The 121,896-nt window shown below is 45.6% G+C and overlaps 2 protein-coding genes across 4 annotated transcripts; both read left to right on the forward strand.

Annotated features, from left to right (window-relative positions):
* Positions 1–13,317: 13,317 nt before the first annotated feature.
* Positions 13,318–67,733, forward strand: CATSPER4 (cation channel sperm associated 4). 3 transcript variants are annotated; one of them, XM_081961703.1, is made up of 20 exons: positions 13,318–13,345; positions 39,062–39,145; positions 40,262–40,405; positions 43,170–43,271; positions 45,293–45,390; positions 45,495–45,615; positions 48,523–48,656; positions 50,124–50,316; positions 52,225–52,439; positions 54,119–54,281; positions 56,210–56,284; positions 57,509–57,547; positions 58,880–58,912; positions 60,094–60,141; positions 60,926–60,970; positions 62,196–62,240; positions 62,612–62,665; positions 62,764–62,804; positions 62,898–62,936; positions 67,605–67,733. In XM_081961703.1, the coding sequence occupies exons 3-19, from the start codon at positions 40,301–40,303 to the stop codon at positions 62,899–62,901; spliced, it is 1,515 nt and encodes a 504-aa protein (XP_081817829.1). In that variant the 5' UTR covers positions 13,318–13,345; positions 39,062–39,145; positions 40,262–40,300; the 3' UTR covers positions 62,902–62,936; positions 67,605–67,733. The 3 variants fall into 3 exon arrangements, with proteins under 3 accessions (XP_081817829.1, XP_081817827.1, XP_081817828.1); XM_081961701.1 differs by lacking the exon at positions 13,318–13,345 and adding an exon at positions 19,073–19,200; XM_081961702.1 differs by lacking the exons at positions 13,318–13,345; positions 60,926–60,970 and adding an exon at positions 19,073–19,200.
* A 5,950-nt stretch (positions 67,734–73,683) lies between these two features.
* E2F2 (E2F transcription factor 2) lies at positions 73,684–121,532 on the forward strand. Its single transcript, XM_081962796.1, has 7 exons — positions 73,684–75,034; positions 107,986–108,091; positions 111,029–111,248; positions 113,352–113,510; positions 116,023–116,137; positions 116,645–116,792; positions 118,221–121,532. The coding sequence occupies exons 1-7, from the start codon at positions 74,750–74,752 to the stop codon at positions 118,466–118,468; spliced, it is 1,281 nt and encodes a 426-aa protein (XP_081818922.1). The 5' UTR covers positions 73,684–74,749; the 3' UTR covers positions 118,469–121,532.
* Positions 121,533–121,896: the final 364 nt, after the last annotated feature.

Consider the following 121,896-nt stretch of genomic DNA (forward strand, 5'->3'; position numbering starts at 1 on the left):
GTGTAGGCTGTTGAGATGTATGAGGAAGTTGTCCAGTTTTTCTTTCCCGTGTGGCCAAATCACGAAAATGTCATCAACATATCTAGGCCAGAGTTTGGGTTTGTGTTCAGATTTATCTAAGGCGTTAGTTTCAAAATGTTCCATGTATAAGTTTGCGATGACGGGTGAGAGGGGTGATCCCATGGGTGCTTCTTCTATCTGTTTGTATCTTTGTCCATTATGGATGAAGTATGTGTTGGTTAGGCAGTGGTTGGTCAGGTCCAGGATGTGTTTAGGGGGGGTTGTGTTTGTTCTGGATAGCTGTCAAGGCTTCTTTTATAGGCACTTGGGTGAAGAGGGATATAACATCGAAGCTCATGAGTAGGTTGCTGGGTTGTAGGTTTTGTTTCTTTATTGTTTCTATGAAGTGGAAATGTCATCAAGATGAACATTTCATCAAATATGCATCTTGATGGAAGAAGTTCTCAAAAAAGAGAATTTACCTTCGTTGCCAATTTTATTTATTTGGGATATTCACATCCTGGTTTTCAAGGCTCAACAGCACCATGCAAAGGGCCTCTTCCTTCCATCTTTCTGCCCAACAACAATCCTTTGAGACCACTGAACTTATGTGAGTGAAGGTAGGCTTTCAATTTGGGTTTTCCTGTTCCTAGTTCAGCAACTGAATCACCACTCCATTGTGGTTCTTGGGCTGAAATTTGGGCCTCCCCATTCCTGATTCAGGACATTAAGTCAGGGGGGTGTCCAACTTTGGCAATTGTGGATTTTGATTCCCGGAATCCCCCAGCCAGCACGGTTGGATGCCCTGACTTACATGCAGTGGGGCTTTTTAAATGTCTACAAACTCAGATAAGGGTGTTGATATTGACTTGCATGCTCTAATGAACCATCAACCTCTCATGAAAACCTTGCCCAGCCTTTCTGATTGGATTTGTTTGGAAAGGGCATTTAGCCTCTGACTTCCTGATCGCTTAGAAAATCTACAGGTACATCTCTCTTATGCCAGCCTTTTAAGTGTTAATGAATGTTAACGTGAAATACTATCTTAGTTTTAGATTCAAGATTTTGGGTGGAGAGTTGTTGCTAGCCACTGAGAGTAGAAAAGTAGAGCATAAACCAAGCCTCTAAATATTAACCAATTATTTCAGAATCCAGGCAGGATGTTGTTGTGCCTGTCATTAGCAGGACCGAAAGATTACTGCCACCAATATATGATTATGTAGCTTGTAAGCGGTGTATTATCACACATTCAGCACCTACAGCAGGAGGACCTCCTGCCTAATACAGCCCAATGTCCCATGGGAAGGCATGGAAAAAAGTAATGCCATTTCATCATGATTGCTGTCGTTTCACCTGGCACCGCCTGTATCTATGTCCATTTAAAGCATTGCCAGCTCCAGCACCTGGCATCCTTGGGCACCTGCCAGGCAATTGCACCTTGGGTGGACCCATTACTGATGCCTGCCTGTCCTTCTCTTTTTTTTTTAACTGGAGCTCTCAGCTACAGTACCTGGCAGAGCGAAGGGGCCATATTTGTTTACCATGATGTCCCTGGTGTAGGGATCATTTCAGGGGATTTGGGGAAATTAAAGGACGATCTTGTGCCATGCGGAGGGCACTGTATCTAGTTAGTCAATGAGGGTACCATCAGTGGTGGGATTCACTTACCTTTGCTACTGGTTCACAAAGTAGAACCGTGCTCGTAGAAGGTCATGCATTACATCCAGCCGCCGCCGCTTCCGATTCGCCCGAACCGGTAAGAACCGGCTAAATAGCACCTCTGGGTAACATGCTTGATTAAGCATTGCCCAAGAAGGTTCTCAAATCAAGACTCAGTGCTCAAGTCAAGAACGGGCTGCTGTTGAGGAAAGATGGCGCAGAAAAAAACAACAGGAGATATCTGGAGGGATGCGTGCTTCTCCTCCAACGTTGGATCTTCATTGCAGGTGCCACAGTAATCCTGGAAGGAACCATTGATCTTCCCAATGTTGCTGGATTCCAGGCTGTCATAGCCTCACCCAGCATGAACAATGGTAAGGGATGCGGAGGGTTCAGCAACTTTAGATGGCCAGTGACCTCTTAGCCCTGAAGATCAGGTTCTCAACGGCTATGATTGTGAGGGCTCTACATTCTTCTCAGCATCAGAGGCAGAATCAAACTCTGAATGCCATCAGCTAGAGAATACAAATCAGAAGGTACACCTTGGACTTCCAAAAGGCATTTGGTTCACTACCTTGGGAATAGGATGCTAACCATGATAGATCTTCAGTTTGATCCAGCATGACCTTCTCATACACCCCTTATACAGCAAGTGGATCTATTTAGGCCTGGTTCAATATACAGCACAATGAAGAGGAACTCTGAATTGTGTGTCTAGTGCAGTGATGGCGAAACTATGGCACGCGTGCCACAGGTGGCACGCGGAGCCATTTGTCAGGGCACGCGAGGCGCTGCCCTGTCAGCTGGCCAGCGTGCATACGTGCGCTGGCCAGCTGAGTTCACCCTTTTTAAAAGCCATTTTTCACTTCCCTGAAGCCTCCGGAGTACAAAAAACCGGCCCTACGGGCAAACCGGAAGTTTAGGAACTGACTTCCAGTTTGCTCGGAGGGTCGTTTTTGACTGCTCTGGAGGCTTCAGGGAAGCCTCTTGAAGGTCCCCGAAGCCTTCGGAGCGCTTAAAATGACCCTCCAAGCAAACCGTTTGGACTGAAAGTCCCTGAAGCCTCCAGATGGCTTCCGGGGGGGGTGGGGGAGGCTGTTTTCACCCTCCCCATGCTCCTATAAAGCCTCTGGAGCCTGGGGAGGGCAAAAACAGCATGAAAAAATGGGGGGTCGCGCCTGTAGTGCACGCATGCGCACTGGGGGGGGCTCGAGCATTGCATTATGGGTGTGGCACGCCTGCACACGACCCCCCCTACGCTCCCCCCACATATGGTACGCAAGCCAAAAAAGGTTCACCATCGCTGGTCTAGTGGAGATTAAAGGTAAAGGTAAAGATTCCCCTCGCACATATGTGCTAGTCATTCCCGACTCTAGGGGGCAGTGCTCATCTCTGTTTCTAAGCTGAAGAGCCAGCACTGTCTGAAGACATCTCCACGGTCATATGGCCGGCATGAAGGCGCACGGAACATTGCTACTTTCCCACTAAAGGAGGTCCCCATTTTTCTACTTGAATTTTTTACGTGCTTTCAAACTGCTGGGTGGCAGAAGTTGGGACAAGTAATGGGAACTCACTCCATTACGCGGAGTGTAACCATTCGAACGACCGAACTGCCAACCTTTCTGATCGACAAGCTCAGAGTCTTCGTCACTGAGCCACCGCTCAGTGGATGATTAAATACACCCTTAAATTTTAAAAAAAAGAATAAATAGGTTCCTACACTAGTGAGCTAAATATTGTCTTTCATTCTTCATTTGTGCTGGACTCAGTTCCATGTTCTCTTTGGTCATCATCCAGCATTACCTCAAAGGAAGGTTGTCTTTTCCATGAACATTGTCCAGGTAGTACAAGAAGACCTCAGAATTCCATTTACGACCTTTGGGATAAGGTACGGTATTCTTGCAGTTCCTAACTTGGGGCTCAGATTGTTCCTTAGCAGCTAACTCCTTGCACAAGTCCGTACCCCTGGATGTCACATGGAAGCACTGACCTAGCTCGGAGAAGCAGAGATAAGGGCTGCAAAAAGAGACCTATATAATTAATAAACCCTATTCCCAGAAGCTAAGCAGAGAAGAGCAAGCGTGAACTCAGCCACCTACACACACCCAGCTGCACAGCTGTTTTGTGCTTGTTGTGAAACAATTCTTTATAGATGTCACAAGTCAGCCTGGAGCATCCTGTTGGGTTTAAAAAGCATTGGGGGTGGGGGTGGGGATAAGAAGAGCAGAATATCAGTGGAAAAAAGATTGCTAGAGGAATCCACAAGAAAACTTTTGATAAGCTGAAAAATAAATCTCTACTTTCTTTGTCTAGAAAATGGAGCGAGTCTGACTAAAGAGCCTCTTGATGCGGGTGAAGAAGGAGAGTGCAAACGTTGGCCTTGAAACTGTTGGCTTGAATCTCAAACTGTTGGCTTGAAAATGTGGGCTTGAAACTCAACGTTAAGAAAACTAAGATCATGGCACCCGGCCCTCTCAATTCCTGGCAAATAGATGGGGAAGAAATGGAGGCAGTGACAGATTTTATTTTCCTGGGCTCCAAGATCACTGCAGATGGGGACTGCAGCCAAGAAATTAAAAGATGCTTGCTCCTGGGAAGGAAAGCAATGGCAAATCTAGGCAGCTTACTAAAAAGCAGAGATATCACCCTGCCAACAAAAGTGCGTATAGTCAAGACTATGGTTTTCCCAGTTGCAATGTGTGTCTGTAAAAGTTGGACCATAAGAAAGGCTGAGCATCAAAGAATTGAGGCCTTTGAACTATGATGATGCTGGAGAAGACTCCTGCGAGTCCCTTGGACTGCAAGGCCATCAAACCAGTCAGTCCCAGAGGAGATCAACCTTGACTGCTCTTTAGAAGGCCAGATCCTGAAGAGGAAACTCAAGTACTTTGGCCTCCTAATGAGAAGGAAGGACTCCCTGGAGAAGAGCCTCATGCTGGGAAAGATGGAGGGCAAGAGAAGAATGTGACGGCAGAGAATGAGGTGGCTGGACTTCTGGACTTCCAGACTTTCTGGAAAGCCCGGTTTTTGCCCTCCCAGACTCTCTGCCCTCCTGTACCTATCTGGCATGATTAACAGGCCGCATGGAAACTCCTGGAAGGGGCCGGGTGGGTGGAGCCAGCCAGTCCTTGCAACAACCGATGCAAAGTTAGCATGCTGTTCCCCTGAACCAGTCCGAACTGGCTGAATCCCTCCCCTGCCAGTATCTGTGTGATAGGGTTTTTTTTTAAGCCAATTTCTGAAGAGTTACGCATGGTATTATTTCTTGCTTCCTTTAGCCCTTTCTCTGAGACTTGCCAAGAAATGCCTACTTAGAAGGATCCATGGGAATTCATGTAGATGATCACATCCTCTTAGCTCATGGCAGTGATATATGTATACAGGTGCCTCTTTCAAAGCCCCTATATATCCATGTCTAGCTGGAGGTAACATGTGGGAGATATTCACTAGAGCTGGTGGGAAGCGAACTCTAGAGGCCTGCTATGATGGCTGGGAACAACCAAGCCCATCTCCATCTTCCCTGGCTCCAAGGCGGGCTCTGAGCCTACTATCATGTGCCATGATTGGCTACAGAAGCTCATGATTGATGGCAAACAGCAGAAGCCTTAGCTGGAAAGCTCCGGGATGGAGCAGACCGTTCCAAAAGGCATTTATTACATGGTGTAGCAATGTTTCTCATCCTGGGCCGCTTTCAGATGTGTGGATTTCAACTTGCCAGAATTCCCCAGCTCGCTTAACAAATTTTTCACTTTACAATATAAATTTTGGGCTCAATTGTGGTCGTAAGTTGAAGGCTACCTATATCTGTCCTTCGAAAGAACAGGTTTGATCTCTTTGCAGTCCAATAAACTCTCAAGAGTCTTCTTCAGCCCCCCCCCCCGCCCAATTCGAAACCATCATTGAGTCTTTATTGATTAGCTCTTGGGCACGAAAGCATCAATTCTTCGGCGTTCAGACTTCCTTATGGTCCAACTCTCAGCCATACGTGACTATTGGGCAAACCATAGCTTTGGCTATACACACCTTTATCAGCAATGCCTCTGTATCTAAAAAAGTTACATTATGACAACTTTGGTCCAGTTGCCATGATTTCACCTTTTTAGATAACTTTTGGCTTGGGTGATTGAGTCTTTGCTGACATTTGTGATGTCTCTGTCTTTTGTTGTTGTTTTTCCCTTTAGGTTCAATCTACCGTATTTTTCAAAGTATAAGACACACCTTTTTTCTTCAAAAAGAGGCTGAAAATCTGGGTGCGTCTTATACACTGAATACAGCATTCTTTGCTTCCCAAAACCCCGCCCACCAAAATGGACATGCAGAACCTTTAGGAGGCTTCCAGATAGCTCCTGGGGGCTGGGGAGGGCAGAAATGAGCAAAAAAGGGCCAATTTATGCTTAATTTTGCCCCCCCTCCCCAGCCCCCAGGAGCACTCTATAAGCTTCCTAAAGGGTATTCATGCCCTTTTTTGGAAAAAAAAATGGGCCGTTTTTGGGAGGTTTGCAGAGTGCAAAAACTTTATTTTTTAATTTGCCTTTTCAAAACCTTGGTGCGTCTTATACTCCGGTGCGTCTTACACTCCGAAAAATATGGTAATAACAGCAATAGCACTTAGACTTCTATACCACTTCACAGTGCTTTACAGTCCTCTCTAAGTGGTTTACAGAGTCAGCCTCTTGCCCCCAACCATCTGGGTCCTCATTTCACCCACCTCGGAAGGGTGGAAAACTGAGTCAACCTTGAGCCTGATGGGATTTGAACTGCCAAACTGCAGGCAGCCGGCCTCCCTCAGCAACCAAGAAAGAAACCACTCAACTCCATTTTGCAGAATTAAGAGTATTTTTACTGGTTATGAAAAGATAGCAGCTAAGCAAAGCAAGATCTGAGGCAAAAGCACGCGAAATCATACATATCAATCAATATGTGACCAAACCCCCTCCCCCCGGTAACCCTCATCCCAGTGTCCAATCTGCAAATCCCTTAGGTGTCATGTGAGTTCCATCTTCAAGGAGCATCATCAGGTTGGTATGCAGGACGGTTGGCCTTGACCAGTGTTTCTCAAACTTGGCGACTTTAAGTCCTGTGGACTTCAACTCCCAGAATTCCCCAGCCAGCTATGCTGGCTGGGGGATTCTGGGAGTTGAAGTCCACAGGACTTAAAGTCGCCAAGTTTGAGAAACACTGGCCTTGACCAACCCCGAGCACTAATCACCAGCATGCGCTGTAGACGGTGAGACCAAAACTCCCTTTTTACAATCTCTCCTGTACTTAAACTTCCCCTCCCAAATACCAGCCCCCCCCCTCCCTGTTTCAATGGCAGCCGAAAGCAAATAGCGAAACAGAGGCTGGCAGATCAGTTGCCTGCAGTACTACACTCTAAACACTGCACCGCCAAGGCTCCTTATAATAGCATGTTTTGGATACTAAAAAGCCCATTATCCTGGACATGCTTTGCTCTCTTTCTCTTCTGTTTTCTTCCTGGAGTGACTTTCGGATGTCCAAATGAATGAAGAACTTTCAAACTTACAGAGCGGGGCAGGGAACACTCTAAAACAGTTGCTTTAATCTCTTTCGCCCTGCTTTTCTGGTGCACAAAAACTGCTCCTGTTTTGCCACTAGCGTTTTTAGTGCCAGTATATGGAGACACCCACCCACACTGTGCCCCCAGCATAGACATTTACTTCCTCCAACTGGAACGAGGGGATGTAATAACTTGTCACGCTTCTCCGATGTTCTTACACAATTGAGCGGGAGTCTAAATGGCAAAGCGGTTTAAGCATGCATCTCGGGGGCCAGTTCAAGACTTGCAACTCCCCAGGAAATAAAGAGGAAAGCGAATGTCTTGTTATTTCCTGCGTCGTGGAATAAAGAAGTGGGATTCAGATCTCAGCCCAAAGTGGAAGCACTGAGCAGGGAGATTCTCCGTCTGCTTTGGGGGAAACGGTATATGGAGTTTGTACATTCCTGTCCCCTTCGGTGGCAGAGAGGCTGTGCTTGGCTTCTTCCTCAGCTCTCAGACGCAAACTGAGACTTACTTTTAAAAAGTGAGAATGAGGTTTGGGCAGCCAAAGGCTGTGCCAGATACCTTCCATGTCATTGTGATAGGTTAGACCAGTGATGGCTAACCTTTTTGTCATTACGTACCGAATGCAATGGGCGTGTGAGACCCCCACCCCTCTGTGCATGCATACACAACACCCCCCGTGCTCCCCCCTGCCCCTGCTCACATGACCCACCGTGCCCCCCTTACCCCCACGCATGCACGCGCAACCTGCCCCACCACCCCATGCCCCGTTTTGGGCCGAGTAGGCCACCCTGCAGCCTCTTGGGAGCAAAAACAGGCCGTGGGGAGGGAGGTGCCGCCCCCACGCATTCGTGCATAACCCCCCACCCCCCCTATGCATGTGCATGCCTCCTGCACACGCCCCACCCCCGTGCATGCGTGGCAAAGACCCCAAAAATCAGCTGGCTGGCAGGGGCGCGGGTGAGCTGAGCTGGGGTGAGGGCTCTGCGCGCCACCTGTGGCACACATGCCATAGCTTCGCCATCACACAGACTTTCTCAACCTGGGCAACTTTTAAGACTTGCAGAATTCAGCTGCACAGCTTGTCTGGGGAATTCCAGGAGTTGAAGTCCATGCATCTTAAAGATGCTGAGATGGAGAAACCCTGGATTAGAGTAACTTTCTCCAGCTGGATGCTTTTAATAGAGGTTGGCTAGTTACGTCCGGAGGATGGGAGCAAGAAGCAATTCATCAAGAGGGAGACAATAGGTTTGGGAAATGTCCACGCTTGGTTGCAGGCAAGGATTTGCAAGGTGTGGTCAAAATAAGTTGATGCATTGGCTGGGACAAAGAGATAGAAGCTCATGTTCAATTGCACTGTTGTATTGCCATCTTGGCCTTTTTAATCGCACCGCATAAAGTCACCTAGCTTGAACCAGGAGAGGGGAATTTAAATCTTGGATTGTATCTCTGAAGTTGATCAGGTGAGCTGAGGACACTGGTTCCCTCACCTACTATACATAGTTGTTGTCAGCACCTTCCCCTACGCAAGGAAGAGAACTCAACGAGTGGAATAAACTGCAGAAAGAACAGAATGGAAGCCAAAACATTTTAAAAATACGTTTCGCTGAACTATGTTAGGGTCTTAGATTGCACATCACGCTGTTGGAAGAAATGTCCATCTGGGATCAGTTCCAAGCAGGGAGAAAGACACTGGAAACATGGTGGCTGTTTGGAAAGATGGTTTAATGGTGGACCATCTGGGCAATCGAGCACATGGGTAAGAGAGAGAGAGATTTATACCCTCTTTAGGCCCTGCCTTGGAACTTCCTGTTCCTGTGTAAGGGCAGGTATCCTGATTGGTTGTCAGACTCACATGGGGCCATGCAGGGGTAACTTTGTAGGTTGTCTTGACTCCCAGGCTTGGTTGAATCTTGCTGGGTGATGTGTAATGAAGAGAGTTTGGGGCAATTTCTATTATGGCTAAAGGTTAATCCTACCTTTGTTGGATCTTGGGTGAGGGCATTTGCCTATGAATAGACCTAGCTATCTCTTTATCTCTTAAGTGCTGATATCTGCTGTGGGCCATTGAGGCGGGTTGGGGCTATTAAGAGTGACTCTGTTTCCTGCCTAAAAAAACTCCACCATGTTTCTCCATATCTCATCCATGGAAATATAATATTCTGCCTTTTTAATATTTCCTAGAAGGTTTCATTCTTCTAGGAGAGGCGCCTACCACACCAAGCCTCACATGTTATATACAATGTTGGAAACAATGCATCAGAGTTTGGTTTGGTGTGCTGTGTGAGAAGAGACAATTAGGGTGACAGGGCAGTGGTGGGATTCAAATTTTTTTACTACCAGTTCTGTGGGTGTGGCTTGACTTGGTGGGCGTGACTTGGCTTGGCAGGCGTGACAGCGGAAGGATACAGCAAAATCCCCATTCCCTCCCCAACCCAGGGGAAGGATACTGTAAAATCTCCATTCCTTCCCCACTCCAGGGGAAAGACACTGCAAAACCCCCATTCTTTCCCCATCCCACTAACTTGCTTTCCAGCTCTGTTTTCCTGTGCAGGGCAACAGAAGAAGAGCCAGCCAATCAGCTGGGACTCCGATCAGTTGGGACTCGGGAGGCAGAGAATAGATTGGGGGCGGGCAGTCAGAGGTGGTATTTACCGGTTCTCTGGACTACTCAAAATTTCCGCTACCGGTTCTCCAGAACCAGTCAAAACCAGCTGAATACCATCTCTGAGGCAGTGGTTCATTTGAAGAGTCACAGATTTGCCATCTGAAGGCCTGGTGGAATGAAGCAAAGGTCAAACGTGTGTTTCTAGGCAGCATCCCAGTGCTTCACTCAGGCTTCACTGTGAGCCTTGAAAAAGTCCAGTCTCAAGATTCATGTTATTTTTCATTTGCAACATTGCACTGATTTATGGAACGGGCCAAGGAGCCGGATAGCTCTGCCTGCTAGAAAGTTCTCTTCTGCAATGACCATGCAGCAGAAGGACCTGCTGGGAACCTGTTTACACAACATGCGGTATTTATAGATGGTCCTTGACTTACAGCCACAGTTGGGGCCAGAATTTCCCTTGCAGTTAAGTGAATCATACAGTCCGTAAGCAAATCTCGCCCCCCGCCCTGGATTTTCGCTTGCTGGAAGCCAGCTAGGAAGGTCACAAATGGTGACCACCTGTGTCCCTGAGAGGCTGCAACCGTTGTAAATACAGGTAGTACCTTGACTTACAACAGTTCATTTAGTGACTCTTCAAAGTTACAACGGTACTTTCAAAAAGTGACTTATGACCATTTTTAAGACATACCCTTGAAACTTCCCTATGATCACGATCACCTGATCAAAATTCAGGTGCTTTTGGCAGCTGGTTCATGTTTATATGACCATTGCTGGGGTTATGCGATCCCCTTTGGCCACCTTCTGATGAGCCAAGTCAATGGGGAAGCCAGATTCACTCAACTAACTTATCAACTGCAGTGATCTACTTAACAACTGTGGCAAGAAAGGTGGTAAAAGGGGGCAAAAATCACTTAACAAATGTTTCACTTAACAACAGAAATTTTGGGCTCAATTGTGCAATTGTGGCAATAGGTACGTGTGTCCCAATTTTTAATCATGCGACTGTGGAAATGCTATGTGGCATTGTAAGCACAAGGACTGGATGCAAGTCACTTTTTATACAGTGTTGTTGCAACTTTGAACGAATCCCCACAGGGCAAATCTGTCCCTGCCTTGGCAAGTTTCCCCCATTCATTTCCAGATTGAAACCAAGGTCATGGATCCTATGAGGATCTTGGGGCAATTATTAAGTGACGAGCAGCATGGCCCTGTAAAATCCGAATTGCAAAGAAAACTTGTTATGGTTGGCTGGGAAACTTAGCAGCTAAGGTAAGGCTACTCCTCTGCGGGCTTGATCAGAGAATGAGCAAACAAAAACCACAAATGGTAGGAAATGCTGCTTCTGATTTTAGTGTAGGAAGTTATCACTCCCAGAAAAATGAAATATCCTAGGAAATATTGAAAAGGCAGAATATTTCTCTGGATGTAAAAAAAAGGAAGAAACGTGTTTTAAAAGACAGAATAGCTCCCTGCAGCTTCCTGCCCATTCCCCTTTGTCAATGAGCCATTAAAGCCTGAGCCAGTCCCTTTACATAATAAAGAGTTCTCCCCTTCAGGTCCAGGGGGATGGGATTATAAAGCATGATAATATTGGCCCTTTATCCAACTCGCCACATGGCATCTGAGAACTCAACCAAACCTGGATTCAAAACGAAGCCTAGAGAGTTGCCCCTGCATGGCTCCATGGGAGTCTGACAACCAATCAGAAGACAAGCTCAAGATCAAAAGCCAGAGAGGGCATAAAACCAGAGACTCCCTTCTCTTCTTCTCCACCAACATTGAAGCATGTGATCACTCTTTTCTGTTCAGGACTCCAGCCATGTGGTCCTGTCCACCATTAAAACCATCTTTCCAAGCAGCCTCCATGTCTCCAGTGTCTTTTTCCCCACTTGGAGCCGAACCCAGAAGGACATTTCTTCCGACAATAGTTTGGTTGGGTTCACTTGAGAGGCTAAGGCAGTGATGGTGAACCTTTTTGGCTGAAAAGGGAGTGCGGCAGGATTCAATTTTTTTTATTACCGGTTCTGTAGGCGTAGCTTTGTGGGCGTGGCAAGGGAAGGATACTGCAAAATCCCCATTCCCTCCCTTTTCCACCAACCTGCTTTCCAGCTCCGTTCTCCTGTGAAGGGCAACAAAAGAAGATCAACTGGGAGGCAGGGCCAGCCTATTTGCCGGTTCTCCAAACTACTCAAAATTTCCACGACCGGTTCTCCAGAACCTGTCAGAACCGGCTGAATACCATCTCTGGAGTGCGCATGCGTTTGCACTTGTTGGGGATGCACCATGGAAGAGAAACTGCCAAGTGGGCATGCGTGCGCCAGGAAATGAACTTCCAGTTTCCGGCACGTGCATGCGTACTAGCCAGCTTGTCTTCTGGTTACTGGCATGCATGCGCATGTGACGATCAGTTGGCCGGCATGCATGCACACAATGGAAACCGGAAGACGAGCTCTTAAGGTTTCCGGCACTCCCGCATGTGCAAAAAACAGCTGATCGTCACATGCACATGCGCGCCAAAAACCCAGAAGAGGAACAGATGACCCCATGCGTGCCAGCCGACATGGCTCCGCATGCCACTTTGGGCACACGCACCATAGGTTGGCTATCATGGGGCTAAGATGTGTCTAGCTAGTTACCAGCTCAGTCTTCTTGCCAACGATCCCACTCTGTCTGTAGAGCTAGGATTCAGTGTTTCGCACATACCTCGGCAACTCAGCGAAGCTAATCATGGGTTAATGTGTTGTGCGAACTCAGCAATTGCCAGGAAAGATCCGCAGCAGCAGGCAAGGATTTTCTAGGAGATTTGCCCACTCATTCCAGACTGTTACAATGTCAAGGAAACCCAGATAAAACTCCGAGGTACATCACCTTCTCAATTCTCCCCAAAGAATTTCAAAACAAGAGATTTACAGTTTGGGAGTAATCCGTGGAAAGCGCAAAGGCTGTGGGGTTTAAAATTAGTGCCATTTAAAAACATTTGCTAAATGCTTCCCCTTTAGGATATGGAAGGATATTTCAAAGCTGGGGTGAAATTGTTGATCCTGATGAATTTAGCAAGAATAATCATCTGGTTTCTCACTTAAGCAAAGCGCCGGCCACGTTTAAAGACACATTTGAGCAAACTAAGTTTGCATCCTCTTTTCTCCCCACTGTGCTACCTTTAATGCCAGTGCTGAAAACTGCACTAGTGACACTGCAATATTGCATTTTACTTTCCCCCGTTGGAAGAAATGTCCTTCTGGGCTCTAAGTGGGGAAAAAAGACACTAGAAACACTGGGGCTGCTTGGAAAGATGGGTTAACGGTAGAGAGGACCACGTGACTTGAGGTCTTGAGAAAAAAGATGCTTCCAGATGTTGGGCGGAGAAGAAAAAGAGAGAAAAGAAGGGGCTTGCTGAGTTTTTATACTCTCTGTTCAGCCCCACCTCTCTGTTTCCTGTTCCTGTGTAAGAAATGTATTCTGATTGGTTGTCAGACTCCCATGGGGCCAAGCAGGGGCAACTTTCTAGGCTGTGTTTTGAGTCCAAGTTTGGTTGAGTTCCCAGATGCCATGTGGTGAGTTTCTGTAGAAGGCTAATCCTATCTTTGTTATGTAGAATAAACTAGCTCAGGGCCCCTAATAGTCCATTGGGAAAGGGGGGGGGGACTATTAAGAGTGAGTCTGTTTCCTGCCTAAAACCATGTTTCTCCATTTCTGATCCAGGGAAATATAATATTCTGCCTTTTCAATATTTCCCAGGATATTTCATTTTTGTCTAGGAGAGGGCTGGGTGCTACCTTCCTACAGCTCTAGGTAAAATGAGAAGCAGCTCTAAAACAGGTGTTGGAAGAAAAATCCATCTGGTTCACTTCCAAGCATGGAGGCTGATTGGAAAGTTGGTTTATTGATGAACAGAAAGACAGTGTGCCGTTCTGGGTCAGCTGAACAAATGGTTGAATGAGTGGATGGATCTTTATAAGTTTTTGTGAGTGTTTAAAGTTTGAACTGTTCTGGGGGTGGGGCAATGAAGGGCATTGTCTTCTGAAAGGGTGTTGGGCAATTCCTAATGGCTTCCGTCCCGTGTTGGATCTTGGGTGAGGGGCTGTTTTATAAATCCCATCATTCTGCCTTTGTTAGCTGTCAAACTTTGCTGCAAGGAGTTTCGAAATGTCCCATCTTGAATGGATTTTCTGCATGCAGCATTTGCTTTGCTTATGAATAGAGATTTCTAGATAGTTGGCTTTGCTCTTTCCATAAGCTGCTTATCTCCTTAAGTGCTGGCATCTGCTGTGGGTTATTAAGAAAGACTGGGGGCTGCTTTCTGTCTTTAAGAGCATGTTTCTCCATTTCTCCTTTAAGGTAAAGGTAAAGGTTCCCCTTGCACATATGTGCTAGTTGTTCCCGACTCTAGCGGGCAGTGCTCATCTCCGTTTCAGAGCCAAAGAACCAACGCTGTCCAAAGACGTCTCCGTGGTCATGTGGCTGGCATGACTAAATGCCGAAGGAGCATGAAACGCTGTTACCTTCCCACCAAAGGTGGTTCCTATTTTTCTACTTGCATTTTTAACATGCTTTCGAACTGCTAGGTTGGCAGAAGCTGGGACAAGTAACGGGAGCTCACTCCGTTACACGGCGCTAGGGATTCCAACCGTTGAACTGCCGACTTCTGATTGACAAGTTCAGCATCTTAGCCACTGCATCCCATGTATTTCTCCTTTAGGGAAATATAATATTCTACCTTTAATATTTCCCAAAACATTTCATTCTTCTAGGAGGGAGGGGCATCCCACACAGGGCATTGTGGGAGTTCAATGTGGTGGCAAGGCCACTGCTGGTTTAAGATGGACTTTTATTCCTTTTTAACAAAAGGACAGAATTCATGGGAGGTGGGGAACCTGATTGATAACACATTAGCATCATCCAAGCATTTATTTCGCAGATTTACGTAGCCACCCTGCTCAGTTTTATGTGACTCTAGGTGGAAGCACTTCCTGATGGGGAGGGGGAATACCCCAATCCATCTGATTCCATCCACACTCCCCTCATTTCCCTTGTCCCCAACTCCACTAGAAAAGGCTAGATAGAAAAGGAGGCAAAAAGTGAAGAGAAACTAAAGAGGCTCTTGCTGCGGGTGAAAAAGGAGAGTGCAAAAACTAGTTTGAAACTCAACATTAAGTAAACTAAGATCATGGCATCTGGCCCTCTCAATTCCTGGCAAATAGATGGGGAAGAAATGGAGGCAGTGACAGAATTTATTTTCTTGGGCTCCAAGATCACCGCAGATGGGGACTGCAGCCAAGAAATTAAAAGATGCTTGCTCCTGGGTGGGAAAGCGATGGCAAATCTAGACAGCATACTAAAATGCAGAGATATCACCCTGCCAATAATAATAATAATAACAATAATAACAATAACAACAACAACAACAATAATAATAATAAATAACTATATAATAATAAAAACTATTGTCAGGAGAGAGTACACCAACAGAGTTAGGAAAATTTTGAAATCTAAATTAAATGGTGGAAATACAATCAAGGCCATAAATACCTGGGGAATACCAGTTATAAGATACACAGCTGGTATAGTTAACTGGACACAAACTGATTTGGACATTTTGGACCGAAAAACCAGGAAACTAATGACAATGCACTACAGTTTACATCCACGTGGTGACACTGATAGACTATACCTGCCCCGAAAATCAGGTGGCAGAGGATTATTACAAGTGAAGCAAATAGTTGAAGAAGAAAAACATGCACTGGCTGATTATTTAAAAGAAAGTCAAGAACATCTATTAATCGAAGTAAAGAACAAAAATTTATTGAAGGCCCAACAGACGAAACAAGAATACAGAAAAGATGTGATAAAATCAAGAATGGAGAGTTGGCAGAACAAAGCATTACATGGTCAATTTCTGGAAAAAATAAAAGATAAAGTGGACAGTAAAAAAAACTTGGTTATGGTTAACAACAGGTACATTAAAGAAAGAAACAGAGTCACTAATCATGGCTGCGCAAGAACAAGCTATCCGAACAAATGCCATTAAGGCCAAAATCGAAAAATCCTCTGATTATGCCAAATGCAGACTCTGCAAAGAAGTTGATGAAACTGTTGACCACATACTCAGCTGCTGTAAAAAAATCGCGCAGACTGACTATAAAATGCGGCACAATTCAGTGGCACAAATGATCCACTGGAATTTGTGCAAAAATTATAATATTAAAACAGCAACAAACTGGTGGGAACATAAGCCTGAAAAAGTCATCGAGAGTCAGATGGTCAAGATCTTGTGGGATTTTCGCATACAAACGGATAAAATACTGGCGCATAATACACCAGACATCACACTGGTTGAGAAAAATAAGGTTACAATCATAGACATCGCAATACCAGGTGATAGCAGGGTCGCCGAGAAGGAATATGAAAAAATCGCGAAATACCAGGACTTAAAAATCGAAATCCAACGATTATGGCACAAACCAGCAGTGGTAATTCCAGTGGTAATCGGCACACTGGGTGCTATTCCAAAAGCACTGGAATTACATTTAAAACAGTTAAAAATTGACAAAATCACCATCAGTCAAATGCAAAAGGCTGCACTGCTTGGATCTGCACACATATTACGAAAATACGTTACGACGTCCTAGGCCCCTGGGTGGGGCCCGACTAGTAATTAATGCCAAATCCGGCGAAACAACTGGCCGCTGTGATACACTTCTGTTGATGCAATAATAATAATAATAATAATAATAATAATAATAATAATAATAATAATAATAATAATAATAATAATAATAATAATAAAATTTAATTTATAAACCGCTCCCATTCCTAAACAGGACTCGGGGCGGTGTACAGTCGTATTAAAACAGTATGAATACAAAATATAGATATACTTAAATATACAAATAGGTAAACGGAGGAGGTAGGATATGCACTGTACAATATTTGAATTAAAGTACAAATAAACATTAAAATTACCCTTAAAAACTACCCAATAAGATGTTTGCCAGGAGGTTAAAAATGGGACTATAAATCAGTTCAGCCAGCTAATTGGAACAGGTGGGTCTTAAGCTTCTGTCGGAAGGAGCGGAGGTCGGTAATAGTTCTAATATGGGGGGGAGGTCATTCCAGAGGGTTGGGCCCATCACAGAGAAGGCTCTGCTCCTGGGCACCGCCCGTTGTGTGTATAAAAGTGTGTATAGTCAAGGCTATGGTTTTTCCACTTGCAATGGATGGCTGTGAAAGGTGGACCATGAGGAAGGCTGAGCTCCAAAGAATGGAGGCCTTTGAACTCTGGTGCTGGAGAAGACTCCTGCGAGTCCCCTTCAAGGCCATCAAACCGGTCAGTCCTAGAGGAGATCAACCCTGACTGCTCTTTAGAAGGCCAGATCCTGAAGAAGAAACTCAAATCCTTTGGCCACCTAATGAGGAGGAAGGACTCCCTGGAGAAGAGCCTCATGCTGGGAACGATGGAGGGCAAAAGAAGAAGGGGACGACAGAGAACAAGGTGGCTGGATGGAGTCACCAAAGCAGCAGGCGTGACCTTAAATGGACTCCAGAGGATGACTGAGAACAGGAAGGCCTGGAGGAATATTGACCATGGGGTCAGACACAACTTCACAACTAACAACAACATAATATCTTCCTTCTTAAGTTCTTCCTGACTTCTCCTGTCACTACCCTTGACAACTCAACCACCTGCCCGGTTAGCTTCCTTGTCATCGGACTGCTGTTGCGTTGACTCTACAAGAAAGCTGGAAGAACATTGTCCATGGGGTTGTGATGGGTCGGCCACAACTTCGCAACTAACCAGAAAAGGAGGACACGAACCCATCGCCCACCCCCCTGCCCTCCTTCCATCACTTTTTATTCTTCCCCATCGCAGAACCCGAGAGAGAGAGAGAGAGAGAGAGAGAGAGAGAGAGAGAGAGGGAGGGAGGGAGGGAGGGAGGGAGGGAGGGAGGGAGGGAGAGGGAGAGAGAGAGAGAGAGAGAGATTAATGCAAAGTTGCTTTAAATTAGCAAAAAAATAATAATAATCCTGACACAGAACAATCCTAACCGGCGCTGCTGGTGGGTCTTGGCAGCCGGTAGAAACTGATGCAATCAGCCGTGATTAACAGTGGGGAGAGGCCGCGTTTGACAGCACTCCCCCACCTGTGTTTGCCATTGTGTTCCTCTTAGCTGTTGCAGGTGTTTGCTGGCGCCAGGCTGTCTGAGCTCCCAGTCTCTGCTCCTTCCACCGCCCCGCCCTGCCTGCCGCCGCTCTCAGCCTCTCGGTTTCCAACTTTTCAATGCGCCTGCCTCCCTCTCTCTCTCTCTCTCTCTCTCTCTCTCTCTCGCGTTCACACGTCTGCACACAAGGCTGAAAGAGAGCGGGCCAGCCAAGCCTTCCACCGCCCGCACCCCCCCCCCTCCACGCCCGCTTTCCCTCTCTCCCTCTCTCCTAGCCCTTTAATAGCCTCATTACAAAGGCCATCAATTATTCTTGAAACGCAAAATCCCTAGCAAAGGCTTTGCCTTTAAAACACACACACACACACAAACACACACACATACGGAATCATCATTTCTTCGCAGGGTTATTTTGGGGAGGGGCAAGTGGGAGGAGATCGAAAGGCGCCTCTTCTTTGGGGGTCTTTCCACTGCTTGTTTATTTGTCTCTCTGAAATAATTCCTGGACACACACACACCTACACTCTCTTTCTCTCTCACACACACAGTCTGTTTCTATCTACACACACACAATGTCTGTTTCTGTGTGTGTGTCTCACACACATTCTCTCTCACACACACATTCTCTCTCTCTCTCTCTCTCTCTCTCACACACACACACACCGGTTTCCTCCAGCATTTTCCCCTTCCCATCCAATCTGTTCAAGAGAGGAAGGAGCTGGGTGCTCCCAGTTTCCGCGTGCATCAGGATCTGTTTAATTTAATCGCTGTTTAAAAATGTGCTGAAGGAGAAGACCAGGGAGGGAGGGAAGGGGGGGTGGAAATATGACTGAGCCCAGCCCTTAAGTGATTTAAAATCATTTCCAAGAAGATCGAAGAGGGGAGGTGGGGGGGGGGAGATGTATGTTAAACAGGGTGGCGATTACGTTTTTTGTCCCCCCCCCCTCCACCCTTGGCAGAGAGAGGCTGTGTCTTCTGACAGCTGCATAAGATGAACTTCCAATAAAGAGCATTTTTTCCCAGTGCTGCATCTACTGTGAAAGGATATTGTGTGTGTGTGTGTGTGTGTAAATAGGTGGGTGGGCTGGTCCTTTGTTGCATTTTTTGCTGGCTTCTCCAACAGTTGCTCCAAGAGAGGCCTTGTAGGGGTGGGGTGATGATGTGCTATTAAAGCAGTTGAATGGAGGGGTTACTCTAGCTTGCATGGGCTGAGTCTTGAGTTCAAATCCTGAGTTGCAAAAGCTCCCATGGTGAGTGGGCCAGTTCTTCCATTTAAAACTTTGTGGGATTGTGAGGATAAAAGCAAAATGATTTGTGTGTGATTCTGGGAATGTCAACTATTCTGGGAGTGTCAACTATTCCCCTGGGAGGTCCTTGACTTACAACAGTTTATTTAGTGACCAAAATGACAACGGCACTGAAAAAAAGTGACTTATGAACCATTTTTCATACTTAACAACCTTTGCAGCATCCCCACGGCCATGTGATTTACATCCGGATGCTTGACAATTGATTCACATTTATGACGGCTGCAGTGTCCCGGAGTCATGTGACACCCCCATCCCCCACCCCTTTGCAACTGCTGACAAGCAAAGTCAATGGGGAAGCCAGGTTGACTTAACCACCGTGTTACTCATTTAACATCTGCAGGGATTGCCTTAACAGATCTGGCCAGAAAAGTCGTACAAAAGGGGCAAAACTCCCTTAACAAATTTCTCACTTAGCAACATAAACTTGGGGCTCCGTTGGGTGTGGTATTAAGTCAAGGATTACTTGTAATTAACTAGGGATAGCATTAGGACTCAGGCTAATATAACGCTTCCCAGTGCTTTACAGCCCCTCTCTAAGGGGTGCTTACAGAGTCAGCATATCTGGGTCCTCATTTTACCCACCTCGGAAGGATGGAAGGCTGAGTCAACCTTGAACAGAACAGGAAAGGGGTTTTGTTTTCAACCGTCTCTTTGTACAGTGTGTGTGCGCGTGTACAGTCAACAGAAGAAAGTTTTGGAATGTGTCAAAACACTGGTTTCATCCCAGTGTTGGAAGAAATGTCCTTCTGGGTTCAGTTCCAAGTGGGGAAAAAGACACTGGAAACACGGAGGCTGCTTGGAAAGATGGTTTTTAATGGTGGACAGGATCACATGCTTTGAAGATGTTGGGTGAAGAAGAAAAAAAGGGAAGAGATGCTGAGAGTCCCTGAGTTTTATACCCTCTGTTGGGCTTTTGAATTTGGGCTTGTATTCTGATTGGTTGTCAGACTCCCATGCAGGTTGTCCTCAGCCCCAATCTTGTTTGAGCCTTGCTGGGTTGATGATGTAATGAAAGAGCTTTGTGCAATTCCTACTATGTCTCTGCCTGAAGGAGGTAGATCTTTGTTATGTAGAATAGTCTGGCTCGGGCCTTAACGGCCCCTTGACAAAGGGGGCGTATGAGTTTCTGCCTCCCCTTTTAGGGGAAATATTCTGCCCTTTTAATATTTCCTAAAATATCTCGTTTTCCTAGGAGAGGGGTGGGTGCTAACTTCCTACAATAGTTTGGAAGTTTCAGTAGTTTGGGGCTAGGATAACGCCATAGCCTACCCACCAGATGTCTTCATCCACACAATGAATTGTGCCATCAGAAAGAAAGGAGAGGAGGAAGAGTAAAGTGTTGTGAACCACTGAGTCACCAAAGTAGCCAATCCTATTTTAGCCTAGTATGTGAACCAGCTGGGATTGAACTGCTTACTTGTATTATGTTAATAGGAAAAAAAAGGAAAGGCTTAGAAAATGAGATTCAGCTAGTGTAGTTCATTAGGTCTCAAAAATAAAAGTTTGTTATAGTAATATCAGAGAATACTGGAGGGTATCGATAATAATTGGAGAGCAAGAGAATGATGCTAATAACTCCTACAATTATTGGCGTTTACCCATAGAGGTAGTCCTTAATTTATGATCACAACAGGCCAAAATTTCTGTTGCTAAGCAAGACGTGAATTTTGCGCCATTTTAGGACCTTGCCACAAGTGCCCTATTTTTCGGACTATAAGACGTAAGACGAGTAATTACGCACCATGATTTTGAAGAGGTAAATTTAAAAAAAAAAGTTTTTGCACTCTGTACATCTCCCAAACCCTCTGCACGTCACGGTTTTTTGGGGGGGGGAGGGCATGGAGAGCTTTGGGAGGCTCTTAGAGTGCTCCTGGGGGCTGGGGAGAGCCAAAAATGAGCAAAAAACAAGCTGTTCTTGCACGGCCCATTTTTTGGGTGGGAAAGGAGCATACAGAGCTTTGAGAGGCTTCTGGGGGCTGGGGGGCAAAAACGGCCCATTTTTGCTTTTTTTTTGCCCTCCCCAGCCCCCAGGAGCACTCTAGAAGCCTCCCAAGCCCTCTGCAGGGCCATTTTTGCAAAGGGGGCAGAGTTTCAGTAGGCCAAAAATGCTGTATTGGGCATATAAGATGCGCCCAGATTTTCACTTATCTTTTTTGAGGGGAAAAAGGTGTGTCTTATACTCTGAAAAATACGGTAAGTGAAACACTGAAATCAGCAACACGGTTGTTAAGTGAATCTGGCTTCCCCTTTGCTTATCAGAAGATCTGAAGAGGGGGTCTTGTGACCCCCCCTCCCCCCCGGGACATTGCAACCGTCATAAATATGGAACCAGTTGCCAAGTGTCTGAATCTCGATCCCATGACCATGGGGATGCTTCAACGGTCATAAGTGTGAAAAATGGTCACGCGTCACTTTTTTTCAGTGCCGTTGTAACTTCAGTCATTAAATGAAGTGTTGTAAGTCAAGGACTACCGGTAATTCACCATTTTTCCCATAGCCAAAGTGAGCGCACTTAAAAACAAAGTTTCTGAAGATAAGTAGAAGGGAAGGGCCCTTATTAGCCAGGTTGAAGGTCATAGAATGCTGTCCTACCAGCTCAAACTATGAATCTAAATAGAAGAGTTTTCTTGTAGTCCTCGATTCACAATCACAATTGAATTGAATTTTCATTAAGCGGGTTTCACCTGATTTTACAATCCTTTTTCAATCGGTTGTTAAAAAGTGAAATTAAAAAATACTTTATGCTTATGATTATTCTTTATACTTATATTTATGTTGTTTGTATTTGTTGTCATAGATTGCACCAGTGAGGCTAAAACCAATTTCGTTGTATTTATTTTGTACAATGACTACCTAAAATGAATCACAAGGTCATTAAATGTCAATTACATCCCTGGGACACTGCAACCAATAGAATGGAATAGAATAGAATAGAATAGAATAGAATAGAATAGAATAGATCATAAGTATCATTCCTAGGGTGATAGGAACGATGAGGAGATTAATAGAAGTGCAGACTTTGTAAATAGTTTCACAGTGTTGAGGGATTTTTTTTTAATCAGAGTGATGGTGTTAAAGAAAAAAACTGTTCTTGGGTCTAGTTGTCTTGGTGTGCAGTGCTCTATAGTGTCGTTTTGAGGGTAGGAGTTGAAACAATGCATGTCCAGGATGTGAGGGGTCTGTAAATATTTTCACAGTCCTCTTTTTGATTCGTGCAGTGTACAGGTCCTCGATGGAAGGCAGGTTGGTAGCCATTGTTTTTTCTGCAGTTCTAATTATCCTCTGAAGTCGTTCTCTGTCTTGTTGGGTTGCAGAGCCAAACTAGACAGTTATGGAGGTGCAGATGAGAGACTCATAAATACGTGCAACCATCATAATTACACGAATAAAGCACTCGTGTTTTGAACATGTGACCATGGGGACTCTGCAATGGTCATGTTACTTTTTTCCAGCACCGTTGTAGCTTTGAATGGTTGCTAAACAAAGGGCTATACGTTGAGGCCTACCTCTATGAACCTAACCCATTGAGTTACTTTACACTTAGTGGTAAACTGTTGTTCAGAGACCAAAAATAAAAATGAGCTATTTCAGGAACCAAGATAATAGCACCTAAACTGAGAACTTGATGTGGGCTATACCTCAAGAGTAACTCTTAAGGCAATGAGACTTCCTTCTGTAAAACTGAAAGGTCATTCTAATGTGAGATTGGCAATTTAAATGCAACGTTTGGAATAGGGGCTGGGGAAATTCTAAGGTGTGCAACTTTCCCTTACGAGTGGGTGGGGACGATCTTTGCCCTTTTTTCCCCTTGCTTCAGGGTTGGGATGAGCTTTTAAGGTGGAAAACCGAGGCCTATGATACCATTTTAGGGATGTGGTGGCTCAGTGGCTAAGACGCTGAGCTTGTTGATCAGAAAGTTTGGCAGTTCAGTGGTTTGAATTCCTAGCGCTGCGTAACAGAGTGAGCTCCCGTTACTTGTCCCAGCTTCTGCCAACCTAGCAGGTCAAAAGCATGTCAAAAATGCAAGTAGAAAAATAGGAACCACCTTATGTGGGAAGGTAACAGCGTTCCATGCGCGTTCCGCGTTTAGTCATGCCAGCCACATGACCACGGAGACGTCCAGGTAGCGCAGGCTCTTTGGCTTTGAAATGGAGATGAGCACCGCTCCCTAGAGTCGGGAACAACTAGCACATATGTACGAGGGGAACCTTTACCTTTATGACACCATTTTAAACCACACGAGCAGGCAACCACCTTCCTCTCCCCACATAAATTTAAAGAATATGAAATAGGTATTTTAAGCTTTCTCTTAATCCCCCTTTATCAAAATTTGGGATGAAAATCTTGACTCCATCTATTCTGATAACATAAACCGGTCACATCACTTTACAGCCATTTGTTGATCTAAAGCAGGGGTATCAAACTTGCACTGTCATGGCGGTGTCACATGACATATCACACCTTTTCTCCCCTTTGCTAAACCGGATGTGGCCCTGGCAAGTGTGTGACACATCTGATCTAAAGCCAACCTGGAATTTTCCCCCATCTCTTTCTTTATCCAGCATCATTTCTTCTGTCCATCCTTGTTGTGGTCCTGTAACGGGACTCTCCAAACTTGACAACTTTAAAACTTGTGGACTTCATCTCCCAGAATTCCCCAATCAGCAATGGGAGGAGTATGGCTGGCTGGGGAATTCTGGGAAGTCCACAAATCTTTAAAAGTTGCCAAGGTTGGACGTTCCTGGTTTAAACACTCTCCAAATAAAACCTAAAGAGTTTTATGTTTCTTGACCAGTTTCTACACAAAATTTGTTTCTCTTCCCCCCTGAACACTCTTGTTTGTATTAAATTAGTGAACTGGAAAGGGAGGACCCAGTTCCCCAGGTCAATTAACTGCAAAGTGTTAATGTAGTTTGGCCCCTTGGATCTTTGCATCTGAATGAAGTGTAACACTTTGCCACCATCTACTGGATGAACCAAATAGTGACCCTTAGATTGTTATTTCAGAAAGGGACATTAGTTGTTGTTTTTTGTTGTTAGTTGTGAAGTCGTGACTGACCCATCGCGAGCCCATGGACCACATTCCTCCAGGCCTTCCTATCCTCTACCATCCTCTGGAGTCCATTGAAGCTCAAGCCGACTGCTTTGGTGACTCCATCCAGCCACCTCATTTTCTTCTCCAGTGAGTCCTTCCTTTTCATTAGATGGCCAAAGTATTTGAGTTTCCTCTTCAGGATCTGGCCTTCTAAAGAGCAGTCAGGGTTGATCTCCTCTAGGACTGACTGGTTGGATCGCCTTGCAGTCCAAGAGACTCACAGGAGTCTTCTCCAGCAAATAACCCTTACGATGACTGTTTTACAGTATAAGATAACATAGTCGTTTCATTGGGTCTTGAGCTGATCATCTGTATAATGGGCATAAAAATATTTGTATCTTACGATTTATGATCTATGGCTTACTACCTTATTGTTTGTATTTACCTTGTGAGCTTCTGCCCCAGAGACAAATTCCTTGTGTGTCCAGTCACACTTGGCCAATAAAGAGTATTCCTATTCCTATAAAACAACCCAGGTATCCCCCCAACATCCCCCAATGCACTACTACTAACCTAATCCCTTGCTTTATTTTCCAAATTCACTCCTGGATAGATAAAGGAAAAAAACTGTGTTGAATTAAACAGTTGAGGGAGGGGGGGAATAATATGGCAAAAAACTAAGATGCTTTTGCATGAAGGAATGTGAAAATCACAGTGAAGTAATACTCTGAACCTGACAATCAGTGGTTTGCTTAACCTGGTTGTAGTGAATTGGCCCCTGTAAATTAGGCTTAGGGATCACGTACACAACCCCACACATCATACTTTTAAAAACTGGAATAGCTTGGGTGACATAGTTCAGCAGGCCAAAATTGTTGTTGTTTTAAAGCCACTTTTTCACATCTGGTTATCATCAGTGGAATTCAGGAGTCTGGTTAAAAAGCTATGTAGCTTCTGCAACATTTGTGTGTGTGGAGGGGTGTGCACCTATATCAGGGGTGTCCCCCCAGAACCCCCGGTCTGTGGACTGGCACTAGGCCATGGCATGCCAGAAAAACTGATCCAGGCAAACAAGCAAAAGCCCATCCGTGGGATGCATGCAGCATGCGAAACTACACCCACTTTAATCTACAGAGAAACCCCTCTCCCCGGAGCCAGTCCCCAGTGCCCAAAAGGTTGGGGGCTGCTGACCTATATCATCTCAACCCCATTCCCCTGTTGCCTTACAGTAAGGGGAAGTATGGTGGGTGACCACTAAATGGTGGCCACCCACAAATAATAAATACATAAATAAAGTACAGCCCAAGCTACTAGCCGTAGCTTCCTTTGTGATCTCAAATCCATTCTGCAGCCATCCATCCTCCGGCCAGGTTTTAGATCAATTACCTTCCATTTTTACCCACCCTCTGGATCCCTCACGTAACCACGGTTACGTGGACCAGGCAATTAATTGCCCCTTCAGCGTGCAGCTGCGGGCATCGTTAACACAGTGGCAGCATCAGGGGAGGAATTAGAGATAATTATAAGTCTGGGTAGTGTCCCAGCTGCAGAGGGCTGTGCCACCCAAGTTAGCAGGCTGGCTGCTGCTTCCTGCTCGCTTGAAAAATGGGTTGCAAAAGTTCCTTTTGAAAAGCATTCCCCTTTTTTCTTCTTCTCTCCCACCCCCTCTCCTAAACATCACTCCCACCCACCCCCACCCCTGCCCCAGCTGCACTTCCTTTCCCAGCGGCAAAAATCCCATCGGGCTAGCTCTGAAATTGTGAGCAAAGAAGGAGGGATGGACTGTCCCGAAATGTTGGGGTGCAATAAGGGCACTGGGGAGTGAAACGTTCCTGGGGATATCTCTGAAGATATCTTCCCCTGCTGATTTTCTACAACGTGATGACACAGATGCAGTCTTGAAACTAAAACATGTGAAGAACATATAAAGAACTAGAAAGATCAGAGAAGAGCAACAAAGATGATGAGGGGACTGGAGGCCAAAACATAAGGGACAGTTGCTGGAATTGGGTATGTCTAGTTTAATGAAAAGAAGGACTAGGGGTGACAAGATAGCAGTGTTCCAATATCTAACGGGCTGCCACAAAGAAGAGGGGGTCAAGCTATTCCTCAAAGCATTTGAAGGCAGGACAAGAAGTAATGAACGAGAATTAATTAAAGACAGAAGCAACCTAGAACTGAGGAGAAATTTCCTGACAGTGAGAACAATTAATCAGTGGAACAACCTGCCTCCATAGGTTGTGAATGCCCCAACACTGGAAGTTTTAAAGAAGAGATTGGATAACCATTTGTCTGAAATGGTATAGGGTTTCCTGCCTGAGCAGGGGGGGCTGGATTAGAAGACCTCCAAGGTCCCTTCTAACCAGTAGTGGGATTCAAATAATTTAACAACCGGTTCTCTGCCCTAATGATTTCTTCCAACAACCAGTTCACCAAACTGCTCAGAAAGTTAACCGGTTCTCCCAAAGTGGTGCCAACTGGCTGAATCCCACCACTGCTTCTAACTCTGTTAAATTGCTCTTCCCTGGTTTATTTACACGTATATTTGCCCTGCTTTTCTTTCAAAGAACTCCAAGCTCCCTTCCAACTCTTGTTATTCCGTTCAGCTCACTGCTGATAGCTCAGGAGGCAGAATGTCCGTTCTTATAAAGGAGAATATTTGAAGCTCAGGATTGAGGGGTCCTGGGTGCTCTTGTTTTCTTCCAGATGTTTCATTACCCAAACTAGATAACATCATCAGTGCCTTTCTCCCCTCATCTGAAAAAAGCCGAGGGGGAAAGCGTGATGCTCCCAAATGAGGTTGGAGATAGGATATACCCACGGCTTGTCCTTCTGCCCAGCTCACCCCATTCACACAGCTGACAATGAAAATACTGAAAGAAAATTCCCAGGATGTTAAGAGAAATGCAAGGACAGGGGTGTGCTCAGTCCTTTGTGCCCTCTTCAAGGATTCACAGATGTTCAGACAAAGCATTGGCCTGAATTTTCAGCTCAGTACTAAAGACTATTGATGCCTCTCTTTGTCCTTCAGACAATATCCTTTCATTTGATTTTTTTTTTTTAGGAAGAGGGATGGGCTTATCACAGATCTCCATTTGAAGGTGGGAGAAAGATAAATTTAGGACATTCCTCTACCCATTTATTGCTGAGTACATGGCGGCACTAAGGCAACCCAAAAGTTTTTGGGGGAATTTTAGTTCTCTGTATTCCTTTTCTAGACACAGCTAGACACAAGGACAGTTTTCCCCCGAATGCCGTCACTCTGCTAAACAAATAATTCCCTCAACACTGTCAAACTGTTTACTAAGTCTGCATTACTATTACTCTTAATCTTCTCATCATTCCTATCACCGATCTCCTCCCACTTATGACTGTTTGACTGTAACTTTGTTGCTTGTATCCTTATTATTTATATTGATTGTTTCCTGGTATGATTTGATTGCTTTTTTGTATCCTATGACTATCATTTGCAATGTTGTACCTCATGATTCTTGACAAATGTATCTTTTCTTTTATGTACACTGAGAGCATCTGCACCAAAGACAAATTCCTTGTATGTCCAATCACACTTGGCCAATAAAGAATTCTATTCTATTGTATTCTATTCCATTCCATTTCAGTCTACTCTACTCTACCCTACTCTACTCTAATTCTGTTCTGTTCTGTTCTATTCTATTCCATTCCATTCAGTGGTAGGTTTCAAAAATTTTTAGAATCTATTCTGTAGGTGTGGCCTGTTTAGTGGGAGTGGCTCGGCGGCCATAGAACCAGGTGGGAGTGACTTGGCAGTCATTTGACCGGGTGGGCCAAGTCGATGTTACTGAATTCTTTGCCCCAATGAATGATCTACAAAAAGAAGATATTAAAAAAAAGGAAATTTATTATCTTGTGCACTTACTACTTAAATAAGATTAAAATAAGTACACAAAACAATAAAAGAGCCACTTACAGAAGGAAGATGTCTGTCCTTACCGGTCTTTAATATCACTGACCACCTTGCTCCAATGAATGGCCTGCACAAAGAAGAGACACAAATGAACTCTTAAATTGCATGCACTTACATTAGCATGAAACAAGCACACAAAATAATAGAAAGGGAAGATGACTGTCCTTTTGTGTGTCTTCAACATCACCACCAACTGACCACCTTGCTCCAATGAATGGCCTGCACAAAGAGACACAGAAAGGAAGACTTTAATTGCATGCACTACCACATTAAGGATGAAACCAGCACACAAAGCAATAAAACAGCTACTTACATAGGAAAGATGACTGTCCTAGCAGTCATACTCTGTTGCCTCTTCATCCTGTTAAATAATACTAACTGCAAAAGAAATAAAGCAGTATTGGACTCGATTGTGGTTGTAAGCTGAGGACTACACTACAGGTAACAGAAGGGACCTCTGTTTTCACCCAACAATGTACAGTCTTTTCAGGAAGGATGTCCCCCCCAACAAACAAGAAAGATACAGTTTTTCATCTAAGAAGTTAGATCAAGAATGAATGTCATAGGTAGATTCACAGAGCAATACAGATTTCTTTTTCTAAAATTTATTCCTCAGTTCAAAAAACAGGAATATATGAATTAAGTTCAGTACTTAGGTCAGACCAAGTAGCTATTCAAGAGTTAGTGGTGTCATGGTTAGAAGCAATGGTAAAGCAAGATATGGATTTAAAACCAGAAATATTTTGTTGGGTATTTCAAAGGGAATACAATACACATTTAATTTTACACATGTTAACAGCTGCTGGAATTGTGTTTGCACAACAGTGGAAAAACAAAGATATGAAAATGAATAAATATTAGAATGTGCAGGAATGAATAAATTGTCAATTAAAATCAAGAAGGCTTCGAATACTTTTTCACGTGGGACTTGTTTTATCAATTGCTAACTAACAGAAACAGAAATTAGAAATCTAAAAGTATGAAAGAAAACACCAATTACGTAAGGAAAGGTCACTAAAATGTATAAGGAAATATTAGTACTTGATCATTATTAATGTGGAGATAACTGCGGGATATTACACACACACACACACACACACACACACACACAAACTATGACAGTGCCAGGAAAACACCAAAAGAATAACAAAAAGACTGCAGATGAAACCAGCTTTTTCCCCTAACTCTTAAGGACAGGAAAGACAAAGCCACTGGAATAAAAACTATCAAGGCATTATGGGAAATTATAAAGAAAAGTGAGTTATGCTGAACACCTTATCTAGTTGCTTCGTTAATAACTGTGTCATTTGAACAAGACTTCACTGATTTCTGGCATACCTTTAACGGAAAGGGAAATAAGCATTGAAAGCCCCCCCCCATTACATAATTCACTCTAACCACTGAGCCGTGGTGGCACAGTGGTGAGAATGCAGTACTGCAGACTACTTCTGCTGACTGCCGGCTGCCCGCAATTTGGCAGTTCGAATCTCACCAGGCTCAGGGTTGACTCAGCCTTCCATCCTTCCAAGGTGTGTGAAATGAGGACTCAGACTCATTTTGGGGCAAGAGGCCGACTCTGTAAACCGCTTAGAGAGGGCTGTAAAAGCACTGTGAAGTGGTACATAAGTCTAAGTGCTATTGCTATTGTTTCAGCAAATTCTCTTCATTCAGTTAATGCCAACCTCCCCCCTCTATCTGGGCATAGTTGTATTGTTTACGGCTACGAGAGTTTGAATCCAGCTCTGTCTGTCAATGCAGTTCCCCGACGCCAGTATTCAGTATTTTGATGTTCGGCCTCAATGTAGTTAAACCAGAAGAGCCTTTTGGAAGAAAAAAAATGTAAAAAGCATTTTGCTGATAGTAATTGCAGGAAACAGATGGCTCCCTAAGCAGTGAGTCTCGGAATGCATTAATGGGAACCAACAACAAATCCCGGAGCTTTTTTTTTTTTTTTAATAAACCCTTAACATTGTAACAGACAAAGCTGCCTTTTCCTCAACCAGGTTTATCTAACTATACTCCCTGTAGGTGTCCCTGCTGGCTGGGGAAGATGGGGGTGGTAATCCTCTCCAGCTGCAAGCCACCTGGTTGGTGAAAACTGAATTAGGGATCATTACGGTAACATTGTTAATGTGTTAGAAAGGTAACAACAGGCAACTAACAACAACAATGACGCTCAGGGGTGGGCCGCTGGGGGTTTGCGCAGGTTTGTGCAGTCCTCTAGCTAGGATTCTGCCCAGTTCAGCGAACTCCCAAATGCCACCACTAGCTGGCCATGCCCACCCTGCCCTCCCAGCCTGCCTCTCCCCTCCCGGGAGTCTTCACATGGCTCATTCATCATGTTTGGTAAGTACAGGGCCTGCGCAGAGGCTCCGGAAGGGGGAAAATGGGCCTACCGGAAGTTCTGGAAGTCCGGAAACAGGTCTGTTTCCAACCTCTGGAAAGCCTCCGACGCCCGGGGGAAGCAGTTTTCGCCCTCCCAGAGCGTCATGGGTGACCGGGGAACTGGTTCAGGGGTGTAGCCAGCCGGCTGTCCCTACCGGTTTGGTGACCCAGTCGCAATTTCCACTACTTGCTCGCCCAAACCAGTGCGAACCGGTAGCAACCCGCTTCTGCACTGTATGTGTGTGTTTGCCGCATTTTAGACAGTATCCCTTCATGCGCAGCCAAAGCAGAGATTGAACCTGCAACTGTTTACATGCAAAGCCTGTGCGTTTTCCACTGAGTGTCCCTCGCAGGCCCCTCTTCTTCAATTAACTTCTCTGATCAGATCCCTCGCGCTGATGTTTCCCGATGGAACACCTGTTTCGAAAAGTGCCTCACCCGCATGCTGAGAAGACTCGGGCATTCCATGAACATTAGAGAGACTCTATGAATATGCGCAGGCACATTCTTTACTCGGGCACAGGGTATGGCGTGTATTTATAATCTGTCTCGTATCAGAAGTTTTTTTTTTTAAAGGAGAATGTTAATGGATTGCTGGCAGAACAAATAGGAATAACGCACCTCATAAAAAGTAATTTTCTTAGTAGCTGTCAGGCTTCCTTGCTAGTACTGCGTTTCCCCGAAAATAAGACAGTCTTATTTTCTTTTGACCCCCTGGAATAAGCACTTGGGCTTATTTTTGGGGAGATCTTATTATTTTTGAGGTGCAGGAGGCAGCGAGTGTGGTCACTTCATGGCTGCTGCTGTGTTGCAATATTTTCGGGGAGGGGGTTATTTTGGGGGGAAAGTCTTATTTTAGTGCATGCGCTCAAAAGCCCAATTGGGCTTATTATCCAGGGAGGTCTTATTTTCAGGGAAACAGGGCAATATGGAATGAAAATAGTGCACCCATGGAGCAAGATGAGCAATATTTTTGAAAAAGAAGCTTACGATTGCATTAAAAGAATTGCAGCACGGCTCCTGCTTTCAAATGAAGCCATCTACGCGTAGACAGAAAGTCCTCGACTTACAACAGTTCATTTAGTGTCCGCTCAAAGTTACAACGGCACTGAAAAGAGTGACAGGACCGTTTTTCACACTTAACGACCGTTGCATCATTCCCATAGTCAGGTGATCAAAATTCAGACACTTGGCAACTGATTCATATTTATGACGGTTGCAGTGTCCCGGGCTCACCTGATCCCTTTTTGAGATCTTCTGACAAGCAAAGCCAATGGGGAAACCAGATTCACTTAACAACTTTGGCAAGAAAGGTTGTAAAATGGGGGTGGGTGAATTCACAACAAATGTCACTTAGCAACAGAAATTTTGAGCTCAATTGTGGCCGTAAGTTGAAAACTACCTGAACCCCATAAGCAATTTTAGGCAACAACATCCTGGTCTGTTCCTTGTGTACTTTTGGAGCAATGGGAAGTGGCTTGTCTCTCTGGGAAGATGGGTTGAGATGCCTCTGTGATTATAAGACGGGCAGATATACATATAAATAAATAAATGTGTTGATTGTTTGAATAACTGCTAAAGTTATCAATTATGATTACGGTATTATAAAGACCCTTGGTCGAGTGGTGCGGTGGCCAGGAGGTGAAGCTCTCATCTCAAAATCAGGAGGCTGTGAATTCAATCCTAGGTAGGGGCAGATATTTCTCTCTCTGGACACAATGTGAATATATCTGCTGAACAAAACTCCGCACTGGTGACCGGAAGGGTATCCGGCCAGTAAGCACTCAGCTCCAGTCAGTTCCCCAAGACTCCACCCCACAAGGGATTATGGGGTCTTTAAAAGAAGACAATAAGGTCCCCATGTCCTTCTGCAGAGTCTCTTCTCTTATTGTCAAAGGTTTTTGATTTCCAACTGCAACCCCTTGGAGAAACTTGGATTACTAAGTGGAGACCAGCTTTGCTCACAACAGCATGGGCTGCGCAACCTCTGAGTAATTCCTAGGCAATTAATTTGCCAAGCTTAGTGCTAACATTAAGATCCCATTCTGAGTTTCATGCTGATAAAACTTGCTAAAAATAGGTGCAATTTAGCCGAACATCTGGGGCAGCGATCATCTCAGCTCTTCTGCAGAGTTCTACGTGGTGAAATGGAAAGAGATAGGTCCTTATTTTGCAGATTGTAAGATCCCAGATGGGCGTATCATGGGGCTTTGGCTTCAGCTTTTCCCATGCTTGATTAGGACTGCGTGCGCTAGGCTGGGAAGGCCCAGCCACGTCTAGGAAAGTCATCCTGGGTTTCTTAGCTCCCTACCACCCCTGTGCGGTCAAAAGGCATCAGTGCAGTTTCGGCTGACTGCCAAAGGGATGAACGTTTGCAAAGAAACTGTTTAAACAGGTGCTTCCCAAACCTTTTCCTCGAAGTGCTGATCAGAACCTCTTTCTTTAAATGCTCTTTTTTTGTGATTGGGTAATGAGTTTGCGTGTGACTACCCCCCCCCCCCCCCAATAAAAAGCACTTTTACTCAATTTCGAGTAATTTTCCCAGGTTTGGGACTATTTCAAGGTTCACATTTTGTTCAACTGTAATTAATTTTTTATTTTATTTTATTTATTATTCATGTAGTCTGTCGAACATGGACGAGATAACACGTATAAGTAAAAGCATGGACATGACCGCAGGAAATGGGTACGAATAAATGGGGACAGTAGGACAGGGACGGTAGGCACGCCGGGGGGCTTATGCATGCCCCCTTACAGACCTCTTAGGAATGGGGTGAGGTCCACGCTAGACAGTTGAAGCTGTGGGGGTTTGAGGATGTAACAACAGAGTCAGGTAGAGCATTCCAGGCATTGACCACTCTTGTTGCTGAAGTCGTATTTTCTGCAATTGAGTTTGAAGCGACCATTCTAATCTCTGGGGGGAATGATGTTCCAGAGAGAGGGAGCCACCATGGAGAAGGCCCTTCTTCTGGGTCCCACCAGGTGTATCTCCCTTGGGGATGGGACCCACAGAATTCCCAGCCTCCCCGCTCTGGTGGGTCAGGTAGATGTGACCAGCAAGAGACGGTCCCTCAAATAACCTGGTCTGGGAGTTGAAGTCTACTTCAATTTTGGGAGTTGAAGTCTACAAGTCTTAAAGTTACCAAGGTTGGACACCTCTGCTGTGGATTAATGCACTGAGAAACAATTAACAAATGCTAACATAATCTTAATTAATAAAATAAAATAAATAAAATAATTTGTGCATCTCAAGGATTCATAGGGCAATTGCGAGTTTCCTCTTCCAGGTCAGGGAAGGGATATATCTATTTCCTTTTTTTTTCTCTTCAATCTAATTAACACACTCTACGTGGGAAAAAAACTTAGCGATCATTGAAATAAAACATCAACTGTCCATGTAAAGTTTGTATCTATTGTTTGCCTGTGTATTATCGTGGTTGAAGCTGAAGTAGTCATTGACAGGTAGGACGTTGTAGCAGATAATTTTGTGTACTATGTTTAGGTCAGACCATAGGCGGTGTAGATCTACGTTGTCCAAGCCCAAAATTTCGAGCCTGATGGCATAAGGGATTCTATTGTGAGCAGAGGAGTGGAGTCCTCTTCTCGTGAAATACCTCTGGGCTCACTCAGTTGTATTAATGGCCTATATACAGTGTCGATTCCAGACAGATGATAGTAAAACTCCTGGGAAATTACGTATCTTTCTGAGTAATGGATGTTTCACGACAGACCATGCCTGCTATGTTAGCCAACGTGTGAATAAACAAGTCTGCCGTGGCATCTTTTTCTATGGAGAAAGTTAAATTTAAAATACGCCCCATCGACAATGCCAAGATGACAGCATGAGCAAGTAATCAAAGCCCTCCTCCTTATGTGCATTGTGCCACACACACACACACACACACACACACACACACAGGGTTGGTCACAAGGTTGTGAGTGCCATCTTGACTTTTCTGACACCCCCTGCGGATGCCAACCTCTCTGCCAACCTCTCTGAAGGATTATTGAGGAGAAAAATTGGAAGAAAGGAATGTTGGCACCTGGAGCTCTCGAAGGGAAAAAAAACCCCGCCTGCTATATCTGTATAAAAATAAATACATTAAGATATTCCTTTTCAGAATTCTTTTTTTTTCTTTTTTCATCCCAGCTCTGCCTAGTAAACACGGGTGGCATTATATTACTGATTTATAATGGAATACATTTAGTAATTTGTAGCTATAATTTTGGTCAGCATTTTAAGTTGATTGAAGTGAGTTAAGCACCAGGTGGAACTGGCAGGGAGGGGGGGGGGACCTCCAGAAAGCTATTTCTGCACTAATTATCTTTAGGAATAAAGCTTTACCTAAGAGGCTCTTAGACAGTAAGTAGGTAAGGTTTTCATGTGAATATGCTTATAATAAGGATGATAAGAAATCCAAGCATACATCAGCTGGTCTATGAGTCATTTTTCTTATTTAAAATATGTGTTTGTAGTTCAGCTTGCCTTTTGGTAGGGGGTATGAGTTTGGAAAAGGACTGATGAATATTTTCTGAATTAAACTACGGTATATATTTTTTGTTCCTTGCTGTAATTGTTTTCTTTGGAGTGGTGAGTACTATAAGAAACTGGTTTTTGATGGGATATAGATTTTCCCTTTGTTATTTGTGAAATACTTGCGGGTGGGAAAAGGATTTGAAGATGCCCCCGTGATACCTTGGCTTCAGAATTGCGGTTTAAGCGGCTGATTGTCATCTACAAGTCCTTTCATAACATTTCATTTTTGGGAGGGTGCCTTCCCAAGCTGGAGCTCTCGCCTCATGATCAGGAAGCTGTGAGTTCGATCCTAGATGGAGGCAGATATTTCTCTCTCTGGGTACACTGAGAATATATCTGCTGAACGAAACTCCACATTGGTGACAGGAAGGGCATCTGGCCATTAAAACACCCTGCTAGTTCCATTCAGTTGCCCAGACTCCACCCCTCAAGGGATTATGGAGTCGTTAAAAGAAAGAAGAAGATGCCTTCAAATCAGTGTTGACTACTGGTGACTGGATAAATCCCTTCAATTTTCTTGGCCTCATTTTGGAAGTGGTTTGCCCTTGCCTGTTTCCTAGGGCTGAGAGAGAGTGACTGGCCCAAAGTCACCCAGAATGGCTTCATGCCTAAAGTGGCACTAGAACTCACGGTCTCCTGGTGTGTAGCCTGATGCCTTAGCTACCTGGGTAGCCAATGAAACAGTAAGTGGGATTCAGATGACCTCCTTATCGCCTGGTGTCATACAACCTAACACAAGCAGTGAAGCATCCATCAGCTGCCTGTGTAGCATATCCTTTTGTTTAGCTTCAAAGTTGGTAAATTGTGTGGGGTATTTTTTTGGGGTGCTTCTGCATTGCAAAAACATTGGTGAGTTTGTTATTGTATGATTTAGTTCTCTATGCAGATTTAATCCAGGAGCTGGTTGAGAAAGCTGGAGTAGCCATGTTGTGTGCCTACATCCAGAAGGATGTTGAGGGTTGTACAGAGATTAGATTTGCTACTGTTAAGTTGTTTCTGATAAGCTTTTTTCTGCTATTTATGGTACTATGCACGTATAAAGAATATTTATTGGTACCCAATTGTGGTAAGCAGGGAAATCTTCCCCCACACTTCCAAGATGATCCTGCTTGAGCCAAGATCCACCGTCCTGTGGCTGCAATGTGCTTCCTTGATCTGAATCCCATCCCACAAGGTGTCCCAAAGGTGATTTTCAGTAGGCAACATTACTGTCTTGGGGTTTTTTTCTCCTTGAAAACATTTCACTTCTCATCTAAGAAGCTTCTTCAGTTCTTGGATGAGAAGTGAAATGTTTTCAAGGGGGGGGGGGGAAACAAGAGATTCCAATTGCCTATTGAAAAGCAACTTTGGGAAAGCCATGACCTGGATGATTGAGAATAGACATCATCATGGAACTAAGGCAGAACACAGATGTGGGGACGAGAAAAAACCCAGCAAATGACAATAAAAGATGAACAAAAAATTCAGAAAATAGAGGAGAAACCAGAAGGGGCTGAGGAAGGAATAGAGGAGATGATAAAAGCAGATTTGGAGATGGAAGTGATAGTAATAATTCTTAAAACTGAACACACAGATTATTGTTTAAGAGTTCAAAATGTAGAAGAGAATAAAGAGAAAGCTTTTTTTTAAAAATGATGAAAGAATTGCCAAAAAGTAAATGAGTTGAAATTCAAAAAAAGGGCACGAGATGATGGACAGATATAGAACACTTCTTAATATGGTAGCTATTTTATTAAAAGTTAGAAAAAAGAGGTAGAGAGTAGAAATGGGGAAAATAGTATTAAGTATTACTGACATATAATTGAATACATTATAATTACTATGTATAAACAAATATGGTAGCTATTTTATTAAAAGTTAGAAAAAAGAGGTAGAGTAGAAATGGGGAAAATAGTATTAAGTATTACTGACATATAATCGAATACATTATAATTACTATATATAAACAAAGGTTAGAAGTTGAAAGGTTATGGTTATGCATATTTAATTATTATTATTATTACTAGTAGTACTGTGTATAATATATATTGACCCAGACAATACACTGCTCACCAAGCATTTATGGATGCTTAAAAGAAAAAAAACTATAAATAAAATTATATTTAAAAAAAAGAGAATAGACATCATCACACAAGGTGAATTATGTTGTCAATTTAGGTATGGCTGGTGCATGAGTTGCCTAATGGGGAGACATATTCGCCGCGAAGAATTCTGCCTCCCCTTCTCAATCTATGAGAAAAGTTTGCAGGAAATCCTTTCCTCCTCATTTTTTTGCCTCTTGGTACCTGCTGCTTTCTGCCTTTCGCCTTGTTGTCACCTGCATAGAAGGCAGCTCTGATGTCTGTGACATCACACTTACCAGGTTCTACAGGAGTGGGATGTCCAAGGGACAGTGAAGGTGGTGGCCTTGGCAAGGAGAAAAGGATGGAGACCCATTATAAGCCCTCGCTGGTTAGAGATTGTTTTTTGAATTCTCAATTGGGCTGATGGTGGTGGATGGGATTCATCCTCCCCTTCTTTGGAGGACAGCATTGAAACTTCATGAAGGGGTGGATGAGCTGGAGAGTTTGGGAACCCCACTTCTAAATGGTCCATAGTTCTGCCATGTCACACTGTTTATTTATTTGTATCCCACCCTTATAGGGACATGGTGGCTCAGTGGCTAAGACGCTGAGCGTGTCCATCAGAAAGGTCGGCAGTTTGGTGGTTTGAATCCCTAGCGCCGCGTAACGGAGTGAGCTCCCGTTACTTGTCCCAGCTTCTGCCAACCTAGCAGTTCGAAAGCACGTAAAAAATGCAAGTAGAAAAATAGGGACCAATTTGGTGGGAAAGTAACAGCGTTCCGTGCGCCTTTGGCGTTTAATCATGCGGGCCGCATGACCACGGAGACGTCTTCGGACAGCGCTGGCTCTTTGGCTTTGAAACGGAGATGGGCACCGCCCCCTAGAGTCGGGAATGACTAGCGCAGATGTGCAAGGGAAACATTTACCTTTACTTTACCACCCTTATTATTTTTACAAATCACTCAAGGCGTTGAACATATCCAAGACACCAGAGGTGGGTTTCTGCGAACCGGTAGTGGCGGCGGGAAGCTCCACTCACCTGGCCGGACGCATCTGCGCACTCGCACAAGCCAACCAGTAGTAAAATAAATTGAAACCCACCACTGCAACACACCTTCCTCTTCCTGTCCCCCCCCCCCACAACAATAACAGCAACCCTGTGATGTGGATTGGAGAGAGAGACAGAGACAGAGGCAGAGACCTGGTCCAAAGTCAGCCAGCAGATTTTTATGGCTAAGGGGGAACTAGAACTCACGGCCACCTGATTTCTAGCCTGGCACCACTAGACCAGGGGTATCAAGCTTGATTACATTGTGGGCAGCATCAGGGTTGTGTTTGACCTGGGGGACTGGGTATGTATGTGCCCAGGGTGTGTGTGTGTGTTGCCAGGGTGGGCATGGCCAGCTCGACGTCACCCACCAAGGCTCGCTTTTAGGCCACAATGGCCTCCTCTGCCCGCAAAAAGGAGCTTCCCTGGGCTCCATTTTCACTGGCAGAGGGCTGCAGGAGGACATTGTGGCCAAAAACGGAGCCCGGGTGGGCTGAACCCACTCCTCCCAAGCTCAGTTTTTGCTGGCAGAGGGACTGTGGGCCTGTCCTTTGCTGTTTATAGGGCAGCCCCCCGGTGGGGGGGCACAGATCTAAGCAGCCCGGGGGAGAGATCTGACTTTAGTTTGACACCCCTGCATTAGACCAAACTAGTTCGCTTTAAGATATTTAGCGACTGATCCCAGGAAATAATGGTTCCAATTCTCCCCTCCCATCACTGCACCCCTAATTTTTAGAATGCGCTGCAGCAGGTGAACAGATAACAGTGAAAGTTTTCTTTTCTACAGGGAAATGATCAGTATTATCGGAAGAGTTCCCTTAATGACTATGACGTACCTCTGATTAGCTGCAAAGAAATCACTCGAGCACAGGTATTCCGCTTTCCCCCTTATGGCTTTGTCTGAAGGGCTCTTTCCTTCTTTCTTGGTGTGTTTTGGTGATGAAAACAGGATTTGGGAAAGTGATTCACTGTAATGGAACATCTACCTGGGGAAGTTGCAGAGGGTGGAAACAGACAAGCGACACTAAGACTAAAGAGGTCCAATTTCTGCAGCCAAGATGAGAGGCTCAGGAGGGGAGCTTTCACTCAGGCAACACAATGGAGCTGTGATGGTGAACCTATGACACGCGTGCCAGCTGATTTTCGGCCTTCCAGAGGGCCGGGGGAGACAGTTTTTCACCCTCCCAAGTCTTCAGGAAAGCATCCAGAGCCTCGGGAGGGCAAAAACTCCTCTCACACCCCACCCCCCCGCGCATGGGGGAGCGTGCACGTAAGCGTGGGTGGGTGGTCACACATGCACACGTGATAGCACGTGTGCGTGAATAATTTGGCACACCTTTAGAAAAAGGTTAGCCATCACTGCAATAGAACATTCACCCATATATATACATATATGTATTTGTGTTACAACCCCTGGTATGCCTAATACATACCTATTTCCCTGGCTCAACTGATAAGGAGGCGAGCCTGTGGCTTAGTGGCTAAGACTTCTGCCTAAGATATAATACAGCCCAGGTTCAAATCCCAGTAAGGGTATGGCTAGCTGATGAGAGCTAATTAGCTCGAAATAGATCTATACTAGTCTCCCTTTATTTATTTATCAGTACAAATACAACACACACACACACATATATATGTATTTGTGTTACAACCCCTGGTATGACCCCTTTATTTATTTATCAGTACAAAAATATAACACACACACACACACACACACACACACACACACATATATATGTGTGTGTGTGTGTGTGTGTGTGTGTGTGTGTGTGTGTTTGTGTTACAACCCCTGGTATGACCTAATATGGGAGGGAGCTCACTCCTCCCTCTTTCTGTCCTTTCGGCTCATCACAGAAAACCATCCAGGCAGAAACCCATATTTTTATTTTTGGTACTGGCAGGATTTGGAAGCTTATTAATAAGTTTACACACATTTTCCTTTTCAGAGCATACAAGAATTTCATTCCACCCCTCTTTTTTTCAACAGGATGACTGGGATGTGGAAGAATTCATCTCAAAAACCTGCATGTCCAGGTTCCTGCACCATTCGTCTTTCAAGATTTTGTTAGCATGTGTCATAATTGGCAACGCCATCGTCATTGCTCTCCGAACGGAGCCCGTACTAGAAGATGTTGGTATACCATTTCTGGCAGGAGAACGGCTTCCTGCTAAAATGTGGGGGTGGGCAAAAAGCCCTGCTTCCCCAGGGACTGTCCTGTGCCTTCCGATGATCTCTGGGCTGCAGTGACGTGCAGTCAGGTGAGGCAAGTGAGGCACAGCCTCACCGCTCTCATCATGAAAAGAAAAAAAAATGTAAAAGGAAAAAGCTGAGCTAGTTGCTGCCTCACCGTGGATGACTCTGCTTAACTGTTAAAAAAAGCCTCTAAAAAAGCGCCCTCTACTATGAGGCAGGAGAACTGCATGCCTCTTCTAGTCTGACTTTAGGCGTTTGATGATCACTCGAGCAGAGTTAAGCAAGGGTTAAAAGCCTAAAAATTCCTGACGTAGGTGAGGCACACAGTTCTCCTGCCTCATAGTAGAGGGCGCTTTTTTAGAGGCTTTTTTTTAACAGTTACGCAGAGTCATCCACGGAAGCCAGGCAAAGAGCCTTGCTGTAGCACACACATACTTTCCCCCAGCCTCTTTCTTTTGGAAGGCTCGGATCGGATACCCTCCGGCTTCTCTGCCTCTCCTCTCATCCCAGCCTGCCAGCAGGAAGTGAGTGGATGGGCTTTATTGCATTCCAGGCATTTCCCACCCAGACAGCAGGCTGCATTTGCAATGGTGGAGGTGTTTGGGAAAGGCAGCAGGGGAATGGAGGGGATGGCAGAGGAGCTGGTTTCAAGCCACTGGAAAAGATATCCAATCCAACTTTTGTGTGTGTGTGTTTGTGTTTGAGAGTGAGTGAGAGAGGTAAGGGGGTAGGAGAGATAGTCCAATCCAACTTGTGTGTGTGTATGTGTGTGTGTGTGTGTGTGTGTGTGTTTGAGAGGGGGAGGAAGGGAGAGAGAAACAAATGCTGTCGTTTTAAATCGGAAATGAGCATGCCTGGCTGTGGAATTCTGGGAGTTGAAGTCCACAAGTCTAAAAATATTTGAAACCCACCACTGTGTCAGTGCCTCACCAGCCATAAACCTCACCGCACGTCACTGCTGGGCTGCATAAACCTCTCCTCTAGCCCCATTTTGGGGGCCATGGATGATACAGACTGCTCAGCGCTGCTGAGAGTTTGCATTTTTTTTTGTGAAGACTAAACATAGGTAATCTGAACCGCCTCGAGACTTAACATGCTTATTTTGATTTTTAAAAAAGACGTTCTCTATAACAAGGATGTCAAACTCGATTTCATTGAAGGCCACATCAGGGTTGTGCTTAACCTCAGGGGGCTGGGTTGGGCGTGGCCAGGGTGGGCGTGGCCAGCTTGACATCACTCATATTGGGGCCGCCTGTGCAGGCCCGAGTGCTCTGCCAGCGAAAATGGGCTCTCGAGCTCTGTTTTCACTGGCAGAGGCACCACGGGCCAGTCCTTCACTGTTTCCAGGATGGTCCCACAGGCCAGATTTAGCACCCTGTGGGCTGGATTTGGCCCCTGGGCCTTGAGTTTGACACCCCTGCTCTATAACTTTCTCAAAGTAATAATGCAGCAAAAAAACATGGATCCCATGAACTGGAATGGGACTGCTTATGCACTGCCACCCTTACAGGCTGTTAAGAAATGGGCTCATTATCTGTAAAAAATAGTGCCCATTCCTGCAAGAAGGAAATTAATGGATGGACCTGACTAATTAGTTGACCCCAGCTCCTCCCTGCATTTCCGGCTTCCCCTCTGCCCATCTTTTAATTCGTATTATTGTACTCTCTTTGTGCATTTTTACTGTTTCAGTGCTTTGCTATTGTTGTGTTTACATTTCTTAAATTATTTTTTTCCCCATTGTACTGTTTTAAGACCCCTAATGGAATGGGATAATTCATCAGGGCCAGCTTGGTGGGGTCAACATATCACCGCCAAGTCACCTCTGTCAACTCACCACTATGAAGTCGCCACAAGACAACTCCACACGGCCAACTGGCTAGAGGGACAACTCGCCACAGGCAGCCCAGAGCTCAATGTGACAGTGGCGGTGGGTGTGAAAATGGGTAGGCCCTGCCCGCCGTTGCCACTCTGTGTTTTGCCCACCTGCCCTCTTACTGCCCGCCTGGCTCTCCCTTCGGCTGCCCACAGTGAGTTTTCCCTGTGGTGAGTTGGTCATGCGGAGCGACTTGGTGGTGGTGAGCTCTCCATGTTGAGTTGTCCTAAGCCCTTGAGATGGGTGGCATAATAATAAATAATAAATTTAGGTAAGGGTAAAGGTTCCCCTCGCACACATGTGCTAGTCATTCCCGACTCTAGGGGGCAATGCTCATCTCCATTTCAAAGCTGAAGAGCCAGTGCTGTCCAAAGACGTCTCCGTGGTCATGTGGCCGGCATGACTAAACACCGAAGGCGCATGGAATGCTTTTACCTTCCCACCAAAGGTGTTACCTATTTTTCTACTTGCCTTTTTACCTGCTTTCGAACTGCTAGATTGGCAGAAGCTGGGGCAATTAATGGGAGCTCACTCCATTACGTGGTGCTAGGGATTCGAACCGCCGAACTGGTGAGCTTTCTGATCTTTCAGTGTCTTAGCCTCCGAGCCACCATGTCCTGGCTAATAAATTTAGCAATGAAATAAATAAATAATCAGCCCACTGATTCTTTCTTGGACTCATTAGTATGCATGCAGAGGTAAGCATTATTACGCAAATGAGGCCAATACCCAAACATTAAAGGCCAAGTATGAGAACTTTCAGGGGGGGAAAATGTTATGAAAATGGAGGCATGCAAATCTCTTTTTGTTTTTGTTTTCCTCGCGTAGAATTACTTTGGCTTATTCAATGCCATTGACACAATTGTTCTGGCTTTTCTGATCTGTGAGGTCATCCTCAACTGGTACTATGGATTCTCTTTGTACTGGAAGGTGAGTGGGCCAAATCCTGTGCCTTAAAGTTTAGGGGAATTGCTTTTAAATTTAATTTATGGGATATTTTTAGGGTTTTTAAAACTATATTTATATACTTTACTCAGCTGTACAGTTCTTTTTAACCTTCTTTTTAACCTCCTCCATATCTATCTACTTATTTAATAATTTTAACTGTTCAACTATTTAATTATTTATATGATGTATTTCTTGTATGGACTGTACACCGCCCCGAGTCCCTTTTGGGAGAGGGGGCGGTTTATAAGCACAAATAAAAGTAAAAAAGTAAAGTAAAAGTAAAGTAGTCCAAAGAAACTTCATCCAGGCATTGAAACTTGGTGCAAACAGATACTGTATGTACAGGCCAGTGGTGGGATTCAAATTTTTTTTGCTACCAATTCCGTGGGCTTGGCTTGGCTTGATGGGTGTGGCTTGGTGGGCGTGGCTTGGTGGACGTGGCAGGGAAGGATATAGCAAAATCTCCATTTCCACCCCACTAACCTGGAAGTTTTTTTGGGGGGTTGATCAAATTTTTATTGTTTTTCCCCTCTATAACATCTTACAATCATCACATTAAAATTGTTTTGTCATCATACCTGTATATATCAATCTTACATCGCTTCTATATTTATACACATTCATCTACAGTTCTATACATTTCTCTATTGTTTCTTGGCTGAATTAACTGTTACTGTTATGCAACTATTTATACCAATTATTCCCAAATTTCATAGTATTCAGACTCTTTGTCCTTTAATTTTAATATTAACTTGTCCATTTCTGCACAATCTAGAATTTTCTGAATCACTAATTCATCTGGGGGAATATTACTTTGTTTCCAACATTGGGCAAACGTTATTCTGGCTGTAGTCAACAGGTGTATTAGTATGTATTTAATTTTCTTTCTATATTTCTATAAAATCTAGAAATATAAAAATAACCTGGAAGTTTTTAAGATGTTGGATAACCATTTGTCTGAAGTGGTGTATGGTTTCCTGCCTAGGCAGGGGGTTGGACTAGAAGACCTCCAAGGTCCCTTCCAACTCTGTTATTCTATTCTATTCTATTCTATTCTATTCTATTCTATTCTATTCTATTCTAACCTGCTTTCCAGCTCTGTTCTCCTGTGCAGGGCAACAAAAGAAAATCCAGCCAATCAGTTGGGACTTGGGATGCAGCGAATAGGTCAGGGGCGGGACCAGCCAGAGGTGATATTTGCCGGTTTTCTGAACTACTCAAAATTTCCCCTACCCTTTGCCAGAACAGGGTTGAATACCACGTCTTGTATCAGCAGTCTTTGACTTACGACCACAATTGAGTCCAACATTACTGTTGCTAAGGGAAACATACGTTAAGTAGGTTTTGCCCTCTTTTATGACTGTTCTCGCTACAGTTGTTAAGTGAAACACTGCAGTTGGTGAGTTAGAGACACAGTTGCTAAGGGAAACTGGTTTTGCCATTGACTCTGCCTGTCAAAAGATCACAAAGAGGGATCACATGACCCCTGGACACTGCAACCGCCATAAATATGAGTCAGTTGCAAAGCATCGGAATTTTGATCATTTGACCATGGGGAGGCTGCAACGTAAGACTGAAAAATAGTCCTAAGTCTCTTTTTTTTTCAACGCCATTGTCGTGGTCATTCAACAATGACTGTAAGTTGAGGATTACTTCTAATGTCCTTCTCCCTTGTTGAAAATTGTGCTGATGCCATTTATAAGGAATGGTGCCACATCTGATCGATGTCTGGAGTCTCGGTGCCGAGAAAGAAAAATTCTTCATATTTACTAGCCTCCTGGGCATAAGCACGGAATGCATCAGCTCACCTGAGATCTTCTTAGAGAGATCTTCTTCTATCTAGATCCCTGGTGCTGGATTACATCTGCCTTCCTTCTAATTTGGATCTGAAATCCCCAAATTTGCCTTACTCCTGGACTACAGAATTCGGAGAAGCCTCATCCTTCCATATACCTAACCTTCACTTCCTTGCCTCTCAAGGTTTTGTTCTCTGCCCTAAACAGGATGGCTGGAATATCATCAATTTTTGTATTGTGTCGTATCTATGCCTTGGCTTGTTCATTCCTGCACTGGAGAATGAGACTCTTTTTCGAATGGTCAGGTAAGGACCTAAAATTAAAAGGTAAGATGATCTCTACTGGACATTCCTGTTGCTGTCAGCTTTATATAAGGGTACCTGCACACTGTTTCCATTTTTCCTTCCAGAGTCATGAGGCTGATCCAAGTGTGTAGCTTGGTTAGTGGCTTGGCCAGGATGATACAGGTGATCCTGCAGTCCATTCCTGACATGGCAAATATCATGATCCTCCTTTTTGCCATCATGCTGGTAAGACGCCTTCATCAGATCCCCTCTCCACACCCTACGTTAAATTCTTCTGTCTGGAAATGAACTGACAATGAAAGGAAATGGTTGGCAGAAATGTCCTTCTGGGTTCCGTTCCAAGTGGGGGAAAAGACAACTGGAAACATGGAGGCTGCTTGGAAAGATGGTTTAATGGTAGACAGGACCACGTGGCTTGAGGAGCTGGGGAAAAAGGGGATCCCATGCTTCCAGATGTTGGGTGAAGAAGAAAAGAGAGACCAAGATGCTGAAAGTCCCTGGTTTTATGCCCTCTCTGGCCTTTGATCTTGAGCTTGTACTCTGATTGTTTGTCAGACTCCCATGGGCCATGCAGGGGCAACTGTAGGCTGCGTTTTGAGTTCACGTTTGGTTGAGCATTGCTTCTTCCCAGATGCCCTGTGGTGAGATGGGTAGAGGGCTAATATTATCATGCCTTAATCTCATCACCCTGGAGCTGAAGGTGGGAGATCTTTGTTAAGTAGAATAGACTGGCTCAGGCATTTTAATGGCCCATTGACAAAGGTGGGAGCTATTAAGCATGAGTCTGCTTCTTGCCTAAAAACATGTTTCTCCATTTCTGATCCAAGGAAATATAATATTCTGCCTTTTCAATATTTCCCAGGATAATTCATTTTTCTAGGAGAGGGGTGGGTTTTATCTTCCTACAGACGGACTAGGGGTGATATGATAGCGGTGTTCCAATAACTCAGGGGCTGCCGTAAAGAAGTGGGAGTCAATCTATTCTCCAAAGCACCTGAAGGTAGGACAAGAAGCAATGGGTGGACACTAATCAAAGGGAGAAGCAACCTAGAACTAAGGAAAAATTTCCTGACAGTGAGAACAATTAATCAGTGGAACAATTCGCCTCCTGAAGTTGTGAATGCTCCAACACTGGAAGTTTTTAAGAAGAGATTAGACACAAGTTGTCTGAAATGGTATAGGGTTTCCTGCCTGAGCAGGAGTTGGACTAGAAGACCTCAAAGTTCCCTTCCAACTCTGTTATTATTCTGAACTGAGATCTTATCGATTCCATTTCCTTCAGCCTCGTGGGTTTGTTTATTCATTTCCCCATGTTTTTTTATTTTATTTAAATGATCAAAAAAACATAGCTTTTGATTCTCCGTGATGCAACATTTGACTTCTATGTGTCAAACCTGGAGTGGTCTCCAGAATTCTGAGGGCCTGAACCTAGCTTTAGGTTAAGTACATTCACCCCTTGATGATTTGACCATCTCAGGTAGACCGAGATCAAATGCAAGAGATCAGATAGATTGCTGTAGATCAGTGGTCCCCAAACATGGTAACTTGAAGACTTGTGGACCTCAACTCCCAGAAATTCTGAAAGTTGAAGTCCACAAGTCTTAAAGTTGCCAAGTATGAAGACCTCTGATATAAATGGAGAATTGCGTAAAATCCTAAAAGATTATTCTTCCCCAATTTTATGCTTTCTAGTATACTTTTTCCCCCCTTCCAGACTTGCCAGCTAACAACGATAGCTGGGACTTTTCAAGACCGAAGTCCAATGTGTTTGAAAAGGACTAGTTGGGAGAAAACCAGAATCAACCGGAAAATTAATTTATTTATTGAAATCATTTATATGGCGGCCCTTTTCCCAACCGTGACTCTGCATAGCATACAAAAGATTAAAAGCTAATAATTGTAGATAACAGACTATAGAAGAAGTGTCAAACTCGATTTCATTGAGAGCCGCACCAGGGTTGTATTTGATTTCGGGGAGCCGGGGTGGGCATGACCAGGGTGAGTATGGCCAGGGTGGGTGTGGCCAGCTTGATGTCACTCGTGTCTGGGGTGCCTGTTGTGGCCCGAGCACTCTACCAGCAAAAACGGGATCCCAAGCTCCATTTCTGGCTGCAGCGCTATCCTGCCAGAGAAAACGTAGCTTACAAGGGCTGCGCCTGGCCCCTCTGTTTTTGCTGGCAGAGCAGTGGTGGGTTGCAGGCGGTACGCCCTGGTACAGGCATACAGGAGCCTGCCCGGAATACCGGATACCGTTCTGGTACGGTGCTCCGGAGAGCTCACCCACCCGCCTGAGCTCCTTACCGGTCTTTTAAGTCTTCAGCACCATGCAGTGTACAGCGCCTGCACTACACTCTCTGAGCACTCTCACGGAGGCGCTAAAATGCAGGCACGCATCCAACCGTTCCAACCGTACCGGTTGGAACGGGATCCGGAACCCACCACTGTGGCAGAGGCACCATGAGCCCTCCTTCATTGTTTCCAGGATGGCTCCGTGGGCCAGATCTAAGCCCCACACGAGGCGGATGCAGCCCGCGGGCCTTGAGTTTGACACCCCTGGTCTGTAAAGTCGAGGGGCAGTGTTAAATGAGTCATCAGCCTAGAGTCATTACAGTCTCACAAATGATCTTAAGTCCTATGCTACTTGAGTTCTGTTGACCCTTATGTGGTGCCCATTTAGTATTCAACTTTAGTTGACTAGGTTCTTCTGTATAGGCTGCATGACCAACAAATCTTCTGAACTACTTAATGTACTTGAGTGAACAACTTAATATATGTTCCTGATTGTTTACACCTGAGGAGAGGTAGCAAAGAAGGAGAAAAACCTTCAACTTTGCCATTAGCAAGTGAGACTCATAGTGTGGAAAATAGCCTGAGGAATCATATGGCTATTTCAGGTAGTCTACAGCAAGGGTCCGCAACCCCACTACCGGGCTGTGGCCTATTCACGAGTTGAGTTGCATGTGGGCGCTGGCCCGCCGCTCCTGTGGCTCGTTTCCCTTCTCCGCCCCTCCCCTGCAAAGGCTGAGGAACGCTGATCTGCAATGTTCCCTTGGGATCTTCAAATTCAAGGGGGAAGCTGTGTCCCAGAAAACGGGTATTTTTTGCACCATTCTCACTGTGTATTTTTTGCAGGTCTTCTCTGTGTTTGGAGTGACTCTCTTTGGCACCCTTGTTCCAAAACATTTTGGGAACCTGGGAACGGCTCTTTATTCTCTTTTCATCTGCGTCACCCAGGATGGATGGATTAATATTTATAATGACTTTGAGTGAGTAATACCTTTTTCTACATCTCTCTCTCCCTCCCCCTCCCTCCTCTTTCTTTCTTTCTTTCTTCCTTCCTTCCTTCCTTTCCTTTAATTATTTCCTTTCTTTTCCTCCCTCCTGCCCTCCCTTCCTTCCTTTTTCTTTCTTTCCTTCCTTTCATTATTTTCTTCTTTTCTTTTCCTTCCTCCCTCCCTCCCTCTCTTCTTTTCTCTTTCTTTCTTTCTTTCTCTTTCCTTTCATTATTTTCTCCCTTCCTTTATTTTCCTTCCTCCATTCCTCCATTCCTTCTTCTTTCTTTCTTTCTTTCTTTCTTTCTTTCTTTCTTTCTCTTTCCTTTCATTATTTTCTCCCTTCCTTTATTTTCCTTCCTCCATTCCTTCCTCTTTCTTTCTTTCTTTCTTTCTTTCTTTCTTTCTTTCTTTCTTTCTTTCCTTTCATTATTTTCTTCTTCCTTTCTTTTCCTTCCTTTCTTTTCCTTCCTCCCTTTCTTTCTTTCTTTCTTTCTTTCTTTCTTTCTTTCTTTCTTTCTTTCTTTCTTTCTTTGTGTTTTGGAGACCAAGCCAATCTTTTCTCTGTGACAGTCCCTCAAGTTCTGGAAGACTGTTATTACATCACCCCTAGTCCTCCGTGTCTCCTTGTCTTTGTTAGACAAGAGATATCTCGTTCCCTCAATCATTCATCAATGTATTTAGCCTTCAGACCTCTCATCATCTTTGTTGCTCTTCTCTGCACTCTTCCTAGGCTCCCAACTATTTTGTTTGTTTGTTTGTGTCATAATGACCAGAACTGGAAAAAGAAAATAATTTAAAGACTAAATTTAAGAAGTATTAGAATAGCCCAGTCAATGTATTTAGTCTTTGGGGGAGTATAAGACGCAGCGAGGTTGTGAAGAGGCCAATCAAAAAAAAAGTTTTTGCACTCTGCAAACCTGCCAAAAACGGCCCATTTTTTAAAAATAAAAAGGGGATGAATAGCCCTTAGGAGGCTTGTAGAGTGCTCCTCCCCCCCGCCCCCCGAGCAAATAAATGGCCCATTTTTTTTGCAAAAACGGGGCCGTTTTTTGTCAAAAAAGGGCATGCATACAGCCTTTGGGAGGCTTATAGAGTGCTCCTGGGAGCTGGGGGGGGGGGAAATTGAGCAAAAAACTGCCCATATTTTGCTCATTTCTGCCCTCCCCAGCCCCCAGGAGCTCTTTGAAAGCCTCCTAAAAGCTATGCACAAAAAATGCTGTATTCGGTGTATAAGACGCACCCAGATTTTCAGCCTCTTTTTTGAGGAAAAAGGTGCGTCTTATGCTCCCCAAAATACGGCAATTACTCTCTCCCATCCTGCCATATCTCTTGGTCACCTCCCCGTCCATCAAGATACGGCTGGTCCTGGAGGGTGAACAAGCGTGACTCAAAGCCATATTTCCTGGAGATATTTCCAAACGGCCCCTATGATGACTGCCTATCTTCTTTCCTTTGCAGAAAGGAAGGCTTGGCCTTGGAGATAGGTGGGGCCCTCTACTTCTTTATCTTCATCACCTTTGGGGCCTTCATCTTTGCAAATCTGCTGGTGGCTGTGGTGACCACCAACTTGGAACAATCAATGACTGCATATCAAGAGAAACAGCAGCTGAAAACTAATTTCACTACCCTGGGAAGCTTCGCTGCATTTGAAGTGAGTGTGTAAGGTGAAGGTTTGGGGGAACCAAGTGGGAGAAGGCACTGCGTGTAGGGTCCCTGGCAGTGGTGGGATTTAATTTTTACTACCGGTTCTGTGAGCGTGGCTTGGTGGGCGTGGCAGGGGAAGGATACTGCAAAATCCCCATTCCCTCCTCACTCTAGGGGGAGGATACTGTAAAGTCCCCATTCCCTCCTCACTCCAGGGGGAGGGTACTGCAAAATCCCCATTCCCTCCTCACTCCAGGGGGGGGGGGATACTGTAAAATCCCCATTCCCTCCCCACTCCAGGGGGAGGATACTGTAAAATCCCCATTCCCTCCTCACTCCAGGGGGAGGATACTGCAAAATCCCCATTCCCTCCCCACTCCAGGGGGGAGGATACTGTAAAATCCCCATTCCCTCCCCACTCCAGGGGTAGGATACTGTAAAATCCCCATTCCCTCCCCACTCCAGGGGGGAGGATACTGTAAAATCCCCATTCCCTCCTCACTCCAGGGGGGAGGATACTGTAAAATCCCCATTCCCTCCCCACTCCAGGGGGAGGATACTGCAAAATCCCCATTCCCTCCTCACTCCAGGGGGAGGATACTGTAAAGTCCCCATTCCCTCCCCACTCCAGGGGGGAGGGTACTGTAAAATCCCCATTCCCTCCCCACTCCAGGGGGGAGGATACTGCAAAATCCCCATTCCCTCCCCACTCCAGGGGGGAGGATACTGTAAAATCCCCATTCCCTCCCCACTCCAGGCAGGAGGATACTGTAAAATCCCCATTCCCTCCCCACTCCAGGGGGAGGATACTGCAAAATCCCCATTCCCTCCCCACTCCAGGGGGGAGGATACTGCAAAATCCCCATTCCCTCCCCACTCCAGGGGGGAGGATACTGTAAAATCCCCATTCCCTCCCCACTCCAGGCAGGAGGATACTGCAAAATCCCCATTCCCTCCCCACTCCAGGGGGGAGGATACTGTAAAATCCCCATTCCCTCCCCACTCCAGGGGGAGGATACTGCAAAATCCCCATTCCCTCCTCACTCCAGGGGGAGGATACTGTAAAGTCCCCATTCCCTCCCCACTCCAGGGGGGAGGGTACTGTAAAATCCCCATTCCCTCCCCACTCCAGGGGGAAGGATACTGTAAAATCCCCATTCCCTCCCCACTCCAGGGGTAGGATACTGCAAAATCCCCATTCCCTCCCCACTCCAGGGGGGAGGATACTGCAAAATCCCCATTCCCTCCCCACTCCAGGGGGGAGGATACTGCAAAATCCCTATTCCCTCCCCACTCCAGGGGGGAGGATACTGTAAAATCCCCATTCCCTCCCCACTCCAGGCAGGAGGATACTGTAAAATCCCCATTCCCTCCCCACTCCAGGGGGGGGATACTGTAAAATCCCCATTTCCTCCCGATCAGCTGCGACTCGGGAGGCAGAGAATAGATGGAGGCGGGGCAAAGTCAGAGGTGGTATTTACCGGTTCTCTGAACTACTCAAAATTTCCTCTATTGGTTCTCCAGAACCGGTCAGAACCTGCTGAATAGCACCTCTGGAGCAGGGGTGTCAAACTGGGTTTCTTCGAGGGCCTGTAGTTCTCCTCCGTGGGCCAGCCAGGTTGGGGGAGGGAGATGGGACGGACACCTCCTGCAACACCCTGCCAACCAAAACAGGGCCCCGCACCCCGTTTTGGCCAGCAGGGGGATGCAGGAGGCCATCCAGGCTGAAAACGGGGTTCCAGAGGCACCGTGGGCCGGTCCTTTGCTATTTCCAGGCCAGCCGTGTGGGCCAGATTTAAGCACCCTGTGGCTCAGATCCGGCCCATGGGCCTTGAGTTTGACACCCCTGGCATGGAGGGTTTATGATATTTGAGTGAGTTGAGAGGGCTGGCTAATCATATGGATTTTTGAGCAGGAAGGCACCGATGATGACTACACCACAACCCCTTCAGAAGCGGTGCATATAAAGGAAGTACTTCACTCAACCCCCATGGTCCATCACCAGGAGTTGCTCAGCCTTGGCAATTTGGGCAACTTGAGTGAGACGACTTGCGAAGATCTCTGCCTGGTCCTGGAAGCGATCCACCAGAACTTGAAGGAATATCAGATGATCAGAGATGAACTGGACCAGTAAGTCCTTACCATTCCTCTGCTTTTTTCACCTTAGAACAGAGGCTATTCTAATGTAGCTAGCTCAGTTACCACAATTTGATTGCTACATTGAGATCTGGGTGGAACTGGACATACCATGACCTGTGAATGCTGTAATTATGTTTAGTTAATCACAGCATGGAGTTTAGTTTATATATTAACCCAGATTTTAGGTTTAATTTTATTTAACATTTTTACCATTAGTCCTCATTAGCCTTCTGGGCAGAAAGTTGTGATATGAATTGAAAAAAAATAACAGTAATAGTAACTTCCAAATATATAATTGTACTGGGCATGTAATGTCCTTTTCTACCTAAAATTCCTTCCTTCCTTCTTCCCTAACACCTCTCTCTCCTTCCTTCCTTCCTTCCTTCCTTCCTTCCTTCCTTCCTTCCTTCCTTCCTTCTTCCCTAACACCTCTCTCTCCTTCTTTCCTTCTTTCCTTTCTTCCTTCTTCCCTAAAACCTTTCTCTCCTTCCTTCCTTCCTTCCTTTCTTCCTTCCTTCTTCCCTAACACCTCTCCTTCCTTCCTTCCTTCCTTCCTTCCTCCCTTCTTTCCTTCCTTCTTCACTTAACAATTCCTCCATTGGGTCTGCAAGTCAACTGGCAAAGCCATATCTGAAAGGAAAGGAAGGTTGGGACCAACCTCACATGGGGGGATGCAAGAGTTCCAGAGGGCAAGAGCAACAGCAGAGAATGCCCTCTTCCTGAACCCCACCAGCTAGAATAATCGGGCTGATAGGATCCATAGTATGCCTCCTCTGCCAGCATGAGTGGGAATGGATCCCCTCTTATCTAGGGGGTGGAGGAGGACAGGGAAACGGAACGTTCAACAAGCATCTGAGCTTGCTTCAAGGAGAACAGGACCATGGCCAGCTCCCTATGTGTACATTCAGGCCAGGTCTCTGCAGAGCAAGCTTGCTGTCTTCTTTTTGCCATCAACTCTGATTAACTGAGTTAAGAGTCATGCTGGTTAAAATTCATTTCTATGGACCAAGTTCTATCTCTTTCGTAGACATCTTCACGTTATAAGGAGGGCACGCTCTGTCACAACCACGGTTGATTCCAACTGACACGAGAGTTCTTCCTTGTAACGGAAATGGAACGGAGAGGTGTTAATTAGGTGGTCATAGGGAAGGAGTCATAGGAAAGGAATCAGATTTCTTATTTCAAACTCAGTTTCATCATCAGGATTGTGTTTGACCTCGGAGGGCCGGGGTGGGCATAGCCAGCTCGACGTCACTTGTATCGAGGGCGCCTGTGGGGTCCTGAGTGCTCTGCCAGAAAAAAACGGGTTCCCGAGCTCCGTTTTCAGGTGCAACGGCCTCCTGCAACCTTTTGCCAGTGAAAACAGAGCTCGGGAGGGCTACTCTTCCAAGCTCCATTTTAGGATGTGACGATTTCCTGCAAGCTTCCCGAACTCCATTTTCGCTGGCAGAGGCATTGCGGGCTGGTCCTTCATGGGCCAGATCTAAGCACCCACGGGCCAGATCCATCCCACGGGCCTTGCGTTTGACACCACCGGTCTACACTCTAGACCTGCAAGTCTATTTTAAAATGTCGAAGCACCGCTCAGCGTTCCATGTTACTTGGTGCCAATGTCATTCATGAAAATCCTCCCCAAGTTTATTTGGTTTTTGGGCTTTTGATCTCCACAGCATAGTCCAGGAGGTGAGGTCCCTCAAATTCAATCTCGATCACGAGCAGGAGATTGTTCTACGAAACATCCGTGGGGCAAACATTTCCGAAACAATGATTGCCAACAACACCATTTATGCCAAGACTGGTGATGTTCTCTCTACGCTGATGAACCTGGAGAAGGTATGGTTTCAACCCTGGGTCTTGAATGACAATGTTGGGGGCAACTACAGGTAGTCCTCGACTTACAACTACAACTGAGCCCAAAAGTTCTGCCGTTAAGTGAGACCTTTGTTAAGTGAGTTTTGCCCCATTGTATGACCGTTCTGGCCACAGTTGTCATCTGAATTGCTGCAGTTGTTAAGTTAGTAACCTGGTTGTGAAATGGATCTGGTTTCCCCATTGACTTCGCTTGTCAGAAGGTCACAAAAGGGGATCACACAACCCCAGGACACTGCAACCGTCATAAATACGAGGCAGTTGCCAAACAACTGAATTTTTTTAAAAAAGAATTTTACTGGTTTTTACAAATATTTATAGGAAGGGGGTAGGTAGGTATACAAAATTTTGACAGCTACATCGTGCGGAAGGTAGAAATCCCCCCCAAATCTCACAACTTTTACAGAAAAAAAAGTAAAGATCAAAAATTAAAAGATAAACATTGGCAGCTTTTTGTTTTACATTATATCAACAACATATTCAATCATCTTACGTGTCACTTCCAACAATTACCTTATAACAACAATTGCAATAATATTACCAAACAACTGGATTTTGATCACATGACCATGGGGATTCTGCAAAGATTGTAACTGTGAAAAACTGTCATGCCACTTTTTTCAATGCCATGGTAACTTTGAACAGTCACTAAATGAACTGTTGTAAGTCGAGGACTATCTGTACAAAATATATTGTTTCTAGGAGCTCAATATGTTGTGTGAACACAACCGCTGGGGCTTCAGAATAAAATGCAGTTACCGTCTTTTCCCAAAAATAAGAGAGGGTCTTATTTTCTTTTGAACCCCGAATTAAGCGCTTAGCCTTATTTTCGGGCAGGTCTTATTATTTTTGAGGTGCAGGAGGCGGCGAGCCTGGTCACCTCATGGCTGCTGCACTATTGCAATATTTTCGGGGAGGGCTTATTATTTTTGAGGTGCAGGAGGAGGTGAGCCTGGTCACCTCATGGCTGCTGCACTATTGCAATATTTTCGGGGAGGGCTTATTATTTTTGAGGTGCAGGAAGCAGAGAGCCTGGTCACCTCATGGCTGCTGCACTATTGCAATATTTTCGGGGAGGGCTTATTATTTTTGAGGTGCAGGAGGCGGCGAGCCTGGTCACCTCATGGCTGCTGCACTATTGCAATATTTTCGGGGAGGGCTTATTATTTTTGAGGTGCAGGAGGAGGTGAGCCTGGTCACCTCATGGCTGCTGCACTATTGCAATATTTTCGGGGAGGGCTTATTATTTTTGAGGTGCAGGAAGCAGAGAGCCTGGTCACCTCATGGCTGCTGCACTATTGCAATATTTTCTGGCAGGTCTTATTATTTTTGAGGTGCAGGAGGCAGCGAGCCTGGTCACCTCATGGCTGCTGCACTGTTGCAATATTTTCGGGGAGGGCTTATTATTTTTGAGGTGCAGGAGGCAGTGAGCGTGGTCACCCCATGGCTGCTGCACTATTGCAATATTTTCTGGCAGGTCTTATTATTTTTGAGGTGCAGGAGGCGGCGAGCCTGGTCACCTCATGGCTGCTGCACTGTTGCAATATTTTTGGGGAGGGCTTATTATTTTTGAGGTGCAGGAGGCGGCGAGCGTGGTCACCTCATGGCTGCTGCACTGTTGCAATATTTTCGGGGAGGGCTTATTATTTTTGAGGTGCAGGAGGCGGCGAGCATGGTCACCTCATGGCTGCTGCACTGTTGCAATATTTTTGGGGAGGGCTTATTTTCGGGGGTGGGTTTATTTTAGTGCATGCATTCAAAAGCCCCATTGGGCTTATTATCCGGGGAGGTCTTATTTTCAGGGAAACGGGGTATATTTTTCATGTATGCATCACTTGTGTCATCCTGCATTCCTTGCTCATCCTTTTTTCTTGCATGTCTTCCTTGGACAGTCACACTTAATTGACAGAGAGTACCAAAAAGGAGAAGTAAAATCAGCAGCCATGAGAGCCTTGCGACAGTCTGCAGTGAGTAGAAGAGTGGGCTTGGGTCCCCTGGGGTCAGATCACATTGGCACAGGCTGTGTACTAGGCTATGTGTCAATGGGATGGTGGCAAGAGCTCTCCAATTCTATAATGACTCAGTCTCTGTGTTTATGTTGCTAAAGCAGTGATGAAATTCCTTTTGGTACCTGGTGGCTACACCTTCTTCTTCTTTTTTTTTTTTTTTTTGCGAGAAGGACCGTCATGGACATGGGGAGACATGATGGCAGCCTTCCAATATTTGAGGCGCTGCCACAGAGAGGAGGGGGGTCAAGCTGTTTTCCAAAGCATCCAAAGGCCAGACAAGGAATAATGAATGGGAATTTATCAAGGAGAAATTCAACCTAGAAATAAGGAGAAATTTTCTGACAGTGAGAGAAATCAACCAATGGAACAGAAGTTGCCTTCGGAAGTTGTGGGAGCTTCATCACTGGAGGCTTTCAAGAAGAGACTGGACTTCCATTTGTCAGAAATGGTGTAGGGTCTCCTGCTTGGGTGGGAGGTTGGACTGGATGACCTATAAGGTACCTTCCAACTCAGTTAATCTTCTGGGGAACAACTCATGTCACTTATATCATCATATCACTTCATTCATTCATTCATTCAAAATTCTATAGCTGCCCAACTCAATCAAGTGACTCTGGGCAACTAATGACACACAAGATAACATTTTGGCTTCTACAGGATGCCTGTGGCAAGGACCACGATGGGTGAGGAAATAATTCGAAGTGAATAACACACTTGTAGGATTTTTCGAGGGGGAGGGAGAATATCCCCCCCTCTTTTTAAACGATATTGAATGCACCACCGTGTTGGCATTACAGACATTGTATTTTCTGCATGAAATTGGCGAGAAAAATGAATGACTGTGGTCAGAAGGAGCTTTTGTGGGTGGTAAAAGGAGATGGGATTCTGAGACACTGTACATGCCTAGTGAGCATAAGGCAGGGGTGTCAAAACTTGAGAACTTTAAGACTTGTGGACTTCAACTCCCAGAATTCCCCAGCCAGCATGGCTGGCTGGGGAATTCTGGGAGTTGAAGTCCACAAGTCTTAAAGTTCCCAAGTTTTGACACCCCTGGCATAAGGTCTCATCCAGGTCCTGGTCATGAAAGAGTACATGGAGAGCATTAGAACTCAAAGGGGAAAGGATGATACATTCACATTAAAGTCCTGACAGTTTGTGTTGTCTGGTTTTCCTGCCCTGCAGCTGGACGAATCTGACACATCAGGCCGCCGACAAACTTTGGTAAGAATATTGGACTGACTTTGGGGCTATTTCTGCCTTTCTCCTATTGGTCAGCAAAAAGCTGAATGAAACATGGTGACACAGTGGATTAGAAACGGTCCATTTTTCTATATCCAAAGTAGATAATGGATAAATGTTGGGAGCGAAAGACCAGGCCAGAATGAAGGTTCAATGAACCCGATTTATTGCTAAAGGCCAATGCTCAAGAATCTTCTCAATTGATTTCTGGTTGACGTCGTGGCACCTTTCAGACATAGGAGAATAGAGCTCCGTCTCCATTGCTGAATTTTTCCTGTTTGTGGGCTCTAAGAGGAACCAAAGCCAACCTGAAGGGGGGGTGAAGCAAAGAGGGGCACCCTGTGAGGTGGAGGAGAGTTGCAGTTCTCCTGCCTGGCCTGTGGTTTACTTTCCCTCTTAGCCATGGCAAGAAGAAAAGGCAGCTAAAGATGACTGCCACAAAGCTGGGACAACCAATGACCATCTAAGACTGCTGAAGTGAAGCAGGTGAACAGTGGCTGGATCTGGGGGAGAGGATTCTCTCAAGGGACAATTTAGAACTATTTGCTCAGAGCTATCAGTAACAGTGGTGTCCAAGCATTCTGAGAAACTACCAGGCTGGGAGGGACATGGGAGAGAAAAATAATAAATTTTGAAAGATACAGAAAATTGGACCCTTAAATTGGGAAGAAGTGGTACTGTAATAATTATAATTAACTTTATCAGTTTTGCTTGTATTAGAATGTATGATACCCAGGTACCACACTGTTCACGCATTGATTTGATATATTTGTAAAAAGTAAAAAAAAAAAGTTGGAAAAAAGAATCTTCTCAACTAACAGTCAGCATCTGGTTCGAATTAGGTAAGGGTGTGGTTGAACTTACTTTGCTTGTGGCTATGTAGGGATTCTAGGCTAAGCCCTCTTTTCCATCCCTTCCCCCAGATTTTGCCATTCCTTCTCCCGAAATAAATGAATGGATGTTTGGTTGGTTGCTGCTGATATTTCTTACTGAATTTTAGATTTTGTTAAGTCACTTGGAATCACAAAATACAAACGTGAGACGTGTACTTTTTAAAATGAAAGGGTGGGTGGGTGGGTGGGTGGGTGGGTGGGTGGAAAGAAGGAAGGAAGGAAGGAAGGAAGGAAAGAAGGAAGGAAAGAAGGAAGGAAAGAAGGAAGGAAGATTTTAGAACTGTGCATGTAAACCTAGGAAAGAGGTCAAATAGGAAGTAATATCTAAGCCCTGGATTCAGCCAGCCCTTCCAGAAAAGTCTCATTTGTACCATTCTTTGCCACTGGTCAACTTCATTTTCACTGTTTCTCCCTTCTCTAGCCAGCAAAATTTGACAAGCAACCAAAGAGCTCGGTAAGAGTTTCATGGGGTGGTTCTTCCTTCAGTCATGGCGGGAGAGATATACCTCACTTAGATCCAGAGGAAATATAGTTTCTCAAAATAGATGCTCCGGGCACGTGCATGATGATACAAGGATTTTTCAACATGTTGGGTTTCATTGACTCCAACTTGAGAATCCTAAGCATTGGTTCACCAATTCTTTTATGAATAGAGGCCAAGGCCTGTTCTTGGCCTTTGGAGGGGTTCTAAGGGCCCTACTTGGGATTTTGGGGTGAGGAGGGATTTTTCCTCCACCTCTTCCTTTAGATTTATAGTCTATTTTTCTCCGAGAAGCTCAAGGTGGCTTACAAAGTCCTCTCCTCTCCCACAACAACCTATGAAATAGGTTGAATTGAAAGAGGAACTCTCTAAAGACCAGAATTTCTATTGCTAAGCAACGTGGTGATTAAGGGAGTTATGTCTTATTTTATGACCTACCTGTCATGTTCCAAGTAATACCCCCAACCAAAGAAGACTCCGAGACTTGAGGTTCCTCAAAGTTCCATTTTAGTAGAGATGTCATATTGGCACATCTGGGAAAATCCGAATCTGAAAGCTTCCAGGTTTTCTCCGCAAAAAGAAAAATCAAAGTCCCTCCACCCACGTGTCCATCACATGAGCCAATCGATCGTTATCCCAACTGGAAACAACCCCCAGGCATGCCTATCCAGGGACAGGCTGAACATCCTTGACTCCCAGGGAAAAGAATGTTGTCATGGCTAAATCTCTCCACCGGCTCCTCGCAAATCCCCATCCCATTTTCCCAGAACACTAAAATGTGGCAGCCCTGAAGCTCCAAAGAAAAAAGATGCCTCCCCAGGGCTGACACTCCCTTTGGCACAATTGTTAAGCCAATAGCTCTGGTGGTTACATGAGTCAGGCAGTGGTTAAGGCTTCCCCATTGACTTTGTTTGTCTGAAGCCAACTGGGAAGGTTGCAAATGGCATTCACATGACCCTGGGACATTTCAAGTGGCCGAATTTTCATCATGTGACCGTGGGGATTCTGCCATGTTCCTAAGGGTGAGGATCAGTTGGGAGTCACTTTTGTCAATACTATTGCAACCTTGAATGGCTGCTAAATGAATGTTTTTCTCTGTCAAAGACTACCTGTGGTTCCATTGCGATGTTTGATCCTTTTTCTTTGTTTTGTAGCTACCAGGATTCCAGCCAGACAAGTTTCACTCTCGTCGAATAACTTTGGTAAGGAGATAATAGCAGTATATCTATGCATGTATATGTCCGTCAATAGGCACTGTACATATCCACACGCATATCTTTATTGTTCAATCACTACATTGTGTCCAACTCTTCATGAGCTCATGGACCGTAGCACAGCAGGTCCCTTTGTCCTTTGCTGTCTGCTGGAATTTGCTCAAATCCATGTTCATTGCATCGATGACACGATCTAACTCATCCCCTGCCATCCCCTTTTACAGATGAATAAATGTACAATACCAATAGTAGATTCTTTCAATGTGGTAGAAGTTAGAAGCAGAACGCAAGCGGGAGAGAACATTTTCATTCGGAGTTCAGAGCAGACAGAGATCCATCTTGTTTCAGTTTCAATTCTCAGCACTGACTCAGATCTGTTTCAGCTCCCATTGGCTGACTTAGTTGCTATGCCTATTTATTGGCTAACCTTCTTACTATGTCTCTCCCAATCATGGATATTCTAACATCTTTCAGCCAGCCAGACGTGTCAGAGTAAGAGAGAAACGTTTTGCCCGGGCTGCTGGGTCAGAATAGTTGGTAATAAAACACCTGCAAAGTTATAGAAACATTTTGAACAACCAAACTCAGAAAGAACCAAGGTCCTATCTCCAATTTTTGGTCATATTCGCAATTCTTTCTTCCCCACCTGAGGTGGTGAAAGGTGTTGACAAAGGGATACCGTAACATGATTTAACTGCAACAGGTATTCTTCGACAACTCAGTTTCCCTAATCACTTATTCCCCTTCTCCCCCCAATCTTTCTCTCTGCTAGCCTGCAGGAATTATTCACCAAGATTCCTCATTGCAGTCAGACATGGTAAGATTGTATGAGGGGACTAAAGAGGTTTTTTTAAAAAATAAATAAATAAATAAATGGAGACTCAATTTTGTCCGAAGCATTGCAGAACAAAGCAATAGCACTTAGACTTATATACCGCTTCCCAGTGCTTTACAGCTCTTTCTAAGCAGTTTACAGAGTCAGCCTACTGCCTCCCAACAATCTGGCTCCTCATTTTACCCACCTTGGAAGGATGGAAGCCTGAGTCAACCTTGAACCGGTCAGAATCGAACCTCTGGCAGTCGGTAGAATTAGTCTGCAATACTGCATTCTAACCACTGTGTTACATCCTTACATCCTTCTGAAAATAGGAGGAAGTCATCAGACAGGAGGCTACCTTTGTGGCCGTGTGGAAGCAGGGGTTTGTGGGTGATTTTTTTTTTTTTTTGCCATTTTACAAGTAATCCCTAAAATAAGGCACCCATATTCTTGTTTAAAGCTGAGCCATTAAATTTCAGCACTGTAATCTCTATGTTGTCTTGAAGGAACTGGGAGGTGGGTGGATTTAAGAATCGGGTTTAAGCTACACGTTGCCCAGACTTCCAATGGTCTATGGCAGGGGTGTCAAACGTGATTCCATTGCCAGCTTGACGTCACTCTTCTCGGGGGCAACTGTGGTGGCCCGAGTATTCTGCCAGCGAAAATGGGCTCCTGAGCTCCGTTTTAGGCTGCGACAGGATCCTGCAGCCCTCTGCCAGAGAAAATGGAGCTTGGGAGGGCCATCAAAGCTCTGCTTTTGCTGGCAGAGGCACCACGGGCCAGTCCTTCGCTGTTTCCAGATCTAAGCACCCTGCAGGCTGGATCTGGCCCCCAGACCTTGAGTTTGACACTCCTGGTCTATGGAGATTCTCAATAATCCAGGTAATTGTTGTCTCAAAGGTGCTTTTTTCTTCTCTCAAAGGGCAACTAGACTGTTTTTCTTAATTGAGAGAGAAGAGGAAGATGTTTCTCTTCTTACACCCAAGAAGCTTCATCAGTTCTAATTGGATGGAAATGGAACTGGAGGGAAATGGAAGGATAAATACTGACAGGATGGGTGGGGAGGGGGAATAAAAGGATTGTATTTCTTTGTGGTCATTAACAATCTGGGGAATTCTGGGAATTGGAAGTCCACAAGTCTTAAAAGTCCCCAAGTTTGGACATCCCTGATTTAGATTGTCAGAACCATCAGCTGATTTGTATTTTCTTCTTCGTCCTTCTTCAGACTGAAAGCCCTTCGGAGTCTGGCAAAAGCAACGGAGGGAGTGTGGTGAGTCTCTGGGCCCGGATTTGGCAACCCTTGGCCAACGTGTTGCTTAAAACAGTGGTTCTCGACCTTTTCTTCACCATGGGCCCCCTTTAACCCTTTGAATACCTTTTGTGGCCACAGACACACACCCCCAACCACCACCAAGTTTTAAATCATCACATTTCTTCAAGTCTTCCGCAAACCCCCGTAATGACATTTTCCGGATTGTGGCCCCGATGAGCGTGCATGCGTGCACCCTCCCTTTTTGGCCCTCGGTGCTGAAAAGGTTTGCCATCACTGCACTATAGCAAACTGGCTCTCTGTAGGAAATATATTGATTTTATTCAACGTCAGAACGGACCGCAAATTTCTGTTCTTTCTCCACTCTCTAGCATCCTCCCTCTCTAGAGTCTACAGATCAAAGCCAGAAGTATCCAGACAGCACGGTAAGATATTAGAAGGGTACCGCAAAGACGGTTGATGCTACCTAAATGTCTTGTTTCCTACTTACGTTGTAACTTTCTGATTCCCACCCCCCCTCCAGTCTGGAAGTAGCAAAGACAAGAGTCCATACAGGAAGAATCTGTAAGTCTCCAGACATTTATATAAAGTGTACTTTCATTCAAAATCAGAGTGGCCAAATGATTTACCTTTTCTGTTTTCTTCTCACCCTACCAGCTAGCGAGCAGTCCACACCAGAAGCACTGAGTGACCCAGGTAAAGCTTTAAAACGCAGCTGGAGAAATCAGCCTTTACATCCCTGCAGGGCTGGCAATGAGGGATGCTGGGAATTGTAGTACAGCAACATTTTGAAGGCTCAAAGTCCATTTGCTCTAGGCCAGGGGTGTCAAACACAAGGCCCGTGGGCCGAATCCGGCCCGCAATGTGGTCGGATCTGTCCCACATGGTCGTCATAGAAAATGTAAGGAGCTAGCTCACGTTGCTTCGGCCCAGTCTCCCCAGTACGAAAAGGAAACATGCCAGCAGTTTGGGGAGTGGCGTCAAGCTGGCCACTCCCACCCAGTCGGCCATACCCAGTGAGTGGCATCAAGATGGCCACGCCCACCCAGTCAGCCACACCCAGCCAGTCGCCATAACCATCCGTCCCAAGGTCAACCACAGCCCTGGTGCGTCCCTCAATGAAATTGAGTTTGGCACCCTTGCTCTAGGTGCTTATTGTAAATGTTCTCGGTTTATTCATAACTAGGTGAGCCCTGCTGATTTTTAAAATGTGTTGTGGCCAGAATGGAAGCACACTTAAAAAAAAAAACCCTCCCAGAAGCCATTTTTCATATGCAGCCCTATAAACTCCTGGGATTTTAAATGATCCAATTCTGGCTTAGTACTATTTGTACTATCCAACAAACCATGGATTAGCTAGTTTGGTACAGTGATTAAGGTACCAGGCTAGGAACCAGGAGACAGTGAGTTTTAGACCAAGGGTAGGTTCCTGCCGGCATTACTACCGGTTCGGCACGCAAAAAATTGTGGTCGTAAGTCGAGGACTGCCTTTACAATTTTAAAGGGCTCCACAAAATGTTCAGACCAGTGTTGATTTCTCTTACATGCATAGATGTGTTTGTTTATGCACACACACATATATATACACACACATACAGTACCCACACATCCTAGGCATCATACTAACTTCTGCACAATATCCATGTTCAGGCAGGACATGGCTGGGTTTACATGACATACGCAGTGATGGGATTGGCCCAGTCTCTCCATTTGCATAGTCAGCTGAACCCCAAGCTAATCAAAAGGCCTGAATTTGCATAATATGCAAAACCACTCACCAAGGTTAACTCTAATGAATTGCAAGCTATTCTACAGATGCAGTGACAGGGTCCCTGTTGACCTGGTTAAGCATACCATGCAGATCAGCTGCTAGAGAGGCAGACCAACAACTCTAGCTTGAACAATGGTCTTACTTCCCAGAATCTTTAGTTGCGGTGGCGCAGTGGTGAGAGTGCAGTCCTGCAGGCTCTCTTTGCTGCCTGCCGGCTGCCTGCAATTTGGCAGTTCGAATCTCACCAGGCTCAAGGTTGACTCAGCCTTCCATCCTTCCGAGGTGGGTGAAATGAGGACCCAGATTGTTGGGGGCAAGAGGCTGACTCTGTAAACCACTTAGAGAGGGCTATAAAGCACTGTGAAGCGGTATAGAAGTCTAAGAGCTATTGCTATTTCTCCCTTCCTTTCCTTGGCCCTGGTGGTGCAGTGGTTAGAATGCAATATTGCAAGCTGACTCTGCTCACTGCAGCAGTTTGATCCTGACCAGCTCAAAGTTGACTCAGCCTTCCATCCTTCCGAAGTGGGTAAAATGCCCCCAGATTGTTGGGGGCAAGAGGCTGACTCTGTAAACCGCTTAGAGGGGGCTGTAAAAGCACCGTGAAGTGGTATATAAGTCTTAAGTGCTAATGCTAGTGCTATTGCTATCTTTACTCATGCTATTTGGGCATAGTCATGTTCAGTTTCCAAATTCCCTGGAAATGGAAAATAATATGAACACTATAACTAAACACATTGAAATACAAATAGAGTATAAAATACAGAATGAATGGCCACCTTGTATCTAGTTAAATATAAGCTAGTTCCATTCCATGATTGAGAATTGCTCCTTTCTTGAGAAAATTCTCTTCCACCTGATTGAACAAGAATTTCTAGGAAAAAGCCCGTGGGAATTTCTTCGCCTGCCAGTACCAACGTTGGCGTGCAACTGGCAGTGCCAAATTAAGCTCAGTTTATTGAAACCTATGCACCAGAAGCCAAGAAATGGAAACCACAAATAGCTTTCCTCTGTTATAGTTTAGACATTGACTTAAAAGCTTACAAGCTTTATTCTTGCATGGTTGTGTACATTGGTGTGTCTGTGCACGGTATGTACCTGTAGATACCTGCAGTCCTTGCCTTACAACAATAGTTCATTTAATGACCATTCAATGACTATTTTTCACACTTGTGACCGTTGTAACATCATCCCCCTGGCCCCAGGATCAAAATTCAGACGCTTGGTCACCGATTCATATTTAGGAACGGTTGCTGCTTCTCAGGGTCACGTGATCCTCTTTTGCAAGCTACTGACAAGCAAAGTCAATGGGGAAGGCAGATTCACTTAACAACCATTTGACTGACTTAACAACTGCAGCGATCCACTTAACAATTGTGGCAAGAAAAGTCGCAAAATGGGGCAAGACCAGTGGTGGGATTCAGCCAGTTCGCACCACCTTGGGAGAACCAGTTGTTAAGTTTGGTGAACTGGTTGTGTTGGAAGAAATCATTAGGGCAGAGAAACGGTTGTTAAATTGTTTGAATCTCACCCCTGGGCAAAAATTGGGGGGTTCAATTGTGGTCCTTAGACAAGGATTTCCTTTATTTGCATGCACATCAGCGCATCACTAAAGTTCCTAACAATCAAAATGTCTTTGCATATAGTTTCTTGCAATCCAATTCCTAGTACAGCTTTCATTGTCACTGTAACATCACGTATACAACGAAATTGGTTTTAGCCTCGCTGGTGCAATCCATGCCAACAAATACAAACAACACAAATAGTATAAAGAATAATCCCTGTGCAAGTAATTAGAAAAGTAATTAGAAAAGGAAAAGGAAAAGAAAGGGGGGGGGAGAAAAAGAGAGATACCCTGTGATACCAGATACCACATATTTGTACATGGATTGGATTGGATTGGATTTATTAGATTTATATGCCGCCCTTCTCCCAAGGACTCAGGGCGGCATACAGCGTTAAAAAACACATAGTACAAAAGTTAAAAGGAAATTAGAAACAGTCCAAAAAACAAACCCAATTTATATAACACTCACATTTTAAAAATTAAATAAAATTAACAGGCCAGGCCAGCTTGCTGGAAAAGCCAACTTTTTAGGGCGCGTCGGAAGGACCGGAGGTCAGGGATTATGCGAAGCTCCGGGGGCAGCTCATTCCAGAGGGAAGGCGCTCCCACAGAGAAGGCTCTCCCCCTGGGGGTTACCAGCCGACACTGTCTGGCCGACGACATAGGTCAGGGGTGTCCAAACTTGGGAACTTTAAGACTTGAATTCTGGGAGTTGACGTCCACAAGTCTTTAAATTCCCAAGTTTGGACACCCCTGACATAGGTGAACCTTGGTTAATTCTAATTTTGGCTGGGTTTATGGATTATAGCAGTGTTTCTCAACCTTGGCGACTTGAAGTCCTGTGGACTTCAACTCCCAGAATCCCCCTGGCTGGCTGGGGAATTCTGGGAGTTGAAGTCCACAGGACGTAAAGTCGCCAAGGTTGAGAAACACTGGCTTATAGTGTTATGTTAACCCTGGACTTCCAGCGGAGTTTATAATTCAGTTCCTTGTGCAAACACCAACACAGTAAATCAACAACTAGATTAAGAATATTGTGCAAATCAGGGTTTCTTAAAACCATCCAACGATTTGGAAGAGATTCCCAAGTCACATCCTGGTCCATTGGCATCAACTTACATGTGAGCTCTTAAAGCCACCTTCCAATTATCTCACCTGAGATTTTCACTCCTCTTTAATTAGGTGGCATCCAGACCTAAACATGTTTCCCCGAAAATAGGACCCAGTCTCATTTTCTTTCAAGCCCCGAAATAAGCACTAGGGCTTATTTTCGGGGGGGGCTGTCATTTCTTTGGAGTGCCACCGCAGTGAGGCCGGGCGGTGGTGGAGCTGCCCGGTGCGCACACCAGCTTACCTCGGGGCTCCCATAGCACCACGCCAAAACAACTGCCTTGGGGCAGCAGCGCCACCAATCATGGGCAACAGGAGCCAACATAATCACTGTGGGCTACTTCTTCCGGCAGCAGCATAGCACTGGTGCAGGAGGCTGAGTGATTTAGCCAGGCCATCCATGCCCTCACAACTACTTCACGGAGGTGGGCCACTTCCACCAGCACAGCACTGCAGGAGGAGGCCAAGCATTGTGCCCGTGCTGTGGCCATGAGGCGAGGCAGGGAGGAGCTGGCGAGGGCAAGGCGAGACAGGTGGGATGGAGGCTGGGTAGCCGGTTGCACATGTTGTTTAAGTAGGGCTTATTTTGGCCGCACATGCAGAAAACATGCCAGAGCTTATTTTCGGGATATTCGGCTTATTTAGGTCTGATTTTTGGGGAAACACGGTAGTGAAACAAGCTTAAATGACTTTAGAACAGGATTACTCCAAAATGGGTATCCCAATTTAGTTGGGGCTTTCCTGGAGAACTCAAATCATGGCAAGTTGATATTAGGAAATATATTTCTGTAGCTATTTAGAAGTGAGGTCATTTAGATTATTTCATCGAATGGAATTAGATTAAATGTATTAGCCTCTGGATCCGTTTAAGATTATATAAGCTTCTCAACTAACATAATTTATTTCTTATTACCTACAGTGCCCTGGAAAAACTGGAGTTCGAGAAGAGATATATCTTCAACAAAGACCTCAATTTATTGTATTATTTCAGTTTCATTGAATTGCTTTGCTCTGATCTATCTGAACTAACGTGCAAATTACCTTAACAGCTAAAAGATTCATTGATTATAAAAACAGAATAAAACAAATTGAAATTACGAAACTTCTAATCTAATCTAATATCTAATAAGGACAGTAGCAGCAATGTTCTAAAAACAAAAAAATAAACCTAAGTGGCTGCAAACATGTCTTTGGAGATTCTCAGTCATCCAGGTCATGGTTATCCCAAAGGTGCCTTTTTTCAGGAGGCAACTGGACTTCCTTTCTTTTTCTTTGAAGACATTTCACTTCACATCCAAGAAGCTTCTTCAGCTCTGACTGGATGGTGGGAATTGGAAGGATTTATACTTTCTTGCAGACAGCTGGCCATTTGCATTCGTTTAACGCGTCTTTAAGGCCAGTCAGAGCTGAAGAAGCTTCTTGGATGAGAATCCAAACGTCTTCAAAGGAAAACCAGGTAGTCCAGTAGCCTCTTGAAAAAGCCCCTTTGGGACAATATTGTTCTATATACTAATCTATATATAACCAGCAGAGGGCAGCAATGCCATTTCAGCCTGCCATGATTGCCAGGTGCAACATCAGTTTCTCAAACTTTGCAACTTTTAAGAGGTGTGGACTACAACACTCAGAATTCCCAGAATTCCTGAAGATTGCACCATCTTTAGGAACCAGGGAGAGTTATCAGAATTGGCTAATTTCTGGAGGATTGGTACTTGGGGCTAAATTGGAAAGCAACAAATTGGAAGGGTTTTGCAAAGCAACCTCTGCACACATACACACCCACAGCTTATGCTAATAAGTCAAGATGGCAGCCATGCCTATTTTTTTTAATGGGTGTCCAATGTGCACTGTAGATTCCTCCCACCTCTGCTTCTAAAAGTGGCCAGCTAGTTTTGCTTTCAATGGCACCAATGCCCTTTTCCAATTATGGGCCTGCCAGATGAGGTTTAACTGGGAAAAGTGCTTCTTTGCTCTAGGGCAGCAGTCACCAACTGTTGGTCCATGGATCACCGGTGGTCTGCGAGAAAATTTTCATGGTCCGCAGAAAAATTATTTGCATTTTTTATACTGCACTAAATCAGGGATCCTCAAATTACGGCCCCTGGATCGGATACATGCAATGAATGTTTGTGTTGCTACGATGAATCTCCCCCTTTGGGGTCTTTTTGTTTGGGTCGGCGAGCAGAAATTCCGACGGGGTCTGCTTCGGCTTCCAGGTAGGGAGCTTTGGGTGAAGGCTGGAGGGAAGCTCTGCTGGTGGCGAAGAGTGGGACTGCATCATGGCCTGGAACTGGCTGACCGTCCCACTGAGCCTCCAACAACTGCTTCCTGTTGGGGCCTTAAGAGCCCGGGCGGGCAGGTGAGGAGTGGCTGGGAGGGGAGGGGTGAGTAGAGGCTGGTGAGGCACCCCTTGATGTGAGTGACATTGAGTTGACCACGCCCACCCAGTTATTCAGCAGATCATATCGTGTTTCCCCGAAAATAAGGCATGCCCTGCTAATAAGCCCAATCGGGCTTTTCAGAGCATGCGCCATAATAAGCCCTCCCCCGAAAATAAGCTTGCCCCCAATCGGGCTTTTAAGCACATGCGCAACTGGTCCCTGCCATTACCAATGTACCACTTACCAGTACAGCTTGCGGGGTAAAAAGAGGGCTTGCCGCAAAAACAGCGGTAGGCAAAGCAAAGTGCTTCCACCTCCCGCCCTTCCCTCCTGCTCAAAAAGAGCTCGTCGCAAAACAGCGGCAGGCCAGCAATGCGATCACCCCCTCCTGCATGTTCCTTCTCGCGCAAAAAAACCCACTGCCCACCCCAATGGGAAAGGCAGCCTGCCTAGTTCCCTTCCCCGCCGTCCCTTTAGCGAGGGGTGGCAGGTTGGGGGGGGGGGAGAAGCGGGGCAAGTTGAACTCATGAGTTTTTTTTTACAAGGGGATTCAACGGGTGAAAGGGCGAGGAACGCAACCTGGAAAGGTAAGAGGCGCGCCTTGCTTCTCCCCCCCCCCCACCTGCCACCCCTCGCTAAAGGGACGGCGGGGAAGGGAGCCAGGCAGGAGGCTGCCTTTACCATTGAGGCGAGGTGGGCGGTTTTGGAGCGCGATGCGCGCCTCTTACCTTTCCAGCTCTGTCACGTTCCTCGCCATTGTGTTCAGGGAAGCCCCTGGTAAAAAAAACACCTTGCGATTTCAAGAAGTTTGATTGAACTCGTGAGGAGGTGTTTTTTTTACCAGCCGCTTCCCTGAGCCCAATGGCGAGGAACGCGATGGAGCTGGAAAGGTAAGAGGTGCGCCTCGCTTCTCATCTGCCCCAGAAAATAATAAGCCCTCCCCTATAATAAGCCCAGGGCCATATTTCGTGGGGCAAAAGAAAATAAGACCCTGTCTTATTTTCGGGGAAACACGGTATTAGTGGTCCGTGGGATTTAAAATTATGAATTTAGTTGTCCCTGAGGGCTGAAAGATTGGTGACCCTTGCTCTAAGGAGAGAATTGTTTTCTCCATGACATAAAATTTATTTTTACATTATTCTTATATATAACTCATGGAGGCAAACATATCCAACGTACCTTCCTCCCTGCTATTTTCCCTAACAACAGCCCTGTGAGGTGGGCTTGGGTGAGAGAGCGTGATCAGCCCAAAATCACCTAGCTGGCTTTCATGGCTAAGGCAGGACTTGAACTCAGGATCTCCCACTTTCTAGTCGGGTATCTTAACCACTAGGCCAAACTGGCTCTCCTAAAGCTATTCCACATCATCCAGAAGTTTATCAGTACATCCACATTGCAGGATGAGGTCATGGAATGGATAGTCCTAATATGGGATGCAGGAAGGTGTGCAAGTGGGCTCAGGAGCTATGACATGTAATCTCTTAGACTAGATTTACACATTTGCTCTAAGTCGTAATACGGTTGGTTTAAAGAGAGCATGGTATTTTATATGAAGCTAGACACTGTGCTTTTCAAATTATCATCTATGGTGTAACAGTTGTGCAAGCCCAAACACAGATTAATCAAGATAAAACTAAAACTATTAAAACCTAGCTGGGTTAAAGTTTAGTAGCAGAACGAACAAACCTCAAAGGATCTATCCTGTTCCTAAGAAGAATCTCTCCTGATGTTTAATGTGGCCATTTCGGTGAGCCCATCTCAAGATTGATTTGAATGTTTTTGGCAGCTATGCCACACAACTAAAGCATTTTTTTTAAAAAAAATGGTGGTTTTATCCCGATTTTAACAGCCCAGAGTCGCATATATGAGGTAGGTGGTACCCAGATGACTTACACTCTGGAAACAAATACTGTGGGGGTAAGATACCCCAACACCCTTTGGGGGTGGTGGTGTTCTGTTGCGATACAATCTGTTGTGCCTTAAAATGGCTTCTACTGTACTGTACTTACCAGAGGGGGCTCCCTCTGGTAAGGGGGAAAATCCAACATTAGAAATTAGGCTTGGTCCGAACATTTTCCTCCTATAAATAAATACCCGGGCAATTACAGGTTATCAGCACTAGTATTACAATAAATTTCAATCTCATACATCAGTCCTCTTCACATTACAAAGAGGCTCCTCTTTTCAAGCCTTTGCAGTGATAAAAATGGATTTTGGTGGCATGTTTGTTGAGACAATTCAGACAATACACTTCATAGTGAAAGTAGTGGCATTGATTCACCCCTAAGAAGCTTCTTCAGTTCAGCTTCATCTGTCAACTGAAGAAGATTCTTGGATGAGAACTGAAATGTTTTTTTTTTTAAAAAACAAAACCCAAGGAAGACCAGTTGCCTTTTGGAAAAAAAAAAGCACCTTTGGGAGAACCGTGACCTGGATGAATGAGAATCTCCATACACATTCGGCATTAGAACAATGTCCTTTTTAATGTTGGTGCATCCTTTTTGCCTTAAATCTGTGTAGTCCCTAGGAGTTGAAAATGATAACACATTATCCACCCACCATTTCTAACTTACCCTGTTCTCTAAATGGGCTAATAAAGTAACCAGGATGAATGTGTTGTGTGAACACAGGCAAATGTACAGCTTAAGGAACTGTCCCCCTCGGTCTCCATTGAATACACACTACCGAAAGGATACAGCAAATCATAGCAGCCTATGGGGGGGGGGGCAGCAATTTAACTGGGTCCCCAAACATCAGCATGATTTTGCTTTAGGCTGAAATCCACCGTACCCCGAAACAGAAAACAGAAGAGCAAATAAGTGTATTCACACGAGGCCAAGTTATTTTTAACCTAATTAGAACATAGAATAACAGAAGTGGAAGGGACCTTGAAGGTCTTCTAGTCCAACCCACTGCTGAAGGAGGAAACCTTATACCACTTCAGGCAAATAGCTGTCCAGTCTCTTCTTCTAAACCTCCAGTGATGGATTTCCGGAGGGAAACCCTTCCACTAATTGTTCTCACTATCAGGAAATTTCTCCTTAATTCTGCGTTGGACCTCTCTTGGTTAAACTTCCAATGGTTACCTCTTGTCCTGCTTCTGGTGCTTTGGAAAATAGCTTGACTCCTTCTTTGCGACAGCCCCTCAAGTACTGGAAGACTGCTATCATATCATCCCCAATTCTTCTCTTCGCTAGACTGGACATACCTAGTTCCCTCAATCATTCATTGTATGGGTGAGCCCTCCCGACATCTTAAATCAGGGGTGTCCAAACTTGGGAACTTTAAGAGTTGTGGATTTCAACTCCCAGAATTCCCTAGCCCGTCACGCTGGCTGGGGAATTCTGGGAGTTGAAGTCCACAAGTCTTAAAGTTCCCAAGTTTGGACACCCCTGTTTTAAACCTACATTGAGTTAGTCCCAAGGGTGCTTTTTTTCAGGAGGCAATTGGACTTTCTTATTTTGTCTTTGGAGCCATTTCGCTTCTCATCCAAGAAGCTTCTTCAGGTCTGGCTGGATGGTGAGGAATGGAAGGATTTATACTCCTTGCAAACAGCTGGTCATTTGCATCCTTTTAGAGGGTCCTTGGAGCACTTGGAGGTTTAGCTGTGTCCCCAGGGTCACCCGAGTTGTGCAAATGGTTCCTGTAGTCTGCAATTTTTCCTCTGGAAGTCCGTTCCTACTCCCACACCATCCCAAGGGTCTTCATCCCAAATTGCATAGCTGAAAGTCTATGGAGATTCTCAGCCATCCATGTCATGGTTGTCCCAAAGCAGGAGCGAAATCCAGCAGATTCTGGAGAACCAGTAGCAGAAAGTTTGAGTAATTCGGAGAACCGGCAAATGCCACCTTCCGGCTGGCCCCAGCGTGGGGAAGGAATGGAGATTTTGCAGTATCCTTCCCCTGCCACGCCCACGAAGCCACACCCACAGAACAGGTAGTAAAACAACTGGGATTTCACCAGTGTCCGAAAGGTGCTTTTTCAGGAGGCAACTGAACCAAGTCAGAGTTGAAGAAGCTTCTGGGATGAGAAGCGAAACGTCTCCAAAGGAAAAAAAAAACCAGAAAGTCCAGTTGCCTCCTTAAAAAAAAAAAAAGCACCTTTGGGACAAACCATGACCTTGGACGACCGAGAATCTCTACAGACTTTTAGATTAAGTGAAAATTTCTGCCTTTTAGCGAGCCGCGGGAATTCATTCAAGGATTGCCCACGTTTGCCGCCTCCTTTGTTCCAAGACCACAGATTCAGCCAACCCCGTTCACAAGAAGCGACGGAGCCATGGAACCCCGCAGCCGGACCCGCCCGCTGCCCACCCAACGCCATCTCCGATCCCGGGTCACCGCCCGCAGGACTCTGCCCAAGCCAGCCTCCTCGCCTTTCCCGGCTGGTGACTTTAAGCTCCAGAGTCGACAGGCGTGCGAGGAGGGCCATCCCAGGGTCAGTATTTGCCTGGCTCCGCCCACGCCCCCATGAGGGGCGGGGGGCGAGGGAGGCGGAGGCCCATTGCCGCCTCGTGGAGCGCCGGGGCCACGCCGCGCTTTCCCTTTAAGAGCCGAACCTCCGGTCTTACCCCTCGCGGTACAAAATGTATCAAATCCGGTGGGCGGGGACGCGCTGCTGTTGCGCCGGCCAATGGGAGCGCGGCCTTTTCCGCGGGAGATCCGAATTTCGCGGCACGTAGTTTGGCGCTTAAAAAAAAAAGCGAGTGAAGGAGGAACGGAAAGAGAAAGGGCTGGGCAGCCATTGGGTCCTTTCTTGTCCCAATCCAGATCCATCCTTGGCCCCGGCAGCTTTGGCAGCGGGCGGGGAACTTGCAGCAGCCCAGCCGGGAACCCTACGGAGCATTGCAAGTCGGGAGAAGCCCATGAAAGGCGCTAGCAGGGCCCCCATCGGGATTCGGGCCCGGGCTGGTGCTCGATCCCTGCCCGTTCGGGGCTTCCAAAAGCCTCGCAGCCCTGCCAGCTTATAAGACAGTAGGAGCCGAGATCGGAGAGACAGGAGGAGGAGGGGGTCTCCGGAGCGAAACCTCCCCCGGTCGCCCATCCCCCGATCCCCGGGGATTTTTTGCACAAAAAAAAAAGCCCTTCCCGGAGTTTTTTTTTCCTTTTTCAATCCGAGGCTGCGTTTTCTCTGCCCCTCCCCCGCCACAAAAGCTTTTATTTTATTTTATTTTATTTGCAAGGGTGGCGGACATTGCTGGGGCATGAGCCCGGCCGAGCCTGCAACTTTGCAGCCCAACAACTCCCGGGAAAGTCCCCTTTGGAAGAGCCAGGCGCGGATCTCGGGGTGCTTTGTGTCTGGGGGGGCCCGCGCACCCAGCGTGCCTGGCTAGAGAAGAAGGCGGGGGGCGAGGGAGGGGCGAGGCAAGTACGAGTGACCCCCACCCTACCCCCGATGGCTGACTCGTCCAAGAAAAAAAAGAGAGAGACCCGCGTGGATGAAGAGACCCGGAGCGTGTGAACAGATCTTCCCACGCTGCGTTTTTCTTTGGACTTTTTTTCCCCTCTCCTTTTTTCCCCCTCCCCGCTTTACAAAGTAGCCTAGGGGCCCGATCCTGGGTGGTCCCCCCCCAGGCCCCCCACCGATGGCAGTTTTAAATGGCTAGGAGGACTATCCCCCTTGTAGGTCCCGACACGCGTTGCTGGACTCCCACGATCTTCCTGGGCCTCTCGGGAGGAAGGCCATGCTGAGAATCCCCAAAGCTGGGCCTTCCGCCCCCGGCCGAGGGGCGCCTTCCCTCGTCCCCCCCCAGCCACAAAAGAAAAGCATGGCTGTCGGCAGCTCCGCCGAGCTGGTGGTCGCCGAGCTGGCGGGCCCCCCGGTGCGGGCTCTCCCCGCTGCCTATTTCGCTCAGGTGTACCCCCAAACGGCGGTGGTCGCGCCGTTGCCTCGAGGCGGCTGCCTTTATGCCACCCCCCATGGACCGGAGATCAAAGCCATGCGATCGGCCTCCACGGGAAAACTGCCGGTAATTTCTCCCTTCACCCCCTCCCCCTTTGATAACTGTCATTCATTCTTGTTCCTTTGGAGGGGGTTGAGTTTGGCGGAGTCCGTGGGAAATTCTTTGTTATGCCTACCTGGCTAGATCCAGGAACAGGGCCTGGGTTCACCCCCCCCCCCCCCAAGATACTCTTAAGCCCTGATGTAGTTTCTTTGATTTGGGGTGATTGATTGCCTGGGGTCACCCCCACATCCAATCTTGACATGCTCCCAAATCACCAGTAAGTCCTTGCTTGGCATAATGCTTCCACCCAATGGGCCATAAGGTTGAGCCCAACCTATTCAGTTGACTTTTTTTTCATGGCACAAAGCTTTGCATGGAACCCATCTATAAAAGCTTGTAAGAAAACCAAAACCCCTCCTTTGGGGGGTGGGGGAGCTTTTGGGGGGGAGCTCAGCAAGGCTTAAGATGTTGGGTGAAGACTGCTCTTGTGTCCTCCTGCAAGTTCGGTGCCTTATCAAAATAGTTTTCACAGTCTGCATTACCTTGTGGAGGTCTGGGGTGGTTGGGTGGGATTCACTTGTCCTTTGTGGGTTTATGCTGGTTGGGGGGGGGGAGAGAAGAGGGAGATGGGGAAGTGTCCAGTGCAAATAGTCAAAAAGATGTGATTCTCAAGGCTGTCTTAACTTCCCCTGGAGTTTGCTTCTGCTTTTTTGTTGGTACAAATTAGAGGAATGTGTAATTCTGCCTTAACCATATATCTATATGTATATCTATCTATCTATCTATCTATCTATCTATCTATCTATCTATCTATCTATCTATCTATCTAACTATCTATCTATCTATCTATCTGTCTATCATCTATGTCTATCATCTCTGTCTGTCTATCATCTATCTATCTATCTATCTATCTATCTATCTATCTATCTATCTATCTATCTATCTATCTATCTATCTATCATCTCTGTCTGTCTATCTATCTATCTATCTATCTATCAATCATCTATCGACTTTTTTCCCTGGTCTTCTATTATATGTATATAAGGAGGAGAACATACGAAGAAATGGATCCAAACTTTAGCTGTGGACCCATTGATATTTCTGTCTGAGCTTCTCTCTTCCTCCTTCCTTCCCTCTCCTTCTTCTCCCTCCATCCTCCAAAGTTCTTTTACCTTCTTGGATTTTGCATGAGTTGGAAGCCATCCCTAGGCCTGATGCTTCCTCTAGCAGAGCGGTCACCAACTGGTGGCCAGCGAGAAACTTTTGGTGGTCCGCAGAAAAATTATTTGCATTTTTTATATTGCATTAAATTAGGGGTCCTCAAACTATGGCCCCTGGGACGGATACGTGCAATGAACGTTTGTGCTGCTGCAGAGAGTCTTGCCCTTCGGGGTCTTTTTGTGTGGGTTGGAGGGGGGCAGAAATTCCGACTTGGGGTCTGCTTCAGCCTCCTGGTGTGGGGCTTTGGGTGAAGGTTGGAGGGAAGTGCTGCTGGTGGCGAAGAGACAGAGGGCCTCGTTCCAGTGGGACTACATCAAGTTTTGGAACTGGCTGACCATCTCGGCCTGCTGAGCCTCCAGGCGCCGGGACCTGGCCTTGCACTCCCACAGGTCTTCCCTCTGCTTGGAAAGCCTATGCTCGTAGTCCTCAGTGAGGTGCTTCTTCTGAGCCTCCTTCTCAGTCAGATCCAATCTGAACTGAGCTGTTTTGCCAATTCTTTCTCATGGCGGCTGCTTTGCTCCCGCAACTGCCTTCTTTTGGGGCCCTAGGGACCCCTGGGGGGAGGCAGGCGAGGAGTGGCTAGGAGGGGTGGGGCAAGTAGAGGCTGGCAAGGCGCCCTTTGACATGACTGACATCGAGTTGGCCACACCCACCCAATCACATGATCACCTGGCCACGCCCACCCAGCTGGTCATTAGGCAGATCATATTAGTGGTTGGCGGGATTTAAAATTATGTATTTAGTGGTCCCTGAGGTTCGAAAGGTTGGGGACCCCTGCTCTAGCAGATGTCAATGATGCATCTTGAAATGGCATTATGGGATGGCGAAGGTGTTCCAGAATACAGGAATCTTGAGCTTGGTTTACGGAAAGGGAAACAAAAAGACGAAAGGACAGGGGGCTCAAATTCTCTAGTTTGCCAAACATTTAAACTAGGTTTCCCCACACACACACACCGGTTTATTCCAAATTGAGGAGGTTGCTAATATCCTAAAATAATTGGGCAACGACTGCCTGCTTTCAAACTGAACGTTGTGGATTTGCCAATTGATAAAAGGACAGGTCACCCTGACATTCTTCCTGTTTTTTGGAATGAACACTGGGACATCAGAAGAAACATCAACATGGAGTGCATTTCATCTAGTGCTGCTGAAGCTGTTAGTGTTAAGCTGACCAGAACAAATGCTGCAGGAGGCCAAGATCTTGGGGAACTACCTTCTGCTTTTCTGGATTGGCCAGTCAGAGGTTCTAAGAAAGCTTACATATAACTTATAATGACAGTGTCTTTCTAATGAATTCCCAACTTATTTTCAAAGATATAGCACTGCTGATGGTGGAGGTTCAGAGTCACAAGATCTCTGGAGGTATAATCCTAGAAAATGGATTTAAAGTAGGTAGACATAAAGGGACCATACATGATCCTTTGTAGTTCAGCTTCCATTATATTTAACTATTGTCCATGTTGGCTGGGTGTTGTAGAGGTTTTGGGTCCAATCAGAGCTGGCAGGACATCCAATTTCTCACAATCCCTTTGACAGTAAATACTCTTGATCTTAGAAGAATGTAATTGTGGGCTTTTACCTAAGTGGTTGATCTGAAGGGCACCATGGGATTTGACTTGGGAGAAAACCAATTCAAAGCAGTTACTCCTGGAGTAGAAAAGGACAGGTAGCTTCCTTGGAGGCAAGCAGTTTAATTCATTCTAGACTTTACTTATTGTATCAAGCAACTATGCTGTTGCCTTGATTTTGACTTCAGATGTACAAAGGTAGCTTACTGTGATGTATTCACCTTTATTTTTCAACATTTGAAGGCCACCTAGACTCATGATTCTTTTTGTGATTCGTGCTACTTGGCTTGGCATAGTCTGTGAAACCTTGTGAGTTCATTGTGCTGAGCAAAAAACATGGTTTGCAAACCATTGTGACTGAGTTTACAGAACTCAGTTATATAGCGGTGCCTTGATACTCCATTGCTTTGAAACGCATCGAATTTGGTACTCAACGCAATTTGGTGTGAAAAGTTTGTCCCAGTACTCGTCATTGGGTTTTGGGGTATTTGATGCACAAGCTAGAACTTGTCGCTGTCAGCTGCCTTGTGACGCACTACATTGTTCCATATGGGGAAAGTTTGGTACTCATCCTTTTCGGTACTCATGACACCTCCTGGAACAAATTAACGATGAATACCAAGGTACTATAGGGATGCGGTGGCTCTGGCTAAGACGCTGAACTTGTCAATTAGAAAGGTCGGCAGTGCGGCGGTTCGAATCCCTAGCGCTGCGTAGTGGAGTGAGCTCCCATGACTTGTCCCAGCTTCTGCCAACCTAGCAGGTCGAAAGCACGTAAAAAATGGCAAGTAGAAAAATAGGGACCACCTTTGGTGGGAAGGTAACAGCGTTCCGTGCGCCTTTGGTGTTTAGTCAAGCCGGCCACATGACCACAGAGACGTCTGAAACGGAGATGCTCACCGTTCCCTAGAGTCGGGAACGACTAGCACATATGTGCGAGGGGAACCTTTACCGAGAGATTACTGTACATCTAAGACTGAACCATGCTAAGCCAAAGGCAATTGAGCCCCATATCTTGAAGATGTTGGGTGAACCAGGCAGAGCTATTGTGTCGGCTGCCTGAATAGATGCCAGCTCTTTCTGAATGGGTACTTCAGCCTTAATAGAGCATGATTAGCCATCAATGCAGCATCGCTAGCATAGCATAGATTCTTCCTTCTTCCTCCGGTTTTAAAATAACCCTTCTCTTCTTCCACCCAAGCGTCCTTCAGTATATATTTTGCATGTAGGTTGAACAAATAAGACAAGAGCAGGCAACCTTGTAGCATCCTTGCCAACCTGGGACCAGTCTGTTTCATCGTGTTTTGTCTGGATTGTAACTTCTTGTCCCGTGTAGAGGTTTTGCACAAGGTCAAGGACCTCTTCTGGCATTCCCATTTTCTAAGGAAATTGCACGGCATAGTGTGGCCACCCAATCCAAAGCTTTCTACGGTCAGTGAAGCACCTATTTCGCTTCTTTGGGGTATCCTTTGGCATCCCAGCATGCATCAGCAACTGGGATTGCTTCTTCCTGGGACTTTTCCAAAATCAGTTTAAGCAGCTAGTACAGGGGTGACAAACTCAAGGCCCATGGGCTGGAGCTGGCCCGCGGGGTGTTAAGATCTGGCCTGTAGGGCCAGCCTGGAAACAGCAAAGGACCGGCCTGCAGTGCCTCTGCCAGCTAAAAGGGAATAGCCACCCACCCTGAGATCTGTTTTCGCTGGCAGAGGGCTACCAAAACAAAAGGAGAAATGTTTCCCCTTTTGCATTTGAGCATGCAAGAAGGGACGGGAAAGGGAAAGAGAAAGGAAGAAGGAAAGTTGGGAAGAGAGCAAGGAAGGAAAAATAAAGAAGGGAAGGAAGAAGAAAGGAGAAGGAAGAGAGAAGGAAAAAAGAAGAAAAGGAAGGAGATGATAATGAGAGTGAGGAGGGTCTCCGGGAAGTCCTACCTTAGCACTTGGCCAACGCAGGTGCCCCTGACATGAATGATGTTGAGCTGACCAATCACATGGCCACTTATAAGCTAAGGAGAATAGGATAAGAAACCTCTGCTGATGACGTTACCTAGTCTGGTAACGAAACGTTCAGAGACGAAATTGAAACAAGCTCGACGAGCAAAGCACTGCCAAAATCTAAAACCAGGAGCTGCAAGAATTTCCATAATTATTTCATATTATCTTCCTTTCCAAATAGGGTTCTAATTGGCATTGGGTTACCCTAAGCATTATTTTACTAGCATGTGGAATGAAGGATATTGTGTGACCATTTGCACATTGTATCAACTTTCTCATGGTACTGCTATGTTGACAAACTTCTTCCAGCCTGTGAAGCCTTTTTCATTCTTCAGATTTGACAGTATAGTTCGAGCCTTTACTAATCCCTTGGCTTGCTGTATTTCTGTAGATTAAGGGTGTCAAACTCAGTTTCATTGAGGGCTGTATCAGGATTGTGTTTGACTTGGGGGGGCGGGGGCATGGCCAGAGTGGTCATGGCAAGCTCAATGTTGGGGGCACTTGTGGTGGCCAAGTGGTAAGGCAGGACTTCCTCAGACCCTGCCTCCCTCTCATTTGAATCTTCCTTCCTTCCTTTCCCTCTTTCCTTATTTTTCTTTCCTTGCTCTCTTCCCCATCTTCCCTTCTTTTTCTTTGTCTTTCCCTTTCTCCTTTCCTGTCCCTTCTTGGATGATCAAAAGGGGAAACATTTCTCCTTTAGTTTCATTTTGTTTTTAGTTCATTTTGCTAGCCCTCTGCCAGCAAAAACGGAGCCCATGTGGGCCGCATGTGGCCCTTCCGAGTTCCATTTCTGCTGGCAAAGGGCCCCATGGGCCAATCCTTTACTGTTTCCAGATCTATGGCCTGCTGGCTTTGAGTTTGACTCACACACACAGCCGTAGATGTTCCATCAGTTCCTGTAGCCTTTCAGTCTGGTTATCACCAGCATTGCACTAACTTCGTCTTCTAACCATAGAGCAGGAGTCCCCAAACTTGGCAACTTTAAGACTTGTGGTCTTCAACTCCCCAAATTCTCGCTGGCTGGAGAATTCTGAGAGCTGAAGTCCACAAGTCTTAAAGTTGCCAGGTTTGAAGATCTCTGCCATAGAGGTTCTTAGAAGATATTTTCTAAAGTATCTTGGATATTCGCATATCTACTTTATGGAATTTCTAGATGCTCTTTCCATTTTTGTTTGATTTTTTTTAAAAAAATCAATTCTGTCCACTGGCATCCTTTAGAAAACCAGTTTGGAATCTCTTTTTGGATTGGGAAACAAAAGGTTTTTTTGAAGACTACTTGTTTTTCTGTGGCTGTTTCTATCTTCAGTGTCTGTACATTAATATCCAGGTATTGTTGTAATATCGTTTCTTGTCTCCGAACAGTTTTCTGAAACTCTTTGTTCAATTCCTTTCTAAGAACTTTGCTTACATAACTTAGTTTTCTCTCTTTGTTCCTTGTTGTTCTGTGTCTGTTTCCATCTTCACTGCTGGTACAGAAATTATTGTCGGGCTGTTTCTTGTCTCCTAACAACTTTCTGAAGAATTTCAGTGCTTCCTAAGAACTTTGCTTTGTTTTCCCTTGAGTTGAGAATGTCCACCATCTGTTCTGACATCCAGTTGGTTTTCTTCACTTTTGGAAGTCTCTTTTCACATTTGTCCTTAATAACTTCTTTAATTTCATTCCAGGGTCCTTTGGTTCCTTATCAATGAAGTTTAGGGTTTCAAAGTGATCTTAAAAGGGGCTCAAGATCTTACGGTGGAAACTGCTGTTTTGTTCTACCGCTTGGGAGCTTGGAACTTGCGCAAGAGTGGTTTGTGATTTGATCCATCTGTTCCCTTCACATAGCTATAACCGAGGTCTTCTATTTCCTAAGACCGATGGTACTGCTTATTTCTGTGCACTCTGTTTATGTCCGTGTAAATATGTGTCATTTCGATGGCTCAAAGTCTGTGTTAGTTATCGGAGGAAACAAAATTGATAAGCTGTTCTCCTGTTTCATTTCTGTTTCCCAGAATATCGTGCCAACTAGGTTTTCCTCTGCCAATCTACCATGTAAAAATGCAAGTTAAAAAATAGGGACCATCTTTGGTGGGAAGGTAACAGCGTTCCATCCTGCTTCGCTGTTTAGTCATGCCGGCCACATGACTGTGGAGACGTTTTTGGACAGCGCTGGCTCTTTGGCTTTGAAACGGAGATGAGCACCGCCCCCTAGAGTTGGGAATGACTAGCACATATGTGCAAAGAGAGCCTTTACCTTTATCTTAGGTTTTCCTCTTTACAGATTCCAGCTTTGTCATTCCAGTCTCCAACCACAGAGGACACATGCTGCTGGCAAGTTCTGTTGATTTCTGGTTGAACTTGACCATAACACCTCTTGATCTTGACCATAAAACTTTCTCTTGAACTTGACCTAACTTCCTCTTCTGCATCAGGTTTAGAATATTATCTTGGAGAAGTGTCCAAGATAATGAAAGGATTGTCTGAAGTTTAATTAATATTTGACTACTGACTGCATGATGTCCAAGTAGCATGTTTGCTCTGCCCTTCCTGACTATGAAACAATGCAGTTCCTTCTTGGTTTTGCATATCTCAGGCATGATCTTCTGATTGAGTCTGACGTCTGTCCATCTCAGTTGCCTAAGATGTTAAGTGAGCAGCCAGTTCATTTTGTATTTTGCTGTGTTGGGTTATTCCACGTGGGTGACTAAAACTGTTTCATGAAAAGAAGGGCAAGGGGAGACATGATAGCAGTGTTCCAATATCTCAGGAGCTTCCACAAAGAGGGAGTCAAGCTATTCTCCAAAGCACCTGAGGGCAGGACAAGAAGCAATGGGTAGAAATTAATCAAGGAGAGAAGCAACCTAGAACTAAGGAAAAATTCGCTGACAGTTAGAACAATAATCAGTGGAACAACTTGTCTCCAAAAGTTGTGAATGCTCCAACACTGGATGTTTTAAGAAGAGATTCATCTGAAAAGGTATAAGGTTTCCTGCATGAGCAGGGGGTTGCACTAGAAGACCTTCAAAGTCCCTTCCAACTCTGTTATTCTGTTCTGTTCTACACTCCATGTTCCCGCTTTACAGGTAGTCCTCGACAGTTTATTTAATGACGGTTTGAAGTTACAGCAGCGCCGAAAAAAATGACTTATGACCATTTTTTCTCCCTTACAACCATTGTACCATCCCCATGGTCACATGATCAAAATTCAGACACTTGGGGACTGACTCACATTTACGACCACTGCAGTGTCCAGGGGCCATGCTTTGAGACATTTCATCTTGTTCATCCTTGTGGTTTTCTTGTAAATGCAGGAGTAGTTCATTCTCCAATGTAGGGTGAAATGATACTTTTGCCATAATTACCAAATTAATCATCGGCTCCAGCTTGTTTCTAGGTACATTGCTGTGGCCCAATGTACAGGTAGTCCTTGATTTACAACAGTCCATTTGGTCATCGTTCAACATTACCGCGGTACTGAAAAAGGTGACTGATGACCATTTTACATACTTTTGACCAATGGTCAGTAGTAGGTGGTGATGATGATGATGATGATGATGATGTTGATGTTGACGTTATGGCTGATAGACCTAGCGCTGGTGGGATCTATGACAATTTGCTGTGGCCAACTTGCTGTGGGAAAACTCACTATGGCCACCTCCCCACAGGACAATTAGAGTTACAGTAATCAGAGAAAGGGTGGAATGGAGTCATGACGGATAGGATGCAAAAGGAAAGACAGAAGGAAATAAAAAAGATGCAAAAAAGATGCGGAGACTCTAGAAAGAGTGCAGAGAAGAGCAACAAAGATGATTAGGGGACTGGAGACTAAAACATATGAAGAACGGTTGCAGGAACTGGGTATGTTTAGCTTAAGAGAAAGAAGGACTAGGGGAGACATGATAGCAGTGTTCCAATATCTCAGGGGTTGCCACAAAGAAGAGGGAGTCAAACTATTCTCCAAGGCACCTGAGGGTAGAACAAGAAGCAATGGGTGGAAACTAATCAAGGAGAGAAGCAACTTAGAACTGAGGAGAAATTTCCTGACAGTTAGAACAATTAATCAGTGGAACAGCTTGCCTCCAGAAGTTGTGAATGCCCCAACAATGGAAGTCTTTAAGAAGATGTTGGATAACCATTTGTCTGAAATGGTATATAGGGTTTCCTGCCTAGGCAGGGGGTTGGACTAGAAGGCCTCCAAGGTCCCTTCCAACTCTACTATTGTATTGTATTAAATGTGAATGGCAAAAATTAAAATAACTATTTATTTTAAATAAATTATTACAAGCGAGTTGGCTGTAGGAAGTTCCCACACTAGCGATGTTAACTTACCAAGTTGGATAATGAAATGTGTGCAAGAAAGCAACGCAGCTCCAAGAGCACCAAGGATCGTTCATTAAAAGAGTAGAGATAAAAGGAATATTTGTTTTGGTGGAAGTTTCTCAGCCCTGTCCTCTTTTTCTCTCAGTCCTCTGGATTATTTATTTATCTATTTATTTGTCAAATAGGTACAAGATAACAAGCATAGGTAGGAACATAAACACGAACAAAGGAAGTAAATACAGATAAATGGGGACAGTAGGACAGGGACAGTAGGCACGCTGGTGCGCTTATGCACGCCCCTTCTACGGACCTTCTAGGAATGGGGCGAGGTCCACGGTAGACAGTTTGAGATCGAAGCTGACTATGTTATGATTGTGACTATGCCTACACTTGTTTACTGGTTGGATATTGGGGCACGTTTCTATTTCAGCTCCTGGTTGAGATCCTATAGTCCAGCGGTTCTCTACCTGTGGGTCGGGACCCCTTTGGGGGTCGAACGACCCTTTCGCAGGGGTCACCTAAGACCATCGGAAAACACATATTTTCGATGGTCTTAGGAACCGAGACACCAATTTGATGGTTGGGTTGTCACCACAACATGAGGAACTGTATTAAAGAGTCGCGGCATTGGGAAGGTTGAGAACCACTGCTGTAGTCCTCCAGATGTTCCTAACTTGCAGTTCCTAGCTTTTGTCACAATTGACCCGCCTGGCTGGGAGATGTTGAAACAAAATAGTTCAGTGACAATATAACAGGTTCTTCACCCCTGATCCAGATGTTGGTTAGGGTTCCTGGGAAAGGCAACTCAACACATCTGGAAGGCCCCAAATTGGGTAAAGTCAATGCAGATGATATTGTGTTTAGGGATCTGCCTTGATAAAGGCAGTCCTCAATTTACAACAGTTGATTTAGTGACTGTTCAGAGTTATAACGGCAGTGGAAAAAAATGACTTATGGTCATTTTTCACACTTACAACTGTTGCAGCCTCCCCATGGCCACAGGTCCAAAATTCAAATACTTGGCAATTGACTCATGTTTATGACGGTTGCAGTGTCCTGTGGTCATGTGACCCCTCCCCTTTTGCAACCTTCTGACCAGCAAAGTCAATGGAGAAGCCAGATTCACTCAACAACCGGGTTGCTAACTTAACAACTGCAGTGAACCACTTAACAACTGTGGCAACAAAGGTAAAATGGAGCAAAACTCACTTAATAAATGTCTCACTGGGCAACAGAAGTTCTAGACTCAATTGTGGTCTGACGTTGAGGACTAGCTATATAGGAATGTCTCTAAATGAGTTGTGCAACTGTGACAGGCGGCCTCTGTGGAACATCTGCTGAGGGCTTTGGCCGGTGGGCTTAATTGGCAGGGAAGCCATCCCATGGACATTTGACGCCTCCCAACAGGTGTGAACTTTCGGTTAGATGCCCTCCTGCCAGGGTAGGCATAACTCTCACTTTTCTTCTAGTTTCTCTTTCTGGTTTTTGAAATTCCTGGTTGACTAAACGGCTCCCTGTGAGTCTAATGTGGATTTCATGCTATTTTCGCCCAACGGGTCAGGTTTTCTCTTGCGGCTCAACTACTATCCATTTTTCTTTCTTTCTTTCTTTCTTTCTTTCTTTCTTTCTTTCTTTCTTTCTTTCTTTCTTTCTTTCTTTCTTTCTTTCTTTCTTTCTTTCTTTCGGGTTAGTGCCTTAAATTGCCCTTTTGAGAAGTTTCCCAGTTCAACAAGGTAATAACAAAACGGAGATTATCTCCTTTAGCTTCATGCCCTTAGACTTTGGAGCTATAATCTGGAAACTCTTAGCAGGCCAACACAACAACTTGAATCCTATCCCTGGGTTTGCACAATCACATGCAATTTTAATGTAGTTTGTTTGTGGCTTTGACCCATTAGGTGAGTCCAGCCAACCATGTTGGTTTATGGATATAGTATGAAGCTGCTGTTTTTTCAGCAGCAGTTCCCACGGCTATGTGGATTCGGAGTTCTGGAAATTGTAGTTCTAATATATCAGAGAAAAATTAGGGAAAGCTGGCTTATCATGAATAGCTTGGGAAAAGTTGACTTTCTGTCTTAATGCTCACGCTCTGTCTGAATGGTGTATCTCGATCTCATGTGTGCGACTCACACACCTATAGAGTTAGACATTTACCGTATTTTTTCAGACTATAAGGCACACCGGTGTATAGGACGCACCAAGATTTTGAAGAGGTAAGTAAGAAAAAAAGTTTTTGTCTTCCTGGGCCCCCAGGAGCACTCTGAAGGCTTCAACAGGGCTGGGGGAAGGCAAAAATGCCCCTGTTTTTGTGAAAAATGGCCCATTTTTTGCAAAACCTGAGGCGTTTTTGCAAAAAACAGCCCTGCTGAAGCCTTCAGAGTGCTTCTGTGGGCTGGGGGAAGGCAAAACACCTCCATTTTTGCAAAAAAAAAAAAGCCCGTTTTTGCCTGTTTTTCACAAAAATGGGATGTGGGGGCAGGGCTTTGGGAGGCTAAAAATGGCTGTATTTGGTCTATAAGACACACCAACATTTTCACGCTCTTTTAGGGGGGGAAGGTGCATCTTATACTCCAAAAAATACGGATGTTCTCCCATTTTCTCAATCAAAAGCACTGTTTGCGCCAAGTCCATCATTCTTGTTTGCATTTTGGGAACCCCCTTTTACGAAGGGTAAACTCATCCCTTGCATGTTCCATAATGGCTTGCGTTGCTACAGGGGTGTCAAACTCAAAATCCATGGGACAGATTCAGCTCACAGGGTGCTTAAATCTGGCCTGCAGGGCCAACCTGGAAACAGCGAAGGACGGCCCACAGTGCCGAGCTCCGTTTTCACTGGCAGAGGGTTGCAGGAAGCCGTCGCAGCCGAAAACGGAGCTCAGGAGCCCATTTTCGCTGGCGGAACTCTTAGGCGCTCCCAACACGAGTGACATTAAGCTGGCCACCACTACCTGGTCAGTCCCTCCCACCCCACCCCGAGGTCAAACATAACTCTGATGCGGCCCTCAAATGAAATCGAGTTTGACACTCCTGGTCTAGTATATTAAATAAAGTGTTATTTTTGGTAGGGGTCGTGAATAGGCCTTTCTTCGTGAATATATTTTTGCCCAAAGCAGAAATCCTCATAATCAATCATTACGGCTTCGGAAGAGTTTAGCATCACCCATTACACTTTCAAATGCCCCTGTGCTAGAGCTGGAAATGTATTTTTTTTCCCTTTAAAAAAAAAGGGGAAGTATTAAGAAAGCCATCTATCCTATGAAGCCAAAGGCTGCATCAATTATTACTATTTATGCTTTGGGGGGCACACCCGCAGACGTGCAGAAAGTCAGTGTATTCTTTGATGCAATCTGATGTGATGCTTGTAAAAAACATTTCCCCCAATGCTGGTGCCAGTAGATGTGACAGTCAGGGGATTCTGGGAATTGGTCCATGAATGTAGAACAGGAGTGGGGAATGGTAGCACTTGTATGACTTGTGGACTTCAACTCCCAGAATTCCTGAGACGGCCATGCCACCTCAGGAATTCTGGGAGTTGAAGTCCACAAGTCATAATGGGGTCATTGTTCCCCACCCCAGATGTAGCGGTCAAGTTAAGATGGATCAGAAAGATTATTTCTCCTACTCCTAAGCCTAACAAAGCAATGGAGCTCTGTCAGCTTGTTCACTCACTTATGGGCTATTCCAGCGATGGTAAATCTTTTTGGTACCAAGTGCCAGAATGCCAGAAACCCAAAGACCAGCTGGCTGGTGCGCATGGACATACTGGCCAAATAGTCTTCATCTTTCCGGCATGCACATGTGCACCAGCCAGCTGGTCTTTGGGTTTCTGGTGCTCTGGCACGCTCAAAGACCAACTGGCGTGCCAGAAACGGAAAAACAGCTGGTGACAGTGCCTATGGCCGCATAGAGGGCTCTGCATGCCACCTCTGGCAAGCGTGCCATAGGTTTGCCATCACGGTGCTATTCCGTGTTGACTGGGCTGGTGCGAAAATGCCCAATTGCTCAGTTACTCTTTATTCACTAGAACATATCCAAGAAAAGGAAGGCGCTAGGCCGTTAGAACTAGAAGACGGCGAATCTTGTTTTATGGATGCATTTTGCACTTTGACTCCACTTTCCTTCTGGACTGTACTTGGTCACCCTGACTCACAGGCGTTGTCCGTATACAATTCTTGCAGGAAACTGGTTCAGTGTTTGAAATGCAAGTCACTTCGCTTGACTTGCAAAAAGAGTTGGTGCCAGGATGGATGTGGTTTGGAGGATGGTACACTCAGCCTTATGGGCAGTCTGGGGTTGTTGTTCTTTTTTTTGGTCTCTTTCTTTGAAGTGACTCGCTGTCTGTTTGTGTCAGTCATTACCCAAGCCGTGTGTTTTGCATATGTGCAGGCATTGCTTAGATACGGTAAATGGCACAGCACCATGGTCCCCTGGGGAGTCCTCTCTTCAGAAGAATGTTTCTACTTCACCGTTGCAGAGGAACTGGGAAAGCACAAGGCTCAGATGATCTCACAGGGGCTCCAGGTGGCAGAAGGCAACACCTGCTCTCAGCTGCGAAGTTGTTTTTCAAATATCTCACAGTAGATGCACCTTCCCTGTGGCCATCATGCCGTTAAGTTCTTCCCCACCCTTCCTTAAAAGAATAGGGTGGTACCTTGGTACTCAACTGCTTTGAAAGTTTGGTACTTGATGCATTTTGACGTGGCAAATTCGTCACAGCACTCCTCGTTTGTTTGGTACTCAACACACAACCTAGAATTTGTCGATGTCAGCTTCCTTGCGACTTGTTACGTGATTACTTATGGGGAAAATTTGGTACTCGTTTTTGGTATTCATCGCGCCTCCCGGAATCTATTAACGAGAAGTACCGAGGTACCACTGCATCTGAATTCTGGGTGTTGCAACTCTCAGTTCATCTGAAAATAGCAATATCACTTAGACTTATATACCGCTTCACAGTGCTTTACAGCCCTCTCTAAGCAGTTTTATAGAGTCAGCCTACTGCCCCCAACAATCTGGGTCCTCATTTTATCCACCTCATTTTATCCACCATGGAAGGCTTGAGTCAACCTTGAGCCTGATGAGATTTGAACTGGCAAATTGCAGGTAGCAGAAGTAACCTGCAGTACTGCACTCTAACCACTGCGCCTCATGAAAAGGTTTGTTTTGGGGACCTAAGCGGATTAATTGTGGAACTAATGTGCAGGTCAGCAAAATGGGTGGCGCAATGGCTCGGGGTTAAAAATGCTGGGCTTGTCAGCTGGAAAGCCGACAGCCCGGGTTTGTGACCCGAGCGTCGTGTGACGGGATGAGCTCCTGTCTTCGCCTAACTGCTGAAGTTAGTTAGTCAGTTTGAAACCATGCCAATGCGAGTAGATAAATAGGTACCACTTTGGTGGGTACAGCTAAAGAACAGGGGTCGACTTGGGAGTGAGGCCACAGGTGAACGATGAATGGCTCCTCCCAGAGGAAATAAAAGAGGAGCGAAAGGGGAGTGGAGTTTGCAGGAGACAATTAGTTCACTTAATTGGCTCATGATTCTCCGAGACTCCTTGCCAAGTTTTGCAGATATCGGCCTGGCAGCTCTCCAAGCCAGATAAGGTCTGTGACTGTAAATCCTCCTTTGAAAGACTTTGCTGGATGTGAATGAGCAGAATTCACAGTCAATTAATAAAAGAGGGTTTTTTATTGGGACAAGGAGTTTGCTTCATGCTCTTGGGAAGCCTCGGTCAGAACAATTATTGTCATCAGTCAAGGACTGCCTGTAGTTCTCAGCCTGGACTCCAAAGGCCATCGATGATCCATGAAGGTACTGGAGCTGGCTCTAGACATGAGCAGAATGAACACACACACACACACACACACACACACACACACACCACCATGACTCAGGAGATCACAAAGATCTTACAAGAGGTTTCAATTGTTGGTGATCCCAGTAGACCTCAGGTTATATCTTCTAGGGCGTGTAGATTGTGACAGATTGCTCTCTTGATTTCAGAGATTAAAGTACAGTAGATAGCTTCTGATTTCCTAACTGAAATTTTGAATTACGTTGACCCAGTTTGGACCGTTGTTTTTAATGCAAGGAGGAAACGCTTTTCTGCCTTCGTACAAAAGGCCATTCAGTTTGCTAATCTCGTCTTGAGTTAATTCCCCCCTTGGGGGAAGTTGATTCAATTTAGAGGTTGGATTAGATTGTTAGTCGGTCCCTGAATCAAACATCTGCACCTCAGCCATGCTCTAAGGCAGGGGTCGGCAACCTTAAACACTCAAAGAGCCGCAAAGGTCCTAACTGGAAGCCCCCCGTTCAATTCTGGAGCCAACAGGAAGTGTTCCCACACCATAGAGTCGTCTCCTAGCGCGGCATCCTTTTTCCTCTACCTGTCCTAACCAAAAACCCTATTGATTGTGGAGCTGGCCGGCGACGGGGAGCTGCAGCAGAGGGATGAAAGAGCCACATGCGGCTCCAGAGCCGCAGGTTGCTGACCCCTGTCCTAAGGGCTGGGAGAGCACAATGTTCTTGAGCGGTCATACTGCCATGTGCCTCTCTCTTCTCCGTCTCACTGGGCAGTTGAATGGCAAGCTGGAGAGAAGATTTGGAAGGATGGGCATCTGTCGTGGACCACGGCTATGCCCCCCCCCCCCCGGGGCCATATTTTTAGTTGTGTGAGGTTCCCACCTTGCAGCTTCCATCTCCATTTTCTCCCTTAATTTTCCCAGTGGTGACCAATATGAACATATACACAAATCTAAGGTATATGTCTAATGCAATGATGGCTAACCTTTTTGTTGTTGCGGGCCAAAATCGTGCCTGTGTGCCTGCATCCATAATGCAATGCGCGCTTGATCCCCCTGCACACCCCGCACATGTGTGTGTGACCCCCCCACATGCGCCCCACCCTCATCTGTTTTTTGCTTCCAGGTTGGTGCAGGAGGCTTTCTAGGCCCACAACGGGGCGCTGCGCGAGGCCCCAAAATGCGAGCGAGCCTGCAATTGTTAAGATAGTAGCATGATTGTTGAGCGACTCTGGGTTCCCCATTGACTTTGCTTGTCAGAAGGTCGCGAAAGGGGATCCCATGACCCTCTCGGTCATAAATATGAGTCGGTCGCCAAGTGTCTGAATTTTAATCAGGTGGCCATGGGGATGCTGCAACCATGGCCAAGTGTGGAAAATAGTTACAATTCCCCTTTAGAGCCTCGGTGGCGCAGTGGTTAGAGTGCAGTACTCAGAGGTGGTATTCAGCCAGTTCTGACAGGTTCTGGAGAACCGGTAGCGGAAATCTTGAGTAGTTTGAAGAACCGGCAAATAAGCTGGCCCCGCCCCCGCTGCCTCCCTGATCTTCTTTTGTTGCCCTGAGCAGGAGAACAAAGCTGGAAAGTAGGTTAGTGGGGGTAGGGAGGGAATGGGATTTTGCAGTATCTTTCCCCTGCCAACTCCACAAAGCCACGCCCATAGAACCGGTAGTAAAAAAAAATTGAATCCCACCACTGGCAATACTACAGGCCACTTCTGACTGCCGTCTGCCTGCAATTTAGCAGTTCAAATCCCACCAGGCTCCAGGTTGACTCAGCCTTCCATCCTTTACCCATCCGAGGTGGGTAAAAGGAGGACCCAGATAATTGGGGGGCAATAGGAGGTTGACTGGAAAAACCGCTTAGAGAGGGGCTGTAAAGCAGTAGAAAGCAATATATAAGTCTAAGTGCTATTGCTATTTCAGTGCTGTTGTCACTCCACAACGATCACTAAATAAACGGTGGTAAGTAGATACGTTATGTATAATGTAAGGAGCTCACTCCTGTGATCTACTACCCAACCGGTCTACTTGAAAAATCGGTCTCTTTTTTCCTTGCCTGGAGGCATATCATTGTAACGCACGAAGGGAGTCCCCATTATAAAAGCCCATTTTCTGGCTTTGGGTTTGCAACACACGGGTTGCATAAGAGGAGCTGCATTTTTCCGAGAGACTGTGACTTATCGGTCTCTGCAAGAGGAAGCTGTGGGCTGGCCAGGAGGTTCTCCACGGGGTGGGATAATGAGTGAGGGGAGAGGAGGAACCCATCTAAGGACATCTTGTAACCTTCTCCTGCCATTCTTGTAAGCGAGTCTTCATTCTCCCGAATCATTACTCAGCAGCTCTTAGGCTGTTTTGGGGTTCTTTTGTGGTCAGGATCGGTGCCCTAAGAAGTCATGTGGTTTCAAGGACTTTTCATGGACTTTTCTTATGAAAACGTGGCACCAAATGGGTGAAGACTCTTAACCCCAAGATCAGGGATGTGTAACTTTCAGAGGCTGGAGAGCTTCCCTATTAAAATAGGATAGGGTTCAAAGCCAAAGTAAACCATGTGTGTTTGTGTGTGTGTGTGTGTGTGTTTTTTTTTAAAGAAGTGTAGTGAGGGTCTTACATCTATAACGGGTGTCAAACTGGATTTCTTCAAGGGCCAAATCAGCATTGCAGTTCTCCACAGGCCGGCCAGTGGCGGGCGGGAGAGAAGGGAGGCGGGCTGGATGGTCTCCTGCAGCACTTTGCTGGCCAAAGCAGGGTATGAGGCAGGGTTGAAATCCAGCAGGTTCTGGAGAACCCGTAGTGGAAATTTTGAGTAGTTGGGAGAACCGGCAAATGCCACCTCTGGCTGGCCCCAGAGTAGGGTGGGAATGGAGATTTTGCAGTATCTTTCCCCTGTCATGCCCACCAAGCCACGCCCACCAAGCCACACCACGCCCACCAAGCCACACCCACAGAACCGGTAGTAAAAAAAATTAAATGTGACAAAACCATGTGATCAGGCTATGCAGGAGAAATTGGCTCAGTGGTGGTCAAGTGATTGAAACACATAAGGGAATTTCGCTCCCGCCACTTTGAGTCTGGAAGGAGTTCCGTAGGTGGAAGGCGTAGCCATTTTGGTGAGGTACGATGTTTAGTTCTGTAAGGAGCCCCAGACCTCTCCTGAGTGAAGGAGTGGAACGTCTGTCAGTTTGAACTGAGGTAACAGAATGTGAGGCAACTGGCAGTTGGAACAGAGTTCTTTTCAGGTGGGGAAGGGGAGTAGAACTCCTTAGCATCAGAGCATGTTAATTACTGTATAAGAAATACTAATGATCTGATGGTCATTTTGAAAAATCCTTTCTTAGCGAGCACTTAGAAGCCAAGAGGAACATACGTGGCAAATTTCAAGTTTGTAGGCATTGTGGTTTTGGAGATTTCGTGATGCTGTGTGAGTCGTATTTGCCTTTTATATATATAGATGATGATGATCAGGAAAGTTCAAATCCTGCAGAAAAGGAGAATGTTAAGATTCAATTCCCTGAAGATTTTTTGTTGTCCTAAAATAGCATTTTAGGAAAGGAAGATGCAAATCCTTTTTTTTTTAAAGAAAAAGATATTTTTATTTAAAAATCATCTGTTTTTTCATGCCACTTAATAAGTCTGTGCTTTGCTTTTTTTTCAAAAACTCAATTCCTGTTCTTATGCCCTTTATTGATATGTGTGTCTGCATGTGTGCATAAAATTAGTTAGAAGTTTAACAAGTTAAATTTAGGAGAACATTTAATAATCCAAAAGTTACTCAAGACGTTTAATCAAAAGGGTTAAAAAAATTGTGCAAGTATTTATAATCTTGAAAACGACTCTTCCCCCCTCCCCTATTCTTCCAGTCGTTGGAGGGAAGGCTTCTTTTAAAAGGTTGGTGACACAATAGAGTTGTAAATCCACTAAAAACACAGTGTGCGCTTTAGGATCTTTGTCTTATCTTGCCTGCAAGTGTAATTGGTCCGTTAATCTTGTAGAATTAACGGCTGAGCATCCCTTGAAAAGCTATGCGGGGTCATCCCGGGTTAATACTGAGGTGGAAGATCACCCCAAAATCCCAGGGTTGTAAACTAAACTGGAAAGTTGAAAAGACTCTCCCACGAAGATCAGGACAAACTCCTTCAATCTCGTTACGCAAAGGTGCCCACCGAATGCCCTGGAGCTGCGCATGGCCAGAGGGAGTCTTTTCTGGATAACCTTGTGGTCTATAATTTCCCTGGATTGATTAAAACTTTTGTTATTCTCCAGCCAGGATAGCTACAGGCAGTTCTCAGGCTTATCCCCATCATTGAGCCTGGAATTACAGCCGTAAGTCATTGCGGTTGTTAAGCAGATCACCAAAGGACCAGACGCAATTTTGGTGACAGTTGTTAAGTAAACACAGCAGTGGTTAAGGTCATTAAGCAAGCCCATTTTTATCCAATGGGTGTTTCCTACCGGAAACCAGAAATATCAGGAGTTGACAAAAAAAAGAGAGAGAAAGTTGAAAATTGTGGTCACATGACCACGGGACCGCCATGAAATTTCAGGAATTCTGGGAGTTGAAGTCCACAGGTTGTAAAAGGGCCATAGTTGCTCCCCTGTCCTTCAGCCCATTTTTGAAAAGAAGGAGGTCATTTGCGCTTGGGTGAAGCATGGAAAACAGAGCGAGAAGGGGAAGAAAAACGTTTGAGATGAATGGCTGGGGCACAAATCTCACTGGGCAGCTTCATGCAAGTGCTGAAGAGCAGAGCATGAGGGGGAATCTTGGGAGAACCCTAAAATCAACTTGGTCAGACCTTCTGTGGATCGTCACCCAACCTCTTCTGCAGGCAGCCCTTCTAAGGAGAAATATTCCAATATTGATGATTGCAAGCCGCCCAGAGTTACCTTGAAGTAAGACGGGCAGCCAATACATTTTGCAAATAAATAAATAAATACAATTGGCTGAATCCCACTTTTAGAATTGGTGGTATCCGAAGCTTCTGAGAAGTCGAAGCAGATTAGCGGGCCTCAAATTCTCCTTCCTAGATCATTCAGCAACCTTCATACACAACTAAGCCACAACCAGATCAAGATAATCTAATCACTCGATCCTATGAGCTTCTCATGTCACACGGTGATCACCCATCTTGCCCAAGAGAACAGGCTGATAACGACGTCAATCTAGGACTAATTTTTTTTGACACTCCTCTGAGTGGTTCAACTGTTTGTATCTTTGGTGCAATTACTACCCCATCAACAGATCTTACTGGGCGCAGTGGAGTGACTCCCTGTGTTGACATTAGCCCCCAAAGGAGACAGACAGAATGACAACGTGGTGGCCGGCTTTTGGGCTTGCTCTTGAAGGAGACCGTCCTTGGCTAGGTTTGTGTGTGAGAAAGAGACGCAGAGGGTGTGTGCATCACCCATGCGGTGTTGTGTGATAATTCAGCAGAAGTGTTCCCACACCCTGCGAAGGGTGTGTGTGTGTGTCTGAGTTTTAGAGGAATGAGAGAGGTTGAGTTAAGGGCAAGACGTGTCTGTTCAGCAAAGTTGGGAGTGGGAGAAGACCAGGGGTGAAATGGTACCAGTTCGGACCGGTTTGCCCGTGAGCGAATCGGTATTTCCGACGATCAGCTGGGCAGGGATCAGCTGTGATGCACGATTTATATTAACTAGAATTGTCGGATTTCCTGCTTTCTAGCTGATCTAAATCGCGGGGCACAGCGGATTCCCCCCCCCTTTCGCCTCTCTACTTACCTTCGCAGACTTGGAAGGCTTCAAAATGTTCCTTTTTTTAGCGCTGCACGCGCAAAGCGCAGACTCACCGAACCGGTAGCAGACTATGCAGAGGATTACACCACTGGGGAAGACCTGTCTGCAGACCATTCCGCCAAATTTCTTTAAATGCACTCACACGCGCAGAGGTTGTCTTCATGCACCAAGCAGGCTAAAATCGCGCAACATGGTTAGCCACAAAAATATCCACTACCCTTTTGTGACTTTCCCAGCTGGCTTCCGATAAGCAAAGCCAATGGGGGAAGCCGGATTCGCTTAAGGAGCCATGGGAGCGCGGTGGTTAGAATGCAGTTTTGCAGGCAAACTCTGCCTACAGCCAGGAGTTTGATCCTTGACTCAGCTTTCCATCCTTCCGAGGTTGATAAAATGAAGACCCAGATTGTTGGGGCAATAGGCTGACTATTTAAACTGCTTAGAGAGAGCTGTAAAGCACTGAAGGGGTATATAAGTCTTATTGCTGTTCACTTAAGAAGTGTAGCGATGGTGCAGTGGTTAGAATGCAGTATTGCATGCAAACTCTGCCTACAGTCTAAAGTTCGATTCTCATCGACTAAAGGTTGACTCATCCTTCTGAGGTTGGTAAAACAAGGACCCAAATTGTTGGGGGCAATATGGTGACTCTGTAAAACGTTTAGAGAGAGCTGTATATAAGCCTAAGTGCTATTGCTATTAACAACAGCGGCAAAAAAAAGGGTCATAAAATCAGACACAACTCGCTTAACAACTGCCTTGCTTAGGAACAGAAATTCTAGTCCCTATAGTGGTTGTAAGTCGAAGGTGATCTATAAGCTCTTCAAAATGAACCTTTTTTTTTTTTTTTTTGAGCTTTCCTTGAATGGAGACACAGCAATTCATGTCTAAAACCCCAGAGCAACTGGGCAACAAACTCGTCTTCAACTAACTAAATTTTGGCTGGCATTAAACGCACCCTACTTACAAATTTCCACTGGATCAAACACAACGCTATTCAAACTTTCACTTAATTGCAGCCTTCCTGGAATTGTCATAGCTGCTGGAATGAACAGATTTATTCTGGGGATATTTTATTAATCAAAGATCTGGAATGATTTTTCCGCTCTCTTTACCCCCTCTCCCCCCCCCACACATGGCCTCTTGGGGGGGGGGTCTGCCCCATTCCCAAAGGATTATGGGAGAATGGCAAGTCCCCAGCCTCCCATTCCTCCCACTCACCCCCCCCTCGGGTGAAGGCTGTGTTGGAGAAATTGCCTCTTAATAATGCCATTATTGGAACGAGAGCCGAGACTTTTTTTTTTCGCTTTCCTGTGCCCCCTCCCCAAATCTTCTGAACCGCTTGCAAGTAAAATTAATGCGCATAAATGTATTTTGGTTCAGAAAAGGCCTCCTCCTAGTGCAACTCGGTTTACCACCTTCAGCCCCGGGGAGAGGGGGCTGCCCGCCCCTCCCTGGCTCCTACCCCTTCTTGGCCTTGCTGTGGATCTGGAAAGCCAAGGGGATGAAAAGAGAGGGCTTCCTCCCCCCCCCCGCGCCTCCTCCCCACAGTCCCATTATCAAGGCAGCAGCTTGGCTGGCCAGCTGTCAAGAGGCTAATGTGGCCTGGGGTGGAGGGAGTGACATGATCACGCTACATTGGGCCAGACAAAACAGCTGCTCCCGGGACTGCTCCGAATACTTCCTTTTGTCCCCTTTTTCTCCTACAATCCTGGCACCCAGGGGTGTGTGTGTGTGTGAATGCACGGCTTCTCTTCGCTTGCAGGCGGCGGGAGATGGGGGGCCGGGAGGGGCTGGCAACTGTTGTCTTGGGCACATGCTGTGGAGGCTGGAGATTGTTCAAAAGCTTGGCCTCCCCTCTTGCAGGCGAAGGGAATTTGGGGGGGTGGAGAAGAAAGGTTCCCTTTTAAAAAAAAAAAAAAAAAACACCCAACCCAGCACCTCTTTTTCCTTGCTTTCAAATGGTGGCGTTGGAGAAGATTTCCGAATGACAGAATTGGATGGGACCTTGGAGGTCTTCTAGTCCAACCCCCCTCTCGAGCCTACCGTTCCAGACAAATGATTGTCCAATCTCTTCTTGTAAACCACCAGTGATTGAGTGCGCACAACTTCTGAAGTCAATCCGTTCCACTGATTCTTCCTTTTAATTGTTGGTAATCATAAGTTTCCTTGTGAATAAACTTTCCAGGAAGAAGGGAGGCGAGAGAAAGGGAGAGAACAGAATTACGCAGTTGGAAAGGATCTTGGAGGTCTTCTAGTCCAACCTTCTGATTAAGGAGGGGACCCTATACCATTCCAGACAAATGGGTGTCCAATCTCTTCTTAAAAGCCTCCAGTGATGGAGTACCCACAATTTCTGCAGACAAGCTCTTCCACTGGTTAATTGTTATCACTGTCAGGAAATTTCTCCTTAGTTCTAGGTTGCTTCTCTCCTTGATTAATTTCCATCCATTGTTTCTTGTCTTGCCTTCTGGTGCTTTGAAAAAGAGGATGGACCGCCCCCCTCCCCTCTTCTTTGTGGTAGCCCCTCAAGTATTGGAACACTGCTATCATGTCTCCCCTAGTCCTTTTCGTTAGACTAGCCAGGCCCAATTCCTGCAACCGAGGACTAGAGTCTGTTACCTAACTCTGAACTGGGGAAGGATCCCTGCCATCTTGCCTTTGGACTGCTTGACCCCCTTTCCCTGGGTAGTTGGTGCCCTCAAGGCCAGGGGTCTCCAACCTTGGCAAAGCTGGCTGAGGAATTCCAGGAGTTGGAAGTCCACAGGTCTTCCATTTGCCAAGGTTGGAGACCCCTGGCCTTGAGGGCACCTGCTCTGGCCATCCTCTTTTGGTGGCCGACAGATGCAGCTTTTGGGGAAGGGCAGAGAAATTGAGCCTCCGGTGAGTCTTCTTCTGTCATTTGCTCCGTTGACAAAATGAAAAGAGGAAAAAAGACAGAAGATATTGCAAAAGCAACCTCGGATGAGGTGTCGCAGATCTGACTGACTGTGGTGACGGTTTGGCCGGTGTTTCCCATGTGTCTGCCTTTAACCACAGGGGTACCAAAAAAACACGGTCTGAATTGAGGAGAGGTGTGTGTGTGTGTTTCTGCATTTCCTGTTTCATGGGAGTGAGCCTATGTGTAAACTTGAGTGGTATCTCTCAATCCGCCAAGGCCATTCTCAGGCTTTATTTAAAATTTAGGCACCCACCTACACAGTTCTAGGCTGCATCAACAGAGGGATAGTATCAAGATCACGTGAAGTGTTAATACCACTTTATCATGCCTTGGTAAGGCCACACTTGGAATGCTGCATCCAGTTTTGGTCGCCACGATGTAAAAAAGATGTGGAGACTCTAGAAAGAGTGCAGAGAAGAGCAACAAAGAGGATTAGGGGACTGGATACTAAAACACATGAGGAACGGTTGCAGGAACTGGGTATGTCTAGTTTAATGAAAAGAAGGACTAGGGGAGACATGATAGCAGTGTTCCAATATCTCAGAGGCTGCCCCAAAGAAGAGGGAGTCAAGCTATTCTTCAAAGCACCTGAGGGTAGAACAAGAAGCAATGGGTGGAAACTAATGAAGGAGAGAAGCAACTTAGAACTGAGGAGAAATTTCCTAACAGTTAGAACAATTAATCAGTGGAACAGCTTGCCTCCAGAAGTTGTGAATGCTCCAACAATGGAAATTTCTAAGAAGATGTTGGATAACCATTTGTCTGAAGTGGTGTAGGGTTTCTTGCCTAAGCAGGGGGTTGGACTAGAAGACCTCCAAGGTCCTTCCAACTCTGTTATTCCATTCCATACTAATTTAGAAACAAGGGTTTTGATGGACAGGTAGTCCTTGACTTACAACCATTCACTTAAGGACCATTTGAAACTACAACAGCAGTGGAAAAAGTAACTTATAAGACTGTTTCTCGCACTTATGGTCATTGAGGGTCATGTGATCAGAATTTGGGGGCTTGGCAACCTCTGCTTGTTCAAGACGGTTGCAGCATCCTGGGGTCATGTGATCGCCATGCGTGACCTTCCCAGGGGATTCCTGACAAGCAAAGTCAATGGAGGAGACCAGATTCGCTTAACAACCAGATGGTGCATTTAACAACTGCAGTGATTTGCTTAACAATCGTGGCAAAAAAAAGGGGGGGGTCATAAAATCAGGTACGACTCACTTAGCCACCTTGCTTCACAGATCGCACAATTCTGGTCCCAACTGGGGTCATAAGTCGAGGACTATTTATTCAGGCTTGTTCCTGTATTTTTTGAACAGCAACAAAATTGAGGCCAAAGTTGGAAAATAGATTCAAGCAGTTCTGTCAATTTGTTTAGGAAATTACTCAGACATTTCAATCAGTATTCTTGTACCCTTTTAAAATTTCTACGTCAGGAATGTCCAAACTTGGGAACTTTAAGACTTGTGGACTTCAACTCCCAGAATTCCCCATCCCCGTCCACAAGTCTTAAAGTTCCCAAGTTTGGACACCCCTGGTCTACGTCATAGAGAAATGTTTCTCCGTCATAGCAACTTAAAGACCTGCCTTGTAATCTGTTCAGGATGAACGCTGATACAACTGAAGAAGTAGGCAATAAATGATTTCAAATAACTGTTTGTCTTCCATAACCCTCTCGTTGCAATCCTTTGGATTTCATATCTCCCTCTGACTGTGGCTTGGTTTTTCAAATCTCTAACTCAGATCTTGAACTGTGACTTGATTTTCAAATTGTGAGCACGCTTAGCCCTCTTGCTTCCATTCATTGCCCGCTCCAGTCTTTTTTTAACAATTGTTTCATTAGTTTCGGTTGTAGTGTACAAAGAAAATACAAAAGCAAACAGTTAGGAAAAATAGGGAAAGGAAAAGTGAGAAAAAGAAGGGGGAAAGAAAGAAAAAAGAGCATTGATTTCCGACTCCGTTTGGTGCAGTAGAATAAGGCAGTGATGGTGAACCTATGGCACGCGCCATTTGTCAGCGCATGTGCGCGCTGGCCAGCTGAGTTCACCATTTTTAAAAGCCATTTTTCGCCCTCCCCAGGCTCCAGAGGCTTTATAGGAGCCTGGGGAGGGCGAAAAGAGCCCCCGCCCCCCCCCGGAGGCCCTCCAGAGCCTTCAGTGACTTCCCGTTTGCTCGGAGGGCCGTTTTAAGCGTTCCGAAGGCTTCAGGGAGGCCTCCAGACGATCCCTGAAGCCTCCAGAGGGTCTCCGGGGGGGCAGGGGAGGCTCTTTTCGCCCTCCCCAGGCTCCTATAAAGCCTCTGGAGCCTGGGGAGGGCGAAAAAAGCATGTAAAAATGGGGGGGAGCGCCTGTTGTACGCGCATGCGCACTGGGGGGGTTGCACATTGCATTATGGGTACGGCACGCCTGCACATGACCCCCCTGCGCTCCCCCCACTTGCGGCATGCGAGCCAAAAAAGGTTCGCCATCGCTGGAATAAGGCATTAACATCAAACCTCAACATTTTACATAGTAGTTTGAACTAGGCCATTTCTATAACAACAAATCTAATTGGTAAAACCGGAAGTCAAGGTTTCATCAAGAACAAAGTCCAGCGGTGGTTTCCAGGTAGAAATAAAAATATTTCACTGTTCAGTCTTAAAAGTGCAGAGCACACTTCTGTGCCTAGATTTGCAAGAGAGAAAACAGACCTTGGTCTGTCCTAGTTTGGATGTAACACTAAGAAGCAGAATTTCAAAACAGGTTGGGAGACTTCCTAGTTTGTCCAGTTACTTCCTTTGCCAGGAGAGCCCAAGTGACATTTGTTGTTGAGTGTACACTAATGGGTAGGTGGGCAGAGGTATCTCACTAGAGCAGGGGTGTCCAAACTTGGGAACTTTAAGACTTGTGGACTTCAACTCTCAGAATTCCCCAGCCAGCATGGCTGGCTGGGGAATTCTGGGAGTTGAAGTCCACAAGTCTTAAAGTTCCCAAGTTTGGACACCCCTGCACTAGAGTTACAAAATCAAATTTTGTCTATGGAGATTCTCAGTTATCCGGTCATGGTTGCCCCAAAGATGCTTTTTTCAAAAGGAAACGGGACTTTCTTGCTTTTTTTCCTTGAAGATATTTCGCTTCTCATCCAAGAAGCTTCTCCAGTTCTGACTTTGGACCTTTCCTGCTTTTTGAAGACATTTCAGAACAGGAGAAGCTTCTTGGATGAGGAGCGAAACATCCTCAAGGATAAAAGCAGGAAAGTCCAGTTGCCTTTCGAAAAAAGCACCTTCGGGACAAAATCAAATTGTGTAGGATACTTCTTTCAATATTCTGCAGCCCTCCTCTTACGACCAAAAAGAGACTGGAAAATTCATCATTAAGCATTGTAGACGTTAAGCGAGGCATCGTGGGATCATTCCCTGATTTCACAACCTTTTTTTTTTTTTTTGGCCATGTTGTTAAGCAAGACATAGAACTTGCAAACTTCCCTGTTGTCTTAGCTTGTCCGAAACTGGCTGGGAAAGTGAGAAACGATGATCGTGGGTCAAGGCGGACATTGTAAATGCACAAGCGCCCAAACCATGATCCTATGACCTTGGAGACGTGACAGTCATAAGTACGAGGACTGATCGCGAGTCCCTTTTCATGGCTGTTGCAACTTTGAATTGTTGCTAAACAAAGAGTTTTAAGTTGAGGGCCAGCTGTGTATGTCTCTCTTAGGGAAGAATCAGAAAGAGGCAGTCCCTATTTCTGAAAATCCAATGTTTCTGGCATTTATTCAGAGTAGAGGGTCCCGTAGATTGGGGGGCTGCTATGCCGGGGTCCTCCCCTTCGTTGTTTGGCTCCCTGGAGGACCAGCGGCCTAGTTTTCTGTCATCACCAAGCGATCCAGTATCCGAAAGGAAGCACTTGCGGGGAATAGCAGCTGCTGTGGGAGCTGACAGGCTGAGTGGCAGGAAGTGGGCAGGAAGCCATAAAACAGGCTGCTTAAAAAAAAAACTTGCTTTTTTCCCCCCGATGGCTCTTTTCCCCTTCTTATTTTGCTCCACTGGGAAAGATGCAAGAGAGGGATCTTCTCTTTCTTTGGCCCAACAGTTGAAGACTTTTTGGATCAGGTGTAATGTTTAATTAGTGTCTCTACCTCTCTAGTGGAGGGACACGGTGGCTCAGTGGCTAAGATGCTGAGCTTGTCGATCAGAAAGGTCGGCAGTTCAGGGGTTCGAATCCCTAGCGCCGCGGAACGGAGTGAGCTCCCGTTACTTGTCCCAGCTTCTGCCAACCTAACAGTTCGAAAGCACGTAAAAATGCAAGTAGAAAAATAGGAACCTTTGGTGGGAAGGAAACAGCGTTCTGTGTGCCTTTGGTGTTTAGTCATGCCGGCCACATGACCATGGAGACGTCTTCGGATAGCGCTGGCTCTTCGGCTTTGAAACGGAGATGACACTGCCCCCTAGAGTCAGGAACGACTAATACATGTGTGCGAGGGGAACCTTTACCTTACCTCTCTAATGGTGAAGAGAGGGGCTTGATGGGTCTCTGGCATGGTTGCAGATTTAATTCTGAAAGTCAGGGCCTGTAAACCCCTAAACCAGCGTTTCTTAACTTTGGTGACTTGAAGACCTGTGGACTTCGAACTCCCAGAATTCCCCAGCCAGAATAGCTTGAACTGTGGCGATCTGAAGTCCTGTGGACTTCAACTTCCAGAATGCTATGCTAAGCTGGCTGGGGAATTCTGGGAGTTGAAGTCCACAGGTCTTCTAGTTGCCACAGTTAAGAAAGGCTGCCTTAGGCCACCATTTCTCCATCTCAGCAACTTTTAAGGTGTGTGGACTTCCACTCCCAGAATTCCCCAGCCAGCAAACCAGCCTTGAACATAAAAGGGCAAATTCCTATTTGAAAGTTGCTGAGATCGGCAAATGTTACGCTTCAGACCTTGAGTTGGCCAAAAGTGCAGAATCCAAGGAAGCATTTGTCACGCTTGGAAAATCGAAAGGGGAAGCCAATCTGCACAGCAGAAGCAGCATTTATTTGGTGACCTGCAGGTAGCACCAACTTTTTGCACCGACCACAACGGTCTGCTTAATTTTGCGTTTTATGGAAGGAACAGATGTTTGCTTCACTTGAACGCCTCTCCTCTCTCGGACTGTTAAGAGATCCTTGCTCTGCTTTGGGGTGGCTTCAGAGAACTGTTAACAGCTGCTCCATTGCATCTTGATAATAACAACAAGTAGGTGGTAAACCTCCTGCAGGTGCCTACTATTGAGCATTACGCTTTCTCAGAGCTGTTTGAAATGCACACACAGAGTCTTCGCCAGGAGGGAGGTGCTTGCCAGATGGTTACGCTTTTTAATGAATTATCTTCTTGATCTGTTGGTGAAGATTCCTTTGGTTTATAGCACGCTAAAGCAGGGGTCGGCAACCTTAAACACTCAAAGAGCCACAAAGGTCCTAACCGGAAGCCCCCCGTTCAATTCTGGAGCCAACTGGAAGTCCGGTTCCGCCACCATAGAGTCTCCTCCTAGCGCAGCGTCCTTTTATCGACTGGAAGTCTGGTTTCCCCACCATAGAGTCTCCTCCTAGCGCAGCGTCTTTTTATCGACTGGAAGTCCGGTTCCGCCACCATAGAGTCTCCTCCTAGCGCAGCGTCCTTTTATCGACTGGAAGTCCGGTTCCGCCACCATAGAGTCTCCTAGCGCAGCGTCCTTTTATCGAATGGAAGTCCGGTTTCCCCACCATAGAGTCTCCTCCTAGCGTGGCATCCGTTTTCCTTTGCTGACCAGAAGTCCGGTTCCACCACCATAAGAGTCTTCTCCTAGTGTGCCGTCCTTTTACTGACAGGAAGTCTGCTTTCCCCACCATTATCTCCTTCTAGTGTGGCATCCTTTTTCCTTTTACTGACCGGTGACAGGGAGTCGCAGCAGAAGGATGAAAGAGCCACATGTTGCTGACCCCTGCTCTAAAGAGATCATTCCTAAGGACATTCCATCCAATTCCACTACATGTAGTCCTCAACTTACAGCAGTTCATTTAGTGATGGTTTGAAGTTACAGCGGCACTGAAAAAAAGTGACACACAACCGGCTGTGGGATTCTGGGAGTTGAAGTTACAGAGGTCTTAAAAATTGCCATGCTTGGAGAGCCCCGGTCTAAAGTTTTTCTTTGGAATCATGCAGGGTGGATTCGATTTTAATCAAGTCGATTAAAATCACAATTTAAATGACTAGTAAAAAGGCTTGATTTAAATCAACTCCATTTAAATCATACTTTTTAAAGAGTAACTGTTTGTCTCTGCCCTGCAGCGGCCCCTTCTCTGTCGACTCACCGACAGTCCCAGTCACTGTAATGGGACAGCTGGTGACGCGGCAGTGACACAACAAGGTGAGGGGCGTGGCAGGCAGCAGGTGAGTGGATGCCCGCTAACAGGCGCTGCCATGATGGACCTGAAAGGACAGGTGCTCTTTAAATGTAAGGACTCATTCTTGCTGGTACTTAGAATCTTTAATATTATTATTATTATTTGCAAACAAAACACAGATTTCCCATTTAGCTTGCAGAGCTTGGATTCATTGAACGAGTTTACCAAAAATGTAACGATTGCAGAATATACAGCCCTCATGCTACAAACCGTATTTTTCAGAGTATAAGATGCACCTTTCTCCCCCCCCCCCAAAAAAGAGCGTGGAAATGTTGGTGCATCTTATACACCAAAAACAGCCATTTTTGTCCTCCCGAAGCTCCACCCCTGCATCCCATTTTTGTGGCAAATGGGCAAAAAACGGGCCGTTTTTTGCAAAAATGAGGGTGTTTTTATCTTTCCCCACCCCCCAGAAGCACTCTGCAGGCTTCAGCAGGGCTGGGGGGGAAAGGGAAAAATGCCCCCATTTCGGTGAAAAAGGGGGGCGTTTTGCCCCAGCCCTGCTGAAGATTGCAGAGTGTTCCTGGGGGATCGGGGAGGACAAAAACCTTATATTTCCTACCTCTTCGAAATCTTGGTGCATCTTATACACCGGTGTGTCTTATACTCCAAAAAATATGGTAACTAAACACTATTTCATGCTGAATAAACTAAATTATTAATGTATCTTAAGTAGAAAACTACCTTTAGATAGAGTTTTACTCCAAAAGCATTTTATTTAAATGAATTTGATTTTTTTTAAAAAATTAAAAATCTGACTTTTTAAAACTTTTTTTTTTAAATCGATTTTTATCCACCCCGGAACCAAGTATCTTCTTCCCCAAATACTTGGCAATAAAAACAAAATTGTGTCTTGGTGCAGGCTGGACCGATTGAAACACTGATATCAGCAACAAGAGTCTGTTGTCCTGGCCCTTTGCCAGTTTGGTAGCAAATTGTTCAAAAAAGCTACACTGAATCCCTTCCTTTTTTCCTAAAGAAGAGGAGGAAAGGAGAGCTCTAGGGTGGGAGGTTTTAGGGGCTTCTCTTTTGTTCCTCCCAAGTGGGGAAGAGGACAGGAAATGCAACTATGTTGCTGGGCTTGACTTTGGTTTCATTATTATTTCAATTTTTATTTTTAAAAAAGGGAGGTTGGCAGGCTGAAGGGGAGAACACCAGCTTCCGGTGTTCTGTCAGCTTTCTGCCATCCAATCCTAGTGAGTAGGAGGGGTGAATATCTGCCTGTTCTTGTTTTACTCGACTGCTCGTTCCTGGTTGCAACTAGAGAACTCTTCCATTGAGCTGGCATTTGGCTTTTCGTGACTTGGTTCTTTGTTTAATGACAGCTGTCTTCCAGCTATCTTCATGTTTCATATATGTCTCTTTCCTTCATTTCTACACACACCACACAGTATTCTTCTTGGGGAAAGTCTCTGGGCATCCAGATTTTCAGTGTGCTTAAGTGTGTTGGCAAAAGACAGGGGTGTCCAAACTTGGGAACTTTAAGACTTGTGGACTTCAACTCCCAGAATTCCCCAGCCAGCCATGCTGGCTGGGGAATTCTGGGAGTTGAAGTCCACAAGTCTTAAAGTTCCCAAGTTTGGACACCCCTGGCAAAAGAGAAGGGTGCCCCCTCCATATGCAGGCTAGCCCACTTTTCATCTTTACAGGTAGTCCTCGACTCACGGCGACAATTGAGCCCAACGTTTCTGTTGTCAAGCGAGACAGTTGTTAAGTGAGCTTTGTCCCATTTTACAACCTTTCTTGCCACCGTTGTTAAGAGGATCGCGGCAGTTCTTAAGTTAGTGACACAGTCGTTCTGTGAGTCTGGCTTCCCCGTTGTCTTTGCGTGTCAGGAGATTGCAAAAGGGGGTTGCATTGACCCCGGGAACACCGCAACCGTCATAAATATGAGTCAGTTGCCAAGCGTCTGAATTTTGATCCCGTGACCATGGGGATGTGGCAACGGTGGTTAAGGGTGAAAAAGGGTCATAAGTCACTTTTTTTCAGTGCCGTTGCAACTTAAAATGGTCACTAAACAAACATTGGAATGAATAAAGGCATGCATTCAGTTTCGCAGCTACTAAGATTGTTGGCCGAGCAGGTCCCAAAATAGCCAGTTTGAAGCCTGGGAAAGAGACCCATTGTTAGTCAACAGGCGTGCTGATTTACCACTCGCTTACCAGGCATGTAGGAGCTGAGGTCTTGGCAGCACAAGGCACACATTTTGGTAGAGAGAAGTTCCCCGAGGATGAGTTCTAGCACGAGTCCGAAAGCTCGGAAGACTAAGCCTCTGGTCCTGGTGATCGGATACTGCTCTAAATGAACTGTTATAAGTCAAGGACTGCCTGTCTCTTTAGTTCATCTGTTTCTTTACCACACCCCATGCAAGCAGACTGGAGCTCCTTACCGTTAACGGGGACAAGAAAAACGCAGCAAACATATAATAATGGAAAACATACTTTGTGAAAAGGTTGGCAGGGGGCAGAGATACCAAAATTGAAATGGGACCATTTCAGCCAACTTCCACGCAGGAAATAGGTTTGAGCATTCATTCCAGATGATATCACTCTAGGAATTGCATGTGTACTTTAAGAAAGCCAAGGGAACAGATATTCTGGCCTTTGACTCGCTTACCCCATTGGGTGTCCTGATTGGGGGGGGGAAGCATGGGAATTGTAGTCCCACACATCTGGAGGTCATCACGCTGGAACAGATTACTGCAAGACTTTAGCACAGCAATACATTTTTATTGGCAGGGGGGAGAATCGAACCCCGTGGAGTGCTTCGGAATATAGGAGCATGCCCTTCGAATGGGTGGGGGTGCAAACAGATACTAAAACCCAGAAATGGATCCTGCAATCTTATTTTATTACATGGGGAAGCCAGATTGGATCCTGGAGGCTAGGTAAAGAAATGTTGCAACACGCTGTGGATTGAAGAGAAATGGATAGGACGTATTGCAGATGTTGGGAGCCACAAAGGTGTGCTTGTGCGTGGCTTTTTCCCCAGAAAGCTAACAGTGGCAGTCTCCGTTTCTCCTTTTCTTAGGCCAAGAGAAAACTGGATCTGGAAGGAACCGCCCAGCAGCGCATCCCAGAATTCCGAACACCGAAAGGCAAAGGAACCACGCTCTCACACATCCCCAGTCCCAAAAGTAAGAGGCCATTGGATAAGGAAAGCCAAACGGGAACGAAAGGGTGCATTGGCAGAGTCTAAGAGTCGCCGTCTTTTAAGTTTTTAGCCTTTTAAGTTTCTAGTCCACGTTTCTAGAAAAGTGAGAAATCTGCTTCGGTATCAAGTTTTTTATTCAGCATGATCTGATTAAGCTCCATTTTTATTATTTTAAATCATAAAGGTTTGGATTTTGCCCACAAGAGCAGAACTGTATATTGAGCAAATCCATTTTCCAGTAAAAGAAGCTGTATTGTTTTTCCTTCCGACACACTTCTGGGAATAATCTTATATCCTAAAGAAACATTACATAACATTATCTCAGGAGCCTAAGGGGTCTCCAACCTTGGCTACTTGAGGACTTGTGGACTTCAACTCCCAGAATTCCTCAGCACACTTGGCAACTTAAGACCTGTGGACTTCAACTCCCAGAATTCCCCAGCCAGCATAGCTTGAACTATGGTGACTTCAAGACCTTCGGACTTCAACTCCCAGAGTTCTCCAGTCAAAATAGCTTGAACCATGGTGATCTGAAGCTGGCTTGAGGAATTCTGGGAGTTGAAGTCCACGAGTCTTAAAGTTGCCAATACCCCTGATCTAACCCTAACCTGGATTTCATAACAAGGATGGCTGCACTGAAGCCCTTTTGGCCACTAGAGGGCGATAGAACACTATCTTTTAGCCTAGGTGCTGAAAGGACTTCCTATTTCAGAAACCTCTTTCCATCTCTTCTACAAATTTTATTTTAAAAATAAACAAAAATATTTATTTATTTATTTATTTATTTATTTATTTATTTTATTATTTATTTTTCTGCAATTCCACCATACCTGGTCAAGATTATTATCCTGCCAGGAATGGGGGTTGCATTCTAGCACATTTCGTTTTTTAAAATATTTTTACCATACAGTTTTCTTCATTTTACATCAGTTTCAGCTTTGTGACAGCAATATACTGTTTGTATCCACAATTTTTTACAATATACATATTATTATGCCATCTAGTTACAACCATTTAGGTCTTGTTTATACAGTATCGTGTTTGTACCTATTATTTCCATATTTTTAACATAAATCTATATATTTATCATTGTAAATATTCTATTTTACATTTTTATACCATCCTACCATTAATATTGTTTACGGTAAATATTCTGTCATTCATTATACATACTTATTTCTAATTTCTAGTTTGTTAATCGTCTTTCATCCTTAATTTTCTCATCTTTGCATCTGTTACCTAACCAATTATACCATACATCTCCAAATTAAATAATATTCTGTTTCTCCTTTGTCTTTAATTTCTGTTGTCCGCCTGTCCATCTCAGCGCAATCTAATATTTTCCGTATTACCATTTCTTCTGTGGATATATTTCAATTTTTCCAATTTTGAGCATAAATAATTCTAGCGCACTTTGAAGGCATTGAAATGAGGAAGACAGTTTCAGCAAAAACTCAAGCCGAAACTTAAATTGGCAGGAAATTTAATGCACGAGAGGGAAGGGCACCTGCCAGAATAACTTGACCTCATTTGTACATGGCCATGTGGATGTTTGGGAGATGCTCTGAGCCTTTCTGAGCAAAAAAACCAGCTGTCCACTGAATAATAACTTCCATAATTTTTCAAAATTTCGGACAATAGCTTGTGTGTCATTGAGGGATAGCAACCTGCTCATTCAAGATAGGTACTTTTAATTTAGGTTCTCCAGGGAGAACAATATCTAATTGGAGTCACAGTCAATGTAATTGTACGTGGGAAAGACCTTGGAAGGCTGGGCAAAGAGATGCTGCCAAGGGAATGGTTAGATAAGAGACATATAGTCCACATCTGGATAGTGGGCAGGGAAAGAGACTCTACCTAGTTTCTTGGACCGCAAAGGAGGGGGGGGTGGAATGGCACTTTCAGATTTGCAGGATTGATATTACTCCCAGGTAAATCCGATAGGAATCAAATTTCGGTATTCACACAGCTTCTCCTTGCTAGGAGATTCTTGAGAGATCCAGCCACCGGAGTGTGTAGATTGTTTACCCATGACAAAGTCACTTCGTCTGGGGCGCACTCCATGGAGGCTAGTCTTCATTGCACTCCGTCAAACCAGGGGTACTGATTCCTACTTTGTTGTAAAACTGAATTGATAGAATCTTGGGAACCTGGAAGTACAATTCATCCTATCCCATCCTGTCTCCATTGCAGCCTGAGAAACTACGGCGGGTCTCTCCTGAGCCTCTTGCCCCACCCGCCATCCAGCTGTGGGCTATGCGGTCTCTTATCTCATTGTTCCCTTGGCTGTTTCTCTTCGCCACTTTGTCTTTCCCATATACCAGTGATGGCTAACCTTTTTGTCGTCACGTGCTAAAAGCGTGCCCATATGCAACACACACACCCTGCGTGCCTCGCCCCCATGCAAGTGTGCCCCCGCGCATGTGCACATGACCCCCCTGTACTCTCCCCCACCCACCCCGTTTTGGGCCTAGTAGGCCTCCCTGCGGCCTCCTGGAGCAAAAACAGGTCACAGGGAGGCTGACCCACCCCACACGCCCCGTTTTGGCCTAGTGGGCCTCCCTGCATCCTCCTGGAGCAAAAACAGGCTGCAATCACCACCACCATCACGTTCCTCCTGGACCTCACGCAGACACGTATGACCCCCTGTTCCCTTCCCACATGCGCCCTGCCTCCCCGCACATGCACGGCAGACCTGAAAATCAGCTGGCTGGCAGGAGGTGCATGCCCGGTGGAGTTGAGCTGGGGCGACGGCTCGCATGCCCGCAAAGAGGGCTGTGGGGGCCACCTGTGGCACACATGCCTTATGTTCGCCATCCCTGCCCTATGCGATCAGAATGGTTCGGAAGTGGGGATATCCCGAAGAATTTTTAACCCAGGTTACTCTGATTGCATCCCGTGGATTTTCTTTGTCTTCCAGCCCCCAAGTCCCCCGGAGAGAAAACCCGTTACGACACGTCTCTTGGCTTGCTGACCAAGAAGTTTATCCACTTGCTGAGTGAATCGGAAGACGGGGTTCTGGACTTGAATCGGGCTGCTGAGGTGCTGGAGGTGCAAAAGAGACGTATCTACGACATCACCAACGTCCTGGAAGGGATTCAGCTCATTCGCAAGAAATCCAAGAACAATATCCAGTGGATGTAAGTTGGTTGGAAAGAGTTCAGGGGCGGAGAGGCCTGGAGAGAATGGCCGATCTAGATTGGGTTGGATATCATGAGCAAATTATTAGTCACAAAGTCATGTCTGACCCATGGACAACGTTCCTCCAGGCCTTCCTGTCCTCTAGCATCCTCTGGTGTCCATTTAATCTCACACCTACTGCTTAAGTGACTCCATCCAGCCACCTCACTCTCTGTCGTCCCTGTCTTCTTTTGCCCTCAGTTGTTCCCAGCATCAGGCTCTTCTCCAGGGAGTCCACTGGAGAAGGAAATGGTAACCCACTCCAGTATTTTTGCCATGAAAAACCCTGTGGACAGTACCCAAAGGAACATAATTAGTTTGCTGCAAGTCACCCTTCTCCAACTACTAGAAGATCTCCAGATGGGGAAAGCTTCAGTTCCCAAAATTCTAGCCTTCCCATAGGAAAAGATTTGAGTTCCAGACATCTGGAGTATAACCAGGCTGGGGGAAAAACCGCTGGTTATCCAGCCTGTGCTTGAAAGAGTTATATCTGGCAGGTATTTCTTTAACTGGATTTCTTCAGTAGTCCTCGACCATTAATTTAGGGCTGTTTGAAGTTCTGACAGAGCTGAACAAATGGTGGAGGTTTTGGAGGTCTGGGCTATCCTAGTTATCCCCATGTTCATATGATTGTGATCTGAGTCCTTGGCAATCGGTTTGCACGTAACAATTGCAGCATCCTATGTTCATAGCATCTGTTTGCAACTTCCCTCCCAGCTTCCAACAAGCAAAATCAGTGCAAAACTACAGATAATTTTCAAGTAAGTTTCTTTCACCCATGCGCCCTCCCACAGCCCTCTGCACTCATGTTGTGCTGACTACTTATGCACTCCCACTCCCCAAACCCCACCACGCCTTCCTCACACCCCACAGACCCCTCCACAAACTGCACTGGGCCTCTCATGTACCTTGGACCTTCTCCAACCTGGTCTCATGGAAACCCTCATATCTTAATGCATCCTCTCCATGCCACGCCTCTCATGGACCACCTTCGTACCCCCCATCGCTCCCTCCTCCCCCACCCAATAGAAGCCACTTATCTGCTTGCAAGCCTGGGACTTTCGACTTCCTGCCAGCTTCCCCAGTGACTTTGGTTGCAGGAAGCTGGCAGGAATAAAACAAGGTCTTATTTACTTTTGACCCCCGAAATAAGCGCTTGGCCTTATTTTTTGGGAGGTCTTATTATTTTTGAGGTGCAGGAAGCGGCGAGTGGTCACCTCATGGCTGCTGCTGTGTTGCAATATCTTTGGAGAGGGCTTATTTTAGTGCATGTGCTCAAAAGCCCTGTTGGACTTATTATCCAGGGAGGGCTTATTTTCGGGGAAACGAGGTACCAAAATGGTGTATTTTTCTGCAGAAGCAACAAATTAGTTTTGCTGTTTTAACTCCATCCCAAGGCCTAATTGCATACCCTTTTTCTTAAAGAGAGGGATTGTTTTCCTTTGAGAATTACTTTGAATGTTTACAGTTTTCCCTGGCTGTCTCTATATGGAGGGGGCATTTCCCCAGATTTTGCTCTGCTCACTTCTTAATACCTTCTGCTTTCTTTATCAGGCAGAGTCACATTTCAAATCAGTTCCCTTAATTTCTACATTTCATCTCAATCTCCTTAAGTCTGCTTCTCCCTCTGCTGGCTGAACCCCTTTGTATTCCCTTGTGTTTGGCATCAATGTCTCTGTGCCTCTTTCTTTTTTCTTTAAAACCCTCTGAATTTCCCTCCTGCCAAGAGTTCAAAGCAATTTTTTTTCATGTTCTACTGTGGGTGAAAAGCCAAACCATCTTAACGTTTGTAAGACTGACATCCTAAATTGCAATTGTATGCTGATATAATTTTTTATCCCTTTTCTTTTCAATACGTTAAGCTTTCTAAATAATGGAATATTCATGGTTTTTCATCCCATCCCATAGATAGGCCTGCACTGAAATCTGTGTTGAAATAACACAATGCATCAGGATGTATAATACCCCAAGGCGAAAGGGGAAAAAGAGAGCTCAAAATGAAAACTTTGAGCTCTGGTTTAGCAAAAGGACTCATTCTGATCTATTATTAATATGATGTCCAGGGGAACGGGCCTTTTTGAAGATTCTTCCGTGGCCACGAAGCAGCATGTCCTGAGACAAGAACTGACCGAACTTTCAAAGAATGAGAAGGTTTTGGACAAGCTGATCCAGGAGTCCTCTCTGCAGCTAAAGCATCTGACAGAAGATGAGACCAACCAAAGATATCCTTTTGAGAGGTGGGCGGGTGAAGAGGACAATGACCAGAGAACAGAGAGAGGCTGCCAGGAGATTCACACTGCATTGAAAACTGGGGGCCAAAGGTTCAGAATCCAGCAGGCTCCATGCAGAGACATTCTCGGGGTTCCCGAGTTGACTCAGCTAAGTCAAGGTGTGCTGTTATCCTCTTTAGAATAGAATAGAAAAGAGAATAGAATAAAATAGAATAGAATAAAGAATAGAATAGAGAATAGAATAGAATTCTTTATTGGTCAAGTATGATTGGACACACAAGGAATTTGTCTTTGGTGCATAGGCTCTCAGTGTACATAAAGAAAAATAAAATAGAATACATTCATCAAGAATCATAAGATACAACATTTAGTGATAGTCATAGGTTACTAATAAGCAATCAAATCATACTAGGAAACAAACAATATACATAGTAAAGAGAGGAGCAACATGGCTATAGTCATAAGCGGGAAGAGATAGGTACTAGGGATGAGAAGAATAATAGCAATACAGTCTTAGTAAATAATTTGACAGTTTTGTGGGATTTAGTTGTTTAGCAGAGTGATGGCGTTTGGGGGAAAACTGTCCTTGTGTCTAGTTGTTCTGGTTTGCAGTGGCCTATAGTGTTGCTTTGAGGGTAGGAGTTGAAACAATTTATGTCCAGGATGTGAGGGGTCTGTAGATATTTCCACAGCCCTCTTTTTGACTCGTGCAGTGTACAGGTCCTCAATGGAAGGCAGGTTGGTAGCCATTGTTTTTTCTGCAGTTCTAATTATCCGTTGAAGTCCGTGTCTGTCTTGTTGGGTTGCAGAGCCAAACCAGAGAGTTATGGAGGTGCAGATGACAGACTCAATAATTCCTCTGTAGAACAGAATCAGCAGCTCCTTGGGCAGTTTGAGCTTTCTGAGTTGGTGCAGAAAGAACATTCTTTGTTGTGCTTTTTTGATGACATTTTTTATGTGAGGTGTCCAATTGAAGGCTTGAGATATGATAGAACCTAGAAACCTGAAGGTTTCCTCTATTGATAGTGAGTTGTCTAGTATTGTAAGAGGAGGTAGTTTTCTCCACAACAGCAACCCCCATGTGGGTTGAGCTGAGAGAGAATGACTGGCTCAGGGTTACCCAGTCGACTTTCCTGCCTAAGGTGTGACTAGAATTCCCAGTCTCCTGGTGATTGGGCCAAAAACATACACCTTGCTTTTGTGCCAAGGTGGAATTAGAATTCCCAGGCTCCTGTGAGACTGGATGAATTAACCGCTAGACCAGGGGTGTCCAAACTTGGGAACTTTAAGACTTGTGGACTTCAACTCCCAGAATTCCCCAGCCAGCATAGCTGGCTGGGGAATTCTGGGAATTGAAGTCCACAAGTCTTAAAGTTCCCACGTTTGGACACCCCTGCGCTAGACAAAGTTTCCCTCAGGATGCCCAAGATACCTCTAACAAGGATAGAAGCTAAAGGCCTTGGCTTTATTTTGTTTTAATTTAGGGGGTCAGCAAGGTGAAAGAGCAGAAGGATTCCTAATTTACACTCATTTTACCCCTTCAACCCAATTTTCCCCTCATTTTTTGAGAGTTGGAACTCTTTTCAACCTTTCCGGAAGTATTCTGAGGGGATTCTGATCATGGTGAATGGACTGCGTTTGAAACAACCCACTTTTGAATGGGAGATGTAAGTTCAAGCCTAAATGAGGCCAATTGAAATTCAGGAAACAGCCAGCAGAAACCTGGAATACAGAGATTGGAAGAGTCATTTCAAAACCTTTGATTCCCTCCTTAACCTTGACCAGGGTGGGCAACTGTGGCAATTTTAGGGCCTGTGGACTTCAATTCCCAGAATTCCCTGAGCCATATAGCTAGCTCAGGAATTCTGGGAATTGAAGTCTCTAGGCCCATGATGGCGAACCTATGGCATGCATGCCAGAGGTGGTACGCCAGTGGTAGGTTGCAGGTGGTACGCCCCGGTATGGGCATACCGGAGCCAGCCCAGAGCACTGGATACCGGTACGGTACTCCGGAGGCCCCGCCCGAGCTCCTTACCGGAGTTTAAAGGCTTCTGTGCAGGCGCATGGCGCATACAGTGCCTGCGCAATGCTCCACAGAGCAGCTCGAGCATCACGGAGGCGCTTGAACGCATGCGCATGCTCTGGGCGCATCCATGAGGATGCTGCCAGCCGGTACGGTTGGAACAGGATTTGCAACCCACCACTGTGGTACGCAGAGTCTCTCTGTGAGCACATGCGCCATCACCAGCTGCTCTTCTGGTTTCCAGCTGGTCTTGGTGGGCGCTGGAGCATAGAAAAACAACCCCCCAAATGGCCAAAAAACCAGGCTGTTTTTAGGGCCATTTTCAGACATTTTTGGCCTGAAAACCAGCCTGAAAATAGCCCCCCAAAACCAAGACACGTGCGCCAGACAGCTGGTCTTCAGGTTTCTGGCACTCCGGCGTGTGAGTTTGGTGCAGAGTTTTCCCTGCAGAGTTTTCTTTAACTTTCCTCTGTGTCCTACGTTAGCCTATGTCACCTATCAGGATATCCGAGCCATCAGCAATTTCAACGAACAGACGGTGATCGTGGTCAGAGCGCCCCCTGAAACACGTCTTGAGGTGCCCGATGTTTGTGAGGTAGGACTGGTAACTCATCCTTTTGGAGATGCCGCTCCATCCGTGGCTACAGGTAGTCCTTCATTTACAACTGGTTGCTTAGTGACTGCGCCAAGCTATGACAGGCCCTCAAGGGGTGCTTGCAACCTAGTTCCAGCGACACCCCCAGACCAGCTCACGTGGCCGCAATTTTGGGTGGTCGGCAACTAGTCCAGTTGCAGTTCGCAGCATCCCACAGTCACATGACTGTGTTTTATGATGTTTTTGCCCCAAGCCATCATTTATATCTGGGTTTTGGGAGAAACTGGCCCGTAGAGGGGGAAAAAAACTGGTTCATTTAATGCCCACCTCAAGGTTGCAAAAGCAAGGTCATGTGGGTGATTCATTTTGTGACCATTGTGGTCCAGCTCTGTTATGGTCATAGATTGAAGACTAGCCATAATTGTTTGTTCCCAGACAGGTGCCTTTGGCTTGAGGGTAGTCAGTCATGCTCTTTCTTGATTTGTTTCCATCCTCCTCCTCCTCCAGGAGAATGTCCAGCTCCACCTAAGGAGTACCAATGGCCCCATTGAGGTCTACCTGTGCCCAGAAGAAATTCTGGAAGAAAGTCCTGCCAAGGAGAGTTGTTTTCCTCTTCCGCCACCCCAGGAGGTTACTAAACCCACAACGGTGAAAGGTAATGTTGGAAGCTCCGAAGGGATGACCACCTTGGTCTTCCAGGAAAGACTCATTTCCTTCTGAAAGATGCTCTCCAAGGTTATCTATGGGCTGACGCTGCGTTTTGAGGGAAATCCCCTTCTAACAGGCTTCTGCCATCAAACAGCTGGGCTGGTGGGCTGTCGTTTGGTGATCCTTAGATCCATCACATGATTGAGACTTGTAAGCTTCCTGAGGAGACTTGCTGTTCTTTAATGGAACCAAGTGACCTTGGTGGCTCTCTCCCCTTGGTGGTGGGCTGGAAGACCCAAATGTTGAAGGGTGCTGCAGTGACACTTTTCCTGCTCTATATTTCAAGGTTCCAAGTAACACCCACAACAAAAGAAGACTCCGAGGCTTGAATTTCCTTAAAGTTCCATTTTATTTAGAGATGTCCTATTGGCACATCTGGGAAAACCCAAATCTGAAAGCTTCCAGGTTTTCCCCACCCAAACGAAAGTTCAAGTCCCTGCCCAGCACCCACATGTCCGTCACATGGTTCAATCAGACACCGTCCCAACTGGAGATGCCTCTCAGTCACACCACTCCAGGTGCAGGGCCAGATGACCTTGACTCTCTAAGAAAGGAACGTTATTTAAACTATATATCTCCCATACTCCATATAATCCCCCCTCCCAGTAGAAAATGTGGCAGGCCTGAAGGCCCAATACCAAAGATGGCTTCCAGGCCTGACACTATCGTATCATCTAGTGGCCTCTGAAGGCCTTTAACACGATGATTCTGTGATTAGGAGAAGATCCATTCAGCCCAACATCTGTGCAGGAATTCCTCCCAGCCTGTAGACTTTCCCTAGTCCACTAGGAGGCTGTAATCCGTCTTCTGCCCACCACTAATCAGCGGAAATATCCAAAAGTAATTAAGTGCCCAGTCAAATTTATTTAGGGAGGAAATCGCATCATAGGGCGCAGTCACCAAGGGCCCTGATGAGGGATCCGTGTCGGAGGCAGAGATGGGGCCAGGGCCGTATGCCAGTTATCAGCTGCCTTCAGTCAGACATCATCAGTGAGGCAGACGAACGGCTGGAGCCTGTTCCCAGTGTGCGCATGCACAGAGTTGCCAGTCGAAGGGAACAGCTCTTAGAATAGAATAATAACTTCATTGTCGCTTTGAATGAACACTAATCGGCATGCATTGAAATGAAATTTCGTTGCACACAGCTCTCAAAAGTGTCACCACCTCCAATGTACACTACATGAACACGACAAAATAAATAAATAAATAAATAAATAAATAAATAAATAAATAAATAAATAAATAAATAAATAAATACTAAAATAAATAAATTAACACAACATTAAATAGATACATACTTACAAACAAAATCTTGGCCCTGCTCTCTTTGCTGCGATGCTTACGTTGTGCCTTGACTTCCCTCTTGTTTCCCCAGTGGAATTGGTGAAGACGGAGGTGCCGAACTGCCTGATGGAGGGAGACGACGGTCTCCTGGAACCCCCTCAGCACCTCCTGCAGCAGACTGAGGACCAGCTCCCTTCTACAGCCTACGGCGACCCGGGCCCCTTTGTCAGTTTTTCCCCTCCCCTCGACCAAGAGGATTATCTATGGGGACTGGAGGCGGGCGAGGGTGTAAGTGACTTGTTCGATGCCTATGACTTGGCGGATTTGCTGAAAAATTGAACCCGGAGCTTCCCCGGCCCTTCCTACGGTGTTGCCAATAACCTGCCCTGCGTACACACAAGAGATCCATATTCCGAAGCTTTCGGCTCTTTCTTAACAGCATCTTTTTGGAATTTTTTCCAAAGGACACGGCTCGCAAGCTTGCCTCTTCCAGTTCGTACTCCCTCTGTTTAGAAAACTCTTGCCTCCCATTCAAGGCTTTCCCAAAGGATTTTGAATGGGTCCCAGTGCAGTAAAGCACCCCATATGCTGCTATGGGGAAGCCTCACTTTTCTTCCTCCCTTGCATTTTGTCTTTTTTTTTTTTTTAAAGAAGGGCTGAGGGTCCGATTTTGGACTCTCATTTTCACTCTTTCCCTCCATCAGGCCCACCATGGAAATTGCACGCACAACTGCCAATGCCTTGGAAAAACCAGGAAGTCTTAATCCAGTTGCATATTTTCTTGGTGGAGCCCCACACGTCTCAACGGGGCATAAGGCCTCCCTCTAGGGCGCACCGCTCATCCCTCTGAGAAGGACCCACAAATCTATCCTTCGTAAGTGTGCAAATGTGACTTCTCTAGGGACAGCGTTCCAGAGAAGCCCCAAATCCTTTACTTTCCTTCTGGACCTCTTGAGCCCACAACCCAGAGGCATCCCCAGAGATAATTAGGTAGTTATCCAAAAATAAATCTCATAAAACAGGAAGTGATTTTCAGGATTCGTGAGCAGGAACAGGAAGTCGGAAGTGGCTGTCGTCTTGCTATGAGCCCCCCAATAAATATTACAATCCATTTTTCTGGGGTAGGGGATAGGGAGCGAGGGGGTAGGCCAGCTTCTCCCGGTGCCAGGGTTCTCCTCCTTCTAAGTGAGCCTGGGTCAACCAGACGTGTCTCTGAGGCGGTTCAGTGCAAGATGAACTTGGGTAGGTTCTTCCATATTTTAGTACCCCGGCTGAACTTTGGAAAATCTCGGCATGCCCTGGTTTGAAGCTAACTTCACATGCCTTGCAAATGGTTCTGATTCCATCTCGGAGGCAATACGGTATCCTCCATATGTTTGAGGCTTTCTCATCAGCCTAGCTCAGTGATTGGCAAGCCTTTTAGACACCAAAAAGGTAGCACGGAAACATTGCGCGCGCACTCACCAGGGCCGCGCTCCAGAAAAGCCGAATTTCCGGGTTCTAGCGTGCATACACTCCCGATGATCAGCTGGCTGGCACACATGCACAGGCCGGTTTCCGGCACTGCCGCTTGCGCAAAGGGATCACGCTCCGGAAAAGCCAAACTTCTGCTCCTCATGCGCACCCAATAATCAGCGGGCTGGTGCGAATGTGCACACCGGTTTTTGGCACTGCTGCACGCACGAAGGACAGCCGATTGTTGCGTGCACATGCGTGCCAGAAACCCAGGAGACAAATGGGGAAGGCCGCGCGTGTTGGGTGACATGGCTGACACGTACCACTTTGGCACACTTGCCATAGGTTTGCCATCACAGGCCTAGCTGGTGAGGGGGAAGGGGAGTTGTGTCAAAAGAAAGAAAAGGAAAAGATGAACCACCTTGCTTGGTTGGCACCCCAAGCTATGGCATAAAACAAGGTGGCGTCTAAGAAGGCAGCCACGTTCTTTCCCAAGATGCAGGTTAAAAGAGGACATTTTTAAATCCATGGAAACACATTTTCCCGTTCCCCAGAAAGGTTTGGTCTTTTTTTAGAGTTGGCTGCGTTCATTTCAGAATCGGACCATTCCTGATCGCCCAACCTCATTCTTTGTTGGGTCCAAGTGTTCAACTCAAAAGTCATGCCAACAGATGTGGCGGTTCTCCACTTCTCCAAGATCTGGATCTCACTGGATCAGAGGTTTTTGGCTGTCGCTTAAGTCTGGCCATAGCCTTAATTCTGAAGTGTGTGTTTCTCAGTGACCTATAACGTAGCCTCTGACTCACAATACATAAAGCAGATGTGACGTTACAGGGAAACATTACACCAGTGGGGGAGTTGCACATTTATTCTTCTGCAATCTGAACATTGGCAGACTCTTACAACTCCTTTGCCTCTGAGGCTGGCATCTCAGCAATACTTGTTTATTTTTGTCACTGGTCGGAGCAAAAGCTTCCCTCTTATCGGTGACATCGGATTTGACCGCAACAGATCACTTTCTATCAGATAACCCTATTCGGTTGTCTACCAAAATACGTTGATTATTCAAGATATTCAGGCAATATGAGTTTCCCTGCTGTAAGATCACATACCTGCAGTTCTAAATAAAATTGCAGTGCATTTCCTTGTATGTTTGCTGCTGCTGGATGGAAGGAGTCTACCAAGTTCAAAATTACTGTATTTTTCAGACTGTAAGAAACACCTAGATTTCGAAGAGGAAAACGAGAAAAAAAGTTTTTGGCCTCTGCGCGTCCAGTTTTTGCCCTCCCCGGCCCCCAGAAGCATCACAGGCCTCCCAAACCCTTCACCCATCCTGTTTTTGCCAAAAATATGCCTGTTTTGGGTGAAAATGGGACGTGCAGGGAGGTTTCATGAGGCCAAAGACGGCCGTATTCGGTCTATAAGACGCACCGGCATTTCCACCCACTTTTTGGGTGGGGAAAAGTGCGTCTTATAGTCTGAAAAATAATAGTAGTTAATTTCCATGAAAGGTGAAATGGCTCTTGACCTGTATTTTATTTTTCTTTCAAAAAAGGAAGAAATTTTAAAGGTTACACATTTCTTCCTTAAGTAGGAAGGTGGAAGGGAGGGGGGAAAACCAACAGGCAGAGAAGTCTCTTCTAGTAATTGTCTCATAATTGTCATTTCTAGCAGCCTTAGCGTGACCCAGGTCCATCTGTAGTAAATGCATCCTTTCTCAGGGAACTAGAATGTAACGGGGTGTTTTCTGATCCAAGATTGCTGATCGTTTGGAGGGGACAGTGCTGTCCAGATTCATCCACTCTCATCAACAGGTAGAGTAAGGGTGTCCAACTTTGGCAACTTGAAGACTTCAACTCCCAGAATTCCCCATCCAGCCATGCTGGCTGAGGTATTCTGGGAGTTGAAGTCTTCCAAGTTGCCAAGGTTGGACACTCTTGGCATAGAGCAGGTGTCTTCAAAGTTTGAAAATTTAAGACTTGTGGACTTCAACTCCCAGAATTCCTCACGCAGCCATGTTGGCTGAGGAATTCTGGGAGTCGAAGTCCACAAGTCTAAATTGCCAAGTTTAGACGTTAGAAGGGAGACCAGATGCTAAATAGACAAGAAGAGGATCTGGATCCAGGGATCCTGTGGTTTATGTCTGGAGCTTTACTGATCTTTAAGCCACCAATCTTGCACAATTTGGACCCACCCTTGATTTTTCTTCTTCACAACTTGTGTGACTAAATTCCTGGAACAAATTCAGTCTAGCTTTAAAGGGGCCTTCGGTTTGCCTTAACCACATCATCATGCAGAGCTGGCGTATTGCC

The sequence above is a fragment of the Natrix helvetica genome (assembly GCF_964273705.1).
Source record: "Natrix helvetica genome assembly, chromosome: 9".
NCBI lineage: Eukaryota > Metazoa > Chordata > Lepidosauria > Squamata > Natricidae > Natrix > Natrix helvetica.

Coding starts and splice junctions, on each gene's coding strand:
- CATSPER4 (XM_081961701.1), top strand. Junction 45,616..48,522: donor TCCTTTTTGCCATCATGCTG/GTAAGACGCCTT, acceptor TATTTTTTGCAG/GTCTTCTCTGTGTTTGGAGT. Junction 48,657..50,123: donor AATATTTATAATGACTTTGA/GTGAGTAATACC, acceptor TTTCCTTTGCAG/AAAGGAAGGCTTGGCCTTGG.
- E2F2 (XM_081962796.1), top strand. CDS start 74,750: ATGCTGAGAATCCCCAAAGCTGGGCCTTCCGCCCCCGGCCGAGGGGCG. Junction 75,035..107,985: donor CCTCCACGGGAAAACTGCCG/GTAATTTCTCCC, acceptor TCCTTTTCTTAG/GCCAAGAGAAAACTGGATCT. Junction 111,249..113,351: donor AAGAACAATATCCAGTGGAT/GTAAGTTGGTTG, acceptor TATGATGTCCAG/GGGAACGGGCCTTTTTGAAG.